Below are 144,179 nucleotides of genomic sequence, written 5' to 3' on the forward strand. Positions count from 1 at the left end.
AAGTAATATAAAAGAAATAAATAAGAGTGTAGAAAAAAAATAATAATAATGATAATAATTAAAAAAAAATATATATAAATAAGAGTCTATAAAAAAGTTACAATATATAAATATATATGAAAACATTTCATGAATTAATATATAATATAATAGATAAGGGTGTATAAAAAAATAACAATAGTTAATAAATATAAAAATAACTATAAATACAGGTGTATAAAATAGTGAATAAAAATAAATATTGATAATAGCCAAATACCCTCTGAGTGCTCTACTTCTACGTTCTTTCTATGCAAATTCAGTATCTTTTTGTTTATTGCCAATGTTATCATTTTCTTTTTGTGTGTTTATGGAAAAAAATGTAATCGCGTTTCAAAAAATAAAAAAAAATAAAGGTGTCTAAACACAAAAAAAAGAAAAAGGATTAAATCTAGAAAATAAAAAAAAATAAGGGTGTGTGTAAATAAAACAATCTGTCATATATAAAACAAATATAAATAAGAGTGCATAAAAATAATAAAAATGATAAATAGTAAATATAGAAATAAAAATTGTGAATAAAGGGGTATAAAACAATAAATAAAAACCTTAAACATAATTGTATTTATTTATTTTATATTATATTTATGTTTTTTTTGCCAATGATAATAAAATGGTAATAAAATAATAAAAACCTTAAATATACTTTTTTATTTTCTATTATATTTATGTTTTTTTATTTATTTAATTTTTTAAATTTTTATTCTTATTATTTAGGGTGCTCTGCAATAAAAATGTAAATAAATGGGGTATAAAATAATAAATAATAATGTTAAAGATAATATTTTTTTATTTTCTGTTATATTTCTGTTTTGTTTTGTTATGTTTATTTCGATTTTTATTGTAGAGCTGCCTGAATAATTAGAGTGAAAGATATATATATATATATATATATATATATATATATATATTTTCTTTTTTTAATAGGGTAAAAAAATGACAGGCTGTGTATCACTGTATTATCTGATTGCTCTAAGTCGGCTATTCACTGCTATCTTGCCAGCCCAGTACTGGTCAGTCTGATAGACATTGCCATCATCGATCAGTGGTGGACCAGGGTATAGTCGTGAGCCACCAGCAATGCATTAATGCTGAATTATGGCACTAGCAACGGACACCCGCGTGACTTGTCAGGGGGTGGACTAGAACTCATGGACATACGCAATCCAACAGCAGCCCGCGCCTTTGGAAGGTGGCGCGCATTGTCACACGCCACCGCTCCTGGCTGATATACTAGAGACATTTCTTTATCTAGAAGCTAGTTTCTCAGTGCCGTTAGCAGCTCAGCATTGCCATCTACAGGCATTACTGAGAATTATACCCGCACGCTGCTGAGCTGAAGAGACGCTCTCGTCTCTATGAGACCTGCGCACAAGCTGTAGCTGGCTTTGCTGATGCCTGCCTCGGAAGGACCCCGTTGTACTGTCCATAACGTCGCTTAGCATCCACCCGTCCTTGCCAACCGGAGTGCGACCATAGTAACCCACAGACTGCAACATGGCAGAGGGAGGGGAGCCGATCGTCAGACCCAGAAGGATCTTTATTCAATCCGGGGCGTTAATATAGATAAAGTAGGCACAATTCTTTTTTCTTTATTGAGTGGCATTTAGTTCACACCAGAATGTCGGCTTGGAAGCCGCACGTTTCCTGCACCACCTTCAAAACGCACCACAGTTGCGATTTGCAGCGGGGTGTTAATGTTACGTCATGAAATGCAGGTCGCACGCGCAGGGCACTCGCCTGCACCAGACCGCGTGCTACAGAAGTACTATGCCATCCGCTTGCTGTGCGTTTCCCTTAAAGGAGTGCATGACCTGCTTTTGGTGCAGTTCGGTGCGACTCGGTCCATTCACAATGAATAGGCTAAAATCGCACACCGCATGTGAATGGCAGAGGAACGCTCAGTACGTTGTTGTGCGATTCCGGGGTGTGGAACGGCCCTTCACTCATTTGTATGCGGAGGCCGAGCTGCAATGCCACTTCATGTGAGCTCTGGTGCATTGCGAGAAAAATGCTCCAAGTCTGCGTTTAAAAAAAAAATGAATATAAATAAGGGAGTATAAAAAAAATGCAAACAATATATATTTGTGAATACATTTAATGAATAAATATAAAAATAAATAAGGGGATATATAAACAATAATAAAATAGTTAATAAATGTAAAAATAATTATAAATAAGGGGGTATAAAATAATAAATAAGGGCGAGCGATTAATAATGCCCATAGCAGCTGACCAAGGCAGCTTTGTGGTGTGAACAGGGCACAGAGATAATAATGGTTTTCTATGGTCCTATGTGGTGACCGGTGCTGATAAAGTGCAGAAAAATGCATCCAGTGTGAATGAGCTCTTAGGTGAGGTTGTCACTTATTTTTTTCAAGCCAAACCCGAACACTCTAGCAGCGCACAGTACGTTTTTTGTTTTTGTTTTAGGGTGCTTTCACACTGCAGCCGCCCAAGCACAGGATTTAAAACCCGGACTGTCCGGGTGAATCTCGGACAGGTGGTGACCCTACTCTTAGGCCTCAGCTATCCACACCTCTGTGTGAAGGACCGTCTTTGCCCGCATCCATTTATGTCTATTGGGACGCAGTAGCAGCATGGATATAGCCACCGGGGCCAGCTTGGCAGTCGTGCAGGGGCATGTCTCTGAACGTCTGTGCAGGCACTGCGTCCCAGTAGACATAAACCATACTGCTTGTACCCAGAGGCATAAAACACTTGGGTACCCCATGCAGGCATGGGGGGGGGCCCTTAGCATAGGTACGTCTGTGTGAATGAGGCCTTTAACCTCTTGCCAACCTGCTGCAGTACCTATACTGTGGGGGATTGGCTCTTTCAGGCATGGTAAAGTACCTGTACATCGGGGCTTTCTTCCGGGTCCGCTCTCTCACGCATGCGTGCGCACCCAGAAACCCGAGCTGTCATTCACTGCAGCAAAAGCCAAGCAGTGGGTCTTAGCCAATGATTTATGGCCGGGACCCACTGATCGGCTGAGCGAATGACAGAAGAGAGCAACAACACAGAGCTCTCTACAGACGGCAGCAACGTGCCGCTTTTTTTTCTCCCTGCAAAGTAGGGAATAAAAATCAGAACATTACTTAATAAAAATCAGCACATTGTACATACAGTAACCATTGTCAGGCACACAGTTAACCTTTTGATCTAATGTTAACCCCTTTCCCAGTCAGTGTCATTAGTACAGTGACAGTGTATATTATTAGCACTGATCACTGTATTAGTGTCACTGGTGGTGTCAGCATCAGTTTGGCTGCTTTCACACCGAGGCGTTTTTTAGGTGTGTTAGCGCTAGAAATAGCCTCTAATGCCTGAAAACCTCCTCCCTATTCATTCCAGTGTGACTTTTCACACTGGGGCGGTGCGCTTGCGGGACATTCTGAAAAGTCCTGCAAGCAGCATCTTTGGGGCAGTTTGGGAGCTCTGCATACACTGCTTCCAAAACTCCCTGCCCATTGAAATGAATGGGCAGCGCTGCCAAAGCTCTGCGACATGGGCGCTTTTAACCCTTTCTTTGGCCGGCAGTGGGCTAAAATTAGCGACGCTTTACCGCTAACGCGGAGCGACTACAGTGTGAAAGTAATCTAAGTGTCAGATTGACCGTGCACTAAGGGAGTCCCACTATAAGTTGCTGATCGCCACCATTACTAGTATAAATAAATAAATATAAACTCTAGTATATATCCCATAGATTGTAGACGCTATAGTTTTCATACAAACCAATCAATATACACTTTTTTTTATTTTTTTACCAAAAATATGTAGCAGGATGTGTTTTGGCCAAAATATAAGAAGAAATTAAATTTTTTTATTTTTTTATTGGATATGTTTTATAGCAGAAAGTAAAATATATATATATTTTTTGCTTTTTTTAATATTTTCAGTCTTTTTTCGTTTATATAATAAAAAATAAATAATGCAGTGGTGATCTAGTACCACCAAAAGAAAGCTCTATTTGTGTGAAAAAAATATATATAAATTTTGTTTGGGGACAGTGTTGCATGACTGCGAAATCGGCAGTTAAAATAACACCGTGCCATATAGCAAAAAATGGCCTGGTCATGAAGGGGGATAAATCTTCCCGGAGGTCTAGTGGTTTAGTGTATCTAGATCCAAAATCTTTTTTTTCTTTTTTTCTGGATAGAGTAGGAAGAGTTTTAACCCCTGCTAGGTTATTATTATTTGTGCACCACTGGGGAGATTTCCCTTCACTTCCTGTCCTAGAGATGCAACAGAAGGTTAAAAGTAAATCTCTAAATGTGATTGGGGTTCTTCTCTTAGATAGTTCACCCAGTAAAGGAGTCAGTACGATTGATAGTATACAGTGTCATCATTTGTAGGAGCTGGTTGTAGACATACCAGTGATGTAACTAGAAGGTGGAGGTGGAGGCGGGTGTAGTGGTATTGGTGGTGGCTGATGGACAGCAGCAGGAACAGCAGGTGGAGGAAGAGTGAGTTTTGTCAAATCAGCGGTTTCTGGAACGTTGGCGGCATCACCCTCTACTGCCCCAATTCCAGGCACCAGAGGAGGTTTGCACTCTAGAGGCCACAAAGAAGAAGAAGCGTGTGTAATTACGTGCAAACGTTCGGTTGGCGCGAGTGCGTCCACGTGTTCGTATTGGCGTGCGTCCGTTCGTACCAGGACTCGCACGCCTCTGATGGGGACACCGTGCATGATCCTTGGGACGAAGGTGAACTGCTGCTACACGGGGACGGATCTTCACATGGTGAGTTCTCTGACACCAGGAAAGGTACATCAGAATGCGGATGCCCTTTCTCGGGTCTACTGTCACTTGGCTCGTGGTGTCCAGACCCCTGGCTTGGAACAGGGTATTTCAAGGGGTTAATTGAAGAGGGCAGTTACTTCCCCTTCAGACCTGCTTATTGCCAGCTGGGCTGAAAATGTTAGAGGGGAGCTGTTTGAGTAGGAGAGAAAGAGAGACACAGCAGCATGCTGTGTGAAAGGATCCTTTGCTGTATTGCGTACCTGCTGGGGTGAGCAAAACCATATCAGAGACTGTAGCTCTGGCTAGAGCCATGTACTTTATCTATATATCAGCCTGTTGGTTAAAGAGATTGAACTTTTCCTACATCTGCACCTGTGTTACAAGACAAGTCTGTTGTTTCTTCTGTTTATTTTGCTGAATAAAGCCATTTTTACTTTACTGAACTATTTGAGCCGGCTCTTTACCCCTCCGATCGCCTACAAATGATTTATATCTATATATCTATATATATCTATATATATATATAGATATATATATATATGGCCTAAGTCTAGATGAATCACCCACACTTAAAGGGGCAGCTACACATTTTTTGTTTTCTTTTTCATACACATTATTTGAAGTGTATTGGGATAGGCTCTAGTGCATCTAATAAATTGTTTTTGATATATAACCAAATGTAATGTACTTCGGCTTCTTTCATTGTCTTTGTGTATTAGTTATACAGGCTTATCAGCGCCTCAACAGAGACAGAAAACCATTATCTCTTCTTTATTTCTACAGATATTTCCCAATTAAGACAGACACAACCATTGCCGCCACCCACATCACCACCACCCAAAGTGCCAGTCCTGTGCGCACAAAATAACTGTTTGAATGATGGAATCTGTGTTCTGGAAAACCAGCAGCCGGCATGCAGGTAAAAATGTCTTGCCTCAGTGCAGGAGTGTCAAACTCAATTTCATTGTGGGCCACATTGCATCAGCATTATAATTGCCCTTAACCACTTGAGACCCGCGCTATAGCCGAATGACGGCTACAGCGCGGATCTCCTTTGCCGGGACGACGTCTGCAGGTAAGCTGCACTTGTAAACCCAGAAGGCTTCGGGGAACAGAGGGCAGATAGGGTGACCATTTACAGCCAGGTGACTTCAAGTAATTGTAGCACCCTCTAGTGTAGAGTGCTAGGCTGTACATAGATTTCTTTTTGTAATATAGGTAAATTTAGGCTTGGCTACTCTTACCTCCCCCACTATCAAGCGGTCGGAAATTACCTGGATCTCAGTGTGTACTTGCTGGATCTCAGCACGGTGTGTCTCCTCCACTCTCTTAATGAGAGCCTCTATATCGGCTTTCGTTGGTAGAGCCTGGATTAAGCTCTTCAGATCCTCCGCTTCCGATCGTATACTACGAGGGGTGACTTCCTCGCATTCCTCTTTGCCGTTCCCGGCCTCGGTTGGGCTTTTCGTCTCCCCCCTATTCGTCCGCGCACTCGCCTCCGCTTCCGATCGTTTAGTGCGAGGGGTAGCTCCTTCGTTTTCCTCCCTGCCATTCCCAGCCTCAAATGAGCTTTTCATCTCCCCCCTGTTTGTCCGAGCGCTCACCACCTCGGGGGGCTTAGCTACGTCCGTAGTCTCCGCGATATGCCCGGCAGCTGACATCCGCCTCGGGGAGAAATACTGCTGTATAGCGGGTTGTGGGGCACTGCACCCTGCAGCTCTACGCGAGGTTTTCGTTTCTCTCTGTCTAGGCGCGCTCATTCCGGGATCCTCAGGTGCAAATCACCTATGACTGGCGGTTCAGCTAGGAGCACAGACTCTGCACGCCCTCACTCAGCCATGCTCAGACCACACCCCCCTAAGCAACAGATTTGAAGGAAAAATGGAGAGAGTGGAAAGGGAGAGCAAAGAGCAGGGTGAGACGTTGGTGAAGATGCAGCTTCAGATCGAGGAACTTGAAGATCGTAGTCGTCGCTGCAACTTGAGGCTCCGAGGAGTCCCAGAAGTCGCTGAGCAGGAGGACTTGCAGGAGAAGGTAATGAGCATTTTTCACATGATTTTAGAGGGTAATGTCCCGCCTAACATGGATTTGGACAGAGTACACAGGGCGCTAGGGCCTAAATCAGCAGACCCGCAAAGGCCCAGGGACATAATTTGCCGCCTCCATAGATACGCGCATAAGGAGACTTTGCTGAGGAAGGCATGGTTGGCTGGCAATATTGAGATAGAGGGATCAGTAGTGAAGCTCCTACCTGACTTATCCCGGGCCACACTACAGCGCAGAGCACAGTTGCGTGCTGTCTTGGACTGTGTACGGCGGGAGGGACATGCATACAGATGGAAATACCCTCTTGCTGTGGTAATAAGAAAAGGAACATCTACATGCACACTGAGACTATACAGCGATCTTCCAAAATTATTTGCCTTTATAGGTGTGGAGCCGTTTATGGTGCCGAACTGGAGACTCCCACTCTCTCAGCTACAGAGAAAAAAACCAGAAAGCACAGGAGGGAAAGAGAGGGAGTGGGAAAGATGAGACATATTACAGCACAATGAGACTTGTGTTAGAAATTAAGCTAAATTAACTCATATCCCTGAACCTATCCTTTTTTTTTGTTTCTTTTGTGCGCCTGTTGGGGCTTTTTCCCTTCTCTGTTTCCTTTTTTTCGTAGCCTCATCCCATAGGTTTTCAACTTGTCTAATTAATTCCCTCCATGATGATTTAAGAAGTATGGGAGGAGAGAGATATGCTCTTAATATCTTTTTTTGGATTAGGATGAATGGAGATAATGAGGGATGAGGTGGGGGCAGCGGGTGGGTGGGGGGGGGTCGGGGGGGGGATACAGGTGGAGAGTCTAAGATAAATACACAAATAAGATTAGGTAATTATAATAAAGGGGGGGGGGGGTTCAGGTCCCTGGGGGGGATTCACATGACCGAGGTTCCTAGAAGAGGTGGTCACTTAGGAGAGTAATATAATTTACTATTATAATTTACTAGGGATAAAGAGGGGGAAAATGGGATGATAGGGGTTGCAGTGGTTTCTTCTTTTTTTTTTTAGAAGTGTTGGGAGGAGGGGGGGATTTAATATAATACATAATATTTTTTTTTCTTTGGTTTTTTTCTTGTTTTTTGGGGGGGGAGGGAGTAATGGATGTGGAGGGTCAGTAAATATATATGGGAATGATGGTGCACAGGGGATGGTTTAGACTTGTGAGGGTTGAGAGGGTGGGATAAGGAGGGATATTGAGCTGGGGGGGAGAGTATATAGAATTAGGACACAAGAAACTGTTGGTTTCTTTTTTTTTTTTTTGGTCAATCACTAATCACCAATATTAGTAACTTTTAATATCACCACTAACAAAATAAAGCACATAGCTAGGGACCTGGGGGAAACGGAGGGTTTACGGATTGGGACCAGACCCCCCTACCTGAACTTAAGGATGAATAAAATAACTTTATAAGATGTGGCCTCCGGCCCCCCCCCTCTCTTTCTCCCTTTCTCCTTCTCCCCACCTTGCCTCCCCTCCCCCCTTTGAGGAGGAAAGGGAGAGAGGGAAAGGAAAAAGGGGAGGAAAAAGGGAAGTGAAAAGGGAAAGAAAAAAAAAAGAAAAGAAAATTTTTTTTTTTTTTTTTTTTTGGGATGAGGAGTGTAAGGTATTATATTGTATTGTTGCTTTATTGTATTATGGTACGGTTTTTTTTTTTTTTTTTTGGAACAAGGTCAATACACAATATGGCTCTTGGAGGAAGGAAGAGAGAAACGGAGAGGAGACATGGAAAATAGGAAAGGGGGGGGGGGATTGATATAAATTATATATACAGGAGAGGCTTAAGCTTTGGATAAATATAGAGATGGGTACATGTATGAATTTACAAACACAGGTGCAGCTGTGAATGTGTGTCTCCATACATGTATATGCAAGGGTATAGGTGTATATATGTAAAAGTATATACGTAGATGTGAATGGACAGACATAATTAACTTTGCCTCTACTATGGCTTCTGTCTCCTTTTTTTTTTTTTTTTTAACCCCCCCTCTCTTAAAAGAGCCATGTTGGAGTAGACACAATCTATGTGGAGAAGTAACAGGTGACAGTAGAAAACATGATATTATAAAAGACTGGCGGAGGGCACGGGGGAAGCTCGCCCAGGAGCAGCCAGGCACAACCACAAAACCCCATTAGGTAAACACTCATAATCCGGAGGGTCCGGAAATCGAGTGGGTAAAAGCAGTAGAGCTTTGAGATTCGTGGGGAGACCGTTGGTAAACGGCCAACCCAGGGATTGGTAGTGGGGGAGGGAGGGAGGGAGTAGCAGATTGGACGGGAGGGAGGGGGGCGGGAGGGGGTAGGGTTAGAGGGGGTTCTCCCCCCCCCCCTTTTTTTTTTTTTTTTTTTGTTTGCACCTTTACTTGTCTCTGCCTCTTTCCCCAAGGAGATATGGAAACTTTAAAAATAATGTCCCTGAATGTAAAGGGACTGAACGTCCCGGAAAAAAGATGAATGTTACTTCATGATTTAAAGAGATTGAAGATAGATGTAGCGTTTATTCAAGAAACACATTTCAGAGAAAATAATTTCTCTCTGCTGAGGTCTACGGGGTATCCAACGGTTTACCATGCGCTTAACCCGATTTCCAAAACTAAGGGAGTCACCATTATGATATCAAAAACAGTAGCATGGAATCATAGGGATTCTATGATAGATGCAAAGGGAAGGTATCTGTTTGTAAAGGGGACTATAGGAGGGGTAGGAGTTACATTAGCAACATATTATGCCCCCAATATACAACAAGACCTCTTTTTTAAAGAGATACTTGACAAACTTATGGAATTCGAAGAAGGACAGTTGATTATGGGGGGAGACCTTAATACCCCATTAATCCCCAGTGAAGATACCTCATCAGGGACATCGTCAGTGACACCTAAAATAAGAAAGAGGATAGCCCAGGCAATAACAGAAACAAAACTGGTAGATATATGGCGATTATTACACCCCAAGGAAAGAGATTACTCTTTTTTCTCCAATCCGCATAGAGTGTATTCACGGATAGATATGTTTTTTATTCCGCATAAACAATTATCCTCAGTTAAGGAAGCCACTATTGGTCTAATTACCTGGTCAGATCATGCCCCAATTTTTTTTAAATATAATTTAACGGGGAAAAAACATTTAACCTCTAGGATGTGGAAACTCAATGAGAGCCTCCTTCAGGATCCTTTAGTCCTGGAGGATGTCAGAAAGGAGATAAAATTCTTCTTTCAGGAGAACGAAGGCCCAGAAAGTTCCTTGGGAACAATCTGGGAAACGCACAAGGCAGTAATCAGAGGAGTATTGATTAAGCATGGAGCAAGGATTAAGAAGGAAAGAGAAACTAAGTTAACAGAATTATTAGTAAAAATGCAACATCTAGAAGCCCAACATAAACATGCCCAGAACTTAGAAGTTGAACAAGAATTAATAAGCACACGTAGGCAAGTTACAGATCTGCTACAGTACAGAGCTAAAATGGCAATTCAGATAGGACGTAAGTGTAGCTATGAATCCGGCAATAAATGCGGAAAACAACTAGCGAGAGCATTACGGGAAATACAATCCAAGACATACATACCTATAATTAGAAAAAAAGGTGGGGAGGAAGAACGAGTGCCAGAACAGATTGCTGGTGTGTTTGGCGATTTCTACTCCTCATTGTATAATCTGAATTTGAGGGCATCAGATCAAGCTAAGATAAATGAATACATAAGATCAAGCGAAATGCCGACTCTGACAAGTACTGCACAAGAGGAGATGGAATCCCCAATCACACTAGAAGAAGTACAAAACACGATAAAACAGATAAAAAGTGGGAAAGCACCTGGTCCAGATGGACTAACAGCCCAATATTATAAGACGCTTATGCCGGAATTATGTCCATATATGGTTAAACTGTTTAATGAAATAGGAGACATATCGACTTTCCACTCAGATACACTTAAAGCTACAATCACAGTGATACAGAAAGAAGGTAAAGACCCGAAACAATGTGGAAGCTATAGGCCAATATCTTTACTGAACGCAGATTTGAAAATATTTAGCAAATTATTAGCCTTGAGGATACAACAGTATTTGCCCTCTTTGATTCATCAAGACCAAGTGGGATTTGTCCCAACAAGAGAATCAAGGGACAATACTATTAAGGCCTTAAACCTAATACATACAGTCATCTCTACCGATACCCCCTGTATATTTCTGGGAACAGATGCAGAAAAGGCTTTTGATCGGGTGGGGTGGGGGTTCATGTTCTCGGTACTCCGACATATAAAGCTAGGAGGGAAAATGATGGGCTGGATAACAAGCTTGTATGAAAAACCTACAGCTCAAGTAAGAGTAAATGGAGTGGTATCTACATCTTTCCCAATAACAAATGGGACCAGACAGGGATGTCCACTGTCCTCTCTGTTATTTGCGTTGACCCTTGAACCACTTCTATGCAGAGTAAGGCTCAACAGGGATATCCAAGGAATAACCATAGGAGAAACCCATAATAAAGTCGCAGCATATGCAGATGATATGCTTTTTACAGTGACGAATCCGATAATCTCGCTCCCAAATCTATGTAAGGAAATCGAGACATATAGTACATTATCCCACTTTAAAATAAACTGCTCCAAGTCAGAAGCCTTAATGATAGCAGTCCCAGAGAAAATGACGAGACTAATAAAATTAAATTATAAATTTAATTGGACGAACTATGGCTTGAAATACTTGGGAATAACGATCGCAACAAACTTCAATAAGATATATGAATTAAATTTTGTATTAGTATTGAAGATGGTACGAGGATGCCTGGAGAGATGGCACAGGGGAATACATTCCTGGTTTGGAAGAAATAATATAATCAAGATGAATATTTTGCCAAAACTCCTGTACCTCCTCCAGGCAATCCCAATGTTAATACCAAGAAATTTCTTTAGAACTATACAAACATTATTTATGAAATTTATTTGGGCAGACAAACAACCAAGGATACGGAGGACATTAGCAACACCAGACATATACAAATATTACCATGCAATACATCTAGGTAGATTACTAGACTGGTGTCGACATGGAGATCAGAAAATATGGGTAAAATTAGAGCAAGCACAATGTAGGGAGCTACTACATAGAGCACCTTGGTGCTACAGAAATTTGACCTCAGATACGAAGCTACACCCTACAATAGGACCCACATTACAGATATGCTACCATCTCTTAGCTAAGAATAAGATATCGACACAGAACTCCCCTCTAGTCCCTATATTGGGTAACCCCCGATTTATACCAGGCATACAGAAAGGACCTTTTGATAAGTTGATTAAAAAAGGAATATATCAAGCTTCGCATTTCGTGAAAAAAGGTAAATGGCCAACAATGCAGGAGATGATAGATAGAAAAGGCCCTTTTCAATTAGATTTCTGGCAGGCGGCACAATTAGGACATTTTCTAAAAACAGAGATAGTGCCAGAGTTACTAGAGCGAGACTATATGCCATTTGAGAAACTCTGTATGGAAAAGGAACCAATTACGCATGCAATCTCGAAAATGTACGCGTTACTGATTAAACCCGTCGAAAATTTTCAGGTACCCTTCTTTAGGAAGTGGGAAATAGACCTAGGAAGGACTTTTTCTGAGGAGCAGAAGAAAAATATGATACAATCAATTTTTAAAACAGCAACATGCACAAAACTACAGGAAACTAATTATAAAATTATCGCACAGTGGTATAGAACACCAGAAAAACTTCAAAAATATTTCCCTCATATATCAAATAAGTGTTGGAGGTGCCAGAAAGAAGTGGGAAATTTTTTACATATATTTTGGTCATGTCCAAAAATTAAGAAATACTGGAAAGAGGTACGAGATATCGCTCAAAAATTCAGTGAAGTAGAAATACGGGAGGACCCAGCAGTATTCCTCCTGAACTTGTCAGAGACCTCAGGAAATATAGGTGGGAATTCCATCCTGTGTCACTTGGTAAATACAGCCAAGTCATGTATAACACTTAGGTGGAAACAAATACAACCCCCCAGTGTAAGCATGTGGTTGAAGAAAGTTGAGGAGGTGAACAGGATGGAAGACCTAATATGGACAGCCAGGAAAAGAAGGAAAACTTACTTGGAAATATGGACACCATGGAACCTCTATATCTCCTTGGAGGAGGGAAGGAGACAGATTGATGCGATTTAAGGGGGAGGAGGGGGAGATATAGGGGAAGGAGATGAGAACTCCCCCCCTTTTTTTTGGCTTGGTCCCCCCCTTTTTTTTTTTTCTCAGGGGGGGGGGAGAAGAATAGGGGGGAAAATATCAGGGGGGGAAGATGAGAAATAAGAGGATAACAATATAACTCTGGCCTGATTGGGAACAGTACCAACCTAGGACCAGACATGGGGTATGTGGGACTGAGAGTGAAGTCTCTATGATATTGCCCCGATATATTATATAGATTACCATTAACCTAGCCTGCTCTCTCTTTGGATTTATACATTACATTATAAAGGGAATAAGAGGCTAAGGGAATAGAATGAATTGTTATGCTCTTTTTGTTTATTATGTATGAATATGGAAACACGATGTATGACTCTTAGATTGTTTATGTAAAATTATATTCTTGTTTACTTGAGGAAAAAAAAAAATGGAAAGGGAAAAAAATAAATAAATAAAGAAATTGAAAAAAAATTTTTAGGCTTGGCTGGGAGCCAAGTCTGTGTTTAATCTGGGCCGGGGTGAGTGATCTAGGGAGGATGGAGGACTCATAAGGCAACACCTCTGGTGCCTCCCCTTGCTTGCTGGAGCCTTGGTGAGGCTTCCGGAGGAATGGAATGAAGGCTGGGAGGAGCTGCCTGGAATGTTAAGGAGGGCCCTGGCTGGTCCTCAGCAAGTGGGCTGATAGGGGGTGGGTCCCTCTTGAATACTCAGTCAGGCCAGCAGGGGCAGTGCAGAGTTTGGGTGGAAGCTGGAGATAGTGTTGAGGAGGCTGTCAGTGGCCCTTGAGGGTAGCCACCCCCTAGTCTGTCCTGTCCAGAGGCACGGGAGCAAGAATGAGGACAACAGGAGCCACCTAGCACATCTGATGCCGCGTACACACGATCAAACAATTGGGTGGAAAAGTCCGGCAAACTCAAGTCCGCCGGACAATCCCCCCGTGTGTAGCCTCCGGCATACTTTTTTGACCCGAAAGTACGGCGGACTTAGAAAGTAGTTTTGCACTCCAATCTTCCCGCCGGACTCGCATTTCGGCGGTGTGTATGCCAGTCCGCCGTAGTTTTGAAATGAACGGACTTTTCCCGCCCGGAGAAAAGTCCGCTCATTTGAGCGGGTCTCCAGGTAGGCGGGGCCCGCGAAGGAGACGTCGCTGGCCCCGCCACCTGGTATGGACTTAAAGGGGAACCCCAACGCCAAAAAAAAACGGCGTGGGGGTCCCCCCAGGTCCACATCAGAACCTTGTCCGAGCACGCTACCCGGCCAGCCAGGAAAGGGGGGGCGAGCGAGCGCCCCCCCCTCCTGAGCCGTACCAGGCCGCGTGCCCTCAACATGGGGGGGTGCCCCCGAAGTCGAAAGAAGAGGCCGGCGGCGAGGAAGAAAGCCGGGCTCCTTCGCTAGTAAAAGAGCTAGAAGAAGATAGCGGAGGAGTCCGGCGAGAAGACCCCCCGAAGACGGAAGACCCCGGAGCTGTGCAATAAACTATTTTATCTTATGTGTTGTTTTTTTTGTACTTTATTACACAGGTGAATGGGTAGGGGTACATTTTACCCCTTACTCATTCACATAGGGTGGGGGGGGGCTGGTATCTGGGGGCCCCCTTAATAAAGGGGGCTCCCGGATTCTGATAAGCCCCCCCGCCCACAGACCCCGACAACCAACGGCCAGGGTTGATGGGAAGAGGCCCTTGTCCTTATCAACATGGGGACAAGGTGCTTTGGGGTGGGGGGGCGCACGCCCCCCCTTCCCCAAGGCACCCCTCCATGTTGAGGGCACGCGGCCTGGTACGGCTCAGGAGGGGGGGCCGCTCGCTCGCCCCCCTTTCCTGGCCGGCCAGGTAGCATGCTCGAACAAGAGTCTGATGTGGACCTGGGGGGACCCCCACGCCGATTTTTTTCGGAGTTGGGGTTCCCCTTTAAGTCCATACCAGGTGGCGGGGCCAGCGATGTCTCCTTCGCGGGCCCCGCCTACCTGGAGAAGCGCTCGAAATGAGCGGACTTTCCTCCGTGTGTGTGGGCGAGTCCGTTCATTTCAAAAGTAGGGCGGATAGTACGGCGGACTTAGTACGCCGTATTAGTCCACTGAAAAAGTGCCATGTGTGGGCAAGTAGCTCATTCGGAAAGTCCGACGGACAGTCTGGCGGGAAGTCCGCCAGACTAAGTCCGTAGGATAGTTCGCTACGTGTGTACGCGGCATGAGATATCTCCAGGGAGAACACAGCTGTGTGGCTGGTGAGTGTGGCAGTCTGAGAGGACTGTAGGAAGTAGCCAGGAGGGCTAGTGAAAGGGGCAGCTGTAGCCAGGTGGGCTGGCAGTGCCTGAAGAGGTGGTGCTGGGATCAGTAGTTACAGGTATGTAGCAGGACACTGGACTTTTTCTCTACGCACCAAAGGGGCCCGCAGTCCCTGCCTGTAAAGGGCTTTTGCTTGATCTGGCTGAGTGCCTTGCCACATTCATCAAACAGTGTTCCGGCTGGGTCTGAGTTGTTCCTGCAAGCAAGTGATGTACTGGAGGATGAGGAGTGTATACAGAGAGTGAATATATTTGAGTGTCCCTGAAGAGACTTTGTTCCAGTCAAGTGAGCATTCCATAATAACCCTATCCCTATTCAAGTTTATTAACCCCTAATAAAAAAAATAAAACGTTTCCAATTTCAAGCGAGCCTGTAGAAATTTGGTGTGCCTGGCTGTGCAGGACCCCTATTCACCAGCGGCTCCTACGGGGGCTGCCCTACATAATGCAATGGTTGTTTGATGTATAAAGGGTGATGTGAACCTGTCACATGAAATAAACTACTAATTAAGGTGACACTGCTGAATCAAGATGCTATATCAGACACATGGGAATTACATTGTCTTATGTCTTCAACTGACACCTATACCTTCATTGGGAGAAAAAATAATGAAGCACGGCCTTTGTGTAATTTGAATCTGAAATCCAAAGTAAGGGATTCAGAATCTGCAAATATCAAATGCAATACAAATGAACCCAGAACGTAGGATGCTACAAACCCAAAACACAAAGATGTAAATATCACCTAAAATATAGTGTACATTCCTCACTTTCCTACCTGGCACTTTTACCCTCTTCCTGACCAGGAAAATTTTCAGCTTTCAGCACTATCACACTTTGAATGACAATTGCGCAGTCACGCAACGCTGTATCCAAATTACATTTTGTATTTTTTTTACACACAAATAGAGCTTTCCTTTGGTGATATTTAATTACCACTGAGTTTTTTATTTTTTGTTAAATATACAAAAATAAACATTTTTCATAGTTTGTTATAAAATTTAGCAAACATGTAATCTTTCTCCCTTTACTGATGTGCGCTGATGAGGTGGCACTGATCAGGCGGCACTGATAGGTGGCACTGACCGGTGGCACTGATGAGGCTACACTGATAGGCGCCACTGATGGGCACTGATAGTCAACTCTAATGGGCACTGATGGGTGGCACTGATGGGCTCTAATAGGTGGCACTGATGGGCTCTAATAGGTGGCACCAATAGGTGGCACTGATTGGCAGCACTGATGGGCACTGATTGGCAGCACTGGTGACCACTGATTGGGAGCACTGGTGGGCACTATTGGGACTGCACTGATAGTCAGGGCACTGATAATCAGTGCCCTGATTATCAGTGCCGATGTGCTTTTAGCCATTTATCAGCTCTCTTTTTCTCTCCTCATGCTGTCAGCATGAGAAAAGGAAAGCTGATAACCGTCTTGTGCTTACTTCTGCGATCAACTTTCATTGGACACAGCTGATTACGTGGTAAAGGGCTGCTGTGATTGGCCCCTTCCCCAGATCTGTGATCAGCTGAGTCCACAGGAGGTGCACAGACAGCAGGATTACGGGAGGACATCCATGTACGCCCTCCCGGCAAATTAAGCCTGCGCTGTAGCCGTCTTTCGGCTATAGGGCGGGAAGGTGTTAAACATATATTTTTTTTTTTTAAAAAGTACATAAATAGATCACCTTCCATGTCCAGTTTCAATATTTTATTATACTGTATATAGCATGCAAGAAAAATGACACATAATTAAAAACCATGGTATTGACTATAAAAAATAGAATACATCTCACATAAAGCAATCATGGCATTCAAGGTAATTCCTCCTCTAGGGTGGTAATAAATATATGATTTAATGTTATAAAAAAAAAAAGGATACAAAGGGGCACAGAAAGGCTTATTTACAGTAAGAGCTGTGGAATAGACTCCCTAAAAACTAGTTCTGGCCAGCTCAGTAGATACCTGGTTGCCTCCTGGGGGAATTTACTGGAGCAAATTGCACCATGCCCGTAGGGCTTTTTTTTTTTTTTGATCTTCCTTTGGGTCAACTGTGGGTTAAAGATTCTGTATTTTGTGTTTTTTTTATTCTGTTGGTTGAACTAGATTGACATTTTGTTTTTTTTTCACCCTGACTAACTTGGCAGCTAACTAAGGTCTTCATTCTCTACCTTTGTGGCTGCAGTATAGTAGCAGCCTCCTCTCTCCCTTTAACTCTGCAAAGTGGCAGTGGGTACCAGGCCTGGAGTGCACTGACTTTCAGCACCTGGTTCTGCAGGAAGATGGAGTGAAGTTGGGAGGAAAGAGATGTGGAGCAAGTTGGCAGAGCTTCCCATCAATGAGGACTCGGAGCCCCAGGTGAATGAAGACTGCTGAGCTGAGGGTCTCCCTCTGGCCTCTTGGGTTATATGGGAGCTCTTAGATTAGTATTATGGCATTAGGGGTATGTGGCGCATAGGGATGAGCTTCGAGTTCGAGTCGAACTCATGTTCTACTCGAACATTGCCTGTTCGCCTGTTCAGCGAACAGTGAACAATTTGGGCTGTTCGCAGCAAATTCGAAAAGCCGGAACACCCTATACAAGTCTATGGGAGAAATCTAAAGTGCTCATTTTAAAGGGTAATATGCAGGTTACTGTCCTAAAAAGTGTTTGGGGACCCGGGTCCTGCCCCAGGGGACATGGATCAATGCAAAAAAAAGTTTTAAAAACGGCCGTTTTTTCAGGAGCAGTGATGATTAAAGTGAAACAATAAAAGTGTAATATTCCTTTAAATTTCGTAGCTGGGGGGTATCTATAGTATGCCTGTGAAGGGGCGCATGTTTCTGGTGCTTAGAACTGTCGCTGCACAAAGTGTCATTTGTGCAGGAAAAAAAGTCTTTTAAAATCACTTGCGGCTAAATTGTCGGGTCTCCGTAATACAGAGAACACTCAATGAGTGTTCTCTGTATTAGCCGACAATTCATTCATTCATTGATTAAAAAAAAAAAAAAAAAAGCGTGGGGGTTCCCCTAAATTCAATCAAAAGGCCCTTCAGGTCTGACATGGATATTAAGGGGAACCCCGTGTCAAATTTAAAAAAAAAATTGACGTGGGGGTCCCCCCAAATATCCATACCAGACCCTTCAGGTCTGATATGGATATTAAGGGGAACCCCGCATCAAATTTAAAAAAAAATTGACGTGGGGGTCCCCCTAAATATCCATACCAGACCCTTTATCAGAGCACGCAACCTGGCAGGCCGCAGGAAAAGAGGGGGGGACGAGAGAGCGGCCCCCCCTCCCTCCTGAACCGTACCAGGCCACATACCCTCAACATTGGGAGGATGCTTTGGGGGTCTGTGACCCCTCAAAGCACCTTGTCCCCATGTTGATAAGGACAAGGACCTCATCCTCACAACCCTGGCCGTTGGTTGTGAGGGTCTGCGGGCGGGGGGCTTATCAGAATCTGGAAGCCCCCTTTAACAAGGGGACCCCCAGATCCCGCCCCCCCCCTGTTTGAAATGGTAAGGGGGTACAAAAGTACCCCTACCATTTCACAAAGAAAGTGTCAAAATGGTTAAATAAGACAAACACACTTTTGAAAAATTCCTTTATTAAAAATAAAAAATAAATAAAAAAATTCCAGCGGTGCTAATCCACTCTTGCTATCCAGCGACGGGGCTCCGGGGTCCAGCGATGGATGATCATATCCAGCGACGGGGGATCTCTCAGTCCAGCGCTGTCCATACCTCCTTCTTCTGTCTCCACTGCGGAGACACTGCAGAGAGCCGAGCGCTGACATTTCTTATATTGGGAGGGCGGGGCCACCCGTCACCTGACCCCGCCCCTCTGACGCAGGAGAGGGAAGCCAGGGGTTCCCCAGTGACGTGTGGGTGACCCCGCCCCCTCTGATGTAACGGAAACCTGCGTTACATCAGAGGGCGCGGGGTCACCCACACGTCACTGGGGAACCCCTGGCTTCCCTCTCCTGCGTCAGAGGGGCGGGGTCAGGTGACGGGTGGCCCCGCCCTCCCAATATAAGAAATGTCAGCGCTCGGCTCTCTGCAGTGTCTCCGCAGTGGAGACAGAAGAAGGAGGTATGGACAGCGCTGGACTGAGAGATCCCCCGTCGCTGGATATGATCATCCATCGCTGGACCCCGGAGACCCGTCGCTGGATAGCAAGAGTGGATTAGCACCGCTGGAATTTATTTTTTATTTTTTTTATTTTTAATAAAGGAATTTTTCAAAAGTGTGTTTGTCTTATTTAACCATTTTGACACTTTCTTTGTGAAATGGTAGGGGTACCTTACCATTTCAAACAGGGGGGGGCCGGGATCTGGGGGTCCCCTTGTTAAAGGGGGCTTCCAGATTCTGATAAGCCCCCCGCCCGCAGACCCTCACAACCAACGGCCAGGGTTGTGAGGATGAGGCCCTTGTCCTTATCAACATGGGGACAAGGTGCTTTGAGGGGTCACAGACCCCCAAAGCATCCTCCCAATTTTGAGGGTATGTGGCCTGGTATGGTTCAGGAGGGAGGGGGGGCCGCTCTCTCGTCCCCCCCTCTTTTCCTGCGGCCTGCCAGGTTGCGTGCTCGGATAAAGGGTCTGGTATGGATATTTAGGGGGACCCCCACGTCAATTTTTTTTTTAAATTTGATGTGGGTTTCCCCTTAATATCCATATCAGACCTGAAGGGTCTGGTATGGATATTTGGGGGGACCCCCACGTCAATTTTTTTTTTAAATTTGACACGGGGTTCCCCTTAATATCCATGTCAGACCTGAAGGGCCTTTTGATTGAATTTAGGGGAACCCCCACGCTTTTTTTTTTTTTTTTTTAATCAATGAATGAATGAATTGTCGGCTAATACAGAGAACACTCATTGAGTGTTCTCTGTATTACGGAGACCCGACAATTTAGCCGCAAGTGATTTTAAAAGACTTTTTTTCCTGCACAAATGACACTTTGTGCAGCGACAGTTCTAAGCACCAGAAACATGCGCCCCTTCACAGGCAGACTATAGATACCCCCCAGCTACGAAATTTAAAGGAATATTACACTTTTATTGTTTCACTTTAATCATTATTAAAATCACTGCTCCTGAAAAAACGGCCGTTTTTAAAACTTTTTTTTGCATTGATCCATGTCTCCTGGGGCAGGACCCAGGTCCCCAAACACTTTTTAGGACAGTAACTTTCATATTACCCTTTAAAATGAGCACTTTAGATTGTGAACGTTCGAGTCCCATAGACTTTAATAGGGTTCTAAAGTTCACACGAAGTTTAGGTCTGTTCGCAGGTTCTGGTGCGAACCAAACAGGGGGGTGTTCGGCTCATCCCTAGTGGCGCATGTATCACAAGGCATGGTGCTGTGTGTATTGGGGTGCATAGGGCAGCATATATTATTTATGATACTGAAAGAACTATAAACGGCTCACTGTGATGTAATATTTCATTACAGCTTTATTTGCTTAATGTTACAGTACACTATACACTCTGGAGTGGCATTGACACTTTTGGATTATTTGGAAACAATTCTCCTTTAAATCCTAGTTCCACCTTAAACTATTTCACGTGCCCCTTGCAAAATATTTAAACCTTGTTTGCATTACTTTCTATACTGAATATGCATATCTGGGTATATCACAGATTAATAAATACCGTACACTTTTTACAGGTGTAAAACATCTGGAGACCGGTGGTATGTGGGAAACAGATGTGAAAAGGAGATCCGGAACAAAGGCACCGTGTGGACCATGTCTTCCTTATGTGCACTACTCTCTCTTTTTATGCTTACTCTTGTGAATGTAGTATGACATCCAATCAATGTGGGCTGTTATATTAAAATAAATAACATTTAAAGTGAAATTCCAAACACAAATGTTTGCTTGTTTGTTTTTGTTTTCTATAGAATAGAGTTACCACCTCTGTCAGATTTTTACTGCTGACTGTGCCACCTTTGGAGAAATGCCCCCTCATTTCCTGTTTTGTCACTGGGACAGGAAATGGAGATACATCTGTCCAACAAAGCCACTAATAAATCATAAAAAACACTTGTTTTTTTGGAAAGTGCTATAGGATTGGAACCTCTGTGTCACTAGAACAGGAATCTCCAAACTATGGCCCTCCAGCTGTTGCAGAACTACACATCTCATGAGGCATTGTAAAACTCTGACAATCACAAACATGGCTAGGCATGATGGCAATTGAAGTTCCTGAACAACTGGAGGGCCATAGTTTGGAGACCCCTGCACTAGAAGATGGTGAGAGGGGAGATATCTTTAACAACCATACAGACAACAATAAATCACGACAGAGGTTCTTCTTCTAACCCACTTTGCCCTCAACTGAAAAAAAAAAAAGGATTTTGGCTGAAGTCTATGCTTTAATAAATACTACATTACCATGGTTCATTATTTCAGTAAATCGGTAAATTTGATTGCATTTGTAATATACTTTGTTCATTTCACATTTTTTTAGCCCAGCAAAATCCACAAACCTGATGCATAAGGACTGACTATTAAAATATCTTCCTGGTAGCCTGGACTAAAGGCCATCTCCATATATTTTTCTTTTGATAACAATAGTCCAGTTTTGAGAGAGTTATTAGTGTGACCTTTTTAGGCATGATCATTGGTCTATAAATTTTTATATATTTTTGTAATAAAATATTTTGTTTTTAAATTTTTACATTGTACACAGTTGAAGGTAAATCTAAAGGAAATTGAAAAAGAAAACTGTATAATGTATGGACAACTTGAATCGGTAGTAGTAAACCGTAGTAAACCGCATCCAAAACACATCCGTTTTCAGGCAAGTATTCCCAAGAAAAGGATTTTCCTTGTAAGCCCTCCAGCATCATTCTGTCACCGTTGAAGGCGTTTCCATCTTCACCCAGTCCTCTTTCCAGGTTCACAGGCTTCAGCTATCTGATTGGCCATGCCAGTAATGATGTCACTCCCGCACATGCGGATGGGAGTCGCTATTTATGGTACAACACTGAAGGGACAGCATGGGTATGCCGTTCCTTCAGCGTGCATTTGCAGGTGACGTCTCTGGCTGCATCTAAAGTAAATATCTCCTAAAGGTGTAGGAGATATTTACTGTACCTGTAGGTAAGCCTTATTATAGGGCAGAGACTTTGGTTTGTACACAGTGGAATGTGATATTCTTTTACTTGTGGCAAAGGTTTGCTTTATTACAAAGAAGGAATTTCATATATTTTGTATGGTTCACTATATGTTCATAATTATTCACTTAATCTGGTGGTAGACTGTTTAATATTAGTAGGTTAATATTAGCACAATTATTAATTTAAAACATTTTATTTTTGCGTAGCAGTTCACATATATATAATTGCAGCTATATTATTTAGTTATCTTTTTAATATTTATTTCTCACATATTGTAATATTTATTCACATCAACGCTTTAGTATATTTTTACACATTAATTTCATCAACACACCTACAAGGGAACAAAAACACTAACAGTAAACAGTCACAAAGTCAAGCAAATTTTTACAGTACAGCAACATAAATGCAAGTACTTTTGGACCTGAACCCCACCAGGCATCTCAAACAGAATATCGCACTTGTAAAAAAGAGAACCAGAACCTTTGGAAGAGTATGTCTGATAATAAATTTGGCAGTACCTCCAGAGGCGGCTCTCTAATTATGCAAAGTAGGCGGTGGCCTAAGGCCTCGCCCTCCTAGGGTCCTCGCTCCTGCCTACTTTGCCTAAAGAGCCTCCTCTAGCTATCATCATACATCAGTCCCAGGTGCCTCCTCGTTCAGAGCAGAGGCGGCTCTCTAATTAGGCAAAGTAGGCGGTGGCCTAAGGCCTCGCCCACCTAGGGGCCTCGCTCCCGCCTACTTTGCCTAAAGAGCCGCCTTTAGCTATCATCAAACATCAGTCCCAGGTGCCTCCTTGTTCAGAGCAGAGGCGGCTCTCTAATTAGGCAAAGTAGGCGGTGGCCTAAGGCCTCGCCCTCCTAGGGGCCTCGCTCCCGCCTACTTTGCCTAAAGAGCCGCCTCTCGCTATCATCATACATCAGTCCCAGGTGCCTCCTCGTTCAGAGTACAGTCAGCCCGCCTCCTCTCTTCTCTGTAACACCCCGCCCCACTCCTGTCAAGAAAACTTCACTGGAAGTGGAACTGCAGTGCAGGTGTCCTTCCAGTCAGAACACCAGCAGACACATAGAAACCTTCAACTGGCCTGCCCCAACATCAAATCCTGTCCGTCCTTTCTTGTGCAAGGGCAGGGCACAGCTAGCATCTCAGCACAGGATCACCGAGTCTACCCTCCTTCCAGGGCGGGGCTTCCCTGATGGAAACGGAGCCAATTCAGCCTGTGTGTGCACTGTGCAGCCGATGGACTGAACTATGAGGGGACAGAGCCTTGCTATATGTGAGGTAAATGTGACTAGGGGGTGCATGTCACTATGTCACTGGGGGGGTGGTACATGTGACTGGAGGGGGGGTGGTACAGTGGTGTCAGTGTGCTCTGTCTCAGAACTGGTGTCAATGTGCTTTGCCTCAGCGATGGTGTCAGTGTGCTCTCAGCATTCGTGTCAGTGTGCTCAGCGCTGGTGTCAGTGTGCTCTCAGAGTTGGTGTCAGTGTGCTCTCAGCGTTCGTGTCAGTGTGCTCAGCGCTGGTGTCAGTGTGCTCTCAGAGTTGGTGTCAGTGTGCTCTCAGCGTTGGTGTCAGTGTGCTCTCAGCGTTGGTGTCAGTGTGCTCAGCGTTGGTGTCAGTGTGCTCTCAGCGTTGGTGTCAGTGTGCTCTTAGCGTTGGTGTCAGTGTGCTCTCAGCGTTGGTGTCAGTGTGCTCTATCTCAGTACTGGTGTCAGTGTGCTCTGTCAGCCCTGGTGTCAGTGTACTCTACCTCAGCCCTGGTGTCAGTGTGCTCTGTCTCAGTGTTGGTGTCAGTGTGCTCTCAGTGCTGGTGTCAGTGTGCTCAGCGCTGGTGTCAGTGTGCTCTATCTCAGCGCTGGTGTCAGTGTGCTCTATATCAGCGCTGGTGTCAGTGTGCTCTATCTCAGACCTGGTGTCAGTGTGCTCTCATCGCTGGTGTCAGTGTACTCAGCGCTGGTGTCACTGTACTCAGCGCTGGTGTCAGTGTGCTCTATCTCAGACCTGGTGTCAGGGTGCTCTGTGTCAGCCCTGGTGTCAGTGTGCTCTATCTCAGAACTGGTGTCAGTGTGCTCTGTGTCAGAACTGGTGTCAGTGTGCTCTGTGTCAGAACTGGTGTCAGTGTACTCTGTGTCAGCCCTGGTGTCAGCGTGCTCTGCCTCAGCGATGGTGTCAGTGTGCTCTGCCTCAGCCCTGGTGTCCGTGTGCTCTGCCTCAGAGCTGGTGTCAGTGTGCTCTCAGAGTTGGTGTCAGTGTGCTCTCAGAGTTGGTGTCAGTGTGCTTAGCACTGGTGTCAGTGTGCTCAGCGCTGGTGTCAGTGTGCTCAGCGCTGGTGTCAGTGTGCTCTCAGCATTGGTGTCAGTGTGTTCAGTGCTGGTGTCAGTGTGCTCTATCTCAGTACTGATGTCAGTGTGCTCTGTCAGCCCTGGTGTCAGTGTGCTCTGCCTCAGCGTTGGTGTCAGTGTGCTCTGCCTCAGCGTTGGTGTCAGTGTGCTCTGCCTCAGCGTTGGTGTCAGTGTGCTCTCAATGTTGGTGTCAGTGTGCTCTCAGCGCTGGTGTTGGTGTCAGTGTGCTCAGCGCTGGTGTCAGTGTGCTGTATCTCAGTGCTGGTGTCAGTGTGCTCAGCGCTGGTGTCAGTGTGCTCTGTCTCAGTACTGGTGTCAGTGTGCTCTCAGCGCTGGTGTCAGTGTGCTCTCAGCGCTGGTGTCAGTGTGCTCTATCTCAGCGCTGATGTCAGTGTGCTCTCAGCGCTGATGTCAGTGTGCTCTCAGCGCTGGTGTCAGTGTGCTCAGCGCTGGTGTCAGTGTGCTCTATCTCAGCGCTGGTGTCAGTGTGCTCTCAGCACTGGTGTGATTGAGCACATTGACACCAGTACTCTTAATATATGCAATTCATTTTTTTTTCTTGAATTATTTTTTCCCCCCATTATAGATGTGAATGGGGCCTCATGTCTAGGTTATGCCTAAGGCCTCACAAAGCCTAGAGCCACCTCTGGTAGGTTGGCAACACTGATCCCAAAGCCCGGCAACTGCGGCTGGATGCCACCATCTTGAATGTGAAGTCAGCAGCCCCAGTAGACGTAGAGCTGTCATTCAGTTGATTCTCTACACTACAGTATTCTCTGCATTCCTCTTTCGGCTGCCATATAGTACTAGGGATACAGTATTTTCTTTTAAAGAATAACCTTTACTGGACAGTGCTGACCAATCAGAATCCACCTAGCCCATACTGTGAGTGCTGGAGGAGAAGAGTGAAAGACAGGATTTCAAATCCCTGGACCGGTAAAGCATTATCCCGATGCCCGACAGCGGGTAATCGTGGAACCCTGGTACAACGGGACTGGGGAGGGGGCCCAGTGTACAGTAAGTTCACCTTACAGATTTTCTGTAAAGGTGAACAAACCCTCTAAAGGAGAGTATTGCAGCAAAAGTGGTTTATATTTAAAGTGATATTAAAGGCTTGCTTTTTTTTTTTTTTTAAATAACAAACGTGCTATACTTACCTGCTCTGTGTAGTTATTTGGCACGGAGCAGCTCGGATCCTTCTCTTCTTGGGTCCCATGTCGGTGCTCTTGGCCCCTCCCTTCTGCCAAGAGCCCCCAGAGCGAGCAGCTTGCAGTAGGGGGACCCGGGGCACAGCTCAGCGTGGCCATTCACACAGAGAGTTGCTGCTAATGGTGGGTGTGGTCAGGTTGTGCTTACAGTGGGAGGAGCTTACAGTGGTATGGTTAGACCCTTTATGACCAAGGTCAAAACAAAAATAATAGATATAAAAAGTTTCACTGCCACAAACAGAGAGCAGGCAGGCTCTTTATTGCAGAAGAGACATGCAATGCACATGTGCAGCTCAGCTTACACCTCTGGCCTGGTCTCTGTGTGCTGGAATGACTGATTCCTGTGCATGCGCAGGAGTGATGTCATACTACGCTGACCCATGAAGAAGACTGGAGACCGCCACACAGCTGAAGATGCTGGCACCATTGAGGGGCGTTGTCACTGAAGCAAAGGTAAGTTTAGTTCTGTAAAGTCCTTATAAAGTCTGGAAATCTTTTACCTTAATGCATTCCCTGCATTAAGCTAAAAAGTGTCCCAGTGTTTGTATCGCCCAATCACCCCGTTCTATACTTACCTATGTCCTCTCTCAATCCAGCGCTGTGCCCGTCTGCAGTGGCGCTCTCCTCTCCCTCTCTCTGCTCACAGAGGCAGCAGAAGGAACCATTGACTCCTGCCAATCGAATCCTGTGAGCAGAGGGCAGGCAGCGGGGCTGAGCCACGCTGTGTGGGCCAAAAGACACGCACAGCCTGGCTCAGGATCAATCCTGCAGGTGTGCCCCCATTGGAAGTGGTCTGCTATTGGTTGGTACACAAAGAAGGGGAGGAGCCAAGAGCTCCAGCAGGTGACCCCAGAAGAGGAGCACAGAGTAGGTAAGTGTAATATGTTTATTTTATTAATGTTGGCTCCCGCTCCTGTCACTCATATCCTGTGAGCCAATGAGAAGTGAGAGAAGACAGAAGTCTGACCTCTGTGTCTGATTGGACGCGCAGAACTGTGGCTGGTGAGTGAGCCTGCTCTGGGTGCCCCCATGGCAAGCTCTTTGCTCTGAAGGCACTCTGAGGGCACTTGGCAGGTGGGAGGGGCCAGAGGCACCAGTGGGGGACCTGAGAGGATGAGGGCTGCTCAAGTATGACTTGTTTGTTTGTTTCTTTTTAAACCCTGCCTTTATTATCATTTTAATGCATTTTCTGCATCAAGGTAAAAAACTTTCTGCATTTAGCTTTCCCTCCAGCCCCCCCCCCCCCTAATTCTTACCTGAACCCGATCTCGATCCAGCAATGTGCACGAGAACAGAGGCTCTCTCGGATCTCTGCCTCCTCATTGGCTCAGTCACAGCCAGTAAGGAGAGAGCAGGGGACAGTGGCGTCACTAGGGTTGGAGTCACCTGGTGCTGAAAACATTGGTGTCACCCTCCCTCCACCAATTATTGTCCCCCCTCAGTACAGACCCCCCCCACTAAGTACAGACCCCCTCCCTTAGTACGGATACCCCCATCAGTGTAGAATCCCCACTCTTAGTGCAAACCCCCCCTTTTAGTGCAGACCCCCCATCAGTATAGAATCCCCCTTAGTGCAGACCCCCATCAGTATAGTATCCCCCTTAATGCAGACCCCCACAGTAAAGACACCCCCCTTAGTGCAGACCCCCCATCAGTATAGAATCCCCCTCAGTGCAGACCCCCATCAGTATAGTATCCCCCTTAGTGCAGACCCCACAATCAGTATAGAATCCCCCTTAGTGCAGACCCCCCATCAGTATAGAATCCCCCCTTAGTGCAGACCCCCCATCAGTATGGAATCCCCCTTAGTGTAGACCCCCCATCAGTATAGAATCTCCCTTAGTGCAGACCCCTACAGTATAGACACCCCCTTAGTGCAGACCCCCATCAGTACAGACACCCCCCTTAATACAGACCCCCCATCAGTATAGACACCCCCCTTAGTGCAAACCCCTGCAGTATAGACACCCCCAATTAGTGCAGACCCCCCCATCAGTATAGAATCCCCCTTAGTACAGACCTCCCAATCAGACCTCCACTGCAGGTGTGGGCATCATCCCGGTATAACCCCCGGAAGCTGAGTAGGCACATCTGCGTACACTCGGCGGGAAGGGGTTAAATAAAAAACGGTGTCACTTTTATTCCTATAACAAGGAATGTAAACATCCCTTATAATAGAATAAAAGCATGACAGGACCTCCTAAATATGAGATCTGGGGGTCAAAAAGACCTCACATCTCATATTTACACTAAAATGCAATAAAAAAACTAAAAAAAATTTGTCACTAAAATTTTTTTTTTAAATGTCCCTTTTAGAGCTATGGGCGGAAGTGACGTTTTTAAGTCTCTTCTGCCCTGCAATGTTATTTGAGACGGGTGGCGGCCATCTTCCCCTCACTCATCTCCATACTTAGCAAGGGGCAACATCCGATCGCCTCCGCGGCTGCCGACGGCTCCGCTAAGCAGCGGAGGGCACTGGAGCATGGCTGGGGGGGCCCCTCTCCCACCACCGATAGAAGTGATCTTGTGGCGAATCCGCCGCAGAGACCACTCTTATCGGAAACCGGACCCGCTGAAGAAGAGGATACCGGGGTTATGGCAGCTAGCTGCTTCCATAACAACCATATTCCTCTTCAAAGTTAGGACGTATATGGGCGCGCTGCGGTCTGGAAGGGGTTAGAATGGACAGAACTGTACGGTGCTGCCAGACGTCGTGGTTTTGCGTACCTGAAAACATTCCGCGCTTTCCTATGTGTGGGGGGACATTAAGAGGTGATGGTGCGCCATGTGCATCTTCTAAAGGGCAGCACATATTTCCTGCGGGTTGGGGAACGTGTGCGATTAGCGTGTGTTTCCCATCCCGCATATGTGTGATTCTAGTCTTAGTAGTTCATTTTTAATTTTTTTGTTGTAAACTCAGCTTCTTCGCTGGTCTTCTGGTCTCCAGCGCCGCCATCTTGACTCTGGGAAGCCGGCTGTGACTTCCTGCTGTTCCACAGCTGGCACCCCACCGCTCATGTGCGAGATCTTGGCACCCCAGATGTTTTGGAACTACATTTCCCATGATGCTCAACTACACTGCAGAGTGGCTGAGCATCATGGGAAATGTAGTTCCAAAATATCTGGAGTGCCAAGGTTCGCCATCACTTTCCTAGGGCATGAGACTTGTCCCAGGAGGCTGCGGGAGGGGGGGAGCCGAACCTCGGTTTTTCTCACCTAGGGGGGAGAAGCAGAAGTGGGATCGGGTACCTGTCAGAAAAAGGAACCCACTCCAAAAAAAAAAGTTGCTATAGCGGTAGAGGAGGGGGGAGGAGGATGGGCAGAACTTCACTTTTTAATCACAAATCTACAAATATTTGTAAATCTATAGCAAAAGGTCGCCCAGTATTGGGATGGCAGGGATCACCTATGCACTCAAACATCTCACTGATGCTTTGGCAGTCTGATTGGCACCAGTTTGGTTCCTTATTCTGTCAGTAATTCCTCTGATAAATGTCACTCACAGGCACTTCACTAGAGCTGATCATCAGCATCAACCTTCTGCTTTACACATTCAGGATGGCAAACTGCAGGCTCAGAGCTCTGAGCAGAGCGACCTCGTGTGGTGAATATGCACCATCACATGTGAGCTGAAGATGCTTTATCTATCTTTCACCAGAAGGGGTCAGTGCTGCTCATATTCTTTATTGTTTAACTAGTTGCTGACCGCCGGCCGTCAAATGACGGCCAGGCGGCGCACCTATTGTGGCGGGAGGCCGTCATATGACGGCCTCCCGTTTAAACAGGGAATGCGCGCGATCGTGCGCGCGCATCCCTTTTTTTTCGGTGGCGGCGTGTCACGGAGACACCGCTCGCCACCGAAGGGGGTGAACAGCCATTCGTTATGGCTGTTTACCACGTGATCGGCCGTGATGAAGTCACGGCCGATCACAGATGGTCACACCCCGAACGTGCACGGCGCATGCGCGCGATCGCGAGCGCGCTGCGCGTGCACGTCGGTGGCGGCGTGTTCCCCGGGAACACTACTCATCACCGACGCTGGTAAACAGCCATTGGCCGGCTGTTTACCCACGTGATCGGCTGTGAGCCTTTCACAGCCGATCACAAAAATGTAAACAAACTGCGGTAACGGGATTTTACCGGGTTCTCCTCCTCACACACCGATCGTGTGTGAGGAGGAGATTGCGGTAACATCTCGTTACCGCATACAGTGTACACCAATCATACTGATTGCCCCCCCCCCCCGATAAAGAGGACCTGTCACCACCCCTCATAGTACCTGTCAATCACAGTCCATCAGAGTACCTGTCACAGTCCATCAGAGTATTTGAGTACCTGTCACAGCACATCAGAGTACCCGAGTACCTGTCACAGCCCATCAGAGTACCCGAGTACCTGTCACAGCCCATCAGAGTACCTGTCAGCCCATCAGAGTACCCGAGTACCTGTCACAGCCCATCTGAGTACCCGAGTACCTGTCACAGTTCATCTGAGTACCCGAGTACCTGTCACAGCCCATCAGAGTACCCGAGTACCTGTCACAGCCCATCAGAGTACCCGAGTACCTGTCACAGCCCATCAGAGTACCCGAGTACCTGTCACGGCACATCAGAGTACCCGAGTACCTGTCACGGCACATCAGAGTACCCGAGTACCTGTCACGGCCCATCAGAGTACCCGAGTACCTGTCACAGCCCATCAGAGTACCCGAGTACCTGTCACAGCCCATCAGAGTACCCGAGTACCTGTCACGGCACATCAGAGTACCCGAGTACCTGTCACGGCACATCAGAGTACCCGAGTACCTGTCACGGCACATCAGGGTACCCGAGAACCTGTCACGGCACATCAGGGTACCCGAGTACCTGTCACGGCCCATCAGGGTACCCGAGTACCTGTCACGGCCCATCAGGGTACCCGAGTACCTGTCACGGCCCATCAGGGTACCCGAGTACCTGTCACGGCCCATCAGGGTACCCGAGTACCTGTCACGGCCCATCAGGGTACCCGAGTACCTGTCACAGTCCATTAGAGTACCGAGTACCTGTCACAGTCCATTAGAGTACCGAGTACCTGTCACAGTCCATCAGGGTACCCGAGTACCTGTCACAGTCCATTAGAGTACCGAGTACCTGTCACAGTCCATTAGAGTACCCGAGTACCTGTCACAGTCCATTAGAGTACCGAGTACCTGTCACAGTCCATTAGAGTACCGAGTACCTGTCACAGTCCATCAGGGTACCCGAGTACCTGTCACAGCCCATCTGAGTACCCGAGTACCTGTCACAGTCCATCTGTGTACCAGAGTACCTGTCACAGTCCATCTGAGTACCCGAGTACCTGTCACAGTCCATATGAGTACCTGTCACCGCCCTTCAGAGTACCCAAATACCAGTCACCAAACCATCAGAGTACCTGTCACCAGGCCATCAGAGTACCCGAGTACCTGTCACCAGGCCATCAGAGTACCCGAGTACCTGTCACCAGGCCATCAGAGTACCCGAGTACCTGTCACCAGGCCATCAGAGTACCCGAGTACCTGTCACCAGGCCATCAGAGTACCCGAGTACCTGTCACAAGGCCATCAGAGTACCCGAGTACCTGCCACCAGGCCATCAGAGTACCCGAGTACCTGTCACCAGACCATCAGAGTACCCGAGTACCTGTCACCAGACCATCAGAGTACCCGAGTACCTGTCACCAGACCATCAGAGTACCCGAGTACCTGTCACCAGACCATCAGAGTACCCGAGTACCTGTCACCAGGCCATCAGAGTACCCGAGTACCTGTCACCAGGCCATCAGAGTACCTATCTCCAGCCCATGTCTCATAGAATATACATTGGGGTGTTTGCTTTCCAAAATGGGGTCATTTTGTGGGTAATTTCACTGTCCTGGTGGTCCAGGACCTTCAAAAGTGTGATGGGTAGGAATGAAATGAGATGTGTCATTTATGCTCCTAGAACGCCTGAACGTACTACTTCAATGTTCGGCCTCTCTATGTGGCCAGGTTGTGTAAAAGTCCTACACATGTGGTATCGCCATACTCGGGAGGAGTAGCAGAATGTATTTTGGGGTGTAATTTTTGCTATATACATGCTATGTGTTAGAAATATCTTATAAATTGACAATTTTGTGTAAAAAAAAAATGCGTTAAAATTTTTTTCCACATATTCCAAAAACTTCTGGAAAAAAATGAACCGTTCAAAAGACTCATTATGCCTCACAGATTATACGTTGGGGTGTTTGCTTTCCAAAATGGGGTAATTTTATGGGAAATTCCATTGTCCTGGTACTCCAGGGCCTTCAAAAGTGTAATAGGTGGTTGAGAAATGAGATGCGTAATTTTTGCTCGTAGAACGTCTGAATGTACTACATCAATGTTAGTGCTCTGTATGTGGCTAGGCTGTGTAAAAGTCCTACACATGTGGTATCGCCGTACTCGGGAAGAGTAGCAGAATGTATTTTGGGGTGTAATTTGTTGTATGCATATGCTGTGTGTGAGAAATAACCTGATAATATGACAATTTAGTAAAAAAAAATAAAAAAAAATAAAAAATCTTCATTTTGCAAAGAATTGTGGGAAAAAATGACAACTTAAAAAAACTCACCATGCTACTTACTTAATACCTTGGGATGTCTACTTTGTAAAAAGGGGTCATTTGGGGGGTATTTGTACTTTCCTGACTTGTTAGGGCCGGTTCACACAGCAGGCGAGGCGAGGCGACTCCGACTTGCCTCGCCGCGACCTGCCGCGGCCTCAGCGGCGACTTGCAAATGACTTCTGTATAGAAGTCAATGCAAGTCGCCCCGAGGTCGCCCAAAAGTAGTACAGGAACCTTTTTTCTGAGTCGGAGCGACTCGAGTCGCTCCTCTCAGAACGGTTCCATTGTACAGAACGGGGGCGACTTGCGAGAGCGAGGCGAGGCGAGTCGTGTCGCCTCGCATCGCCCGCTGTGTGAACCGGCTCTTAGTGTCTCAAGAAATGAGGTACACCTGATGTACTGAAGGCCTGATCAGAAGTGATCAATTTTCAGTGATTGGCACCATAGTATGTAGACTCTATAACTTTCACAAAGACCAAATAATATATACTAATGTGGGTTATTTTTACCAAAGATATGTAGCAGTATAAATTTTGGCCAAAATTTATGAAGAAAAATTACTAATTAGCAAAAATTTATGACAGAAACGAAGAAAAAGGCATTTTTTTCACAAAATTTACGTTTTATTTTATTTATAGCACAAAAAATAAAAAACCCACTAGTGATTAAATACCACTAAAAGAAAGCTCTATTTGTGTGGAAAAAAGGACGCAAGTTTCATATGGATACAGTGTAGGATGACTGAGTAATTGTCATTCAAACTGTGAGAGCGCTGAAAGCTGAAAATTGGTCTGGTCAGGAAGGGGGTGTAACTGCACTGTACTGAGGTGGTTAAAAGTATTACTGATTAAAAAAAAAAAAAATAATAAAAAAAAAACTCCATACAAATAATTATTGAGTTTCTCCCTTATAAATAAGTGCAATTATTACAACACAATTATTACAACACATTTTTACATATATTATGCTCCAATCAATCTTTTAAAAATCTGCAATGCAATGTTACAAATAATTATCCTATAAATGCGATGAAATCAAACAGAAAAGATTGTGAATATGTGATGAAAAAAAAGGGTTAAATTAAATATGAACAAAGAAAAGTAATAATAATGATAATAATTAAAAAAATATATATATAAATAAGAGTCTATAAAAAAGTTACAATATATAAATATATATGAAAACATTTCATGAATTAATATATAATATAATAGATAAGGGTGTATAAAAAAATAACAATAGTTAATAAATATAAAAATAACTATAAATACAGGTGTATAAAATAGTGAATAAAAATAAATATTGATAATAGCCAAATACCCTCTGAGTGCTCTACTTCTACGTTCTTTCTATGCAAATTCAGTATCTTTTTGTTTATTGCCAATGTTATCATTTTCTTTTTGTGTGTTTATGGAAAAAAACGTAATCGCGTTTCAAAAAATAAAAAAAAATAAAGGTGTCTAAACACAAAAAAAAGAAAAAGGATTAAATCTAGAAAATAAAAAAAAATAAGGGTGTGTGTAAATAAAACAATCTGTCATATATAAAACAAATATAAATAAGAGTGCATAAAAATAATAAAAATGATAAATAGTAAATATAGATATAAAAATTGTGAATAAAGGGGTATAAAACAATAAATAAAAACCTTAAACATAATTGTATTTATTTATTTTATATTATATTTATGTTTTTTTTGCCAATGATAATAAAATGGTAATAAAATAATAAAAACCTTAAATATACTTTTTTATTTTCTATTATATTTATGTTTTTTTATTTATTTAATTTTTTAAATTTTTATTCTTATTATTTAGGGTGCTCTGCAATAAAAATGTAAATAAATGGGGTATAAAATAATAAATAATAATGTTAAAGATAATATTTTTTTATTTTCTGTTATATTTCTGTTTTGTTTTGTTATGTTTATTTCGATTTTTATTGTAGAGCTGCCTGAATAATTAGAGTGAAAGATATATATATATATATATATATTTTCTTTTTTTAATAGGGTAAAAAAATGACAGGCTGTGTATCACTGTATTATCTGATTGCTCTAAGTCGGCTATTCACTGCTATCTTGCCAGCCCAGTACTGGTCAGTGTGATAGACATTGCCATCATCGATCAGTGGTGGACCAGGGTATAGTCGTGAGCCACCAGCAATGCATTAATGCTGAATTATGGCACTAGCAACGGACACCCGCGTGACTTGTCAGGGGGTGGACTAGAACTCATGGACATACGCAATCCAACAGCAGCCCGCGCCTTTGGAAGGCGGCGCGCATTGTCACACGCCACCGCTCCTGGCTGATATACTAGAGACATTTCTTTATCTAGAAGCTAGTTTCTCAGTGCCGTTAGCAGCTCAGCATTGCCATCTACAGGCATTACTGAGAATTATACCCGCACGCTGCTGAGCTGAAGAGACGCTCTCTTCTCTATGAGACCTGCGCACAAGCTGTAGCTGGCTTTGCTGATGCCTGCCTCGGAAGGACACCGTTGTACTGTCCATAACGTCGCTTAGCAACCACCCGTCCTTGCCAACCGGAGTGCGACCATAGTAACCCACAGACTGCAACATGGCAGAGGGAGGGGAGCCGATCGTCAGACCCAGAAGGATCTTTATTCAATCCGGGGCGTTAATATAGATAAAGTAGGCACAATTCTTTTTTCTTTATTGAGTGGCATTTAGTTCACACCAGAATGTCGGCTTGGAAGCCGCACGTTTCCTGCACCACCTTCAAAACGCACCACAGTTGCGATTTGCAGCGGGGTGTTAATGTTACGTCATGAAATGCAGGTCGCACGCGCAGGGCACTCGCCTGCACCAGATCGCGTGCTACAGAAGTACTATGCCATCCGCTTGCTGTGCGTTTCCCTTAAAGGAGTGCATGACCTGCTTTTGGTGCAGTTCGGTGCGACTCGGTCCATTCACAATGCATAGGCTAAAATCGCACACCGCACGTGAATGGCAGAGGAACGCTCAGTACGTTGTTGTGCGATTCCGTGGTGTGGAACGGCCCTTCACTCATTTGTATGCGGAGGCCGAGCTGCAATGCCACTTCATGTGAGCTCTGGTGCATTGCGAGAAAAATGCTCCAAGTCTGCGTTTAAAAAAAAAATGAATATAAATAAGGGAGTATAAAAAAAATGCAAACAATATATATTTGTGAATACATTTAACCACTTGCTTACTGGGCACTTAAACCCCCCTCAGTCCCAGACCAATTTTCAGCTTTCAGCGCTGATGCACTTTGAATGACAATTGCGCGGGCATACAACACTGTACCCAAATGAAATTTTTATCATTTTTTTCCCACAAATAGAGCTTTCTTTTGGTGGTATTTAGTTACAGCTCGGAGTTTTATTTTTTGCTAAACAAACAAAAAAAGATGCAAAAAAAAAAAAAAAAAAAAAAATCATGTTTTAATAGTTTGTTATAAAATTTTGCAAACGGGTCATTTTTCTCCTTCATTGAAGTGCGCTGATTAGGCGGCACTGATGGCTGCATTGGTGGGCACTGATGGGCTGCATTGGTGGGCACTGATGGGCTGCATTGGTGGGCACTGATGGGCTGCACTGGTGGGCACTGATAGGCATAGTTAAGGCGGCACTAATAGGCACAGATAAGGCGGCACCGATGGGCACAGATAAGGCGGCACTGATGGGCAAAGATGGGCACATAAGATGGCACGGATGGGTGGCACAGATGGGTGGCACGGATGGGTGGCACGGATGGGCACTGATAGGTACCACAGATAGATGGGACTGATGGGCACTGATAGGTGGCACTGATAGGTGGCTCTGATAGGTGGCACTGCTGGGCACTGATGGGCGGCACTGCTGGGCACTGATGGGCGGCACTGCTGGGCACTGATGGGCGGCACTGGGGTGCAGCACCTTTGAGGCAGATTGGGTGGCACTGTGGGTGGCACTGTGGGGTGGCACTGTGGGTGGCACTGTGGGTGGCACTGTGGGTGGCACTGTGGGCACTATGGGCACTGACGGGGGGCACTGACGGGGGGCACTTACTTTTGCGTTTTATTTTACTTCAGGATGGCACTGCGGGAGGCAGGTGGGCACTGGCAGGTGGCAGGTGGTCCCTTGTATTGATGGTATATCACGGCCGCCGGTGATCGGCTTTTTTTTTTTCTCCTCGCGCTGTCAGCGCGAGGAGGAATAATAGCCGATTACCGGCTCCGTTCTATCACATGATCAGCTGTCATTGGCTGACAGCTGATCACGTGATAAGGGGTCGGGATCGACCCCTTGCACGGATCGGTGATCAGGCGAGTCTCACGGACTCGCCGATCACAGAGCGCGCCGTGCGCGCCCCTCAGGGGGCACGCAGGCCGCTCGTATCCGGGACGACGTCAATAGACGTAGTCCCGGAAATGTAGGTCCGCGCTGATGCCGTCATTTGGCAATAGCGCGGATCTGTAGTGGTTAATGAATAAATATAAAAATAAATAAGGGGATATATAAACAATAATAAAATAGTTAATAAATGTAAAAATAATTATAAATAAGGGGGTATAAAATAATAAATAAGGGCGAGCGATTAATAATGCCCATACACCTCCTGGGGGCTCTACGTCTACCTGCTTTCTATGCGAATTCAGTAGCACAAGGCAGCTTTGTGGTGTGAACAGGGCACAGAGATAATAATGGTTTTCTATGGTCCTGTGTGGTGACCGGTGCTGATAAAGTGCAGAAAAATGCATCCAGTGTGAATGAGCTCTTAGGTGAGGTTGTCACTTATTTTTTTCAAGCCAAACCCGAACACTCTAGCAGCGCACAGTACGTTTTTTGTTTTTGTTTTAGGGTGCTTTCACACTGCAGCCGCCCGAGCACAGGATTCAAAACCCGGACTGTCCGGGTGAATCTCGGACAGGTGGTGACCCTACTCTTAGGCCTCAGCTATCCACACCTCTGTGTGAAGGACCGTCTTTGCCCGCATCCATTTATGTCTATTGGGACGCAGTAGCAGCATGGATATAGCCACCGGGGCCAGCTTGGCAGTCGTGCAGGGGCATGTCTCTGAACGTCTGTGCAGGCACTGCGTCCCAGTAGACATAAACCATACTGCTTGTACCCAGAGGCATAAAACACTTGGGTACCCCATGCAGGCATGGGGGGGGCCCTTAGCATAGGTACGTCTGTGTGAATGAGGCCTTTAACCTCTTGCCAACCTGCTGCAGTACCTATACTGTGGGGGATTGGCTCTTTCAGGCATGGTAAAGTACCTGTACATCGGGGCTTTCTTCCGGGTCCGCTCTCTCACGCATGCATGCGCACCCAGAAACCCGAGCTGTCATTCACTGCAGCAAAAGCCAAGCAGTGGGTCTTAGCCAATGATTTATGGCCGGGACCCACTGATCGGCTGAGCGAATGACAGAAGAGAGCAACAACACAGAGCTCTCTACAGACGGCAGCAACGTGCCGCTTTTTTTTCTCCCTGCAAAGTAGGGAATAAAAATCAGAACATTACTTAATAAAAATCAGCACATTGTACATACAGTAACCATTGTCAGGCACACAGTTAACCTTTTGATCTAATGTTAACCCCTTTCCCAGTCAGTGTCATTAGTACAGTGACAGTGTATATTATTAGCACTGATCACTGTATTAGTGTCACTGGTGGTGTCAGCATCAGTTTGGCTGCTTTCACACCGAGGCGTTTTTTAGGTGTGTTAGCGCTAGAAATAGCCTCTAATGCCTGAAAACCTCCTCCCTATTCATTCCAGTGTGACTTTTCACACTGGGGCAGTGCGCTTGCGGGACATTCTGAAAAGTCCTGCAAGCAGCATCTTTGGGGCAGTTTGGGAGCTCTGCATACACTGCTTCCAAAACTCCCTGCCCATTGAAATGAATGGGCAGCGCTGCCAAAGCTCTGCGACATGGGCGCTTTTAACCCTTTCTTTGGCCGGCAGTGGGCTAAAATTAGCGACGCTTTACCGCTAACGCGGAGCGACTACAGTGTGAAAGTAATCTAAGTGTCAGATTGACCGTGCACTAAGGGAGTCCCACTATAAGTTGCTGATCGCCACCATTACTAGTATAAATAAATAAATATAAACTCTAGTATATATCCCATAGATTGTAGACGCTATAGTTTTCATACAAACCAATCAATATACACTTTTTTTTATTTTTTTACCAAAAATATGTAGCAGGATGTGTTTTGGCCAAAATATAAGAAGAAATTAAATTTTTTTATTTTTTTATTGGATATGTTTTATAGCAGAAAGTAAAATATATATATATTTTTTGCTTTTTTTAATATTTTCAGTCTTTTTTCGTTTATATAATAAAAAATAAATAATGCAGTGGTGATCTAGTACCACCAAAAGAAAGCTCTATTTGTGTGAAAAAAAAATATATAAATTTTGTTTGGGGACAGTGTTGCATGACTGCAAAATCGGCAGTTAAAATAACACCGTGCCATATAGCAAAAAATGGCCTGGTCATGAAGGGGGATAAATCTTCCCGGAGGTCTAGTGGTTTAGTGTATCTAGATCCAAAATCTTTTTTTTCTTTTTTTCTGGATAGAGTAGGAAGAGTTTTAACCCCTGCTAGGTTATTATTATTTGTGCACCACTGGGGAGATTTCCCTTCACTTCCTGTCCTAGAGATGCAACAGAAGGTTAAAAGTAAATCTCTAAATGTGATTGGGGTTCTTCTCTTAGATAGTTCACCCAGTAAAGGAGTCAGTACGATTGATAGTATACAGTGTCATCATTTGTAGGAGCTGGTTGTAGACATACCAGTGATGTAACTAGAAGGTGGAGGTGGAGGCGGGTGTGGTGGTATAGGTGGTGGCTGATGGACAGCAGCAGGAACAGCAGGTGGAGGAAGAGTGAGTTTTGTCAAATCAGCGGTTTCTGGAACGTTGGCGGCATCACCCTCTACTGCCCCAATTCCAGGCACCAGAGGAGGTTTTCACTCTAGAGGCCACAAAGGGCCCAGGGACATAATTTGCCGCCTCCATAGATACGCGCATAAGGAGACTTTGCTGAGGAAGGCATGGTTGGCTGGCAATATTGAGATAGAGGGATCAGTAGTGAAGCTCCTACCTGACTTATCCCGGGCCACACTACAGCGCAGAGCACAGTTGCGTGCTGTCTTGGACTGTGTACGGCGGGAGGGACATGCATACAGATGGAAATACCCTCTTGCTGTGGTAATAAGAAAAGGAACATCTACATGCACACTGAGACTATACAGCGATCTTCCAAAATTATTTGCCTTTATAGGTGTGGAGCCGTTTATGGTGCCGAACTGGAGACTCCCACTCTCTCAGCTACAGAGAAAAAAACCAGAAAGCACAGGAGGGAAAGAGAGGGAGTGGGAAAGATGAGAAAGACATATTACAGCACAATGAGACTTGTGTTAGAAATTAAGCTAAATTAACTCATATCCCTGAACCTATCCTTTTTTTTTGTTTCTTTTGTGCGCCTGTTGGGGCTTTTTCCCTTCTCTGTTTCCTTTTTTTCGTAGCCTCATCCCATAGGTTTTCAACTTGTCTAATTAATTCCCTCCATGATGATTTAAGAAGTATGGGAGGAGAGAGATATGCTCTTAATATCTTTTTTTGGATTAGGATGAATGGAGATAATGAGGGATGAGGTGGGGGCAGCGGGTGGGTGGGGGGGGGTCGGGGGGGATACAGGTGGAGAGTCTAAGATAAATACACAAATAAGATTAGGTAATTATAATAAAGGGGGGGGGGGGTTCAGGTCCCTGGGGGGGATTCACATGACCGAGGTTCCTAGAAGAGGTGGTCACTTAGGAGAGTAATATAATTTACTATTATAATTTACTAGGGATAAAGAGGGGGAAAATGGGATGATAGGGGTTGCAGTGGTTTCTTCTTTTTTTTTTTAGAAGTGTTGGGAGGAGGGGGGGATTTAATATAATACATAATATTTTTTTTTCTTTGGTTTTTTCTTGTTTTTTTGGGGGGGGGAGGGAGTAATGGATGTGGAGGGTAAGTAAATATATATGGGAATGATGGTGCACAGGGGATGGTTTAGACTTGTGAGGGTTGAGAGGGTGGGATAAGGAGGGATATTGAGCTGGGGGGGAGAGTATATAGAATTAGGACACAAGAAACTGTTGGTTTTTTTTTTGGTCAATCACTAATCACCAATATTAGTAACTTTTAATATCACCACTAACAAAATAAAGCACATAGCTAGGGACCTGGGGGAAACGGAGGGTTTACGGATTGGGACCAGACCCCCCTACCTGAACTTAAGGATGAATAAAATAACTTTATAAGATGTGGCCTCCGGCCCCCCCCCTCTCTTTCTCCCTTTCTCCTTCTCCCCACCTTGCCTCCCCTCCCCCCTTTGAGGAGGAAAGGGAGAGAGGGAAAGGAAAAAGGGGAGGAAAAAGGGAAGGGAAAAGGGAAAGAAAAAAAAAAGAAAAGACATTTTTTTTTTTTTTTTGGGATGAGGAGTGTAAGGTATTATATTGTATTGTTGCTTTATTGTATTATGGTACGTTTTTTTTTTTTTTTTTGGAACAAGGTCAATACACAATATGGCTCTTGGAGGAAGGAAGAGAGAAACGGAGAGGAGACATGGAAAATAGGAAAGGGGGGGGATTGATATAAATTATATATACAGGAGAGGCTTAAGCTTTGGATAAATATAGAGATGGGTACATGTATGAATTTACAAACACAGGTGCAGCTGTGAATGTGTGTCTCCATACATGTATATGCAAGGGTATAGGTGTATATATGTAAAAGTATATACGTAGATGTGAATGGACAGACATAATTAACTTTGCCTCTACTATGGCTTCTGTCTCCTTTTTTTTTTTTAACCCCCCCTCTCTTAAAAGAGCCATGTTGGAGTAGACACAATCTATGTGGAGAAGTAACAGGTGACAGTAGAAAACATGATATTATAAAAGACTGGCGGAGGGCACGGGGGAAGCTCGCCCAGGAGCAGCCAGGCACAACCACAAAACCCCATTAGGTAAACACTCATAATCCGGAGGGTCCGGAAATTGAGTGGGTAAAAGCAGTAGAGCTTTGAGATTCGTGGGGAGACCGTTGGTAAACGGCCAACCCAGGGATTGGTAGTGGGGGAGGGAGGGAGGGAGTAGCAGATTGGATGGGAGGGAGGGGGGCGGGAGGGGGTAGGGTTAAAGGGGGTTCTCCCCCCCCCCCTTTTTTTTTTTTTTTTTTGTTTGTTTGCACCTTTACTTGTCTCTGCCTCTTTCCCCAAGGAGATATGGAAACTTTAAAAATAATGTCCCTGAATGTAAAGGGACTGAACGTCCCGGAAAAAAGACGAATGTTACTTCATGATTTAAAGAGATTGAAGATAGATGTAGCGTTTATTCAAGAAACACATTTCACAGAAAATAATTTCTCTCTGCTGAGGTCTACGGGGTATCCAACGGTTTACCATGCGCTTAACCCGATTTCCAAAACTAAGGGAGTCACCATTATGATATCAAAAACAGTAGCATGGAATCATAGGGATTCTATGATAGATGCAAAGGGAAGGTATCTGTTTGTAAAGGGGACTATAGGAGGGGTAGGAGTTACATTAGCAACATATTATGCCCCCAATATACAACAAGACCTCTTTTTTAAAGAGATACTTGACAAACTTATGGAATTCGAAGAAGGACAGTTGATTATGGGGGGAGACCTTAATACCCCATTAATCCCCAGTGAAGACACCTCATCAGGGACATCGTCAGTGACACCTAAAATAAGAAAGAGGATAGCCCAGGCAATAACAGAAACAAAACTGGTAGATATATGGCGATTATTACACCCCAAGGAAAGAGATTACCGTATATACTCGAGTATAGGCCGACCCGAATATAAGCCGAGGCCCCCAATTTACCCCCAAAAAAACTGGCAAACTTATTGACTCGTGTATAAGCCGAGGGTGAGACATGCCTGTCCATCCCTGTGTGTGTGTCCGTCCATCCCTGTGTGTCCGTCCATCCCTGTGTGTCCGTCCATCCATCCCTGTGTGTGTGTGTGTCCATCCATCCATCCATCCCTGTGTGTGTGTGTCTCCATCCATCCATCCATCCATCCCTGTGTGTGTGTGTCTCCATCCATCCATCCATCCCTGTGTGTGTCTCCATCCATCCACCCATCCCTGTGTGTGTCTCCATCCATCCACCCATCCCTGTGTGTGTGTGTATCCGTGTGTGTGTGTGTGTGTGTGTGTGTGTGTGTGTGTGTGTGTGTGTGTGTGTGTGTGTGTGTGTGTGTCCAGCCTACCTTTGTCCCGAGCCTCCGTCCCGTGCCTTGCCTCCTTGCCTCCGTTCCGTCCCGTGCCTTGCCTCCTTGCCTCCGTTCCGTCCCGTGCCGTCCCGTGCCGTGCCTTGCCGTCGTGTCGTGCCTTGCCTTGCCTCCGTCCCGTCCCATCCCGTGCCGTGCCGTGCCTTGCCTTGCCTTGCCTTGCCTTGCCTCCGTCCCGTGCCCTCTTCGGCGGCCATTGTAAAATTCAAAAGCCGCGCCTCCTCCTTCGCCTGTGATAGGCGGAACACTGAATTTCCCAGCAGCCTGTGTTCCGCCTATCACTGACGTCGTATCATCCTCGTCCGTAGTACGAGGATGATACGATGTCCGTGATAGGCGGAACACAGGCTGCTGGGAAATTCAGTGTTCCGCCTATCACAGGCGAAGGCGGAGCCGGAGGCGCGGCTTTTGAATAGAATGGCCGCTGTCTGTCTGCTCGACACGCTGATCGAGCGGGCAGACAGCGATGACTCGAGTATAAGCCGAGGGGGGCACTTTCAGCCTCAAAAAAGAGGCTGAAAATCTCGGCTTATACTCGAGTATATACGGTACTCTTTTTTCTCCAATCCGCATAGAGTGTATTCACGGATAGATATGTTTTTTATTCCGCATAAACAATTATCCTCAGTTAAGGAAGCCACTATTGGTCTAATTACCTGGTCAGATCATGCCCCAATTTTTTTAAAATATAATTTAACGGGGAAAAAACATTTAACCTCTAGGATGTGGAAACTCAATGAGAGCCTCCTTCAGGATCCTTTAGTCCTGGAGGATGTCAGAAAGGAGATAAAATTCTTCTTTCAGGAGAACGAAGGCCCAGAAAGTTCCTTGGGAACAATCTGGGAAACGCACAAGGCAGTAATCAGAGGAGTATTGATTAAGCATGGAGCAAGGATTAAGAAGGAAAGAGAAACTAAGTTAACAGAATTATTAGTAAAAATGCAACATCTAGAAGCCCAACATAAACATGCCCAGAACTTAGAAGTTGAACAAGAATTAATAAGCACACGTAGGCAAGTTACAGATCTGCTACAGTACAGAGCTAAAATGGCAATTCAGATAGGACGTAAGTGTAGCTATGAATCCGGCAATAAATGCGGAAAACAACTAGCGAGAGCATTACGGGAAATACAATCCAAGACATACATACCTATAATTAGAAAAAAAGGTGGGGAGGAAGAACGAGTGCCAGAACAGATTGCTGGTGTGTTTGGCGATTTCTACTCCTCATTGTATAATCTGAATTTGAGGGCATCAGATCAAGCTAAGATAAATGAATACATAAGATCAAGCGAAATGCCGACTCTGACAAGTACTGCACAAGAGGAGATGGAATCCCCAATCACACTAGAAGAAGTACAAAACACGATAAAACAGATAAAAAGTGGGAAAGCACCTGGTCCAGATGGACTAACAGCCCAATATTATAAGACGCTTATGCCGGAATTATGTCCATATATGGTTAAACTGTTTAATGAAATAGGAGACATATCGACTTTCCACTCAGATACACTTAAAGCTACAATCACAGTGATACAGAAAGAAGGTAAAGACCCGAAACAATGTGGAAGCTATAGGCCAATATCTTTACTGAACGCAGATTTGAAAATATTTAGCAAATTATTAGCCTTGAGGATACAACAGTATTTGCCCTCTTTGATTCATCAAGACCAAGTGGGATTTGTCCCAACAAGAGAATCAAGGGACAATACTATTAAGGCCTTAAACCTAATACATACAGTCATCTCTACCGATACCCCCTGTATATTTCTGGGAACAGATGCAGAAAAGGCTTTTGATCGGGTGGGGTGGGGGTTCATGTTCTCGGTACTCCGACATATAAAGCTAGGAGGGAAAATGATGGGCTGGATAACAAGCTTGTATGAAAAACCTACAGCTCAAGTAAGAGTAAATGGAGTGGTATCTACATCTTTCCCAATAACAAATGGGACCAGACAGGGATGTCCACTGTCCTCTCTGTTATTTGCGTTGACCCTTGAACCACTTCTATGCAGAGTAAGGCTCAACAGGGATATCCAAGGAATAACCATAGGAGAAACCCATAATAAAGTCGCAGCATATGCAGATGATATGCTTTTTACAGTGACGAATCCGATAATCTCGCTCCCAAATCTATGTAAGGAAATCGAGACATATAGTACATTATCCCACTTTAAAATAAACTGCTCCAAGTCAGAAGCCTTAATGATAGCAGTCCCAGAGAAAATGACGAGACTAATAAAATTAAATTATAAATTTAATTGGACGAACTATGGCTTGAAATACTTGGGAATAACGATCGCAACAAACTTCAATAAGATATATGAATTAAATTTTGTATCAGTATTGAAGATGGTACGAGGATGCCTGGAGAGATGGCACAGGGGAATACATTCCTGGTTTGGAAGAAATAATATAATCAAGATGAATATTTTGCCAAAACTCCTGTACCTCCTCCAGGCAATCCCAATGTTAATACCAAGAAATTTCTTTAGAACTATACAAACATTATTTATGAAATTTATTTGGGCAGACAAACAACCAAGGATACGGAGGACATTAGCAACACCAGACATATACAAATATTACCATGCAATACATCTAGGTAGATTACTAGACTGGTGTCGACATGGAGATCAGAAAATATGGGTAAAATTAGAGCAAGCACAATGTAGGGAGCTACTACATAGAGCACCTTGGTGCTACAGAAATTTGACCTCAGATACGAAGCTACACCCTACAATAGGACCCACATTACAGATATGCTACCATCTCTTAGCTAAGAATAAGATATCGACACAGAACTCCCCTCTAGTCCCTATATTGGGTAACCCCCGATTTATACCAGGCATACAGAAAGGACCTTTTGATAAGTTGATTAAAAAAGGAATATATCAAGCTTCGCATTTCGTGAAAAAAGGTAAATGGCCAACAATGCAGGAGATGATAGATAGAAAAGGCCCTTTTCAATTAGATTTCTGGCAGGCGGCACAATTAGGACATTTCCTAAAAACAGAGATAGTGCCAGAGTTACTAGAGCGAGACTATATGCCATTTGAGAAACTCTGTATGGAAAAGGAACCAATTACGCATGCAATCTCGAAAATGTACGCGTTACTGATTAAACCCGTAGAAAATTTTCAGGTACCCTTCTTTAGGAAGTGGGAAATAGACCTAGGAAGGACTTTTTCTGAGGAGCAGAAGAAAAATATGATACAATCAATTTTTAAAACAGCAACATGCACAAAACTACAGGAAACTAATTATAAAATTATCGCACAGTGGTATAGAACACCAGAAAAAACTTCAAAAATATTTCCCTCATATATCAAATAAGTGTTGGAGGTGCCAGAAAGAAGTGGGAAATTTTTTACATATATTTTGGTCATGTCCAAAAATTAAGAAATACTGGAAAGAGGTACGAGATATCGCTCAAAAATTCAGTGAAGTAGAAATACGGGAGGACCCAGCAGTATTCCTCCTGAACTTGTCAGAGACCTCAGGAAATATAGGTGGGAATTCCATCCTGTGTCACTTGGTAAATACAGCCAAGTCATGTATAACACTTAGGTGGAAACAAATACAACCCCCCAGTGTGAGCATGTGGTTGAAGAAAGTTGAGGAGGTGAACAGGATGGAAGACCTAATATGGACAGCCAGGAAAAGAAGGAAAACTTACTTGGAAATATGGACACCATGGAACCTCTATATCTCCTTGGAGGAGGGAAGGAGACAGATTGATGCGATTTAAGGGGGAGGAGGGGGAGATATAGGGGAAGGAGATGAGAACTCCCCCCCTTTTTTTTGGCTTGGTCCTCCCCTTTTTTTTTTTCTCGGGGGGGGGGGGGGAGAAGAATAGGGGGGAAAATATCAGGGGGGGGAAGATGAGAAATAAGAGGATAACAATATAACTCTGGCCTGATTGGGAACAGTACCAACCTAGGACCAGACATGGGGTATGTGGGACTGAGAGTGAAGTCTCTATGATATTGCCCCGATATATTATATAGATTACCATTAACCTAGCCTGCTCTCTCTTTGGATTTATACATTACATTATAAAGGGAATAAGAGGCTAAGGGAATAGAATGAATTGTTATGCTCTTTTTGTTTATTATGTATGAATATGGAAACACGATGTATGACTCTTAGATTGTTTAGGGCCGGTTCACACTGCGACGCGAGGCGAGGCGACACGGCTCGCTTCGCCTCGCTCCCGCAAGTCGCCCCCATACAGTGCTATGGAACCGTTCTGAGAGGAGCGACTCGAGTCGCTCCGACTCAGAAAAAAGGTTCCTGTACTACTTCGGGGCGACTTCGGGGGCGACTTGCATTGACTTCTATGCAGAAGTCCTCTGCAAGTCGCCGCTGACCCCCCCTGCAAGTCGCGGCGAGGAAGTCGGAGACGCCTCGCCGCGGCTCGCAGTGTGAACCGGCCCTTATGTAAAATTATATTCTTGTTTACTTGAGGAAAAAAAAAAATGGAAAGGGAAAAAAATAAAGAAATAAAGAAATTGAAAAAAAAAAATTTAGGCTTGGCTGGGAGCCAAGTCTGTGTTTAATCTGGGCCGGGGTGAGTGATCTAGGGAGGATGGAGGACTCATAAGGCAACACCTCTGGTGCCTCCCCTTGCTTGCTGGAGCCTTGGTGAGGCTTCCGGAGGAATGGAATGAAGGCTGGGAGGAGCTGCCTGGAATGTTAAGGAGGGCCCTGGCTGGTCCTCAGCAAGTGGGCTGATAGGGGGTGGGCCCCTCTTGAATACTCAGTCAGGCCAGCAGGGGCAGTGCAGAGTTTGGGTGGAAGCTGGAGATAGTGTTGAGGAGGCTGTCAGAGGCCCTTGAGGGTAGCCACCCCCTAGTCTGTCCTGTCCAGAGGCACGGGAGCAAGAATGAGGACAACAGGAGCCAGCTAGCACATCTGATGCCGCGTACACACGATCAAACAATCGGGTGGAAAAGTCCGGCAAACTCAAGTCCGCCGGACAATCCCCCCGTGTGTAGCCTCCGGCATACTTTTTTGACCCGAAAGTACGGCGGACTTAGAAAGTAGTTTTGCACTCCAATCTTCCCGCCGGACTCGCATTTCGGCGGTGTGTATGCCAGTCCGCCGTAGTTTTGAAATGAACGGACTTTTCCCGCCCGGAGAAAAGTCCGCTCATTTGAGCGGGTCTCCAGGTAGGCGGGGCCCGCGAAGGAGACGTCGCTGGCCCCGCCACCTGGTATGGACTTAAAGGGGAACCCCAACGCCAAAAAAAATCGGCGTGGGGGTCCCCCCAGGTCCACATCAGAACCTTGTCCGAGCACGCTACCCGGCCAGCCAGGAAAGGGGGGGGCGAGCGAGCGCCCCCCCCCTCCTGAGCCGTACCAGGCCGCGTGCCCTCAACATGGGGGGGTGCCCCCGAAGTCGAAAGAAGAGGCCGGCGGCGAGAAAGAAAGCCGGGCTCCTTCGCTAGTAAAAGAGCTAGAAGAAGATAGCGGAGGAGTCCGGCGAGAAGACCCCCCGAAGACGGAAGACCCCGGAGCTGTGCAATAAACTATTTTATCTTATGTGTTGTTTTTTTTGTACTTTATTACACAGGTGAATGGGTATGGGTACATTGTACCCCTTACTCATTCACATAGGGTGGGGGGGGCTGGTATCTGGGGGCCCCCTTAATAAGGGGGCTCCCGGATTCTGATAAGCCCCCCGCCCGCAGACCCCGACAACCAACGGCCAGGGTTGATGGGAAGAGGCCCTTGTCCTTATCAACATGGGGACAAGGTGCTTTGGGGTGGGGGGGCGCACGCCCCCCCTTCCCCAAGGCACCCCTCCATGTTGAGGGCACGCGGCCTGGTACGGCTCAGGAGGGGGGGCCGCTCGCTCGCCCCCCTTTCCTGGCCGGCCAGGTAGCATGCTCGAACAAGAGTCTGATGTGGACCTGGGGGGACCCCCACGCCGATTTTTTTCGGAGTTGGGGTTCCCCTTTAAGTCCATACCAGGTGGCGGGGCCAGCGATGTCTCCTTCGCGGGCCCCGCCTACCTGGAGAAGCGCTCGAAATGAGCGGACTTTCCTCCGTGTGTGTGGGCGAGTCCGTTCATTTCAAAAGTAGGGCGGATAGTACGGCGGACTTAGTACGCCGTATTAGTCCACTGAAAAAGTGCCATGTGTGGGCAAGTAGCTCATTCGGAAAGTCCGACGGACAGTCTGGCGGGAAGTCCGCCAGACTAAGTCCGTAGGATAGTTCGCTACGTGTGTACGCGGCATGAGATATCTCCAGGGAGAACACAGCTGTGTGGCTGGTGAGTGTGGCAGTCTGAGAGGACTGGAGGAAGTAGCCAGGAGGGCTAGTGAAAGGGGCAGCTGTAGCCAGGTGGGCTGGCAGTGCCTGAAGAGGTGGTGCTGGGATCAGTAGTTACAGGTATGTAGCAGGACACTGGACTTTTTCTCTACGCACCAAAGGGGCCCGCAGTCCCTGCCTGTAAAGGGCTTTTGCTTGATCTGGCTGAGTGCCTTGCCACATTCATCAAACAGTGTTCCGGCTGGGTCTGAGTTGTTCCTGCAAGCAAGTGATGTACTGGAGGATGAGTGTATAAAGAGAGTGAATATATTTGAGTGTCCCTGAAGAGACTTTGTTCCAGTCAAGTGAGCATTCCATAATAACCCTATCCCTATTCAAGTTTATTAACCCCTAATAAAAAAAATAAAACGTTTCCAATTTCAAGCGAGCCTGTAGAAATTTGGTGTGCCTGGCTGTGCAGGACCCCTAGTCACCAGCGGCTCCTACGGGGGCTGCCCTACATAATGCAATAGTTGTTTGATGTATAAAGGGTGATGTGAACCTGTCACATGAAATAAACTACTAATTAAGGTGACACTGCTGAATCAAGATGCTATATCAGACACATGGGAATTACATTGTCTTATGTCTTCAACTGACACCTATACCTTCATTGGGAGAAAAAATAATGAAGCACGGCCTTTGTGTAATTTGAATCTGAAATCCAAAGTAAGGGATTCAGAATCTGCAAATATCAAATGCAATACAAATGAACCCAGAACGTAGGATGCTACAAACCCAAAACACAAAGATGTAAATATCACCTAAAATATAGTGTACATTCCTCACTTTCCTACCGGGCACTTTTACCCTCTTCCTGACCAGGAAAATTTTCAGCTTTCAGCACTGTCACACTTTGAATGACAATTGCGCAGTCACGCAACGCTGTATCCAAATTACATTTTGTATTTTTTTTACACACAAATAGAGCTTTCCTTTGGTGATATTTAATTACCACTGAGTTTTTTATTTTTTGTTAAATATACAAAAATAAACATTTTTCATAGTTTGTTATAAAATTTAGCAAACATGTAATCTTTCTCCCTTTACTGATGTGCGCTGATGAGGTGGCACTGATCAGGCGGCACTGATAGGTGGCACTGACCGGTGGCACTGATGAGGCTACACTGATAGGCGCCACTGATGGGCACTGATAGTCAACTCTAATGGGCACTGATGGGTGGCACTGATGGGCTCTAATAGGTGGCACTGATGGGCTCTAATAGGTGGCACCGATAGGTGGCACTGATTGGCAGCACTGATGGGCACTGATTGGCAGCACTGGTGACCACTGATTGGGAGCACTGGTGGGCACTATTGGGACTGCACTGATAGTCAGGGCACTGATAATCAGTGCCCTGATTATCAGTGCCGATGTGCTTTTAGCCATTTATCAGCTCTCTTTTTCTCTCCTCATGCTGTCAGCATGAGAAAAGGAAAGCTGATAACCGTCTTGTGCTTACTTCTGCGATCAACTTTCATTGGACACAGCTGATTACGTGGTAAAGGGCTGCTGTGATTGGCCCCTTCCCCAGATCTGTGATCAGCTGAGTCCACAGGAGGTGCACAGACAGCAGGATTACGGGAGGACATCCATGTACGCCCTCCCGGCAAATTAAGCCTGCGCTGTAGCCGTCTTTCGGCTATAGGGCGGGAAGGTGTTAAACATATATATTTTTTTTAAAAAAAGTACATAAATAGATCACCTTCCATGTCCAGTTTCAATATTTTATTATACTGTATATAGCATGCAAGAAAAATGACACATAATTAAAAACCATGGTATTGACTATAAAAAATAGAATACATCTCACATAAAGCAATCATGGCATTCAAGGTAATTCCTCCTCTAGGGTGGTAATAAATATATGATTTAATGTTATAAAAAAAAAAAAGGATACAAAGGGGCACAGAAAGGCTTATTTACAGTAAGAGCTGTGGAATAGACTCCCTAAAAACTAGTTCTGGCCAGCTCAGTAGATACCTGGTTGCCTCCTGGGGGAATTTACTGGAGCAAATTGCACCATGCCCGTAGGGCTTTTTTTTTGATCTTCCTTTGGGTCAACTGTGGGTTAAAGATTCTGTATTTTGTGGGGGTTTTTTTCTGTTGGTTGAACTAGATTGACATTTTGCTTTTTTTCACCCTGACTAACTTGGCAGCTAACTAAGGTCTTCATTCTCTACCTTTGTGGCTGCAGTATAGTAGCAGCCTCCTCTCTCCCTTTAACTCTGCAAAGTGGCAGTGGGTACCAGGCCTGGAGTGCACTGACTTTCAGCACCTGGTTCTGCAGGAAGATGGAGTGAAGTTGGGAGGAAAGAGATGTGGAGCAAGTTGGCAGAGCTTCCCATCAATGAGGACTCGGAGCCCCAGGTGAATGAAGACTGCTGAGCTGAGGGTCTCCCTCTGGCCTCTTGGGTTATATGGGAGCTCTTAGATTAGTATTATGGCATTAGGGGTATGTGGCGCATAGGGATGAGCTTCGAGTTCGAGTCGAATTCATGTTCTACTCGAACATTGCCTGTTCGCCTGTTCAGCGAACAGTGAACAATTTGGGCTGTTCGCAGCAAATTCGAAAAGCCGGAACACCCTATACAAGTCTATGGGAGAAATCTAAAGTGCTCATTTTAAAGGGTAATATGCAGGTTACTGTCCTAAAAAGTGTTTGGGGACCCGGGTCCTGCCCCAGGGGACATGGATCAATGCAAAAAAAAGTTTTAAAAACGGCCGTTTTTTCAGGAGCAGTGATTTTAATAATGATTAAAGTGAAACAATAAAAGTGTAATATTCCTTTAAATTTCGTAGCTGGGGGGTATCTATAGTATGCCTGTGAAGGGGCGCATGTTTCTGGTGCTTAGAACTGTCGCTGCACAAAGTGTCATTTGTGCAGGAAAAAAAGTCTTTTAAAATCACTTGCGGCTAAATTGTCGGGTCTCCGTAATACAGAGAACACTCAATGAGTGTTCTCTGTATTAGCCGACAATTCATTCATTCATTGATTAAAAAAAAAAAAAAAAAAAAAAAGCGTGGGGGTTCCCCTAAATTCAATCAAAAGGCCCTTCAGGTCTGACATGGATATTAAGGGGAACCCCGTGTCAAATTAAAAAAAAAAAATTGACGTGGGGGTCCCCCCAAATATCCATACCAGACCCTTCAGGTCTGATATGGATATTAAGGGGAACCCCGCATCAAATTTTTAAAAAAATTGACGTGGGGGTCCCCCTAAATATCCATACCAGACCCTTTATCCGAGCACGCAACCTGGCAGGCCGCAGGAAAAGAGGGGGGGACGAGAGAGCGGCCCCCCCTCCCTCCTGAACCGTACCAGGCCACATACCCTCAACATTGGGAGGATGCTTTGGGGGTCTGTGACCCCTCAAAGCACCTTGTCCCCATGTTGATAAGGACAAGGGCCTCATCCTCACAACCCTGGCCGTTGGTTGTGAGGGTCTGCGGGCGGGGGGCTTATCAGAATCTGGAAGCCCCCTTTAACAAGGGGACCCCCAGATCCCGGCCCCCCCCCTGTTTTAAATGGTAAGGGGGTACAAGAGTACCCCTACCATTTCACAAAGAAAGTGTCAAAATGGTTAAATAAGACAAACACACTTTTGAAAAATTCCTTTATTAAAAATAAAAAAAAAATAAAAAAATTCCAGCGGTGCTAATCCACTCTTGCTATCCAGCGACGGGTCTCCGGGGTCCAGCGATGGATGATCATATCCAGCGACGGGGGATCTCTCAGTCCAGTGCTGTCCATACCTCCTTCTTCTGTCTCCACTGCGGAGACACTGCAGAGAGCCGAGCGCTGACATTTCTTATATTGGGAGGGCGGGGCCACCCGTCACCTGACCCCGCCCCTCTGACGCAGGAGAGGGAAGCCAGGGGTTCCCCAGTGACGTGTGGGTGACCCCGCCCCCTCTGATGTAACGGAAACCTGCGTTACATCAGAGGGGGCGGGGTCACCCACACGTCACTGGGGAACCCCTGGCTTCCCTCTCCTGCGTCAGAGGGGCGGGGTCAGGTGACGGGTGGCCCCGCCCTCCCAATATAAGAAATGTCAGCGCTCGGCTCTCTGCAGTGTCTCCGCAGTGGAGACAGAAGAAGGAGGTATGGACAGCGCTGGACTGAGAGATCCCCCGTCGCTGGATATGATCATCCATTGCTGGACCCCGGAGACCCGTCGCTGGATAGCAAGAGTGGATTAGCACCGCTGGAATTTTTTTTTTATTTTTTTTATTTTTAATAAAGGAATTTTTCAAAAGTGTGTTTGTCTTATTTAACCATTTTGACACTTTCTTTGTGAAATGGTAGGGGTACTTTTGTACCCCCTTACCATTTCAAACAGGGGGGGGGCCGGGATCTGGGGGTCCCCTTGTTAAAGGGGGCTTCCAGATTCTGATAAGCCTCCCGCCCGCAGACCCTCACAACCAACGGCCAGGGTTGTGAGGATGAGGCCCTTGTCCTTGTCAACATGGGGACAAGGTGCTTTGAGGGGTCACAGACCCCCAAAGCATCCTCCCAATGTTGAGGGTATGTGGCCTGGTATGGTTCAGGAGGGAGGGGGGGCCGCTCTCTCGTCCCCCCCTCTTTTCCTGTGGCCTGCCAGGTTGCGTGCTCGGATAAAGGGTCTGGTATGGATATTTAGGGGGACCCCCACGTCAATTTTTTTTTAAAATTTGATGCGGGGTTCCCCTTAATATCCATATCAGACCTGAAGGGTCTGGTATGGATATTTGGGGGGACCCCCACGTCAATTTTTTTTTTAAATTTGACACGGGGTTCCCCTTAATATCCATGTCAGACCTGAAGGGCCTTTTGATTGAATTTAGGGGAACCCCCACGCTTTTTTTTTTTTTTTTTTTAATCAATGAATGAATGAATTGTCGGCTAATACAGAGAACACTCATTGAGTGTTCTCTGTATTACGGAGACCCGACAATTTAGCCGCAAGTGATTTTAAAAGACTTTTTTTCCTGCACAAATGACACTTTGTGCAGCGACAGTTCTAAGCACCAGAAACATGCGCCCCTTCACAGGCAGACTATAGATACCCCCCCCAGCTACGAAATTTAAAGGAATATTACACTTTTATTGTTTCACTTTAATCATTATTAAAATCACTGCTCCTGAAAAAACGGCCGTTTTTAAAACTTTTTTTTGCATTGATCCATGTCTCCTGGGGCAGGACCCAGGTCCCCAAACACTTTTTAGGACAGTAACTTTCATATTACCCTTTAAAATGAGCACTTTAGATTGTGAACGTTCGAGTCCCATAGACTTTAATAGGGTTCTAAAGTTCACACGAAGTTTAGGTCTGTTCGCAGGTTCTGGTGCGAACCGAACAGGGGGGTGTTCGGCTCATCCCTAGTGGCGCATGTATCACAAGGCATGGTGCTGTGTGTATTGGGGTGCATAGGGCAGCATATATTATTTATGATACTGAAAGAACTATAAACGGCTCACTGTGATGTAATATTTCATTACAGCTTTATTTGCTTAATGTTACAGTACACTATACACTCTGGAGTGGCATTGACACTTTTGGATTATTTGGAAACAATTCTCCTTTAAATCCTAGTTCCACCTTAAACTATTTCACGTGCCCCTTGCAAAATATTTAAACCTTGTTTGCATTACTTTCTATACTGAATATGCATATCTGGGTATATCACAGATTAATAAATACACTTTTTACAGGTGTAAAACATCTGGAGACCGGTGGTATGTGGGAAACAGATGTGAAAAGGAGATCCGGAACAAAGGCACCGTGTGGACCATGTCTTCCTTATGTGCACTACTCTCTCTTTTTATGCTTACTCTTGTGAATGTAGTATGACATCCAATCAATGTGGGCTGTTATATTAAAATAAATAACATTTAAAGTGAAATTCCAAACACAAATGTTTGCTTGTTTGTTTTTGTTTTCTATAGAATAGAGTTACCACCTCTATCAGATTTTTACTGCTGACTGTGCCACCTTTGGAGAAATGCCCCCTCATTTCCTGTTTTGTCACTGGGACAGGAAATGGAGATACATCTGTCCAACAAAGCCACTAATAAATCATAAAAAACACTTGTTTTTTTGGAAAGTGCTATAGGATTGGAACCTCTGTGTCACTAGAACAGGAATCTCCAAACTATGGCACTCCAGCTGTTGCGGAACTACACATCTCATGAGGCATTGTAAAACTCTGACAATCACAAACATGGCTAGGCATGATGGCAATTGAAGTTCCTGAACAACTGGAGGGCCATAGTTTGGAGACCCCTGCACTAGAAGATGGTGAGAGGGGAGATATCTTTAACAACCATACAGACAACAATAAATCACGACAGAGGTTCTTCTTCTAACCCACTTTGCCCTCAACTGAAAAAAAAAAAAGGATTTTGGCTGAAGTCTATGCTTTAATAAATACTACATTACCATGGTTCATTATTTCAGTAAATCGGTAAATTTGATTGCATTTGTAATATACTTTGTTTATTTCACTTTTTTTTAGCCCAGCAAAATCCACAAACCTGATGCATAAGGACTGACTATTAAAATATCTTCCTGGTAGCCTGGACTAAAGGCCATCTCCATATATTTTTCTTTTGATAACAATAGTCCAGTTTTGAGAGAGTTATTAGTGTGACCTTTTTAGGCATGATCATTGGTCTATAAATTTTTATATATTTTTGTAATAAAATATTTTGTTTTTAAATTTTTACATTGTACACAGTTGAAGGTAAATCTAAAGGAAATTGAAAAAGAAAACTGTATAAAGTATGGACAACTTGAATCGGTAGTAGTAAACCGTAGTAAACCGCATCCAAAACACATCCGTTTTCAGGCAAGTATTCCCAAGAAAAGGATTTTCCTTGTAAGCCCTCCAGCATCATTCCGTCACCGTTGAAGGCGTTTCCATCTTCACCCAGTCCTCTTTCCAGGTTCACAGGCTTCAGCTATCTGATTGGCCATGCCAGTAATGATGTCACTCCCGCACATGCGGATGGGAGTCGCTATTTATGGTACAGCACTGAAGGGACAGCATGGGTATGCCGTTCCTTCAGCGTGCATTTGCAGGTGACGTCTCTGGCTGCATCTAAAGTAAATATCTCCTAAAGGTGTAGGAGATATTTACTGTACCTGTAGGTAAGCCTTATTATAGGGCAGAGACTTTGGTTTGTACACAGTGGAATGTGATATTCTTTTACTTGTGGCAAAGGTTTGCTTTATTACACAGAAGGAATTTCATATATTTTGTATGGTTCACTATATGTTCATAATTATTCACTTAATCTGGTGGTAGACTGTTTAATATTAGTAGGTTAATATTAGCACAATTATTAATTTAAAACATTTTATTTTTGTGTAGCAGTTCACATATATATAATTGCAGCTATATTATTTAGTTATCTTTTTAATATTTATTTCTCACATATTGTAATATTTATTCACATCAGCGCTTTAGTATATTTTTACACATTAATTTCATCAACACACCTACAAGGGAACAAAAACACTAACAGTAAACAGTCACAAAGTCAAGCAAATTTTTACAGTACAGCAACATAAATGCAAGTACTTTTGGACCTGAACCCCACCAGGCATCTCAAACAGAATATCGCACTTGTAAAAAAGAGAACCAGAACCTTTGGAAGAGTATGTCTGATAATAAATTTGGCAGTACCTCCAGAGGCGGCTCTCTAATTATGCAAAGTAGGCGGTGGCCTAAGGCCTCGCCCTCCTAGGGTCCTCGCTCCTGCCTACTTTGCCTAAAGAGCCTCCTCTAGCTATCATCATACATCAGTCCCAGGTGCCTCCTCGTTCAGAGCAGAGGCGGCTCTCTAATTAGGCAAAGTAGGCGGTGGCCTAAGGCCTCGCCCACCTAGGGGCCTCGCTCCCGCCTACTTTGCCTAAAGAGCCGCCTTTAGCTATCATCAAACATCAGTCCCAGGTGCCTCCTTGTTCAGAGCAGAGGCGGCTCTCTAATTAGGCAAAGTAGGCGGTGGCCTAAGGCCTCGCCCTCCTAGGGGCCTCGCTCCCGCCTACTTTGCCTAAAGAGCCGCCTCTCGCTATCATCATACATCAGTCCCAGGTGCCTCCTCGTTCAGAGTACAGTCAGCCCGCCTCCTCTCTTCTCTGTAACACCCCGCCCCACTCCTGTCAAGAAAACTTCACTGGAAGTGGAACTGCAGTGCAGGTGTCCTTCCAGTCAGAACACCAGCAGACACATAGAAACCTTCAACTGGCCTGCCCCAACATCAAATCCTGTCCGTCCTTTCTTGTGCAAGGGCAGGGCACAGCTAGCATCTCAGCACAGGATCACCGAGTCTACCCTCCTTCCAGGGCGGGGCTTCCCTGATGGAGACGGAGCCAATTCAGCCTGTGTGTGCACTGTGCAGCCGATGGACTGAACTATGAGGGGACAGAGCCTTGCTATATGTGAGGTATATGTGACTAGGGGGTGCATGTCACTATGTCACTGGGGGGGTGGTACATGTGACTGGAGGGGGGGTGGTACAGTGGTGTCAGTGTGCTCTGTCTCAGAACTGGTGTCAATGTGCTTTGCCTCAGCGATGGTGTCAGTGTGCTCTCAGCATTCGTGTCAGTGTGCTCAGTGCTGGTGTCAGTGTGCTCTCAGAGTTGGTGTCAGTGTGCTCTCAGCGTTCGTGTCAGTGTGCTCAGCGCTGGTGTCAGTGTGCTCTCAGAGTTGGTGTCAGTGTGCTCTCAGCGTTGGTGTCAGTGTGCTCTCAGCGTTGGTGTCAGTGTGCTCAGCGTTGGTGTCAGTGTGCTCTCAGCGTTGGTGTCAGTGTGCTCTTAGCGTTGGTGTCAGTGTGCTCTCAGCGTTGGTGTCAGTGTGCTCTATCTCAGTACTGGTGTCAGTGTGCTCTGTCAGCCCTGGTGTCAGTGTACTCTATCTCAGCCCTGGTGTCAGTGTGCTCTGTCTCAGTGTTGGTGTCAGTGTGCTCTCAGTGCTGGTGTCAGTGTGCTCAGCGCTGGTGTCAGTGTGCTCTATCTCAGCGCTGGTGTCAGTGTGCTCTATCTCAGCGCTGGTGTCAGTGTGCTCTATCTCAGACCTGGTGTCGGTGTGCTCTCATCGCTGGTGTCAGTGTACTCAGCGCTGGTGTCACTGTACTCAGCGCTGGTGTCAGTGTGCTCTATCTCAGACCTGGTGTCAGGGTGCTCTGTGTCAGCCCTGGTGTCAGTGTGCTCTATCTCAGAACTGGTGTCAGTGTGCTCTGTGTCAGAACTGGTGTCAGTGTGCTCTGTGTCAGAACTGGTGTCAGTGTACTCTGTGTCAGCCCTGGTGTCAGCGTGCTCTGCCTCAGCGATGGTGTCAGTGTGCTCTGCCTCAGCCCTGGTGTCCGTGTGCTCTGCCTCAGAGCTGGTGTCAGTGTGCTCTCAGAGTTGGTGTCAGTGTGCTCTCAGAGTTGGTGTCAGTGTGCTTAGCACTGGTGTCAGTGTGCTCAGCGCTGGTGTCAGTGTGCTCAGCGCTGGTGTCAGTGTGCTCTCAACATTGGTGTCAGTGTGTTCAGTGCTGGTGTCAGTGTGCTCTATCTCAGTACTGGTGTCAGTGTGCTCTGTCAGCCCTGGTGTCAGTGTGCTCTGCCTCAGCGTTGGTGTCAGTGTGCTCTGCCTCAGCGTTGGTGTCAGTGTGCTCTGCCTCAGCGTTGGTGTCAGTGTGCTCTCAATGTTGGTGTCAGTGTGCTCTCAGCGCTGGTGTTGGTGTCAGTGTGCTCAGCGCTGGTGTCAGTGTGCTGTATCTCAGTGCTGGTGTCAGTGTGCTCAGCGCTGGTGTCAGTGTGCTCTGTCTCAGTACTGGTGTCAGTGTGCTCTCAGCGCTGGTGTCAGTGTGCTCTCAGCGCTGGTGTCAGTGTGCTCTATCTCAGCGCTGATGTCAGTGTGCTCTCAGCGCTGATGTCAGTGTGCTCTCAGCGCTGGTGTCAGTGTGCTCAGCGCTGGTGTCAGTGTGCTCTATCTCAGCGCTGGTGTCAGTGTGCTCTCAGCACTGGTGTGATTGAGCACATTGACACCAGTACTCTTAATATATGCAATTCATTTTTTTTTCTTGAATTATTTTTTCCCCCCATTATAGATGTGAATGGGGCCTCATGTCTAGGTTATGCCTAAGGCCTCACAAAGCCTAGAGCCACCTCTGGTAGGTTGGCAACACTGATCCCAAAGCCCGGCAACTGCGGCTGGATGCCACCATCTTGAATGTGAAGTCAGCAGCCCCAGTAGACGTAGAGCTGTCATTCAGTTGATTCTCTACACTACAGTATTCTCTGCATTCCTCTTTCGGCTGCCATATAGTACTAGGGATACAGTATTTTCTTTTAAAGAATAACCGTTACTGGACAGTGCTGACCAATCAGAATCCACCTAGCCCATACTGTGAGTGCTGGAGGAGAAGAGTGAAAGACAGGATTTCAAATCCCTGGACCGGTAAAGCATTATCCCGATGCCCGACAGCGGGTAATCGTGGAACCCTGGTACAACGGGACTGGGGAGGGGGCCCAGTGTACAGTAAGTTCACCTTACAGATTTTCTGTAAAGGTGAACAAACCCTCTAAAGGAGAGTATTGCAGCAAAAGTGGTTTATATTTAAAGTGATATTAAAGGCTTGCTTTTTTTTTTTTTTTAAATAACAAACGTGCTATACTTACCTGCTCTGTGTAGTTATTTGGCACGGAGCAGCTCGGATCCTTCTCTTCTTGGGTCCCATGTCGGTGCTCTTGGCCCCTCCCTTCTGCCAAGAGCCCCCAGAGCGAGCAGCTTGCAGTAGGGGGACCCGGGGCACAGCTCAGCGTGGCCATTCACACAGAGAGTTGCTGCTAATGGTGGGTGTGGTCAGGTTGTGCTTACAGTGGGAGGAGCTTACAGTGGTATGGTTAGACCCTTTATGACCAAGGTCAAAACAAAAATAATAGATATAAAAAGTTTCACTGCCACAAACAGAGAGCAGGCAGGCTCTTTATTGCAGAAGAGACATGCAATGCACATGTGCAGCTCAGCTTACACCTCTGGCCTGGTCTCTGTGTGCTGGAATGACTGATTCCTGTGCATGCGCAGGAGTGATGTCATACTACGCTGACCCATGAAGAAGACTGAAGACTGCCACACAGCTGAAGATGCTGGCACCATTGAGGGGCGTTGTCACTGAAGCAAAGGTAAGTTTAGTTCTGTAAAGTCCTTATAAAGTCTGGAAATCTTTTACCTTAATGCATTCCCTGCACTAAGCTAAAAAGTGTCCCAGTGTTTGTATCGCCCAATCACCCCGTTCTATACTTACCTATGTCCTCTCTCAATCCAGCGCTGTGCCCGTCTGCAGTGGCGCTCTCCTCTCCCTCTCTCTGCTCACAGAGGCAGCAGAAGGAACCATTGACTCCTGCCAATCGAATCCTGTGAGCAGAGGGCAGGCAGCGGGGCTGAGCCACGCTGTGTGGGCCAAAAGACACGCACAGCCTGGCTCAGGATCAATCCTGCAGGTGTGCCCCCATTGGAAGTGGTCTGCTATTGGTTGGTACACAAAGAAGGGGAGGAGCCAAGAGCTCCAGCAGGTGACCCCAGAAGAGGAGCACAGAGTAGGTAAGTGTAATATGTTTATTTTATTAATGTTGGCTCCCGCTCCTGTCACTCATATCCTGTGAGCCAATGAGAAGTGAGAGAAGACAGAAGTCTGACCTCTGTGTCTGATTGGACGCGCAGAACTGTGGCTGGTGAGTGAGCCTGCTCTGGGTGCCCCCATGGCAAGCTCTTTGCTCTGAAGGCACTCTGAGGGCACTTGGCAGGTGGGAGGGGCCAGAGGCACCAGTGGGGGACCTGAGAGGATGAGGGCTGCTCAAGTATGACGTGTTTGTTTGTTTCTTTTTAAACCCTGCCTTTATTATCATTTTAATGCATTTTCTGCATCAAGGTAAAAAACTTTCTGCATTTAGCTTTCCCTCCAGCCCCCCCCCCCCTAATTCTTACCTGAACCCGATCTCGATCCAGCAATGTGCACGAGAACAGAGGCTCTCTCGGATCTCTGCCTCCTCATTGGCTCAGTCACAGCCAGTAAGGAGAGAGCAGGGGACAGTGGCGTCACTAGGGTTGGAGTCACCTGGTGCTGAAAACATTGGTGTCACCCTCCCTCCACCAATTATTGTCCCCCCTCAGTACAGACCCCCCCACTAAGTACAGACCCCCTCCCTTAGTACGGATACCCCCATCAGTGTAGAATCCCCACTCTTAGTGCAAACCCCCCCTTTTAGTGCAGACCCCCCATCAGTATAGAATCCCCCTTAGTGCAGACCCCCATCAGTATAGTATCCCCCTTAATGCAGACCCCCACAGTAAAGACACCCCCCTTAGTGCAGACCCCCCATCAGTATAGAATCCCCCTCAGTGCAGACCCCCATCAGTATAGTATCCCCCTTAGTGCAGACCCCCCATCAGTATAGAATCCCCCCTTAGTGCAGACCCCCCATCAGTATGGAATCCCCCTTAGTGTAGACCCCCCATCAGTATAGAATCTCCCTTAGTGCAGACCCCTACAGTATAGACACCCCCTTAGTGCAGACCCCCATCAGTATAGACACCCCCCTTAATACAGACCCCCCATCAGTATAGACACTCCCCTTAGTGCAAACCCCTGCAGTATAGACACCCCCAATTAGTGCAGACCCCCCCATCAGTATAGAATCCCCCTTAGTACAGACCTCCCAATCAGACCTCCACTGCAGGTGTGGGCATCATCCCGGTATAACCCCCGGAAGCTGAGTAGGCACATCTGCGTACACTCGGCGGGAAGGGGTTAAATAAAAAACGGTGTCACTTTTATTCCTATAACAAGGAATGTAAACATCCCTTATAATAGAAAAAAAGCATGACAGGACCTCCTAAATATGAGATCTGGGGGTCAAAAAGACCTCACATCTCATATTTACACTAAAATGCAATAAAAAAACTAAAAAAATTTTGTCATTAAAATTTTTTTTTTAAATGTCCCTTTTAGAGCTATGGGCGGAAGTGACGTTTTTAACCACTACAGATCCGCGCTATTGCCAAATGACGGCATCAGCGCGGACCTACATTTCCGGGACGACGTCTATTGACGTCGTCCCGGATACGAGCGGCCTGCGCGTCCCCTGAGGGGCGCGCGCGGCGCGCTCTGTGATCGGCGAGTCCGTGAGACTCGCCTGATCACCGATCCGTGCAAGGGGTCGATCCCGACCCCTTATCACGTGATCAGCTGTCAGCCAATGACAGCTGATCATGTGATAGAACGGAGCCGGTAATCGGCTATTATTCCTCCTCGCGCTGACAGCGCGAGGAGAGAAAAAAAAAGCCGATCACCGGCGGCCGTGATCGGGACATCAGTCCCGATCACGGCCAGCAATACAGCTGACCACCTGCCCCCTGCCAGTGCCCACCTGCCCACCGCCGTGCCATCCTGAATAAAAGTAAGTGCCCCCCATCAGTGCCCCCCATCAGTGCCCATAGTGCCCACAGTGCCACCTACAGTGCCACCCACAATGCCACCCACAGTGCCATCCAGCAGTGCCACCAACAGTGCCACCCACAGTGCCCACAATCTGCCTCAAAGGTGCTGCGACCCAGTGCCGCCCATCAGTGCCCAGCAGTGCCGCCCATCAGTGCCCAGCAGTGCCGCCCATCAGTGCCCAGCAGTGCCACCTATCAGAGCCACCTATCAGTGCCACCTATCAGTGCCCATCAGTCCCATCTATCAGTGGTACCTATCAGTGCCCATCCGTGCCACCCATCCGTGCCACTTATCCGTGCCACCCATCCATGCCATCTTATCTGTGCCCATCTTTGTCCATCAGTGCTGCCTTATCTGTGCCCATCGGTGCCGCCTTATCTGTGCCTATTAGTGCCGCCTTAACTATGCCTATCAGTGCCCACCAGTGCAGCCCATCAGTGCCCACCAATGCAGCCCATCAGTGCCCACCAATGCAGCCCATCAGTGCCCACCAATGCAGCCATCAGTGCCGCCTAATCAGCGCACTTCAATGAAGGAGAAAAATGACCCGTTTGCAAAATTTTATAACAAACTATTAAAACATGATTTTTTTTTTTTTTTTTTTTGCATCTTTTTTTGTTTGTTTAGCAAAAATAAAACTCCGAGCTGTAACTAAATACCACCAAAAGAAAGCTCTATTTGTGGGAAAAAAATGATAAAAATTTAATTTGGGTACAGTGTTGTATGCCCGCGCAATTGTCATTCAAAGTGCATCAGCGCTGAAAGCTGAAAATTGGTCTGGGACTGAGGGGGGTTTAAGTGCCCAGTAAGCAAGTGGTTAAGTCTCTTCTGCCCTGCAATGTTATTTGAGATGGGTGGCGGCCATCTTCCCCTCACTCATCTCCATACTTAGCAAGGGGCAACATCCGATCGCCTCCGCGGCTGCCGACGGCTCCGCTAAGCAGCGGAGGGCACTGGAGCATGGCTGGGGGGCCCCTCTCCCACCACCGATAGAAGTGATCTTGTGGCGAATCCGCCGCAGAGACCACTCTTATCAGAAACCGGACCCGCTGAAGAAGAGGATACCGGGGTTATGGCAGCTAGCTGCTTCCATAACAACCATATTCCTCTTCAAAGTTAGGACGTATATGGGCGCGCTGCGGTCTGGAAGGGGTTAGAATGGACAGAACTGTACGGTGCTGCCGGACGTCGTGGTTTTGCGTACCTGAAAACATTCCGCGCTTTCCTATGTGTGGGGGAACATTAAGAGGTGATGGTGCGCCATGTGCATCTTCTAAAGGGCAGCACATATTTCCTGCGGGTTGGGGAACGTGTGCGATTAGCGTGTGTTTCCCATCCCGCATATGTGTGATTCTAGTCTTAGTAGTTCATTTTTAATTTTTTTGTTGTAAACTCAGCTTCTTCGCTGGGCTTCTGGTCTCCAGCGCCGCCATCTTGACTCTGGGAAGCCGGCTGTGACTTCCTGCTGTTCCACAGCTGGCACCCCACCGCTCATGTGCGAGATCTTGGCACCCCGGATGTTTTGGAACTACATTTCCCATGATGCTCAACTACACTGCAGAGTGGCTGAGCATCATGGGAAATGTAGTTCCAAAATATCTGGAGTGCCAAGGTTCGCCATCACTTTCCTAGGGCATGAGACTTGTCCCAGGAGGCTGCGGGAGGGGGGGAGCCGAACCTCGGTTTTTCTCACCTAGGGGGGAGAAGCAGAAGTGGGATCGGGTACCTGTCAGAAAAAGGAACCCACTCCAAAAAAAAAAGTTGCTATAGCGGTAGAGGAGGGGGGAGGAGGATGGGCAGAACTTCACTTTTTAATCACAAATCTACAAATATTTGTAAATCTATAGCAAAAGGTCGCCCAGTATTGGGATGGCAGGGATCACCTATGCACTCAAAACATCTCACTGATGCTTTGGCAGTCTGATTGGCACCAGTTTGGTTCCTTATTCTGTCAGTAATTCCTCTGATAAATGTCACTCACAGGCACTTCACTAGAGCTGATCATCAGCATCAACCTTCTGCTTTACACATTCAGGATGGCAAACTGCAGGCTCAGAGCTCTGAGCAGAGCGACCTCGTGTGGTGAATATGCACCATCACATGTGAGCTGAAGATGCTTTATCTATCTTTCACCAGAAGGGGTCAGTGCTGCTCATATTCTTTATTGTTTAACTAGTTGCTGACCGCCGGCCGTCAAATGATGGCCAGGCGGCGCACCTATTGTGGCGGGAGGCCGTCATATGACGGCCTCCTGTTTAAACAGGGAATGCGCGCGATCGTGCCCGCGCATCCCTTTTTTTTCGGTGGCGGCGTGTCACGGAGACACCGCTCGCCACCGAAGGGGGTGAACAGCCATTCGTTATGGCTGTTTACCACGTGATCGGCCGTGATGAAGTCACGGCCGATCACAGATGGTCACACCCCGAACGTGCACGGCGCATGCGCGCGATCGCGAGCGCGCTGCGCGTGCACGTCGGTGGCGGCGTGTTCCCCGGGAACACTACTCGTCACCGACGCTGGTAAACAGCCATTGGCCGGCTGTTTACCCACGTGATCGGCTGTGAGCCTTTCACAGCCGATCACAAAAATGTAAACAAACTGGGTAACGGGATTTTACCGGGTTCTCCTCCTCACACACCGATCGTGTGTGAGGAGGAGATTGCGGTAACATCTCGTTACCGCATACAGTGTACACCAATCATACTGATTGCCCCCCCCCCCGATAAAGAGGACCTGTCACCACCCCTCATAGTACCTGTCAATCACAGTCCATCAGAGTACCTGTCACAGTCCATCAGAGTATTTGAGTACCTGTCACAGCACATCAGAGTACCCGAGTACCTGTCACAGCCCATCAGAGTACCCGAGTACCTGTCACAGCCCATCAGAGTACCTGTCAGCCTATCAGAGTACCCGAGTACCTGTCACAGCCCATCTGAGTACCCGAGTACCTGTCACAGTTCATCTGAGTACCCGAGTACCTGTCACAGCCCATCAGAGTACCCGAATACCTGTCACAGCCCATCAGAGTACCCGAGTACCTGTCACAGCCCATCAGAGTACCCGAGTACCTGTCACAGCCCATCAGAGTACCCGAGTACCTGTCACGGCACATCAGAGTACCCGAGTACCTGTCACGGCACATCAGAGTACCCGAGTACCTGTCACGGCACATCAGGGTACCCGAGTACCTGTCACGGCACATCAGGGTACCCGAGTACCTGTCACGGCCCATCAGGGTACCCGAGTACCTGTCACGGCCCATCAGGGTACCCGAGTACCTGTCACGGCCCATCAGGGTACCCGAGTACCTGTCACGGCCCATCAGGGTACCCGAGTACCTGTCACGGCCCATCAGGGTACCCGAGTACCTGTCACGGCCCATCAGGGTACCCGAGTACCTGTCACAGTCCATTAGAGTACCGAGTACCTGTCACAGTCCATTAGAGTACCGAGTAACTGTCACAGTCCATCAGGGTACCCGAGTACCTGTCACAGTCCATTAGAGTACCGAGTACCTGTCACAGTCCATTAGAGTACCCGAGTACCTGTCACAGTCCATTAGAGTACCGAGTACCTGTCACAGTCCATTAGAGTACCGAGTACCTGTCACAGTCCATCAGGGTACCCGAGTACCTGTCACAGCCCATCTGAGTACCCGAGTACCTGTCACAGTCCATCTGTGTACCAGAGTACCTGTCACAGTCCATCTGAGTACCCGAGTACCTGTCACAGTCCATATGAGTACCTGTCACCGCCCTTCAGAGTACCCAAATACCAGTCACCAAACCATCAGAGTACCTGTCACCAGGCCATCAGAGTACCCGAGTACCTGTCACCAGGCCATCAGAGTACCCGAGTACCTGTCACCAGGCCATCAGAGTACCCGAGTACCTGTCACCAGGCCATCAGAGTACCCGAGTACCTGTCACCAGGCCATCAGAGTACCCGAGTACCTGTCACCAGGCCATCAGAGTACCCGAGTACCTGTCACCAGGCCATCAGAGTACCCGAGTACCTGTCACCAGGCCATCAGAGTACCCGAGTACCTGTCACCAGACCATCAGAGTACCCGAGTACCTGTCACCAGACCATCAGAGTACCCGAGTACCTGTCACCAGGCCATCAGAGTACCCGAGTACCTGTCACCAGGCCATCAGAGTACCTATCTCCAGCCCATGTCTCATAGAATATACATTGGGGTGTTTGCTTTCCAAAATGGGGTCATTTTGTGGGTAATTTCACTGTCCTGGTGGTCCAGGACCTTCAAAAGTGTGATGGGTAGGAATGAAATGAGATGTGTCATTTATGCTCCTAGAACGCCTGAACGTACTACTTCAATGTTCGGCCTCTCTATGTGGCCAGGTTGTATAAAAGTCCTACACATGTGGTATCGCCATACTCGGGAGGAGTAGCAGAATGTATTTTGGGGTGTAATTTTTGCTATATACATGCTATGTGTTAGAAATATCTTATAAATTGACAATTTTGTGTAAAAAAAAAATGCGTTAAAATTTTTTTCCACATATTCCAAAAACTTCTGGAAAAAAATGAACCGTTCAAAAGACTCATTATGCCTCACAGATTATACGTTGGGGTGTTTGCTTTCCAAAATGGGGTAATTTTATGGGAAATTCCATTGTCCTGGTACTCCAGGGCCTTCAAAAGTGTAATAGGTGGTTGAGAAATGAGATGCGTAATTTTTGCTCGTAGAACGTCTGAAGGTACTACATCAATGTTAGTGCTCTGTATGTGGCTAGGCTGTGTAAAAGTCCTACACATGTGGTATCGCCGTACTCGGGAAGAGTAGCAGAATGTATTTTGGGGTGTAATTTGTTGTATGCATATGCTGTGTGTGAGAAATAACCTGATAATATGACAATTTAGTAAAAAAAAATAAAAAAAAATAAAAAATCTTCATTTTGCAAAGAATTGTGGGAAAAAATGACAACTTAAAAAAACTCACCATGCTACTTACTTAATACCTTGGGATGTCTACTTTGTAAAAAGGGGTCATTTGGGGGGTATTTGTACTTTCCTGACTTGTTAGGGCCGGTTCACACAGCAGGCGAGGCGAGGCGACTCCGACTTGCCTCGCCGCGACCTGCCGCGGCCTCAGCGGCGACTTGCAAATGACTTCTGTATAGAAGTCAATGCAAGTCGCCCCGAGGTCGCCCAAAAGTAGTACAGGAACCTTTTTTCTGAGTCGGAGCGACTCGAGTCGCTCCTCTCAGAACGGTTCCATTGTACAGAACGGGGGCGACTTGCGAGAGCGAGGCGAGGCGAGTCGTGTCGCCTCGCATCGCCCGCTTTGTGAACCGGCTCTTAGTGTCTCAAGAAATGAGGTACACCTGATGTACTGAAGGCCTGATCAGAAGTGATCAATTTTCAGTGATTGGCACCATAGTTTGTAGACTCTATAACTTTCACAAAGACCAAATAATATATACTAATGTGGGTTATTTTTACCAAAGATATGTAGCAGTATAAATTTTGGCCAAAATTTATGAAGAAAAATTACTAATTAGCAAAAATTTATGACAGAAACGAAGAAAAAGGCATTTTTTTCACAAAATTTACGTTTTATTTTATTTATAGCACAAAAAATAAAAAACCCACTAGTGATTAAATACCACTAAAAGAAAGCTCTATTTGTGTGGAAAAAAGGACGCAAGTTTCATATGGATACAGTGTAGGATGACTGAGTAATTGTCATTCAAACTGTGAGAGCGCTGAAAGCTGAAAATTGGTCTGGTCAGGAAGGGGGTGTAACTGCACAGTACTGAGGTGGTTAAAAGTATTACTGATTAAAAAAAAAAATAACAATAAAAAAAAAACTCCATACAAATAATTATTGAGTTTCTCCCTTATAAATAAGTGCAATTATTACAACACAATTATTACAACACATTTTTACATATATTATGCTCCAATCAATCTTTTAAAAATCTGCAATGCAATGTTACAAATAATTATCCTATAAATGCGATGAAATCAAACAGAAAAGATTGTGAATATGTGATGAAAAAAAGGGTTAAATTAAATATGAACAAAGAAAAGTAATATAAAAGAAATAAATAAGAGTGTAGAAAAAAAATAATAATAATGATAATAATAAAAAAAAAATATATATATAAATAAGAGTCTATAAAAAAGTTACAATATATAAATATATATGAAAACATTTCATGAATTAATATATAATATAATAGATAAGGGTGTATAAAAAAATAACAATAGTTAATAAATATAAAAATAACTATAAATACAGGTGTATAAAATAGTGAATAAAAATAAATATTGATAATAGCCAAATACCCTCTGAGTGCTCTACTTCTACGTTCTTTCTATGCAAATTCAGTATCTTTTTGTTTATTGCCAATGTTATCATTTTCTTTTTGTGTGTTTATGGAAAAAAACGTAATCGCGTTTCAAAAATAAAAAAAAATAAAGGTGTCTAAACACAAAAAAAAGAAAAAGGATTAAATCTAGAAAATAAAAAAAAATAAGGGTGTGTGTAAATAAAACAATCTGTCATATATAAAACAAATATAAATAAGAGTGCATAAAAATAATAAAAATGATAAATAGTAAATATAGAAATAAAAATTGTGAATAAAGGGGTATAAAACAATAAATAAAAACCTTAAACATAATTGTATTTATTTATTTTATATTATATTTATGTTTTTTTTGCCAATGATAATAAAATGGTAATAAAATAATAAAAACCTTAAATATACTTTTTTATTTTCTATTATTTTTATGTTTTTTTATTTATTTAATTTTTTAAATTTTTATTCTTATTATTTAGGGTGCTCTGCAATAAAAATGTAAATAAATGGGGTATAAAATAATAAATAATAATGTTAAAGATAATATTTTTTTATTTTCTGTTATATTTCTGTTTTGTTTTGTTATGTTTATTTCGATTTTTATTGTAGAGCTGCCTGAATAATTAGAGTGAAAGATATATATATATATATATATATATTTTCTTTTTTTAATAGGGTAAAAAAATGACAGGCTGTGTATCACTGTATTATCTGATTGCTCTAAGTCGGCTATTCACTGCTATGTTGCCAGCCCAGTACTGGTCAGTCTGATAGACATTGCCATCATCGATCAGTGGTGGACCAGGGTATAGTCATGAGCCACCAGCAATGCATTAATGCTGAATTATGGCACTAGCAACGGACACCCGCGTGACTTGTCAGGAGGTGGACTAGAACTCATGGACATACGCAATCCAACAGCAGCCCGCGCCTTTGGAAGGCGGCGCGCATTATCACACGCCACCGCTCCTGGCTGATATACTAGAGACATTTCTTTATCTAGAAGCTAGTTTCTCAGTGCCGTTAGCAGCTCAGCATTGCCATCTACAGGCATTACTGAGAATTATACCCGCACGCTGCTGAGCTGAAGAGACGCTCTCTTCTCTATGAGACCTGCGCACAAGCTGTAGCTGGCTTTGCTGATGCCTGCCTCGGAAGGACCCCGTTGTACTGTCCATAACGTCGCTTAGCAACCACCCGTCCTTGCCAACCGGAGTGCGACCATAGTAACCCACAGACTGCAACATGGCAGAGGGAGGGGAGCCGATCGTCAGACCCAGAAGGATCTTTATTCAATCCGGGGCGTTAATATAGATAAAGTAGGCACAATTCTTTTTTCTTTATTGAGTGGCATTTAGTTCACACCAGAATGTCGGCTTGGAAGCCGCACGTTTCCTGCACCACCTTCAAAACGCACCACAGTTGCGATTTGCAGCGGGGTGTTAATGTTACGTCATGAAATGCAGGTCGCACGCGCAGGGCACTCGCCTGCACCAGATCGCGTGCTACAGAAGTACTATGCCATCCGCTTGCTGTGCGTTTCCCTTAAAGGAGTGCATGACCTGCTTTTGGTGCAGTTCGGTGCGACTCGGTCCATTCACAATGAATAGGCTAAAATCGCACACCGCATGTGAATGGCAGAGGAACGCTCAGTACGTTGTTGTGCGATTCCGTGGTGTGGAACGGCCCTTCACTCATTTGTATGCGGAGGCCGAGCTGCAATGCCACTTCATGTGAGCTCTGGTGCATTGCGAGAAAAATGCTCCAAGTCTGCGTTTAAAAAAAAAATGAATATAAATAAGGGAGTATAAAAAAAATGCAAACAATATATATTTGTGAATACATTTAATGAATAAATATAAAAATAAATAAGGGGATATATAAACAATCATAAAATAGTTAATAAATGTAAAAATAATTATAAATAAGGGGGTATAAAATAATAAATAAGGACGAGCGATTAATAATGCCCATAGCAGCTGACCAAGGCAGCTTTGTGGTGTGAACAGGGCACAGAGATAATAATGGTTTTCTATGGTCCTATGTGGTGACCGGTGCTGATAAAGTGCAGAAAAATGCATCCAGTGTGAATGAGCTCTTAGGTGAGGTTGTCACTTATTTTTTTCAAGCCAAACCCGAACACTCTAGAGGCGCACAGTACGTTTTTTGTTTTTGTTTTAGGGTGCTTTCACACTGCAGCCGCCCAAGCACAGGATTCAAAACCCGGACTGTCCGGGTGAATCTCGGACAGGTGGTGACCCTACTCTTAGGCCTCAGCTATCCACACCTCTGTGTGAAGGACCGTCTTTGCCCGCATCCATTTATGTCTATTGGGACGCAGTAGCAGCATGGATATAGCCACCGGGGCCAGCTTGGCAGTCGTGCAGGGGCATGTCTCTGAACGTCTGTGCAGGCACTGCGTCCCAGTAGACATAAACCATACTGCTTGTACCCAGAGGCATAAAACACTTGGGTACCCCATGCAGGCATGGGGGGGGGGCCCTTAGCATAGGTACGTCTGTGTGAATGAGGCCTTTAACCTCTTGCCAACCTGCTGCAGTACCTATACTGTGGGGGATTGGCTCTTTCAGGCATGGTAAAGTACCTGTACATCGGGGCTTTCTTCCGGGTCCGCTCTCTCACGCATGCGTGCGCACCCAGAAACCCGAGCTGTCATTCACTGCAGCAAAAGCCAAGCAGTGGGTCTTAGCCAATGATTTATGGCCGGGACCCACTGATCGGCTGAGCGAATGACAGAAGAGAGCAACAACACAGAGCTCTCTACAGACGGCAGCAACGTGCCGCTTTTTTTTCTCCCTGCAAAGTAGGGAATAAAAATCAGAACATTACTTAATAAAAATCAGCACATTGTACATACAGTAACCATTGTCAGGCACACAGTTAACCTTTTGATCTAATGTTAACCCCTTTCCCAGTCAGTGTCATTAGTACAGTGACAGTGTATATTATTAGCACTGATCACTGTATTAGTGTCACTGGTGGTGTCAGCATCAGTTTGGCTGCTTTCACACCGAGGCGTTTTTTAGGTGTGTTAGCGCTAGAAATAGCCTCTAATGCCTGAAAACCTCCTCCCTATTCATTCCAGTGTGACTTTTCACACTGGGGCGGTGCGCTTGCGGGACATTCTGAAAAGTCCTGCAAGCAGCATCTTTGGGGCAGTTTGGGAGCTCTGCATACACTGCTTCCAAAACTCCCTGCCCATTGAAATGAATGGGCAGCGCTGCCAAAGCTCTGCGACATGGGCGCTTTTAACCCTTTCTTTGGCCGGCAGTGGGCTAAAATTAGCGACGCTTTACCGCTAACGCGGAGCGACTACAGTGTGAAAGTAATCTAAGTGTCAGATTGACCGTGCACTAAGGGAGTCCCACTATAAGTTGCTGATCGCCACCATTACTAGTATAAATAAATAAATATAAACTCTAGTATATATCCCATAGATTGTAGACGCTATAGTTTTCATACAAACCAATCAATATACACTTTTTTTTATTTTTTTACCAAAAATATGTAGCAGGATGTGTTTTGGCCAAAATATAAGAAGAAATTAAATTTTTTTATTTTTTTATTGGATATGTTTTATAGCAGAAAGTAAAATATATATATATTTTTTGCTTTTTTTAATATTTTCAGTCTTTTTTCGTTTATATAATAAAAAATAAATAATGCAGTGGTGATCTAGTACCACCAAAAGAAAGCTCTATTTGTGTGAAAAAAAAATATATAAATTTTGTTTGGGGACAGTGTTGCATGACTGCGAAATCGGCAGTTAAAATAACACCGTGCCATATAGCAAAAAATGGCCTGGTCATGAAGGGGGATAAATCTTCCCGGAGGTCTAGTGGTTTAGTGTATCTAGATCCAAAATCTTTTTTTTCTTTTTTTCTGGATAGAGTAGGAAGAGTTTTAACCCCTGCTAGGTTATTATTATTTGTGCACCACTGGGGAGATTTCCCTTCACTTCCTGTCCTAGAGATGCAACAGAAGGTTAAAAGTAAATCTCTAAATGTGATTGGGGTTCTTCTCTTAGATAGTTCACCCAGTAAAGGAGTCAGTACGATTGATAGTATACAGTGTCATCATTTGTAGGAGCTGGTTGTAGACATACCAGTGATGTAACTAGAAGGTGGAGGTGGAGGCGGGTGTGGTGGTATAGGTGGTGGCTGATGGACAGCAGCAGGAACAGCAGGTGGAGGAAGAGTGAGTTTTGTCAAATCAGCGGTTTCTGGAACGTTGGCGGCATCACCCTCTACTGCCCCAATTCCAGGCACCAGAGGAGGTTTTCACTCTAGAGGCCACAAAGAAGAAGAAGCGTGTGTAATTACGTGCAAATGTTCGGTTGGCGCGAGTGCGTCCACGTGTTCGTATTGGCGTGCGTCCGTTCGTACCAGGACTCGCACGCCTCTGATGGGGACACCGTGCATGATCCTTGGGACGAAGGTGAACTGCTGCTACACGGGGACGGATCTTCACATGGTGAGTTCTCTGACACCAGGAAAGGTACATCAGAATGCGGATGCCCTTTCTCGGGTCTATTGTCACTTGGCTCAGGGTGTCCAGACCCCTGGCTTGGAACAGGGTATTTCAAGGGTTTAATTGAAGAGGGCAGTTACTTCCCCTTCAGACCTGCTTATTGCCAGCTGGGCTGAAAATGTTAGAGGGGAGCTGTTTGAGTAGGAGAGAAAGAGAGACACAGCAGCATGCTGTGTGAAAGGATCCTTTGCTGTATTGCGTACCTGCTGGGGTGAGCAAAACCATATCAGAGACTGTAGCTCTGGCTAGAGCCATGTACTTTATCTATATATCAGCCTGTTGGTTAAAGAGATTGAACTTTTCCTACATCTGCACCTATGTTACAAGACAAGCCTGTCGTTTCTTCTGTTTATTTTGCTGAATAAAGCCATTTTTACTTTACTGAACTATTTGAGCCGGCTTTTTACCCCTCCGATCGCCTACAAATGATTTATATCTATATCTATATATATATATAGATATATATCTATATATATATATAGATATATATATATATATATATATATATATAGATATATATGGCCTAAGTCTAGATGAATCACCCACACTTAAAGGGGCAGCTACACATTTTTTGTTTTCTTTTTCATACACATTATTTGAAGTGTATTGGGATAGGCTCTAGTGCATCTAATAAATTGTTTTTGATATATAACCAAATGTAATGTACTTCGGCTTCTTTCATTGTCTTTGTGTATTAGTTATACAGGCTTATCAGTGCCTCAACAGAGACAGAAAACCATTATCTCTTCTTTATTTCTACAGATATTTCTCAATTAAGACAGACACAACCATTGCCGCCACCCACATCACCACCACCCAAAGTGCCAGTCCTGTGCGCACAAAATAACTGTTTGAATGATGGAATCTGTGTTCTGGAAAACCAGCAGCCGGCATGCAGGTAAAAATGTCTTGCCTCAGTGCAGGAGTGTCAAACTCAATTTCATTGTGGGCCACATTGCATCAGCATTATAATTGCCCTTAACCACTTGAGACCCGCGCTATAGCCGAATGACGGCTACAGCGCGGATCTCCTTTGCCGGGACGACGTCTATTAACGTCGTCCCGTGCACGAGCAGCCTGCGCGGCGCGCTCTGTGATCGGCGAGTCTTTGAGACTCACCTGATCACTGATCCGAGCAAAGGGTCGATCCCGACCCCTTATCACGTGATCAGCTGTCAGCCAATGACAGCTGATCATGTGATACAACGGAGCCGGTAATCGGCTATTATTCCTCCTCGCGCTGATAGCGCGAGGAGAAAAAAAAGAGCCGATCACCGGCGGCCGTGATCAGGACATTAGTCCTGATCACGGCCAGCCCTGCCAGTGCCCACCTGCCAGTGCCACATAAATAAAAAATGTGTCCCCCCTTGTCAGTGCCACCCAGCAGTGCCCACAATGTGCCTCAACAAAGGTGCTGCACCCCAGTGCCACATATCTGTGCCCATCAGTGTCATCTACCAGTGCCCAGCAGTGCCGCCCATCAGTGCCCAGCAGTGCCACCTATCATTGCCCATCAGTCCCATCTATCAGTGGTACCTATCAGTGCCCCTTAGTGCCACCCTTCCATGCCACCCATCTGTGCCATCTTATCTGTGCCCATCTTTGCCCATCAGTGCCGCCTTAACTATGCCTATCAGTGCCCACCAGTGCAGCCTATCAGTGCCGCCTCATCAGCGCACTTCAATGAAGGGGAAAAATGACCTGTTTGCAAAATTTTATAACAAACTATAAAACATGATTTTTTTTTTTTTGCATCTTTTTTTGTTTAGCAAAAAATAAAACTCCCAGCTGTAATTAAATACCACCAAAAGAAAGCTCTATTTGTGGGAAAAAAATGATAAAAATTTAATTTGGGTACAGTGTTGTATGACCGCGCAATTGTCATTCAAACTGCATCAGCGCTGAAAGCTGAAAATTGGTCTGAGCATGAGGGGGGTTTAAGTGCCCAGTAAGCAAGTGGTTAAAGGGCTAGTTGTATACGCAAGACTATATGCATTTATCCAGTGCTTTATGTCTTGGAGAATAGCACACTCCCCACCCCCCCCCCCCCCCCGGGCAAACCACATCAAATGGTGGGTGTGGCCAAATTGCATTGACAGTGGGAGGATCTTAAAGGGGTGATAAATACCAGGAACACAGGGCAGGCAGCGAGCTGTGAGAGCCACCAAGAGGTAAGCTGCACTTGTAAACCCAGAAGGCTTCGGGGAACAGAGGGCAGATAGGGTGACCATTTACAGCCAGGTGACTTCAAGTAATTGTAGCACCCTCTAGTGTAGAGTGCTAGGCTGTACATAGATTTCTTTTTGTAATATAGGTAAATTTAGGCTTGGCTACTCTTACCTCCCCCACTATCAAGCGGTCGGAAATGACCTGGATCTCAGTGTGTACTTGCTGGATCTCAGCACGGTGTGTCTCCTCCACTCTCTTAATGAGAGCCTCTATATCGGCTTTCGTTGGTAGAGCCTGGATTAAGCTCTTCAGATCCTCCGCTTCCGATCGTATACTACGAGGGGTGACTTCCTCGCATTCCTCTTTGCCGATCCCGGCCTCGGTTGGGCTTTTCGTCTCCCCCCTATTCGTCCGCGCACTCGCCTCCGCTTCCGATCGTTTAGTGCGAGGGGTAGCTCCTTCGTTTTCCTCCCTGCCATTCCCAGCCTCGATTGAGCTTTTCATCTCCCCCCTGTTTGTCCGAGCGCTCACCACCTCGGGGGGCTTAGCTACGTCCGTAGTCTCCGCGATATGCCCGGCAGCTGACATCCGCCTCGGGGAGAAATACTGCTGTATAGCGGGTTGTGGGGCACTGCACCCTGCAGCTCTACGCGAGGTTTTCGTTTCTCTCTGTCTAGGCGCGCTCATTCCGGGATCCTCAGGTGCAAATCACCTATGACTGGCGGTTCAGCTAGGAGCACAGACTCTGCACGCCCTCACTCAGCCATGCTCAGACCACACCCCCCTAAGCAACAGATTTGAAGGAAAAATGGAGAGAGTGGAAAGGGAGAGCAAAGAGCAGGGTGAGACGTTGGTGAAGATGCAGCTTCAGATCGAGGAACTTGAAGATCGTAGTCGTCGCTGCAACTTGAGGCTCCGAGGAGTCCCAGAAGTCGCTGAGCAGGAGGACTTGCAGGAGAAGGTAATGAGCATTTTTCACATGATTTTAGAGGGTAATGTCCCGCCTAACATGGATTTGGACAGAGTACACAGGGCGCTAGGGCCTAAATCAGCAGACCCGCAAAGGCCCAGGGACATAATTTGCCGCCTCCATAGATACGCGCATAAGGAGACTTTGCTGAGGAAGGCATGGTTGGCTGGCAATATTGAGATAGAGGGATCAGTAGTGAAGCTCCTACCTGACTTATCCCGGGCCACACTACAGCGCAGAGCACAGTTGCGTGCTGTCTTGGACTGTGTACGGCGGGAGGGACATGCATACAGATGGAAATACCCTCTTGCTGTGGTAATAAGAAAAGGAACATCTACATGCACACTGAGACTATACAGCGATCTTCCAAAATTATTTGCCTTTATAGGTGTGGAGCCGTTTATGGTGCCGAACTGGAGACTCCCACTCTCTCAGCTACAGAGAAAAAAACCAGAAAGCACAGGAGGGAAAGAGAGGGAGTGGGAAAGATGAGAAAGACATATTACAGCACAATGAGACTTGTGTTAGAAATTAAGCTAAATTAACTCATATCCCTGAACCTATCCTTTTTTTTTGTTTCTTTTGTGCGCCTGTTGGGGCTTTTTCCCTTCTCTGTTTCCTTTTTTTCGTAGCCTCATCCCATAGGTTTTCAACTTGTCTAATTAATTCCCTCCATGATGATTTAAGAAGTATGGGAGGAGAGAGATATGCTCTTAATATCTTTTTTTGGATTAGGATGAATGGAGATAATGAGGGATGAGGTGGGGGCAGCGGGTGGGTGGGGGGGGGGGGTCGGGGGGGGGATACAGGTGGAGAGTCTAAGATAAATACACAAATAAGATTAGGTAATTATAATAAAGGGGGGGGGGTTCAGGTCCCTGGGGGGGATTCACATGACCGAGGTTCCTAGAAGAGGTGGTCACTTAGGAGAGTAATATAATTTACTATTATAATTTACTAGGGATAAAGAGGGGGAAAATGGGATGATAGGGGTTGCAGTGGTTTCTTCTTTTTTTTTTTAGAAGTGTTGGGAGGAGGGGGGGATTTAATATAATATATAATATTTTTTTTTTCTTTGGTTTTTTCTTGTTTTTTGGGGGGGGGAGGGAGTAATGGATGTGGAGGGTCAGTAAATATATATGGGAATGATGGTGCACAGGGGATGGTTTAGACTTGTGAGGGTTGAGAGGGTGGGATAAGGAGGGATATTGAGCTGGGGGGGAGAGTATATAGAATTAGGACACAAGAAACTGTTGGTTTCTTTTTTTTTTTTTTTGGTCAATCACTAATCACCAATATTAGTAACTTTTAATATCACCACTAACAAAATAAAGCACATAGCTAGGGACCTGGGGGAAACGGAGGGTTTACGGATTGGGACCAGACCCCCCTACCTGAACTTAAGGATGAATAAAATAACTTTATAAGATGTGGCCTCCGGCCCCCCCCCCCTCTCTTTCTCCCTTTCTCCTTCTCCCCACCTTGCCTCCCCTCCCCCCTTTGAGGAGGAAAGGGAGAGAGGGAAAGGAAAAAGGGGAGGAAAAAGGGAAGGGAAAAGGGAAAGAAAAAAAAAAGAAAAGAAAAAATATATTTTTTTTTTTTTTTGGGATGAGGAGTGTAAGGTATTATATTGTATTGTTGCTTTATTGTATTATGGTACGTTTTTTTTTTTTTTTTTTTTTGGAACAAGGTCAATACACAATATGGCTCTTGGAGGAAGGAAGAGAGAAACGGAGAGGAGACATGGAAAATAGGAAAGGGGGGGGATTGATATAAATTATATATACAGGAGAGGCTTAAGCTTTGGATAAATATAGAGATGGGTACATGTATGAATTTACAAACACAGGTGCAGCTGTGAATGTGTGTCTCCATACATGTATATGCAAGGGTATAGGTGTATATATGTAAAAGTATATACGTAGATGTGAATGGACAGACATAATTAACTTTGCCTCTACTATGGCTTCTGTCTCCTTTTTTTTTTTTTTTTTTTTTTTAACCCCCCCTCTCTTAAAAGAGCCATGTTGGAGTAGACACAATCTATGTGGAGAAGTAACAGGTGACAGTAGAAAACATGATATTATAAAAGACTGGCGGAGGTCACGGGGGAAGCTCGCCCAGGAGCAGCCAGGCACAACCACAAAACCCCATTAGGTAAACACTCATAATCCGGAGGGTCCGGAAATTGAGTGGGTAAAAGCAGTAGAGCTTTGAGATTCGTGGGGAGACCGTTGGTAAACGGCCAACCCAGGGATTGGTAGTGGGGGAGGGAGGGAGGGAGTAGCAGATTGGACGGGAGGGAGGGGGTAGGGTTAGAGGGGGTTCTCCCCCCCCCCCCTTTTTTTTTTTTTTTGTTTGCACCTTTACTTGTCTCTGCCTCTTTCCCCAAGGAGATATGGAAACTTTAAAAATAATGTCCCTGAATGTAAAGGGACTGAACGTCCCGGAAAAAAGACGAATGTTACTTCATGATTTAAAGAGATTGAAGATAGATGTAGCGTTTATTCAAGAAACACATTTCAGAGAAAATAATTTCTCTCTGCTGAGGTCTACGGGGTATCCAACGGTTTACCATGCGCTTAACCCGATTTCCAAAACTAAGGGAGTCACCATTTTGATATCAAAAACAGTAGCATGGAATCATAGGGATTCTATGATAGATGCAAAGGGAAGGTATCTGTTTGTAAAGGGGACTATAGGAAGGGTAGGAGTTACATTAGCAACATATTATGCCCCCAATATACAACAAGACCTCTTTTTTAAAGAGATACTTGACAAACTTATGGAATTCGAAGAAGGACAGTTGATTATGGGGGGAGACCTTAATACCCCATTAATCCCCAGTGAAGACACCTCATCAGGGACATCGTCAGTGACACCTAAAATAAGAAAGAGGATAGCCCAGGCAATAACAGAAACAAAACTGGTAGATATATGGCGATTATTACACCCCAAGGAAAGAGATTACTCTTTTTTCTCCAATCCGCATAGAGTGTATTCACGGATAGATATGTTTTTTATTCCGCATAAACAATTATCCTCAGTTAAGGAAGCCACTATTGGTCTAATTACCTGGTCAGATCATGCCCCAATTTTTTTAAAATATAATTTAACGGGGAAAAAACATTTAACCTCTAGGATGTGGAAACTCAATGAGAGCCTCCTTCAGGATCCTTTAGTCCTGGAGGATGTCAGAAAGGAGATAAAATTCTTCTTTCAGGAGAACGAAGGCCCAGAAAGTTCCTTGGGAACAATCTGGGAAACGCACAAGGCAGTAATCAGAGGAGTATTGATTAAGCACGGAGCAAGGATTAAGAAGGAAAGAGAAACTAAGTTAACAGAATTATTAGTAAAAATGCAACATCTAGAAGCCCAACATAAACATGCCCAGAACTTAGAAGTTGAACAAGAATTAATAAGCACACGTAGGCAAGTTACAGATCTGCTACAGTACAGAGCTAAAATGGCAATTCAGATAGGACGTAAGTGTAGCTATGAATCCGGCAATAAATGCGGAAAACAACTAGCGAGAGCATTACGGGAAATACAATCCAAGACATACATACCTATAATTAGAAAAAAAGGTGGGGAGGAAGAACGAGTGCCAGAACAGATTGCTGGTGTGTTTGGCGATTTCTACTCCTCATTGTATAATCTGAATTTGAGGGCATCAGATCAAGCTAAGATAAATGAATACATAAGATCAAGCGAAATGCCGACTCTGACAAGTACTGCACAAGAGGAGATGGAATCCCCAATCACACTAGAAGAAGTACAAAACACGATAAAACAGATAAAAAGTGGGAAAGCACCTGGTCCAGATGGACTAACAGCCCAATATTATAAGACGCTTATGCCGGAATTATGTCCATATATGGTTAAACTGTTTAATGAAATAGGAGACATATCGACTTTCCACTCAGATACACTTAAAGCTACAATCACAGTGATACAGAAAGAAGGTAAAGACCCGAAACAATGTGGAAGCTATAGGCCAATATCTTTACTGAACGCAGATTTGAAAATATTTAGCAAATTATTAGCCTTGAGGATACAACAGTATTTGCCCTCTTTGATTCATCAAGACCAAGTGGGATTTGTCCCAACAAGAGAATCAAGGGACAATACTATTAAGGCCTTAAACCTAATACATACAGTCATCTCTACCGATACCCCCTGTATATTTCTGGGAACAGATGCAGAAAAGGCTTTTGATCGGGTGGGGTGGGGGTTCATGTTCTCGGTACTCCGACATATAAAGCTAGGAGGGAAAATGATGGGCTGGATAACAAGCTTGTATGAAAAACCTACAGCTCAAGTAAAAGTAAATGGAGTGGTATCTACATCTTTCCCAATAACAAATGGGACCAGACAGGGATGTCCACTGTCCTCTCTGTTATTTGCGTTGACCCTTGAACCACTTCTATGCAGAGTAAGGCTCAACAGGGATATCCAAGGAATAACCATAGGAGAAACCCATAATAAAGTCGCAGCATATGCAGATGATATGCTTTTTACAGTGACGAATCCGATAATCTCGCTCCCAAATCTATGTAAGGAAATCGAGACATATAGTACATTATCCCACTTTAAAATAAACTGCTCCAAGTCAGAAGCCTTAATGATAGCAGTCCCAGAGAAAATGACGAGACTAATAAAATTAAATTATAAATTTAATTGGACGAACTATGGCTTGAAATACTTGGGAATAACGATCGCAACAAACTTCAATAAGATATATGAATTAAATTTTGTATCAGTATTGAAGATGGTACGAGGATGCCTGGAGAGATGGCACAGGGGAATACATTCCTGGTTTGGAAGAAATAATATAATCAAGATGAATATTTTGCCAAAACTCCTGTACCTCCTCCAGGCAATCCCAATGTTAATACCAAGAAATTTCTTTAGAACTATACAAACATTATTTATGAAATTTATTTGGGCAGACAAACAACCAAGGATACGGAGGACATTATTAACATTACCAAAGCAATACGGGGGATTAGCAACACCAGACATATACAAATATTACCATGCAATACATCTAGGTAGATTACTAGACTGGTGTCGACATGGAGATCAGAAAATATGGGTAAAATTAGAGCAAGCACAATGTAGGGAGCTACTACATAGAGCACCTTGGTGCTACAGAAATTTGACCTCAGATACGAAGCTACACCCTACAATAGGACCCACATTACAGATATGCTACCATCTCTTAGCTAAGAATAAGATATCGACACAGAACTCCCCTCTAGTCCCTATATTGGGTAACCCCCGATTTATACCAGGCATACAGAAAGGACCTTTTGATAAGTTGATTAAAAAAGGAATATATCAAGCTTCGCATTTCGTGAAAAAAGGTAAATGGCCAACAATGCAGGAGATGATAGATAGAAAAGGCCCTTTTCAATTAGATTTCTGGCAGGCGGCACAATTAGGACATTTTCTAAAAACAGAGATAGTGCCAGAGTTACTAGAGCGAGACTATATGCCATTTGAGAAACTCTGTATGGAAAAGGAACCAATTACGCATGCAATCTCGAAAATGTACGCGTTACTGATTAAACCCGTAGAAAATTTTCAGGTACCCTTCTTTAGGAAGTGGGAAATAGACCTAGGAAGGACTTTTTCTGAGGAGCAGAAGAAAAATATGATACAATCAATTTTTAAAACAGCAACATGCACAAAACTACAGGAAACTAATTATAAAATGATCGCACAGTGGTATAGAACACCAGAAAAACTTCAAAAATATTTCCCTCATATATCAAATAAGTGTTGGAGGTGCCAGAAAGAAGTGGGAAATTTTTTACATATATTTTGGTCATGTCCAAAAATTAAGAAATACTGGAAAGAGGTACGAGAGATCGCTCAAAAATTCAGTGAAGTAGAAATACGGGAGGACCCAGCAGTATTCCTCCTGAACTTGTCAGAGACCTCAGGAAATATAGGTGGGAATTCCATCCTGTGTCACTTGGTAAATACAGCCAAGTCATGTATAACACTTAGGTGGAAACAAATACAACCCCCCAGTGTGAGCATGTGGTTGAAGAAAGTTGAGGAGGTGAACAGGATGGAAGACCTAATATGGACAGCCAGGAAAAGAAGGAAAACTTACTTGGAAATATGGACACCATGGAACCTCTATATCTCCTTGGAGGAGGGAAGGAGACAGATTGATGCGATTTAAGGGGGAGGAGGGGGAGATATAGGGGAAGGAGATGAGAACTCCCCCCCTTTTTTTTTTTTCTCGGGGGGGGGGGGGAGAAGAATAGGGGGGAAAATATCAGGGGGGGAAGATGAGAAATAAGAGGATAACAATATAACTCTGGCCTGATTGGGAACAGTACCAACCTAGGACCAGACATGGGGTATGTGGGACTGAGAGTGAAGTCTCTATGATATTGCCCCGATATATTATATAGATTACCATTAACCTAGCCTGCTCTCTCTTTGGATTTATACATTACATTATAAAGGGAATAAGAGGCTAAGGGAATAGAATGAATTGTTATGCTCTTTTTGTTTATTATGTATGAATATGGAAACACGATGTATGACTCTTAGATTGTTTATGTAAAATTCTATTCTTGTTTACTTGAGGAAAAAATAAAATGGAAAGGGAAAAAAATAAATAAATAAAGAAATTGAAAAAAAAAAATTTAGGCTTGGCTGGGAGCCAAGTCTGTGTTTAATCTGGGCCGGGGTGAGTGATCTAGGGAGGCTGGAGGACTCATAAGGCAACACCTCTGGTGCCTCCCCTTGCTTGCTGGAGCCTTGGTGAGGCTTCCGGAGGAATGGAAGGAAGGCTGGGAGGAGCTGCCTGGAATGTTAAGGAGGGCCCTGGCTGGTCCTCAGCAAGTGGGCTGATAGGGGGTGGGCCCCTCTTGAATACTCAGTCAGGCCAGCAGGGGCAGTGCAGAGTTTGGGTGGAAGCTGCAGATAGTGTTGAGGAGGCTGTCAGTGGCCCTTGAGGGTAGCCACCCCCTAGTCTGTCCTGTCCAGAGGCACGGGAGCAAGAATGAGGACAACAGGAGCCAGCTAGCACATCTGATGCCGCGTACACACGATCAAACAATCGGGTGGAAAAGTCCGGCAAACTCAAGTCCGCCGGACAATCCCCCCGTGTGTAGCCTCCGGCATACTTTTTTGACCCGAAAGTACGGCGGACTTAGAAAGTAGTTTTGCACTCCAATCTTCCCGCCGGACTCGCATTTCGGCGGACAATCCGGCCGTGTGTATGCCAGTCCGCCGTAGTTTTGAAATTAACTGACTTTTCCCGCCCGGAGAAAAGTCCGCTCATTTGAGCGGGTCTCCAGGTAGGCGGGGCCCGCGAAGGAGACGTCGCTGGCCCCGCCACCTGGTATGGACTTAAAGGGGAACCCCAACGCCAAAAAAAATCGGCGTGGGGGTCCCCCCAGGTCCACATCAGACCCTTGTCCTAGCACGCTACCCGGCCAGCCAGGAAAGGGGGGGCGAGCGAGCGCCCCCCCCCCCCTCCTGAGCCGTACCAGGCCGCGTGCCCTCAACATGGGGGGGGGTGCCCCCGAAGTCGGAAGAAGAGGCCGGTGGCGAGGAAGAAAGCCGGGCTCCTCCGCTAGTAAAAGAGCTAGAAGAAGATAGCGGAGGAGTCCGGCGAGAAGACCCCCCGAAGACGGAAGACCCCGGAGCTGTGCAATAAACTATTTTATCTTATGAATAAATAAATAAAGTCGCGCTATGGAAAAAACAAATCTCCTAAGTGATAGAAATATGTGAAATAAATTGAAAATAAAAATATACTGGGTTAGAGCTGCCTGTGCCTGAAGCCCTCACTTCCTTATTGGGGAGGAGAGGGAAATGAAAATGTGAAATAAAAAGGTTATGGCGCTAAACCCTATTAGTGATGAGGTGAGTTAACTTATCAAATCCTAGTGTTTGATTTTTTATATAAAAAGAGAAAGAAAAAGAAAAGAGCTGTTGGTGATACCGTGAAAAAAATATATATATCCTAAAGCAATTTTATCCAAAACAAATTGTGTGTGATTAATGTGGAGTCAGCATTCATGTTCCATTATAATAAAAACAAAAAATGAGTATTAAATTATCATATACGTATCAGCCTGCTAAAAACATGTAAACCTTCATTAAATGTGCAAATTAGTGGAAATAATGTTAATATTCAACAGTATGTTAGTGTAAAACAGATTGTGCAAACATGTGCAAAAAAATGTACAAAAAAGCAACTAAAGGTCAGAACAACCAAGGATCAGAAATAATTTAACCATAAAATCGCATGAAGTCGCTAAATGTGCGAATAGACAATATTTTCAACCAATAATCGCATGAAGACGCATCTGTGTCCAATATAAGTCCAAAATTAATATTTGGCTTGGTAGTGCTGCCTCTTCAGACTATTTTTGTAATTGTTACAAAAAGTCAATGGGGGGTATTTGATTTATTCGTGCAAATAGTGCGGGCTTTCAATTAGAGAACTTCATCCCCGGTGCGCCACTCTGTGCTATAGTATGTGAATGCTCTCACCAGAGTTAATGCCCCTGTGGGGCTGGATGGACCTTCACAATGTAAGCCACTGTGTCGCTCTCTGGCTGCTGCTGGTGCACTGGGTGAAGCTTCGTTGTTCCGTCCGTATGGTATCCAACTTCCCAAACAATCAGAATTGGGGAAAAATGTATCTTCTTGAACTAGGCGATAGTTTCCCTCTCCACTGGTTCCACTTCACACTTCTGTGTGTGAGCAAGTCCCATGAGTCTAGCGAGCAGCAGGAATGTGATGTGTGCAGCAGCTCACTGCAACCTGTCCCTGCTGCAGGGGAGACATCCGGCTACACAAAGCAGTCTGACTGACACACCCGCTAACAAAACATTACTGAATGGCTGAACTAAGACACTTCGGATTGATCCTCCAGTCACTGCCCCCTTACCATTTAAAACAGGGGGGGGGCCGGGATCTGGGGGTCCCCTTGTTAAAGGGGGCTTCCAGATTCTGATAAGCCCCCCGCCCGCAGACCCTCACAACCAACGGCCAGGGTTGTGAGGATGAGGCCCTTGTCCTTATCAACATGGGGACAAGGTGCTTTGAGGGGTCACAGACCCCCAAAGCATCCTCCCAATGTTGAGGGTATGTGGCCTGGTATGGTTCAGGAGGGAGGGGGGGCCGCTCTCTCGTCCCCCCCTCTTTTCCTGCGGCCTGCCAGGTTGCGTGCTCGGATAAAGGGTCTGGTATGGATATTTAGGGGGACCCCCACGTCAATTTTTTTTTTAAATTTGATGCGGGGTTCCCCTTAATATCCATATCAGACCTGAAGGGTCTGGTATGGATATTTGGGGGGACCCCCACGTCAATTTTTTTTTTAAATTTGACACGGGGTTCCCCTTAATATCCATGTCAGACCTGAAGGGCCTTTTGATTGAATTTAGGGGAACCCCCACGCTTTTTTTTTTTTTTTTTTTAATCAATGAATGAATGAATTGTCGGCTAATACAGAGAACACTCATTGAGTGTTCTCTGTATTACGGAGACCCGACAATTTAGCCGCAAGTGATTTTAAAAGACTTTTTTTCCTGCACAAATGACACTTTGTGCAGCGACAGTTCTAAGCACCAGAAACATGCGCCCCTTCACAGGCAGACTATAGATACCCCCCCCCCAGCTACGAAATTTAAAGGAATATTACACTTTTATTGTTTCACTTTAATCATTATTAAAATCACTGCTCCTGAAAAAACGGCCGTTTTTAAAACTTTTTTTTGCATTGATCCATGTCTCCTGGGGCAGGACCCAGGTCCCCAAACACTTTTTAGGACAGTAACTTTCATATTACCCTTTAAAATGAGCACTTTAGATTGTGAACGTTCGAGTCCCATAGACTTTAATAGGGTTCTAAAGTTCACACGAAGTTTAGGTCTGTTCGCAGGTTCTGGTGCGAACCGAACAGGGGGGTGTTCGGCTCATCCCTAGTGGCGCATGTATCACAAGGCATGGTGCTGTGTGTATTGGGGTGCATAGGGCAGCATATATTATTTATGATACTGAAAGAACTATAAACGGCTCACTGTGATGTAATATTTCATTACAGCTTTATTTGCTTAATGTTACAGTACACTATACACTCTGGAGTGGCATTGACACTTTTGGATTATTTGGAAACAATTCTCCTTTAAATCCTAGTTCCACCTTAAACTATTTCACGTGCCCCTTGCAAAATATTTAAACCTTGTTTGCATTACTTTCTATACTGAATATGCATATCTGGGTATATCACAGATTAATAAATACACTTTTTACAGGTGTAAAACATCTGGAGACCGGTGGTATGTGGGAAACAGATGTGAAAAGGAGATCCGGAACAAAGGCACCGTGTGGACCATGTCTTCCTTATGTGCACTACTCTCTCTTTTTATGCTTACTCTTGTGAATGTAGTATGACATCCAATCAATGTGGCTGTTATATTAAAATAAATAACATTTAAAGTGAAATTCCAAACACAAATGTTTGCTTGTTTGTTTTTGTTTTCTATAGAATAGAGTTACCACCTCTATCAGATTTTTACTGCTGACTGTGCCACCTTTGGAGAAATGCCCCCTCATTTCCTGTTTTGTCACTGGGACAGGAAATGGAGATACATCTGTCCAACAAAGCCACTAATAAATCATAAAAAACACTTGTTTTTTTGGAAAGTGCTATAGGATTGGAACCTCTGTGTCACTAGAACAGGAATCTCCAAACTATGGCCCTCCAGCTGTTGCAGAACTACACATCTCATGAGGCATTGTAAAACTCTGACAATCACAAACGTGGCTAGGCATGATGGCAATTGAAGTTCCTGAACAACTGGAGGGCCATAGTTTGGAGACCCCTGCACTAGAAGATGGTGAGAGGGGAGATATCTTTAACAACCATACAGACAACAATAAATCACGACAGAGGTTCTTCTTCTAACCCACTTTGCCCTCAACTGAAAAAAAAAAAAGGATTTTGGCTGAAGTCTATGCTTTAATAAATACTACATTACCATGGTTCATTATTTCAGTAAATCGGTAAATTTGATTGCATTTGTAATATACTTTGTTCATTTCACTTTTTTTTAGTCCAGCAAAATCCACAAACCTGATGCATAAGGACTGACTATTAAAATATCTTCCTGGTAGCCTGGACTAAAGGCCATCTCCATATATTTTTCTTTTGATAACAATAGTCCAGTTTTGAGAGAGTTATTAGTGTGACCTTTTTAGGCATGATCATTGGTCTATAAATTTTTATATATTTTTGTAATAAAATATTTTGTTTTTAAATTTTTACATTGTACACAGTTGAAGGTAAATCTAAAGGAAATTGAAAAAGAAAACTGTATAATGTATGGACAACTTGAATCGGTAGTAGTAAACCGTAGTAAACCGCATCCAAAACACATCCGTTTTCAGGCAAGTATTCCCAAGAAAAGGATTTTCCTTGTAAGCCCTCCAGCATCATTCCGTCACCGTTGAAGGCGTTTCCATCTTCACCCAGTCCTCTTTCCAGGTTCACAGGCTTCAGCTATCTGATTGGCCATGCCAGTAATGATGTCACTCCCGCACATGCGGATGGGAGTCGCTATTTATGGTACAACACTGAAGGGACAGCATGGGTATGCCGTTCCTTCAGCGTGCATTTGCAGGTGACGTCTCTGGCTGCATCTAAAGTAAATATCTCCTAAAGGTGTAGGAGATATTTACTGTACCTGTAGGTAAGCCTTATTATAGGGCAGAGACTTTGGTTTGTACACAGTGGAATGTGATATTCTTTTACTTGTGGCAAAGGTTTGCTTTATTACACAGAAGGAATTTCATATATTTTGTATGGTTCACTATATGTTCATAATTATTCACTTAATCTGGTGGTAGACTGTTTAATATTAGTAGGTTAATATTAGCACAATTATTAATTTAAAACATTTTATTTTTGCGTAGCAGTTCACATATATATATAATTGCAGCTATATTATTTAGTTATCTTTTTAATATTTATTTCTCACATATTGTAATATTTATTCACATCAGCGCTTTAGTATATTTTTACACATTAATTTCATCAACACACCTACAAGGGAACAAAAACACTAACAGTAAACAGTCACAAAGTCAAGCAAATTTTTACAGTACAGCAACATAAATGCAAGTACTTTTGGACCTGAACCCCACCAGGCATCTCAAACAGAATATCGCACTTGTAAAAAAGAGAACCAGAACCTTTGGAAGAGTATGTCTGATAATAAATTTGGCAGTACCTCCAGAGGCGGCTCTCTAATTATGCAAAGTAGGCGGTGGCCTAAGGCCTCGCCCTCCTAGGGTCCTCGCTCCTGCCTACTTTGCCTAAAGAGCCTCCTCTAGCTATCATCATACATCAGTCCCAGGTGCCTCCTCGTTCAGAGCAGAGGCGGCTCTCTAATTAGGCAAAGTAGGCGGTGGCCTAAGGCCTCGCCCACCTAGGGGCCTCGCTCCCGCCTACTTTGCCTAAAGAGCCGCCTTTAGCTATCATCAAACATCAGTCCCAGGTGCCTCCTTGTTCAGAGCAGAGGCGGCTCTCTAATTAGGCAAAGTAGGCGGTGGCCTAAGGCCTCGCCCTCCTAGGGGCCTCGCTCCCGCCTACTTTGCCTAAAGAGCCGCCTCTCGCTATCATCATACATCAGTCCCAGGTGCCTCCTCGTTCAGAGTACAGTCAGCCCGCCTCCTCTCTTCTCTGTAACACCCCGCCCCACTCCTGTCAAGAAAACTTCACTGGAAGTGGAACTGCAGTGCAGGTGTCCTTCCAGTCAGAACACCAGCAGACACATAGAAACCTTCAACTGGCCTGCCCCAACATCAAATCCTGTCCGTCCTTTCTTGTGCAAGGGCAGGGCACAGCTAGCATCTCAGCACAGGATCACCGAGTCTACCCTCCTTCCAGGGCGGGGCTTCCCTGATGGAGACGGAGCCAATTCAGCCTGTGTGTGCACTGTGCAGCCGATGGACTGAACTATGAGGGGACAGAGCCTTGCTATATGTGAGGTATATGTGACTAGGGGGTGCATGTCACTATGTCACTGGGGGGGTGGTACATGTGACTGGAGGGGGGGTGGTACAGTGGTGTCAGTGTGCTCTGTCTCAGAACTGGTGTCAATGTGCTTTGCCTCAGCGATGGTGTCAGTGTGCTCTCAGCATTCGTGTCAGTGTGCTCAGCGCTGGAGTCAGTGTGCTCTCAGAGTTGGTGTCAGTGTGCTCTCAGCGTTCGTGTCAGTGTGCTCAGCGCTGGTGTCAGTGTGCTCTCAGAGTTGGTGTCAGTGTGCTCTCAGCGTTGGTGTCAGTGTGCTCTCAGCGTTGGTGTCAGTGTGCTCAGCGTTGGTGTCAGTGTGCTCTCAGCGTTGGTGTCAGTGTGCTCTTAGCGTTGGTGTCAGTGTGCTCTCAGCGTTGGTGTCAGTGTGCTCTATCTCAGTACTGGTGTCAGTGTGCTCTGTCAGCCCTGGTGTCAGTGTACTCTATCTCAGCCCTGGTGTCAGTGTGCTCTGTCTCAGTGTTGGTGTCAGTGTGCTCTCAGTGCTGGTGTCAGTGTGCTCAGCGCTGGTGTCAGTGTGCTCTATCTCAGCGCTGGTGTCAGTGTGCTCTATCTCAGCGCTGGTGTCAGTGTGCTCTATCTCAGACCTGGTGTCGGTGTGCTCTCATCGCTGGTGTCAGTGTACTCAGCGCTGGTGTCACTGTACTCAGCGCTGGTGTCAGTGTGCTCTATCTCAGACCTGGTGTCAGGGTGCTCTGTGTCAGCCCTGGTGTCAGTGTGCTCTATCTCAGAACTGGTGTCAGTGTGCTCTGTGTCAGAACTGGTGTCAGTGTGCTCTGTGTCAGAACTGGTGTCAGTGTACTCTGTGTCAGCCCTGGTGTCAGCGTGCTCTGCCTCAGCGATGGTGTCAGTGTGCTCTGCCTCAGCCCTGGTGTCCGTGTGCTCTGCCTCAGAGCTGGTGTCAGTGTGCTCTCAGAGTTGGTGTCAGTGTGCTCTCAGAGTTGGTGTCAGTGTGCTTAGCACTGGTGTCAGTGTGCTCAGCGCTGGTGTCAGTGTGCTCAGCGCTGGTGTCAGTGTGCTCTCAGCATTGGTGTCAGTGTGTTCAGTGCTGGTGTCAGTGTGCTCTATCTCAGTACTGGTGTCAGTGTGCTCTGTCAGCCCTGGTGTCAGTGTGCTCTGCCTCAGCGTTGGTGTCAGTGTGCTCTGCCTCAGCGTTGGTGTCAGTGTGCTCTCAATGTTGGTGTCAGTGTGCTCTCAGCGCTGGTGTTGGTGTCAGTGTGCTCAGCGCTGGTGTCAGTGTGCTGTATCTCAGTGCTGGTGTCAGTGTGCTCAGCGCTGGTGTCAGTGTGCTCTGTCTCAGTACTGGTGTCAGTGTGCTCTCAGCGCTGGTGTCAGTGTGCTCTCAGCGCTGGTGTCAGTGTGCTCTATCTCAGCGCTGATGTCAGTGTGCTCTCAGCGCTGATGTCAGTGTGCTCTCAGCGCTGATGTCAGTGTGCTCTCAGCGCTGGTGTCAGTGTGCTGTATCTCAGTGCTGGTGTCAGTGTGCTCAGCGCTGGTGTCAGTGTGCTCTGTCTCAGTACTGGTGTCAGTGTGCTCTCAGCGCTGGTGTCAGTGTGCTCTCAGCGCTGGTGTCAGTGTGCTCTATCTCAGCGCTGATGTCAGTGTGCTCTCAGCGCTGATGTCAGTGTGCTCTCAGCGCTGGTGTCAGTGTGCTCAGCGCTGGTGTCAGTGTGCTCTATCTCAGCGCTGGTGTCAGTGTGCTCTCAGCACTGGTGTGATTGAGCACATTGACACCAGTACTCTTAATATATGCAATTCATTTTTTTTTCTTGAATTATTTTTTCCCCCCATTATAGATGTGAATGGGGCCTCATGTCTAGGTTATGCCTAAGGCCTCACAAAGCCTAGAGCCACCTCTGGTAGGTTGGCAACACTGATCCCAAAGCCCGGCAACTGCGGCTGGATGCCACCATCTTGAATGTGAAGTCAGCAGCCCCAGTAGACGTAGAGCTGTCATTCAGTTGATTCTCTACACTACAGTATTCTCTGCATTCCTCTTTCGGCTGCCATATAGTACTAGGGATACAGTATTTTCTTTTAAAGAATAACCGTTACTGGACAGTGCTGACCAATCAGAATCCACCTAGCCCATACTGTGAGTGCTGGAGGAGAAGAGTGAAAGACAGGATTTCAAATCCCTGGACCGGTAAAGCATTATCCCGATGCCCGACAGCGGGTAATCGTGGAACCCTGGTACAACGGGACTGGGGAGGGGGCCCAGTGTACAGTAAGTTCACCTTACAGATTTTCTGTAAAGGTGAACAAACCCTCTAAAGGAGAGTATTGCAGCAAAAGTGGTTTATATTTAAAGTGATATTAAAGGCTTGCTTTTTTTTTTTTTTTAAATAACAAACGTGCTATACTTACCTGCTCTGTGTAGTTATTTGGCACGGAGCAGCTCGGATCCTTCTCTTCTTGGGTCCCATGTCGGTGCTCTTGGCCCCTCCCTTCTGCCAAGAGCCCCCAGAGCGAGCAGCTTGCAGTAGGGGGACCCGGGGCACAGCTCAGCGTGGCCATTCACACAGAGAGTTGCTGCTAATGGTGGGTGTGGTCAGGTTGTGCTTACAGTGGGAGGAGCTTACAGTGGTATGGTTAGACCCTTTATGACCAAGGTCAAAACAAAAATAATAGATATAAAAAGTTTCACTGCCACAAACAGAGAGCAGGCAGGCTCTTTATTGCAGAAGAGACATGCAATGCACATGTGCAGCTCAGCTTACACCTCTGGCCTGGTCTCTGTGTGCTGGAATGACTGATTCCTGTGCATGCGCAGGAGTGATGTCATACTACGCTGACCCATGAAGAAGACTGGAGACCGCCACACAGCTGAAGATGCTGGCACCATTGAGGGGCGTTGTCACTGAAGCAAAGGTAAGTTTAGTTCTGTAAAGTCCTTATAAAGTCTGGAAATCTTTTACCTTAATGCATTCCCTGCATTAAGCTAAAAAGTGTCCCAGTGTTTGTATCGCCCAATCACCCCGTTCTATACTTACCTATGTCCTCTCTCAATCCAGCGCTGTGCCCGTCTGCAGTGGCGCTCTCCTCTCCCTCTCTCTGCTCACAGAGGCAGCAGAAGGAACCATTGACTCCTGCCAATCGAATCCTGTGAGCAGAGGGCAGGCAGCGGGGCTGAGCCACGCTGTGTGGGCCAAAAGACACGCACAGCCTGGCTCAGGATCAATCCTGCAGGTGTGCCCCCATTGGAAGTGGTCTGCTATTGGTTGGTACACAAAGAAGGGGAGGAGCCAAGAGCTCCAGCAGGTGACCCCAGAAGAGGAGCACAGAGTAGGTAAGTGTAATATGTTTATTTTATTAATGTTGGCTCCCGCTCCTGTCACTCATATCCTGTGAGCCAATGAGAAGTGAGAGAAGACAGAAGTCTGACCTCTGTGTCTGATTGGACGCGCAGAACTGTGGCTGGTGAGTGAGCCTGCTCTGGGTGCCCCCATGGCAAGCTCTTTGCTCTGAAGGCACTCTGAGGGCACTTGGCAGGTGGGAGGGGCCAGAGGCACCAGTGGGGGACCTGAGAGGATGAGGGCTGCTCAAGTATGACGTGTTTGTTTGTTTCTTTTTAAACCCTGCCTTTATTATCATTTTAATGCATTTTCTGCATCAAGGTAAAAAACTTTCTGCATTTAGCTTTCCCTCCAGCCCCCCCCCCCCCCCCCTAATTCTTACCTGAACCCGATCTCGATCCAGCAATGTGCACGAGAACAGAGGCTCTCTCGGATCTCTGCCTCCTCATTGGCTCAGTCACAGCCAGTAAGGAGAGAGCAGGGGACAGTGGCGTCACTAGGGTTGGAGTCACCTGGTGCTGAAAACATTGGTGTCACCCTCCCTCCACCAATTATTGTCCCCCCTCAGTACAGACCCCCCCACTAAGTACAGACCCCCTCCCTTAGTACGGATACCCCCATCAGTGTAGAATCCCCACTCTTAGTGCAAACCCCCCCTTTTAGTGCAGACCCCCCATCAGTATAGAATCCCCCTTAGTGCAGACCCCCATCAGTATAGTATCCCCCTTAATGCAGACCCCCACAGTAAAGACACCCCCCTTAGTGCAGACCCCCCATCAGTATAGAATCCCCCTCAGTGCAGAGTCAGACCCCCATCAGTATAGTATCCCCCTTAGTGCAGACCCCCCATCAGTATAGAATCCCCCCTTAGTGCAGACCCCCCATCAGTATGGAATCCCCCTTAGTGTAGACCCCCCATCAGTATAGAATCTCCCTTAGTGCAGACCCCTACAGTATAGACACCCCCTTAGTGCAGACCCCCATCAGTATAGACACCCCCCTTAATACAGACCCCCCATCAGTAGAGACACTCCCCTTAGTGCAAACCCCTGCAGTATAGACACCCCCAATTAGTGCAGACCCCCCCATCAGTATAGAATCCCCCTTAGTACAGACCTCCCAATCAGACCTCCACTGCAGGTGTGGGCATCATCCCGGTATAACCCCCGGAAGCTGAGTAGGCACATCTGCGTACACTCGGCGGGAAGGGGTTAAATAAAAAACGGTGTCACTTTTATTCCTATAACAAGGAATGTAAACATCCCTTATAATAGAAAAAAAGCATGACAGGACCTCCTAAATATGAGATCTGGGGGTCAAAAAGACCTCACATCTCATATTTACACTAAAATGCAATAAAAAAACTAAAAAAATTTTGTCATTAAATTTTTTTTTTTAAATGTCCCTTTTAGAGCTATGGGCGGAAGTGACGTTTTTAAGTTTCTTCTGCCCTGCAATGTTATTTGAGACGGGTGGCGGCCATCTTCCCCTCACTCATCTCCATACTTAGCAAGGGGCAACATCCGATCGCCTCCGCGGCTGCCGACGGCTCCGCTAAGCAGCGGAGGGCACTGGAGCATGGCTGGGGGGCCCCTCTCCCACCACCGATAGAAGTGATCTTGTGGCGAATCCGCCGCAGAGACCACTCTTATCGGAAACCGGACCCGCTGAAGAAGAGGATACCGGGGTTATGGCAGCTAGCTGCTTCCATAACAACCATATTCCTCTTCAAAGTTAGGACGTATATGGGCGCGCTGCGGTCTGGAAGGGGTTAGAATGGACAGAACTGTACGGTGCTGCCGGACGTCGTGGTTTTGCGTACCTGAAAACATTCCGCGCTTTCCTATGTGTGGGGGGACATTAAGAGGTGATGGTGCGCCATGTGCATCTTCTAAAGGGCAGCACATATTTCCTGCGGGTTGGGGAACGTGTGCGATTAGCGTGTGTTTCCCATCCCGCATATGTGTGATTCTAGTCTTAGTAGTTCATTTTTAATTTTTTTGTTGTAAACTCAGCTTCTTCGCTGGTCTTCTGGTCTCCAGCGCCGCCATCTTGACTCTGGGAAGCCGGCTGTGACTTCCTGCTGTTCCACAGCTGGCACCCCACCGCTCATGTGCGAGATCTTGGCACCCCAGATGTTTTGGAACTACATTTCCCATGATGCTCAACTACACTGCAGAGTGGCTGAGCATCATGGGAAATGTAGTTCCAAAATATCTGGAGTGCCAAGGTTCGCCATCACTTTCCTAGGGCATGAGACTTGTCCCAGGAGGCTGCGGGAGGGGAGGAGCCGAACCTCGGTTTTTCTCACCTAGGGGGGAGAAGCAGAAGTGGGATCGGGTACCTGTCAGAAAAAGGAACCCACTCCAAAAAAAAAAGTTGCTATAGCGGTAGAGGAGGGGGGAGGAGGATGGGCAGAACTTCACTTTTTAATCACAAATCTACAAATATTTGTAAATCTATAGCAAAAGGTCGCCCAGTATTGGGATGGCAGGGATCACCTATGCACTCAAAATATCTCACTGATGCTTTGGCAGTCTGATTGGCACCAGTTTGGTTCCTTATTCTGTCAGTAATTCCTCTGATAAATGTCACTCACAGGCACTTCACTAGAGCTGATCATCAGCATCAACCTTCTGCTTTACACATTCAGGATGGCAAACTGCAGGCTCAGAGCTCTGAGCAGAGCGACCTCGTGTGGTGAATATGCACCATCACATGTGAGCTGAAGATGCTTTATCTATCTTTCACCAGAAGGGGTCAGTGCTGCTCATATTCTTTATTGTTTAACTAGTTGCTGACCGCCGGCCGTCAAATGATGGCCAGGCGGCGCACCTATTGTGGCGGGAGGCCGTCATATGACGGCCTCCCGTTTAAACAGGGAATGCACGCGATCGTGCGCGCGCATCCCTTTTTTTTCGGTGGCGGCGTGTCACGGAGACACCGCTCGCCACCGAAGGGGGTGAACAGCCATTCGTTATGGCTGTTTACCACGTGATCGGCCGTGATGAAGTCACGGCCGATCACAGATGGTCACACCCCGAACGTGCACGGCGCATGCGCGCGATCGCGAGCGCGCTGCGCGTGCACGTCGGTGGCGGCGTGTTCCCCGGGAACACTACTCGTCACCGACGCTGGTAAACAGCCATTGGCCGGCTGTTTACCCACGTGATCGGCTGTGAGCCTTTCACAGCCGATCACAAAAATGTAAACAAACTGGGTAACGGGATTTTACCGGGTTCTCCTCCTCACACACCGATCGTGTGTGAGGAGGAGATTGCGGTAACATCTCGTTACCGCATACAGTGTACACCAATCATACTGATTGCCCCCCCCCCCCGATAAAGAGGACCTGTCACCACCCCTCATAGTACCTGTCAATCACAGTCCATCAGAGTACCTGTCACAGTCCATCAGAGTATTTGAGTACCTGTCACAGCACATCAGAGTACCCGAGTACCTGTCACAGCCCATCAGAGTACCCGAGTACCTGTCACAGCCCATCAGAGTACCTGTCAGCCTATCAGAGTACCCGAGTACCTGTCACAGCCCATCTGAGTACCCGAGTACCTGTCACAGTTCATCTGAGTACCCGAGTACCTGTCACAGCCCATCAGAGTACCCGAGTACCTGTCACAGCCCATCAGAGTACCCGAGTACCTGTCACAGCCCATCAGAGTACCCGAGTACCTGTCACGGCACATCAGAGTACCCGAGTACCTGTCACGGCACATCAGAGTACCCGAGTACCTGTCACGGCACATCAGGGTACCCGAGTACCTGTCACGGCACATCAGGGTACCCGAGTACCTGTCACGGCCCATCAGGGTACCCGAGTACCTGTCACGGCCCATCAGGGTACCCGAGTACCTGTCACGGCCCATCAGGGTACCCGAGTACCTGTCACGGCCCATCAGGGTACCCGAGTACCTGTCACGGCCCATCAGGGTACCCGAGTACCTGTCACGGCCCATCAGGGTACCCGAGTACCTGTCACGGCCCATCAGGGTACCCGAGTACCTGTCACAGTCCATTAGAGTACCGAGCACCTGTCACAGTCCATTAGAGTACCGAGTACCTGTCACAGTCCATCAGGGTACCCGAGTACCTGTCACAGTCCATTAGAGTACCGAGTACCTGTCACAGTCCATTAGAGTACCCGAGTACCTGTCACAGTCCATTAGAGTACCGAGTACCTGTCACAGTCCATTAGAGTACCGAGTACCTGTCACAGTCCATCAGGGTACCCGAGTACCTGTCACAGCCCATCTGAGTACCCGAGTACCTGTCACAGTCCATCTGTGTACCAGAGTACCTGTCACAGTCCATCTGAGTACCCGAGTACCTGTCACAGTCCATATGAGTACCTGTCACCGCCCTTCAGAGTACCCAAATACCAGTCACCAAACCATCAGAGTACCTGTCACCAGGCCATCAGAGTACCCGAGTACCTGTCACCAGGCCATCAGAGTACCCGAGTACCTGTCACCAGGCCATCAGAGTACCCGAGTACCTGTCACCAGGCCATCAGAGTACCCGAGTACCTGTCACCAGGCCATCAGAGTACCCGAGTACCTGTCACCAGGCCATCAGAGTACCCGAGTACCTGTCACCAGGCCATCAGAGTACCCGAGTACCTGTCACCAGGCCATCAGAGTACCCGAGTACCTGTCACCAGACCATCAGAGTACCCGAGTACCTGTCACCAGACCATCAGAGTACCCGAGTACCTGTCACCAGGCCATCAGAGTACCCGAGTACCTGTCACCAGGCCATCAGAGTACCTATCTCCAGCCCATGTCTCATAGAATATACATTGGGGTGTTTGCTTTCCAAAATGGGGTCATTTTGTGGGTAATTTCACTGTCCTGGTGGTCCAGGACCTTCAAAAGTGTGATGGGTAGGAATGAAATGAGATGTGTCATTTATGCTCCTAGAACGCCTGAACGTACTACTTCAATGTTCGGCCTCTCTATGTGGCCAGGTTGTATAAAAGTCCTACACATGTGGTATCGCCATACTCGGGAGGAGTAGCAGAATGTATTTTGGGGTGTAATTTTTGCTATATACATGCTATGTGTTAGAAATATCTTATAAATTGACAATTTTGTGTAAAAAAAAAATGCGTTAAAATTTTTTTCCACATATTCCAAAAACTTCTGGAAAAAAATGAACCGTTCAAAAGACTCATTATGCCTCACAGATTATACGTTGGGGTGTTTGCTTTCCAAAATGGGGTAATTTTATGGGAAATTCCATTGTCCTGGTACTCCAGGGCCTTCAAAAGTGTAATAGGTGGTTGAGAAATGAGATGCGTAATTTTTGCTCGTAGAACGTCTGAAGGTACTACATCAATGTTAGTGCTCTGTATGTGGCTAGGCTGTGTAAAAGTCCTACACATGTGGTATCGCCGTACTCGGGAAGAGTAGCAGAATGTATTTTGGGGTGTAATTTGTTGTATGCATATGCTGTGTGTGAGAAATAACCTGATAATATGACAATTTAGTAAAAAAAAATTAAAAAAAATAAAAAATCTTCATTTTGCAAAGAATTGTGGGAAAAAATGACAACTTAAAAAAACTCACCATGCTACTTACTTAATACCTTGGGATGTCTACTTTGTAAAAAGGGGTCATTTGGGGGGTATTTGTACTTTCCTGACTTGTTAGGGTCGGTTCACACAGCAGGCGAGGCGAGGCGACTCCGACTTGCCTCGCCGCGACCTCAGCGGCGACTTGCAAATGACTTCTGTATAGAAGTCAATGCAAGTCGCCCCGAGGTCGCCCAAAAGTAGTACAGGAACCTTTTTTCTGAGTCGGAGCGACTCGAGTCGCTCCTCTCAGAACGGTTCCATTGTACAGAACGGGGGCGACTTGCGAGAGCGAGGCGAGGCGAGTCGTGTCGCCTCGCATCGCCCGCTTTGTGAACCGGCTCTTAGTGTCTCAAGAAATGAGGTACACCTGATGTACTGAAGGCCTGATCAGAAGTGATCAATTTTCAGTGATTGGCACCATAGTTTGTAGACTCTATAACTTTCACAAAGACCAAATAATATATACTAATGTGGGTTATTTTTACCAAAGATATGTAGCAGTATAAATTTTGGCCAAAATTTATGAAGAAAAATTACTAATTGGCAAAAATTTATGACAGAAACGAAGAAAAAGGCATTTTTTTCACAAAATTTACGTTTTATTTTATTTATAGCACAAAAAATAAAAAACCCACTAGTGATTAAATACCACTAAAAGAAAGCTCTATTTGTGTGGAAAAAAGGACGCAAGTTTCATATGGATACAGTGTAGGATGACTGAGTAATTGTCATTCAAACTGTGAAAGCGCTGAAAGCTGAAAATTGGTCTGGTCAGGAAGGGGGTGTAACTGCACTGTACTGAGGTGGTTAAAAGTATTACTGATTAAAAAAAAAAATAACAATAAAAAAAAAACTCCATGCAAATAATTATTGAGTTTCTCCCTTATAAATAAGTGCAATTATTACAACACAATTATTACAACACATTTTTACATATATTATGCTCCAATCAATCTTTTAAAAATCTGCAATGCAATGTTACAAATAATTATCCTATAAATGCGATGAAATCAAACAGAAAAGATTGTGAATATGTGATGAAAAAAAGGGTTAAATTAAATATGAACAAAGAAAAGTAATATAAAAGAAATAAATAAGAGTGTAGAAAAAAAATAATAATAATGATAATAATTAAAAAAAAATATATATAAATAAGAGTCTATAAAAAAGTTACAATATATAAATATATATGAAAACATTTCATGAATTAATATATAATATAATAGATAAGGGTGTATAAAAAAATAACAATAGTTAATAAATATAAAAATAACTATAAATACAGGTGTATAAAATAGTGAATAAAAATAAATATTGATAATAGCCAAATACCCTCTGAGTGCTCTACTTCTACGTTCTTTCTATGCAAATTCAGTATCTTTTTGTTTATTGCCAATGTTATCATTTTCTTTTTGTGTGTTTATGGAAAAAAACTTAATCGCGTTTCAAAAAATAAAAAAAAATAAAGGTGTCTAAACACAAAAAAAAGAAAAAGGATTAAATCTAGAAAATAAAAAAAAATAAGGGTGTGTGTAAATAAAACAATCTGTCATATATAAAACAAATATAAATAAGAGTGCATAAAAATAATAAAAATGATAAATAGTAAATATAGAAATAAAAATTGTGAATAAAGGGGTATAAAACAATAAATAAAAACCTTAAACATAATTGTATTTATTTATTTTATATTATATTTATGTTTTTTTTGCCAATGATAATAAAATGGTAATAAAATAATAAAAACCTTAAATATACTTTTTTATTTTCTATTATATTTATGTTTTTTTATTTATTTAATTTTTTAAATTTTTATTCTTATTATTTAGGGTGCTCTGCAATAAAAATGTAAATAAATGGGGTATAAAATAATAAATAATAATGTTAAAGATAATATTTTTTTATTTTCTGTTATATTTCTGTTTTGTTTTGTTATGTTTATTTCGATTTTTATTGTAGAGCTGCCTGAATAATTAGAGTGAAAGATATATATATATATATATATATATATATATATATATATTTTCTTTTTTTAATAGGGTAAAAAAATGACAGGCTGTGTATCACTGTATTATCTGATTGCTCTAAGTCGGCTATTCACTGCTATCTTGCCAGCCCAGTACTGGTCAGTCTGATAGACATTGCCATCATCGATCAGTGGTGGACCAGGGTATAGTCGTGAGCCACCAGCAATGCTAATGCTGAATCATGGCACTAGCAACGGACACCCGCGTGACTTGTCAGGGGGTGGACTAGAACTCATGGACAAACGCAATCCAACAGCAGCCCGCGCCTTTGGAAGGCGGCGCGCATTGTCACACGCCACCGCTCCTGGCTGATATACTAGAGACATTTCTTTATCTAGAAGCTAGTTTCTCAGTGCCGTTAGCAGCTCAGCATTGCCATCTACAGGCATTACTGAGAATTATACCCGCACGCTGCTGAGCTGAAGAGACGCTCTCTTCTCTATGAGACCTGCGCACAAGCTGTAGCTGGCTTTGCTGATGCCTGCCTCGGAAGGACCCCGTTGTACTGTCCATAACGTCGCTTAGCAACCACCCGTCCTTGCCAACCGGAGTGCGACCATAGTAACCCACAGACTGCAACATGGCAGAGGGAGGGGAGCCGATCGTCAGACCCAGAAGGATCTTTATTCAATCCGGGGCGTTAATATAGATAAAGTAGGCACAATTCTTTTTTCTTTATTGAGTGGCATTTAGTTCACACCAGAATGTCGGCTTGGAAGCCGCACGTTTCCTGCACCACCTTCAAAACGCACCACAGTTGCGATTTGCAGCGGGGTGTTAATGTTACGTCATGAAATGCAGGTCGCACGCGCAGGGCACTCGCCTGCACCAGATCGCGTGCTACAGAAGTACTATGCCATCCGCTTGCTGTGCGTTTCCCTTAAAGGAGTGCATGACCTGCTTTTGGTGCAGTTCGGTGCGACTCGGTCCATTCACAATGAATAGGCTAAAATCGCACACCGCATGTGAATGGCAGAGGAACGCTCAGTACGTTGTTGTGCGATTCCGTGGTGTGGAACGGCCCTTCACTCATTTGTATGCGGAGGCCGAGCTGCAATGCCACTTCATGTGAGCTCTGGTGCATTGCGAGAAAATTGCTCCAAGTCTGCGTTTAAAAAAAAAATGAATATAAATAAGGGAGTATAAAAAAAATGCAAACAATATATATTTGTGAATACATTTAATGAATAAATATAAAAATAAATAAGGGGATATATAAACAATCATAAAATAGTTAATAAATGTAAAAATAATTATAAATAAGGGGGTATAAAATAATAAATAAGGGCAAGCGATTAATAATGCCCATAGCAGCTGACCAAGGCAGCTTTGTGGTGTGAACAGGGCACAGAGATAATAATGGTTTTCTATGGTCCTATGTGGTGACCGGTGCTGATAAAGTGCAGAAAAATGCATCCAGCGTGAATGAGCTCTTAGGTGAGGTTGTCACTTTTTTCTTTTCAAGCCAAACCCGAACACTCTAGCAGCGCACAGTACGTTTTTTGTTTTTGTTTTAGGGTGCTTTCACACTGCAGCCGCCCAAGCACAGGATTCAAAACCCGGACTGTCCGGGTGAATCTCGGACAGGTGGTGACCCTACTCTTAGGCCTCAGCTATCCACACCTCTGTGTGAAGGACCGTCTTTGCCCGCATCCATTTATGTCTATTGGGACGCAGTAGCAGCATGGATATAGCCACCGGGGCCAGCTTGGCAGTCGTGCAGGGGCATGTCTCTGAACGTCTGTGCAGGCACTGCGTCCCAGTAGACATAAACCATACTGCTTGTACCCAGAGGCATAAAACACTTGGGTACCCCATGCAGGCATGGGGGGGGGCCCTTAGCATAGGTACGTCTGTGTGAATGAGGCCTTTAACCTCTTGCCAACCTGCTGCAGTACCTATACTGTGGGGGATTGGCTCTTTCAGGCATGGTAAAGTACCTGTACATCGGGGCTTTCTTCCGGGTCCGCTCTCTCACGCATGCGTGCGCACCCAGAAACCCGAGCTGTCATTCACTGCAGCAAAAGCCAAGCAGTGGGTCTTAGCCAATGATTTATGGCCGGGACCCACTGATCGGCTGAGCGAATGACAGAAGAGAGCAACAACACAGAGCTCTCTACAGATGGCAGCAACGTGCCGCTTTTTTTTCTCCCTGCAAAGTAGGGAATAAAAATCAGAACATTACTTAATAAAAATCAGCACATTGTACATACAGTAACCATTGTCAGGCACACAGTTAACCTTTTGATCTAATGTTAACCCCTTTCCCAGTCAGTGTCATTAGTACAGTGACAGTGTATATTATTAGCACTGATCACTGTATTAGTGTCACTGGTGGTGTCAGCATCAGTTTGGCTGCTTTCACACCGAGGCGTTTTTTAGGTGTGTTAGCGCTAGAAATAGCCTCTAATGCCTGAAAACCTCCTCCCTATTCATTCCAGTGTGACTTTTCACACTGGGGCGGTGCGCTTGCGGGACATTCTGAAAAGTCCTGCAAGCAGCATCTTTGGGGCAGTTTGGGAGCTCTGCATACACTGCTTCCAAAACTCCCTGCCCATTGAAATGAATGGGCAGCGCTGCCAAAGCTCTGCGACATGGGCGCTTTTAACCCTTTCTTTGGCCGGCAGTGGGCTAAAATTAGCGACGCTTTACCGCTAACGCGGAGCGACTACAGTGTGAAAGTAATCTAAGTGTCAGATTGACCGTGCACTAAGGGAGTCCCACTATAAGTTGCTGATCGCCACCATTACTAGTATAAATAAATAAATATAAACTCTAGTATATATCCCATAGATTGTAGACGCTATAGTTTTCATACAAACCAATCAATATACACTTTTTTTTCTTTTTTTACCAAAAATATGTAGCAGGATGTGTTTTGGCCAAAATATAAGAAGAAATTAAATTTTTTTTTATTTTTTTATTGGATATGTTTTATAGCAGAAAGTAAAATATATATATATTTTTTGCTTTTTTTTAATATTTTCAGTCTTTTTTCGTTTATATAATAAAAAATAAATAATGCAGTGGTGATCTAGTACCACCAAAAGAAAGCTCTATTTGTGTGAAAAAAAAATATATAAATTTTGTTTGGGGACAGTGTTGCATGACTGCGAAATCGGCAGTTAAAATAACACCGTGCCATATAGCAAAAAATGGCCTGGTCATGAAGGGGGATAAATCTTCCCGGAGGTCTAGTGGTTTAGTGTATCTAGATCCAAAATCTTTTTTTTCTTTTTTTCTGGATAGAGTAGGAAGAGTTTTAACCCCTGCTAGGTTATTATTATTTGTGTACCACTGGGGAGATTTCCCTTCACTTCCTGTCCTAGAGATGCAACAGAAGGTTAAAAGTATATCTCTAAATGTGATTGGGGTTCTTCTCTTAGATAGTTCACCCAGTAAAGGAGTCAGTACGATTGATAGTATACAGTGTCATCATTTGTAGGAGCTGGTTGTAGACATACCAGTGATGTAACTAGAAGGTGGAGGTGGAGGCGGGTGTGGTGGTATAGGTGGTGGCTGATGGACAGCAGCAGGAACAGCAGGTGGAGGAAGAGTGAGTTTTGTCAAATCAGCGGTTTCTGGAACGTTGGCGGCATCACCCTCTACTGCCCCAATTCCAGGCACCAGAGGAGGTTTGCACTCTAGAGGCCACAAAGAAGAAGAAGCGTGTGTAATTACGTGCAAACGTTCGGTTGGCGCGAGTGCGTCCACGTGTTCGTATTGGCGTGCGTCCGTTCGTACCAGGACTCGCACGCCTCTGATGGGGACACCGTGCATGATCCTTGGGACGAAGGTGAACTGCTGCTACACGGGGACGGATCTTCACATGGTGAGTTCTCTGACACCAGGAAAGGTACATCAGAATGCGGATGCCCTTTCTCGGGTCTATTGTCACTTGGCTCGTGGTGTCCAGACCCCTGGCTTGGAACAGGGTATTTCAAGGGGTTAATTGAAGAGGGCAGTTACTTCCCCTTCAGACCTGCTTATTGCCAGCTGGGCTGAAAATGTTAGAGGGGAGCTGTTTGAGTAGGAGAGAAAGAGAGACACAGCAGCATGCTGTGTGAAAGGATCCTTTGCTGTATTGCGTACCTGCTGGGGTGAGCAAAACCATATCAGAGACTGTAGCTCTGGCTAGAGCCATGTACTTTATCTATATATCAGCCTGTTGGTTAAAGAGATTGAACTTTTCCTACATCTGCACCTGTGTTACAAGACAAGTCTGTTGTTTCTTCTGTTTATTTTGCTGAATAAAGCCATTTTTACTTTACTGAACTATTTGAGCCGGCTCTTTACCCCTCCGATCGCCTACAAATGATTTATATCTATATATATCTATATATATCTATATATATATATATATATATATATATATATATATATATATATATATATATATATATATATGGCCTAAGTCTAGATGAATCACCCACACTTAAAGGGGCAGCTACACATTTTTTGTTTTCTTTTTCATACACATTATTTGAAGTGTATTGGGATAGGCTCTAGTGCATCTAATAAATTGTTTTTGATATATAACCAAATGTAATGTACTTCGGCTTCTTTCATTGTCTTTGTGTATTAGTTATACAGGCTTATCAGCGCCTCAACAGAGACAGAAAACCATTATCTCTTCTTTATTTCTACAGATATTTCCCAATTAAGACAGACACAACCATTGCCGCCACCCACATCACCACCACCCAAAGTGCCAGTCCTGTGCGCACAAAATAACTGTTTGAATGATGGAATCTGTGTTCTGGAAAACCAGCAGCCGGCATGCAGGTAAAAATGTCTTGCCTCAGTGCAGGAGTGTCAAACTCAATTTCATTGTGGGCCACATTGCATCAGCATTATAATTGCCCTTAACCACTTGAGACCCGCGCTATAGCCGAATGACGGCTACAGCGCGGATCTCCTTTGCCGGGACGACGTCTGCAGGTAAGCTGCACTTGTAAACCCAGAAGGCTTCGGGGAACAGAGGGCAGATAGGGTGACCATTTACAGCCAGGTGACTTCAAGTAATTGTAGCACCCTCTAGTGTAGAGTGCTAGGCTGTACATAGATTTCTTTTTGTAATATAGGTAAATTTAGGCTTGGTTACTCTTACCTCCCCCACTATCAAGCGGTCGGAAATTACCTGGATCTCAGTGTGTACTTGCTGGATCTCAGCACGGTGTGTCTCCTCCACTCTCTTAATGAGAGCCTCTATATCGGCTTTCGTTGGTAGAGCCTGGATTAAGCTCTTCAGATCCTCCGCTTCCGATCGTATACTACGAGGGGTGACTTCCTCGCATTCCTCTTTGCCGTTCCCGGCCTCGGTTGGGCTTTTCGTCTCCCCCCTATTCGTCCGCGCACTCGCCTCCGCTTCCGATCGTTTAGTGCGAGGGGTAGCTCCTTCGTTTTCCTCCCTGCCATTCCCAGCCTCAAATGAGCTTTTCATCTCCCCCCTGTTTGTCCGAGCGCTCACCACCTCGGGGGGCTTAGCTACGTCCGTAGTCTCCGCGATATGCCCGGCAGCTGACATCCGCCTCGGGGAGAAATACTGCTGTATAGCGGGTTGTGGGGCACTGCACCCTGCAGCTCTACGCGAGGTTTTCGTTTCTCTCTGTCTAGGCGCGCTCATTCCGGGATCCTCAGGTGCAAATCACCTATGGATGGCGGTTCAGCTAGGAGCACAGACTCTGCACGCCCTCACTCAGCCATGCTCAGACCACACCCCCCTAAGCAACAGATTTGAAGGAAAAATGGAGAGAGTGGAAAGGGAGAGCAAAGAGCAGGGTGAGACGTTGGTGAAGATGCAGCTTCAGATCGAGGAACTTGAAGATCGTAGTCGTCGCTGCAACTTGAGGCTCCGAGGAGTCCCAGAAGTCGCTGAGCAGGAGGACTTGCAGGAGAAGGTAATGAGCATTTTTCACATGATTTTAGAGGGTAATGTCCCGCCTAACATGGATTTGGACAGAGTACACAGGGCGCTAGGGCCTAAATCAGCAGACCCGCAAAGGCCCAGGGACATAATTTGCCGCCTCCATAGATACGCGCATAAGGAGACTTTGCTGAGGAAGGCATGGTTGGCTGGCAATATTGAGATAGAGGGATCAGTAGTGAAGCTCCTACCTGACTTATCCCGGGCCACACTACAGCGCAGAGCACAGTTGCGTGCTGTCTTGGACTGTGTACGGCGGGAGGGACATGCATACAGATGGAAATACCCTCTTGCTGTGGTAATAAGAAAAGGAACATCTACATGCACACTGAGACTATACAGCGATCTTCCAAAATTATTTGCCTTTATAGGTGTGGAGCCGTTTATGGTGCCGAACTGGAGACTCCCACTCTCTCAGCTACAGAGAAAAAAACCAGAAAGCACAGGAGGGAAAGAGAGGGAGTGGGAAAGATGAGAAAGACATATTACAGCACAATGAGACTTGTGTTAGAAATTAAGCTAAATTAACTCATATCCCTGAACCTATCCTTTTTTTTTGTTTCTTTTGTGCGCCTGTTGGGGCTTTTTCCCTTCTCTGTTTCCTTTTTTTCGTAGCCTCATCCCATAGGTTTTCAACTTGTCTAATTAATTCCCTCCATGATGATTTAAGAAGTATGGGAGGAGAGAGATATGCTCTTAATATCTTTTTTTGGATTAGGATGAATGGAGATAATGAGGGATGAGGTGGGGGCAGCGGGTGGGTGGGGGGGGGTCGGGGGGGGGATACAGGTGGAGAGTCTAAGATAAATACACAAATAAGATTAGGTAATTATAATAAAGGGGGGGGGTTCAGGTCCCTGGGGGGGATTCACATGACCGAGGTTCCTAGAAGAGGTGGTCACTTAGGAGAGTAATATAATTTACTATTATAATTTACTAGGGATAAAGAGGGGGAAAATGGGATGATAGGGGTTGCAGTGGTTTCTTCTTTTTTTTTTTAGAAGTGTTGGGAGGAGGGGGGGATTTAATATAATACATAATATTTTTTTTTCTTTGTTTTTTTCTTGTTTTTTTGGGGGGGAGGGAGTAATGGATGTGGAGGGTAAGTAAATATATATGGGAATGATGGTGCACAGGGGATGGTTTAGACTTGTGAGGGTTGAGAGGGTGGGATAAGGAGGGATATTGAGCTGGGGGGGAGAGTATATAGAATTAGGACACAAGAAACTGTTGGTTTTTTTTTTGGTCAATCACTAATCACCAATATTAGTAACTTTTAATATCACCACTAACAAAATAAAGCACATAGCTAGGGACCTGGGGGAAACGGAGGGTTTACGGATTGGGACCAGACCCCCCTACCTGAACTTAAGGATGAATAAAATAACTTTATAAGATGTGGCCTCCGGCCCCCCCCCCCTCTCTTTCTCCCTTTCTCCTTCTCCCCACCTTGCCTCCCCTCCCCCCTTTGAGGAGGAAAGGGAGAGAGGGAATGGAAAAAGGGGAGGAAAAAGGGAAGGGAAAAGGGAAAGAAAAAAAAAAGAAAAGAATTTTTTTTTTTTTTTTTTGGGATGAGGAGTGTAAGGTATTATATTGTATTGTTGCTTTATTGTATTATGGTACGGTTTTTTTTTTTTTTTTTGGAACAAGGTCAATACACAATATGGCTCTTGGAGGAAGGAAGAGAGAAACGGAGAGGAGACATGGAAAATAGGAAAGGGGGGGGGGGATTGATATAAATTATATATACAGGAGAGGCTTAAGCTTTGGATAAATATAGAGATGGGTACATGTATGAATTTACAAACACAGGTGCAGCTGTGAATGTGTGTCTCCATACATGTATATGCAAGGCACAACCACAAAACCCCATTAGGTAAACACTCATAATCCGGAGGGTCCGGAAATTGAGTGGGTAAAAGCAGTAGAGCTTTGAGATTCGTGGGGAGACCGTTGGTAAACGGCCAACCCAGGGATTGGTAGTGGGGGAGGGAGGGAGGGAGTAGCAGATTGGATGGGAGGGAGGGGGGCGGGAGGGGGTAGGGTTAGAGGGGGTTCTCCCCCCCCCCTTTTTTTTTTTTTTTTTTTTGTTTGCACCTTTACTTGTCTCTGCCTCTTTCCCCAAGGAGATATGGAAACTTTAAAAATAATGTCCCTGAATGTAAAGGGACTAAACGTCCCGGAAAAAAGACGAATGTTACTTCATGATTTAAAGAGATTGAAGATAGATGTAGCGTTTATTCAAGAAACACATTTCAGAGAAAATAATTTCTCTCTGCTGAGGTCTACGGGGTATCCAACGGTTTACCATGCGCTTAACCCGATTTCCAAAACTAAGGGAGTCACCATTATGATATCAAAAACAGTAGCATGGAATCATAGGGATTCTATGATAGATGCAAAGGGAAGGTATCTGTTTGTAAAGGGGACTATAGGAGGGGTAGGAGTTACATTAGCAACATATTATGCCCCCAATATACAACAGGACCTCTTTTTTAAAGAGATACTTGACAAACTTATGGAATTCGAAGAAGGACAGTTGATTATGGGGGGAGACCTTAATACCCCATTAATCCCCAGTGAAGACACCTCATCAGGGACATCGTCAGTGACACCTAAAATAAGAAAGAGGATAGCCCAGGCAATAACAGAAACAAAACTGGTAGATATATGGCGATTATTACACCCCAAGGAAAGAGATTACTCTTTTTTCTCCAATCCGCATAGAGTGTATTCACGGATAGATATGTTTTTTATTCCGCATAAACAATTATCCTCAGTTAAGGAAGCCACTATTGGTCTAATTACCTGGTCAGATCATGCCCCAATTTTTTTTAAATATAATTTAACGGGGAAAAAACATTTAACCTCTAGGATGTGGAAACTCAATGAGAGCCTCCTTCGGGATCCTTTAGTCCTGGAGGATGTCAGAAAGGAGATAAAATTCTTCTTTCAGGAGAACGAAGGCCCAGAAAGTTCCTTGGGAACAATCTGGGAAACGCACAAGGCAGTAATCAGAGGAGTATTGATTAAGCATGGAGCAAGGATTAAGAAGGAAAGAGAAACTAAGTTAACAGAATTATTAGTAAAAATGCAACATCTAGAAGCCCAACATAAACATGCCCAGAACTTAGAAGTTGAACAAGAATTAATAAGCACACGTAGGCAAGTTACAGATCTGCTACAGTACAGAGCTAAAATGGCAATTCAGATAGGACGTAAGTGTAGCTATGAATCCGGCAATAAATGCGGAAAACAACTAGCGAGAGCATTACGGGAAATACAATCCAAGACATACATACCTATAATTAGAAAAAAAGGTGGGGAGGAAGAACGAGTGCCAGAACAGATTGCTGGTGTGTTTGGCGATTTCTACTCCTCATTGTATAATCTGAATTTGAGGGCATCAGATCAAGCTAAGATAAATGAATACATAAGATCAAGCGAAATGCCGACTCTGACAAGTACTGCACAAGAGGAGATGGAATCCCCAATCACACTAGAAGAAGTACAAAACACGATAAAACAGATAAAAAGTGGGAAAGCACCTGGTCCAGATGGACTAACAGCCCAATATTATAAGACGCTTATGCCGGAATTATGTCCATATATGGTTAAACTGTTTAATGAAATAGGAGACATATCGACTTTCCACTCAGATACACTTAAAGCTACAATCACAGTGATACAGAAAGAAGGTAAAGACCCGAAACAATGTGGAAGCTATAGGCCAATATCTTTACTGAACGCAGATTTGAAAATATTTAGCAAATTATTAGCCTTGAGGATACAACAGTATTTGCCCTCTTTGATTCATCAAGACCAAGTGGGATTTGTCCCAACAAGAGAATCAAGGGACAATACTATTAAGGCCTTAAACCTAATACATACAGTCATCTCTACCGATACCCCCTGTATATTTCTGGGAACAGATGCAGAAAAGGCTTTTGATCGGGTGGGGTGGGGGTTCATGTTCTCGGTACTCCGACATATAAAGCTAGGAGGGAAAATGATGGGCTGGATAACAAGCTTGTATGAAAAACCTACAGCTCAAGTAAGAGTAAATGGAGTGGTATCTACATCTTTCCCAATAACAAATGGGACCAGACAGGGATGTCCACTGTCCTCTCTGTTATTTGCGTTGACCCTTGAACCACTTCTATGCAGAGTAAGGCTCAACAGGGATATCCAAGGAATAACCATAGGAGAAACCCATAATAAAGTCGCAGCATATGCAGATGATATGCTTTTTACAGTGACGAATCCGATAATCTCGCTCCCAAATCTATGTAAGGAAATCGAGACATATAGTACATTATCCCACTTTAAAATAAACTGCTCCAAGTCAGAAGCCTTAATGATAGCAGTCCCAGAGAAAATGACGAGACTAATAAAATTAAATTATAAATTTAATTGGACGAACTATGGCTTGAAATACTTGGGAATAACGATCGCAACAAACTTCAATAAGATATATGAATTAAATTTTGTATCAGTATTGAAGATGGTACGAGGATGCCTGGAGAGATGGCACAGGGGAATACATTCCTGGTTTGGAAGAAATAATATAATCAAGATGAATATTTTGCCAAAACTCCTGTACCTCCTCCAGGCAATCCCAATGTTAATACCAAGAAATTTCTTTAGAACTATACAAACATTATTTATGAAATTTATTTGGGCAGACAAACAACCAAGGATACGGAGGACATTAGCAACACCAGACATATACAAATATTACCATGCAATACATCTAGGTAGATTACTAGACTGGTGTCGACATGGAGATCAGAAAATATGGGTAAAATTAGAGCAAGCACAATGTAGGGAGCTACTACATAGAGCACCTTGGTGCTACAGAAATTTGACCTCAGATACGAAGCTACACCCTACAATAGGACCCACATTACAGATATGCTACCATCTCTTAGCTAAGAATAAGATATCGACACAGAACTCCCCTCTAGTCCCTATATTGGGTAACCCCCGATTTATACCAGGCATACAGAAAGGACCTTTTGATAAGTTGATTAAAAAAGGAATATATCAAGCTTCGCATTTCGTGAAAAAAGGTAAATGGCCAACAATGCAGGAGATGATAGATAGAAAAGGCCCTTTTCAATTAGATTTCTGGCAGGCGGCACAATTAGGACATTTCCTAAAAACAGAGATAGTGCCAGAGTTACTAGAGCGAGACTATATGCCATTTGAGAAACTCTGTATGGAAAAGGAACCAATTACGCATGCAATCTCGAAAATGTACGCGTTACTGATTAAACCCGTAGAAAATTTTCAGGTACCCTTCTTTAGGAAGTGGGAAATAGACCTAGGAAGGACTTTTTCTGAGGAGCAGAAGAAAAATATGATACAATCAATTTTTAAAACAGCAACATGCACAAAACTACAGGAAACTAATTATAAAATTATCGCACAGTGGTATAGAACACCAGAAAAAACTTCAAAAATATTTCCCTCATATATCAAATAAGTGTTGGAGGTGCCAGAAAGAAGTGGGACATTTTTTACATATATTTTGGTCATGTCCAAAAATTAAGAAATACTGGAAAGAGGTACGAGATATCGCTCAAAAATTCAGTGAAGTAGAAATACGGGAGGACCCAGCAATATTCCTCCTGAACTTGTCAGAGACCTCAGGAAATATAGGTGGGAATTCCATCCTGTGTCACTTGGTAAATACAGCCAAGTCATGTATAACACTTAGGTGGAAACAAATACAACCCCCCAGTGTGAGCATGTGGTTGAAGAAAGTTGAGGAGGTGAACAGGATGGAAGACCTAATATGGACAGCCAGGAAAAGAAGGAAAACTTACTTGGAAATATGGACACCATGGAACCTCTATATCTCCTTGGAGGAGGGAAGGAGACAGATTGATGCGATTTAAGGGGGAGGAGGGGGAGATATAGGGGAAGGAGATGAGAACTCCCCCCCTTTTTTTTGGCTTGGTCCCCCCCTTTTTTTTTTTTTTCTCGGGGGGGGGGGGGGGGAGAAGAATAGGGGGGAAAATATCAGGGGGGGAAGATGAGAAATAAGAGGATAACAATATAACTCTGGCCTGATTGGGAACAGTACCAACCTAGGACCAGACATGGGGTATGTGGGACTGAGAGTGAAGTCTCTATGATATTGCCCCGATATATTATATAGATTACCATTAACCTAGCCTGCTCTCTCTTTGGATTTATACATTACATTATAAAGGGAATAAGAGGCTAAGGGAATAGAATGAATTGTTATGCTCTTTTTGTTTATTATGTATGAATATGGAAACACGATGTATGACTCTTAGATTGTTTATGTAAAATTATATTCTTGTTTACTTGAGGAAAAAAAAAAATGGAAAGGGAAAAAAATAAAGAAATTGAAAAAAAAAAATTTAGGCTTGGCTGGGAGCCAAGTCTGTGTTTAATCTGGGCCGGGGTGAGTGATCTAGGGAGGATGGAGGACTCATAAGGCAACACCTCTGGTGCCTCCCCTTGCTTGCTGGAGCCTTGGTGAGGCTTCCGGAGGAATGGAATGAAGGCTGGGAGGAGCTGCCTGGAATGTTAAGGAGGGCCCTGGCTGGTCCTCAGCAAGTGGGCTGATAGGGGGTGGGCCCCTCTTGAATACTCAGTCAGGCCAGCAGGGGCAGTGCAGAGTTTGGGTGGAAGCTGGAGATAGTGCTGAGGAGGCTGTCAGTGGCCCTTGAGGGTAGCCACCCCCTAGTCTGTCCTGTCCAGAGGCACGGGAGCAAGAATGAGGACAACAGGAGCCAGCTAGCACATCTGATGCCGCGTACACACGATCAAACAATCGGGTGGAAAAGTCCGGCAAACTCAAGTCCGCCGGACAATCCCCCCGTGTGTAGCCTCCGGCATACTTTTTTGACCCGAAAGTACGGCGGACTTAGAAAGTAGTTTTGCACTCCAATCTTCCCGCCGGACTCGCATTTCGGCGGTGTGTATGCCAGTCCGCCGTAGTTTTGAAATGAACGGACTTTTCCCGCCCGGAGAAAAGTCCGCTCATTTGAGCGGGTCTCCAGGTAGGCGGGGCCCGCAAAGGAGACGTCACTGGCCCCGCCACCTGGTATGGACTTAAAGGGGAACCCCAACGCCAAAAAAAATCGGCGTGGGGGTCCCCCCAGGTCCACATCAGAACCTTGTCCGAGCACGCTACCCGGCCAGCCAGGAAAGGGGGGGCGAGCGAGCGCCCCCCCCCCCTCCTGAGCCGTACCAGGCCGCGTGCCCTTAACATGGGGGGGTGCCCCCGAAGTCGAAAGAAGAGGCCGGCGGCAAGGAAGAAAGCCGGGCTCCTTCGCTAGTAAAAGAGCTAGAAGAAGATAGCGGAGGAGTCCGGCGAGAAGACCCCCCGAAGACGGAAGACCCCGGAGCTGTGCAATAAACTATTTTATCTTATGTGTTGTTTTTTTTGTACTTTATTACACAGGTGAATGGGTATGGGTACATTGTACCCCTTACTCATTCACATAGGGTGGGGGGGGCTGGTATCTGGGGGCCCCCTTAATAAAGGGGGCTCCCGGATTCTGATAAGCCCCCCGCCCGCAGACCCCCACAACCAACGGCCAGGGTTGATGGGAAGAGGCCCTTGTCCTTATCAACATGGGGACAAGGTGCTTTGGGGTGGGGGGGCGCACGCCCCCCCTTCCCCAAGGCACCCCTCCATGTTGAGGGCACGCGGCCTGGTACGGCTCAGGAGGGGGGGCCGCTCGCTCGCCCCCCTTTCCTGGCCGGCCAGGTAGCATGCTCGAACAAGAGTCTGATGTGGACCTGGGGGGACCCCCACGCCGATTTTTTTCGGAGTTGGGGTTCCCCTTTAAGTCCATACCAGGTGGCGGGGCCAGCGATGTCTCCTTCGCGGGCCCCGCCTACCTGGAGAAGCGCTCGAAATGAGCGGACTTTCCTCCGTGTGTGTGGGCGAGTCCGTTCATTTCAAAAGTAGGGCGGATAGTACGGCGGACTTAGTACGCCGTATTAGTCCACTGAAAAAGTGCCATGTGTGGGCAAGTAGCTCATTCGGAAAGTCCGACGGACAGTCTGGCGGGAAGTCCGCCAGACTAAGTCCGTAGGATAGTTCGCTACGTGTGTACGCGGCATGAGATATCTCCAGGGAGAACACAGCTGTGTGGCTGGTGAGTGTGGCAGTCTGAGAGGACTGTAGGAAGTAGCCAGGAGGGCTAGTGAAAGGGGCAGCTGTAGCCAGGTGGGCTGGCAGTGCCTGAAGAGGTGGTGCTGGGATCAGTAGTTACAGGTATGTAGCAGGACACTGGACTTTTTCTCTACGCACCAAAGGGGCCCGCAGTCCCTGCCTGTAAAGGGCTTTTGCTTGATCTGGCTGAGTGCCTTGCCACATTCATCAAACAGTGTTCCGGCTGGGTCTGAGTTGTTCCTGCAAGCAAGTGATGTACTGGAGGATGAGGAGTGTATACAGAGAGTGAATATATTTGAGTGTCCCTGAAGAGACTTTGTTCCAGTCAAGTGAGCATTCCATAATAACCCTATCCCTATTCAAGTTTATTAACCCCTAATAAAAAAAATAAAACGTTTCCAATTTCAAGCGAGCCTGTAGAAATTTGGTGTGCCTGGCTGTGCAGGACCCCTAGTCACCAGCGGCTCCTACGGGGGCTGCCCTACATAATGCAATAGTTGTTTGATGTATAAAGGGTGATGTGAACCTGTCACATGAAATAAACTACTAATTAAGGTGACACTGCTGAATCAAGATGCTATATCAGACACATGGGAATTACATTGTCTTATGTCTTCAACTGACACCTATACCTTCATTGGGAGAAAAAATAATGAAGCACGGCCTTTGTGTAATTTGAATCTGAAATCCAAAGTAAGGGATTCAGAATCTGCAAATATCAAATGCAATACAAATGAACCCAGAACGTAGGATGCTACAAACCCAAAACACAAAGATGTAAATATCACCTAAAATATAGTGTACATTCCTCACTTTCCTACCGGGCACTTTTACCCTCTTCCTGACCAGGAAAATTTTCAGCTTTCAGCACTGTCACACTTTGAATGACAATTGCGCAGTCACGCAACGCTGTATCCAAATTACATTTTGTATTTTTTTTACACACAAATAGAGCTTTCCTTTGGTGATATTTAATTACCACTGAGTTTTTTATTTTTTGTTAAATATACAAAAATAAACATTTTTCATAGTTTGTTATAAAATTTAGCAAACATGTAATCTTTCTCCCTTTACTGATGTGCGCTGATGAGGTGGCACTGATCAGGCGGCACTGATAGGTGGCACTGACCGGTGGCACTGATGAGGCTACACTGATAGGCGCCACTGATGGGCACTGATAGTCAACTCTAATGGGCACTGATGGGTGGCACTGATGGGCTCTAATAGGTGGCACTGATGGGCTCTAATAGGTGGCACCGATAGGTGGCACTGATTGGCAGCACTGATGGGCACTGATTGGCAGCACTGGTGACCACTGATTGGGAGCACTGGTGGGCACTATTGGGACTGCACTGATAGTCAGGGCACTGATAATCAGTGCCCTGATTATCAGTGCCGATGTGCTTTTAGCCATTTATCAGCTCTCTTTTTCTCTCCTCATGCTGTCAGCATGAGAAAAGGAAAGCTGATAACCGTCTTGTGCTTACTTCTGCGATCAACTTTCATTGGACACAGCTGATTACGTGGTAAAGGGCTGCTGTGATTGGCCCCTTCCCCAGATCTGTGATCAGCTGAGTCCACAGGAGGTGCACAGACAGCAGGATTACGGGAGGACATCCATGTACGCCCTCCCGGCAAATTAAGCCTGCGCTGTAGCCGTCTTTCGGCTATAGGGCGGGAAGGTGTTAAACATATTTTTTTTTTTTAAAAAAGTACATAAATAGATCACCTTTTATGTCCAGTTTCAATATTTTATTATACTGTATATAGCATGCAAGAAAAATGACACATAATTAAAAACCATGGTATTGACTATAAAAAATAGAATACATCTCACATAAAGCAATCATGGCATTCAAGGTAATTCCTCCTCTAGGGTGGTAATAAATATATGATTTAATGTTATAAAAAAAAAAAAGGATACAAAGGGGCACAGAAAGGCTTATTTACAGTAAGAGCTGTGGAATAGACTCCCTAAAAACTAGTTCTGGCCAGCTCAGTAGATACCTGGTTGCCTCCTGGGGGAATTTACTGGAGCAAATTGCACCATGCCCGTAGGGCTTTTTTTTTTTTTGATCTTCCTTTGGGTCAACTGTGGGCTAAAGATTCTGTATTTTGTGTTTTTTTTATTCTGTTGGTTGAACTAGATTGACATTTTGTTTTTTTTTCACCCTGACTAACTTGGCAGCTAACTAAGGTCTTCATTCTCTACCTTTGTGGCTGCAGTATAGTAGCAGCCTCCTCTCTCCCTTTAACTCTGCAAAGTGGCAGTGGGTACCAGGCCTGGAGTGCACTGACTTTCAGCACCTGGTTCTGAAGGAAGATGGAGTGAAGTTGGGAGGAAAGAGATGTGGAGCAAGTTGGCAGAGCTTCCCATCAATGAGGACTCGGAGCCCCAGGTGAATGAAGACTGCTGAGCTGAGGGTCTCCCTCTGGCCTCTTGGGTTATATGGGAGCTCTTAGATTAGTATTATGGCATTAGGGGTATGTGGCGCATAGGGATGAGCTTCGAGTTCGAGTCGAACTCATGTTCTACTCGAACATTGCCTGTTCGCCTGTTCAGCGAACAGTGAACAATTTGGGCTGTTCGCAGCAAATTCGAAAAGCCGGAACACCCTATACAAGTCTATGGGAGAAATCTAAAGTGCTCATTTTAAAGGGTAATATGCAGGTTACTGTCCTAAAAAGTGTTTGGGGACCCGGGTCCTGCCCCAGGGGACATGGATCAATGCAAAAAAAAGTTTTAAAAACGGCCGTTTTTTCAGGAGCAGTGATTTTAATAATGATTAAAGTGAAACAATAAAAGTGTAATATTCCTTTAAATTTCGTAGCTGGGGGGTATCTATAGTATGCCTGTGAAGGGGCGCATGTTTCTGGTGCTTAGAACTGTCGCTGCACAAAGTGTCATTTGTGCAGGAAAAAAAGTCTTTTAAAATCACTTGCGGCTAAATTGTCGGGTCTCCGTAATACAGAGAACACTCAATGAGTGTTCTCTGTATTAGCCGACAATTCATTCATTCATTGATTAAAAAAAAAAAAAAAAAAAAAAAGCGTGGGGGTTCCCCTAAATTCAATCAAAAGGCCCTTCAGGTCTGACATGGATATTAAGGGGAACCCCGTGTCAAATTTAAAAAAAAAATTGACGTGGGGGTCCCCCCAAATATCCATACCAGACCCTTCAGGTCTGATATGGATATTAAGGGGAACCCCGCATCAAATTTAAAAAAAAATTGACGTGGGGGTCCCCCTAAATATCCATACCAGACCCTTTATCCGAGCACGCAACCTGGCAGGCCGCAGGAAAAGAGGGGGGGACGAGAGAGCGGCCCCCCCTCCCTCCTGAACCGTACCAGGCCACATACCCTCAACATTGGGAGGATGCTTTGGGGGTCTGTGACCCCTCAAAGCACCTTGTCCCCATGTTGATAAGGACAAGGGCCTCATCCTCACAACCCTGGCCGTTGGTTGTGAGGGTCTGCGGGCGGGGGGCTTATCAGAATCTGGAAGCCCCCTTTAACAAGGGGACCCCCAGATCCCGGCCCCCCCCTGTTTTAAATGGTAAGGGGGTACAAAAGTACCCCTACCATTTCACAAAGAAAGTGTCAAAATGGTTAAATAAGACAAACACACTTTTGAAAAATTCCTTTATTAAAAATAAAAAAAAAATAAAAAAATTCCAGCGGTGCTAATCCACTCTTGCTATCCAGCGACGGGTCTCCGGGGTCCAGCGATGGATGATCATATCCAGCGACGGGGGATCTCTCAGTCCAGCGATGTCCATACCTCCTTCTTCTGTCTCCACTGCGGAGACACTGCAGAGAGCCGAGCGCTGACATTTCTTATATTGGGAGGGCGGGGCCACCCGTCACCTGACCCCGCCCCTCTGACGCAGGAGAGGGAAGCCAGGGGTTCCCCAGTGACGTGTGGGTGACCCCGCCCCCTCTGATGTAAACGGAAACCTGCGTTACATCAGAGGGGGCGGGGTCACCCACACGTCACTGGGGAACCCCTGGCTTCCCTCTCCTGCATCAGAGGGGCGGGGTCAGGTGACGGGTGGCCCCGCCCTCCCAATATAAGAAATGTCAGCGCTCGGCTCTCTGCAGTGTCTCCGCAGTGGAGACAGAAGAAGGAGGTATGGACAGCGCTGGACTGAGAGATCCCCCGTCGCTGGATATGATCATCCATTGCTGGACCCCGGAGACCCGTCGCTGGATAGCAAGAGTGGATTAGCACCGCTGGAATTTTTTTTTTATTTTTTTTATTTTTAATAAAGGAATTTTTCAAAAGTGTGTTTGTCTTATTTAACCATTTTGACACTTTCTTTGTGAAATGGTAGGGGTACTTTTGTACCCCCTTACCATTTCAAACAGGGGGGGGGCCGGGATCTGGGGGTCCCCTTGTTAAAGGGGGCTTCCAGATTCTGATAAGCCCCCCGCCCGCAGACCCTCACAACCAACGGCCAGGGTTGTGAGGATGAGGCCCTTGTCCTTGTCAACATGGGGACAAGGTGCTTTGAGGGGTCACAGACCCCCAAAGCATCCTCCCAATGTTGAGGGTATGTGGCCTGGTACGGTTCAGGAGGGAGGGGGGGCCGCTCTCTCGTCCCCCCCTCTTTTCCTGCGGCCTGCCAGGTTGCGTGCTCGGATAAAGGGTCTGGTATGGATATTTAGGGGGACCCCCACGTCAATTTTTTTTTTTAATTTGATGCGGGGTTCCCCTTAATATCCATATCAGACCTGAAGGGTCTGGTATGCATATTTGGGGGGACCCCCACGTCAATTTTTTTTTTTAATTTGACACGGGGTTCCCCTTAATATCCATGTCAGACCTGAAGGGCCTTTTGATTGAATTTAGGGGAACCCCCACGCTTTTTTTTTTTTTTTTTTTTAATCAATGAATGAATGAATTGTCGGCTAATACAGAGAACACTCATTGAGTGTTCTCTGTATTACGGAGACCCGACAATTTAGCCGCAAGTGATTTTAAAAGACTTTTTTTCCTGCACAAATGACACTTTGTGCAGCGACAGTTCTAAGCACCAGAAACATGCGCCCCTTCACAGGCAGACTATAGATACCCCCCCCAGCTACGAAATTTAAAGGAATATTACACTTTTATTGTTTCACTTTAATCATTATTAAAATCACTGCTCCTGAAAAAACGGCCGTTTTTAAAACTTTTTTTTGCATTGATCCATGTCTCCTGGGGCAGGACCCAGGTCCCCAAACACTTTTTAGGACAGTAACTTTCATATTACCCTTTAAAATGAGCACTTTAGATTGTGAACGTTCGAGTCCCATAGACTTTAATAGGGTTCTAAAGTTCACACGAAGTTTAGGTCTGTTCGCAGGTTCTGGTGCGAACCGAACAGGGGGGTGTTCGGCTCATCCCTAGTAGAGCATGTATCACAAGGCATGGTGCTGTGTGTATTGGGGTGCATAGGGCAGCATATATTATTTATGATACTGAAAGAACTATAAACGGCTCACTGTGATGTAATATTTCATTACAGCTTTATTTGCTTAATGTTACAGTACACTATACACTCTGGAGTGGCATTGACACTTTTGGATTATTTGGAAACAATTATCCTTTAAATCCTAGTTCCACCTTAAACTATTTCACGTGCCCCTTGCAAAATATTTAAACCTTGTTTGCATTACTTTCTATACTGAATATGCATATCTGGGTATATCACAGATTAATAAATACACTTTTTACAGGTGTAAAACATCTGGAGACCGGTGGTATGTGGGAAACAGATGTGAAAAGGAGATCCGGAACAAAGGCACCGTGTGGACCATGTCTTCCTTATGTGCACTACTCTCTCTTTTTATGCTTACTCTTGTGAATGTAGTATGACATCCAATCAATGTGGGCTGTTATATTAAAATAAATAACATTTAAAGTGAAATTCCAAACACAAATGTTTGCTTGTTTGTTTTTGTTTTCTATAGAATAGAGTTACCACCTCTATCAGATTTTTACTGCTGACTGTGCCACCTTTGGAGAAATGCCCCCTCATTTCCTGTTTTGTCACTGGGACAGGAAATGGAGATACATCTGTCCAACAAAGCCACTAATAAATCATAAAAAACACTTGTTTTTTTGGAAAGTGCTATAGGATTGGAACCTCTGTGTCACTAGAACAGGAATCTCCAAACTATGGCCCTCCAGCTGTTGCAGAACTACACATCTCATGAGGCATTGTAAAACTCTGACAATCACAAACGTGGCTAGGCATGATGGCAATTGAAGTTCCTGAACAACTGGAGGGCCATAGTTTGGAGACCCCTGCACTAGAAGATGGTGAGAGGGGAGATATCTTTAACAACCATACAGACAACAATAAATCACGACAGAGGTTCTTCTTCTAACCCACTTTGCCCTCAACTGAAAAAAAAAAAGGATTTTGGCTGAAGTCTATGCTTTAATAAATACTACATTACCATGGTTCATTATTTCAGTAAATCGGTAAATTTGATTGCATTTGTAATATACTTTGTTCATTTCACTTTTTTTTAGCCCAGCAAAATCCACAAACCTGATGCATAAGGACTGACTATTAAAATATCTTCCTGGTAGCCTGGACTAAAGGCCATCTCCATATATTTTTCTTTTGATAACAATAGTCCAGTTTTGAGAGAGTTATTAGTGTGACCTTTTTAGGCATGATCATTGGTCTATAAATTTTTATATATTTTTGTAATAAAATATTTTGTTTTTAAATTTTTACATTGTACACAGTTGAAGGTAAATCTAAAGGAAATTGAAAAAGAAAACTGTATAATGTATGGACAACTTGAATCGGTAGTAGTAAACCGTAGTAAACCGCATCCAAAACACATCCGTTTTCAGGCAAGTATTCCCAAGAAAAGGATTTTCCTTGTAAGCCCTCCAGCATCATTCCGTCACCGTTGAAGGCGTTTCCATCTTCACCCAGTCCTCTTTCCAGGTTCACAGGCTTCAGCTATCTGATTGGCCATGCCAGTAATGATGTCACTCCCGCACATGCGGATGGGAGTCGCTATTTATGGTACAACACTGAAGGGACAGCATGGGTATGCCGTTCCTTCAGCGTGCATTTGCAGGTGACGTCTCTGGCTGCATCTAAAGTAAATATCTCCTAAAGGTGTAGGAGATATTTACTGTACCTGTAGGTAAGCCTTATTATAGGGCAGAGACTTTGGTTTGTACACAGTGGAATGTGATATTCTTTTACTTGTGGCAAAGGTTTGCTTTATTACACAGAAGGAATTTCATATATTTTGTATGGTTCACTATATGTTCATAATTATTCACTTAATCTGGTGGTAGACTGTTTAATATTAGTAGGTTAATATTAGCACAATTATTAATTTAAAACATTTTATTTTTGCGTAGCAGTTCACATATATATAATTGCAGCTATATTATTTAGTTATCTTTTTAATATTTATTTCTCACATATTGTAATATTTATTCACATCAGCGCTTTAGTATATTTTTACACATTAATTTCATCAACACACCTACAAGGGAACAAAAACACTAACAGTAAACAGTCACAAAGTCAAGCAAATTTTTACAGTACAGCAACATAAATGCAAGTACTTTTGGACCTGAACCCCACCAGGCATCTCAAACAGAATATCGCACTTGTAAAAAAGAGAACCAGAACCTTTGGAAGAGTATGTCTGATAATAAATTTGGCAGTACCTCCAGAGGCGGCTCTCTAATTATGCAAAGTAGGCGGTGGCCTAAGGCCTCGCCCTCCTAGGGTCCTCGCTCCTGCCTACTTTGCCTAAAGAGCCTCCTCTAGCTATCATCATACATCAGTCCCAGGTGCCTCCTCGTTCAGAGCAGAGGCGGCTCTCTAATTAGGCAAAGTAGGCGGTGGCCTAAGGCCTCGCCCACCTAGGGGCCTCGCTCCCGCCTACTTTGCCTAAAGAGCCGCCTTTAGCTATCATCAAACATCAGTCCCAGGTGCCTCCTTGTTCAGAGCAGAGGCGGCTCTCTAATTAGGCAAAGTAGGCGGTGGCCTAAGGCCTCGCCCTCCTAGGGGCCTCGCTCCCGCCTACTTTGCCTAAAGAGCCGCCTCTCGCTATCATCATACATCAGTCCCAGGTGCCTCCTCGTTCAGAGTACAGTCAGCCCGCCTCCTCTCTTCTCTGTAACACCCCGCCCCACTCCTGTCAAGAAAACTTCACTGGAAGTGGAACTGCAGTGCAGGTGTCCTTCCAGTCAGAACACCAGCAGACACATAGAAACCTTCAACTGGCCTGCCCCAACATCAAATCCTGTCCGTCCTTTCTTGTGCAAGGGCAGGGCACAGCTAGCATCTCAGCACAGGATCACCGAGTCTACCCTCCTTCCAGGGCGGGGCTTCCCTGATGGAGACGGAGCCAATTCAGCCTGTGTGTGCACTGTGCAGCCGATGGACTGAACTATGAGGGGACAGAGCCTTGCTATATGTGAGGTATATGTGACTAGGGGGTGCATGTCACTATGTCACTGGGGGGGTGGTACATGTGACTGGAGGGGGGGTGGTACAGTGGTGTCAGTGTGCTCTGTCTCAGAACTGGTGTCAATGTGCTTTGCCTCAGCGATGGTGTCAGTGTGCTCTCAGCATTCGTGTCAGTGTGCTCAGCGCTGGAGTCAGTGTGCTCTCAGAGTTGGTGTCAGTGTGCTCTCAGCGTTCGTGTCAGTGTGCTCAGCGCTGGTGTCAGTGTGCTCTCAGAGTTGGTGTCAGTGTGCTCTCAGCGTTGGTGTCAGTGTGCTCTCAGCGTTGGTGTCAGTGTGCTCAGCGTTGGTGTCAGTGTGCTCTCAGCGTTGGTGTCAGTGTGCTCTTAGCGTTGGTGTCAGTGTGCTCTCAGCGTTGGTGTCAGTGTGCTCTATCTCAGTACTGGTGTCAGTGTGCTCTGTCAGCCCTGGTGTCAGTGTACTCTATCTCAGCCCTGGTGTCAGTGTGCTCTGTCTCAGTGTTGGTGTCAGTGTGCTCTCAGTGCTGGTGTCAGTGTGCTCAGCGCTGGTGTCAGTGTGCTCTATCTCAGCGCTGGTGTCAGTGTGCTCTATCTCAGCGCTGGTGTCAGTGTGCTCTATCTCAGACCTGGTGTCGGTGTGCTCTCATCGCTGGTGTCAGTGTACTCAGCGCTGGTGTCACTGTACTCAGCGCTGGTGTCAGTGTGCTCTATCTCAGACCTGGTGTCAGGGTGCTCTGTGTCAGCCCTGGTGTCAGTGTGCTCTGTGTCAGAACTGGTGTCAGTGTGCTCTGTGTCAGAACTGGTGTCAGTGTGCTCTGTGTCAGAACTGGTGTCAGTGTACTCTGTGTCAGCCCTGGTGTCAGCGTGCTCTGCCTCAGCGATGGTGTCAGTGTGCTCTGCCTCAGCCCTGGTGTCCGTGTGCTCTGCCTCAGAGCTGGTGTCAGTGTGCTCTCAGAGTTGGTGTCAGTGTGCTCTCAGAGTTGGTGTCAGTGTGCTTAGCACTGGTGTCAGTGTGCTCAGCGCTGGTGTCAGTGTGCTCAGCGCTGGTGTCAGTGTGCTCTCAGCATTGGTGTCAGTGTGTTCAGTGCTGGTGTCAGTGTGCTCTATCTCAGTACTGGTGTCAGTGTGCTCTGTCAGCCCTGGTGTCAGTGTGCTCTGCCTCAGCGTTGGTGTCAGTGTGCTCTGCCTCAGCGTTGGTGTCAGTGTGCTCTCAGCGTTGGTGTCAGTGTGCTCTCAGCGCTGGTGTTGGTGTCAGTGTGCTCAGCGCTGGTGTCAGTGTGCTCTATCTCAGTGCTGGTGTCAGTGTGCTCAGCGCTGGTGTCAGTGTGCTCTGTCTCAGTACTGGTGTCAGTGTGCTCTCAGCGCTGGTGTCAGTGTGCTCTCAGCGCTGGTGTCAGTGTGCTCTATCTCAGCGCTGATGTCAGTGTGCTCTCAGCGCTGATGTCAGTGTGCTCTCAGCGCTGGTGTCAGTGTGCTCAGCGCTGGTGTCAGTGTGCTCTATCTCAGCGCTGGTGTCAGTGTGCTCTCAGCACTGGTGTGATTGAGCACATTGACACCAGTACTCTTAATATATGCAATTCATTTTTTTTTCTTGAATTATTTTTTCCCCCCATTATAGATGTGAATGGGGCCTCATGTCTAGGTTATGCCTAAGGCCTCACAAAGCCTAGAGCCACCTCTGGTAGGTTGGCAACACTGATCCCAAAGCCCGGCAACTGCGGCTGGATGCCACCATCTTGAATGTGAAGTCAGCAGCCCCAGTAGACGTAGAGCTGTCATTCAGTTGATTCTCTACACTACAGTATTCTCTGCATTCCTCTTTCGGCTGCCATATAGTACTAGGGATACAGTATTTTCTTTTAAAGAATAACCGTTACTGGACAGTGCTGACCAATCAGAATCCACCTAGCCCATACTGTGAGTGCTGGAGGAGAAGAGTGAAAGACAGGATTTCAAATCCCTGGACCGGTAAAGCATTATCCCGATGCCCGACAGCGGGTAATCGTGGAACCCTGGTACAACGGGACTGGGGAGGGGGCCCAGTGTACAGTAAGTTCACCTTACAGATTTTCTGTAAAGGTGAACAAACCCTCTAAAGGAGAGTATTGCAGCAAAAGTGGTTTATATTTAAAGTGATATTAAAGGCTTGCTTTTTTTTTTTTTTTAAATAACAAACGTGCTATACTTACCTGCTCTGTGTAGTTATTTGGCACGGAGCAGCTCGGATCCTTCTCTTCTTGGGTCCCATGTCGGTGCTCTTGGCCCCTCCCTTCTGCCAAGAGCCCCCAGAGCGAGCAGCTTGCAGTAGGGGGACCCGGGGCACAGCTCAGCGTGGCCATTCACACAGAGAGTTGCTGCTAATGGTGGGTGTGGTCAGGTTGTGCTTACAGTGGGAGGAGCTTACAGTGGTATGGTTAGACCCTTTATGACCAAGGTCAAAACAAAAATAATAGATATAAAAAGTTTCACTGCCACAAACAGAGAGCAGGCAGGCTCTTTATTGCAGAAGAGACATGCAATGCACATGTGCAGCTCAGCTTACACCTCTGGCCTGGTCTCTGTGTGCTGGAATGACTGATTCCTGTGCATGCGCAGGAGTGATGTCATACTACGCTGACCCATGAAGAAGACTGAAGACCGCCACACAGCTGAAGATGCTGGCACCATTGAGGGGCGTTGTCACTGAAGCAAAGGTAAGTTTAGTTCTGTAAAGTCCTTATAAAGTCTGGAAATCTTTTACCTTAATGCATTCCCTGCATTAAGCTAAAAAGTGTCCCAGTGTTTGTATCGCCCAATCACCCCGTTCTATACTTACCTATGTCCTCTCTCAATCCAGCGCTGTGCCCGTCTGCAGTGGCGCTCTCCTCTCCCTCTCTCTGCTCACAGAGGCAGCAGAAGGAACCATTGACTCCTGCCAATCGAATCCTGTGAGCAGAGGGCAGGCAGCGGGGCTGAGCCACGCTGTGTGGGCCAAAAGACACGCACAGCCTGGCTCAGGATCAATCCTGCAGGTGTGCCCCCATTGGAAGTGGTCTGCTATTGGTTGGTACACAAAGAAGGGGAGGAGCCAAGAGCTCCAGCAGGTGACCCCAGAAGAGGAGCACAGAGTAGGTAAGTGTAATATGTTTATTTTATTAATGTTGGCTCCCGCTCCTGTCACTCATATCCTGTGAGCCAATGAGAAGTGAGAGAAGACAGAAGTCTGACCTCTGTGTCTGATTGGACGCGCAGAACTGTGGCTGGTGAGTGAGCCTGCTCTGGGTGCCCCCATGGCAAGCTCTTTGCTCTGAAGGCACTCTGAGGGCACTTGGCAGGTGGGAGGGGCCAGAGGCACCAGTGGGGGACCTGAGAGAATGAGGGCTGCTCAAGTATGACGTGTTTGTTTGTTTCTTTTTAAACCCTGCCTTTATTATCATTTTAATGCATTTTCTGCATCAAGGTAAAAAACTTTCTGCATTTAGCTTTCCCTCCAGCCCCCCCCCCCCCCCCTAATTCTTACCTGAACCCGATCTCGATCCAGCAATGTGCACGAGAACAGAGGCTCTCTCGGATCTCTGCCTCCTCATTGGCTCAGTCACAGCCAGTAAGGAGAGAGCAGGGGACAGTGGCGTCACTAGGGTTGGAGTCACCTGGTGCTGAAAACATTGGTGTCACCCTCCCTCCACCAATTATTGTCCCCCCTCAGTACAGACCCCCCCACTAAGTACAGACCCCCTCCCTTAGTACGGATACCCCCATCAGTGTAGAATCCCCACTCTTAGTGCAAACCCCCCCTTTTAGTGCAGACCCCCCATCAGTATAGAATCCCCCTTAGTGCAGACCCCCATCAGTATAGTATCCCCCTTAATGCAGACCCCCACAGTAAAGACACCCCCCTTAGTGCAGACCCCCCATCAGTATAGAATCCCCCTCAGTGCAGACCCCCATCAGTATAGTATCCCCCTTAGTGCAGACCCCCCATCAGTATAGAATCCCCCCTTAGTGCAGACCCCCCATCAGTATGGAATCCCCCTTAGTGTAGACCCCCCATCAGTATAGAATCTCCCTTAGTGCAGACCCCTACAGTATAGACACCCCCTTAGTGCAGACCCCCATCAGTATAGACACCCCCCTTAATACAGACCCCCCATCAGTAGAGACACTCCCCTTAGTGCAAACCCCTGCAGTATAGACACCCCCAATTAGTGCAGACCCCCCCATCAGTATAGAATCCCCCTTAGTACAGACCTCCCAATCAGACCTCCACTGCAGGTGTGGGCATCATCCCGGTATAACCCCCGGAAGCTGAGTAGGCACATCTGCGTACACTCGGCGGGAAGGGGTTAAATAAAAAACGGTGTCACTTTTATTCCTATAACAAGGAATGTAAACATCCCTTATAATAGAAAAAAAGCATGACAGGACCTCCTAAATATGAGATCTGGGGGTCAAAAAGACCTCACATCTCATATTTACACTAAAATGCAATAAAAAAACTAAAAAATTTTTGTCATTAAAATTTTTTTTTTAAATGTCCCTTTTAGAGCTATGGGCGGAAGCGACGTTTTTAAGTCTCTTCTGCCCTGCAATGTTATTTGAGACGGGTGGCGGCCATCTTCCCCTCACTCATCTCCATACTTAGCAAGGGGCAACATCCGATCGCCTCCGCGGCTGCCGACGGCTCCGCTAAGCAGCGGAGGGCACTGGAGCATGGCTGGGGGGCCCCTCTCCCACCACCGATAGAAGTGATCTTGTGGCGAATCCGCCGCAGAGACCACTCTTATCGGAAACCGGACCCGCTGAAGAAGAGGATACCGGGGTTATGGCAGCTAGCTGCTTCCATAACAACCATATTCCTCTTCAAAGTTAGGACGTATATGGGCGCGCTGCGGTCTGGAAGGGGTTAGAATGGACAGAACTGTACGGTGCTGCCGGACGTCGTGGTTTTGCGTACCTGAAAACATTCCGCGCTTTCCTATGTGTGGGGGGACATTAAGAGGTGATGGTGCGCCATGTGCATCTTCTAAAGGGCAGCACATATTTCCTGCGGGTTGGGGAACGTGTGCGATTAGCGTGTGTTTCCCATCCCGCATATGTGTGATTCTAGTCTTAGTAGTTCATTTTTAATTTTTTTGTTGTAAACTCAGCTTCTTCGCTGGTCTTCTGGTCTCCAGCGCCGCCATCTTGACTCTGGGAAGCCGGCTGTGACTTCCTGCTGTTCCACAGCTGGCACCCCACCGCTCATGTGCGAGATCTTGGCACCCCAGATGTTTTGGAACTACATTTCCCATGATGCTCAACTACACTGCAGAGTGGCTGAGCATCATGGGAAATGTAGTTCCAAAATATCTGGAGTGCCAAGGTTCGCCATCACTTTCCTAGGCCATGAGACTTGTCCCAGGAGGCTGCGGGAGGGGGGGAGCCGAACCTCGGTTTTTCTCACCTAGGGGGGAGAAGCAGAAGTGGGATCGGGTACCTGTCAGAAAAAGGAACCCACTCCAAAAAAAAAAGTTGCTATAGCGGTAGAGGAGGGGGGAGGAGGATGGGCAGAACTTCACTTTTTAATCACAAATCTACAAATATTTGTAAATCTATAGCAAAAGGTCGCCCAGTATTGGGATGGCAGGGATCACCTATGCACTCAAAAAATCTCACTGATGCTTTGGCAGTCTGATTGGCACCAGTTTGGTTCCTTATTCTGTCAGTAATTCCTCTGATAAATGTCACTCACAGGCACTTCACTAGAGCTGATCATCAGCATCAACCTTCTGCTTTACACATTCAGGATGGCAAACTGCAGGCTCAGAGCTCTGAGCAGAGCGACCTCGTGTGGTGAATATGCACCATCACATGTGAGCTGAAGATGCTTTATCTATCTTTCACCAGAAGGGGTCAGTGCTGCTCATATTTTTTATTGTTTAACTAGTTGCTGACCGCCGGCCGTCAAATGATGGCCAGGCGGCGCACCTATTGTGGCGGGAGGCCGTCATATGACGGCCTCCCGTTTAAACAGGGAATGCGCGCGATCGTGCGCGCGCATCCCTTTTTTTTCGGTGGCGGCGTGTCACGGAGACACCGCTCGCCACCGAAGGGGGTGAACAGCCATTCGTTATGGCTGTTTACCACGTGATCGGCCGTGATGAAGTCACGGCCGATCACAGATGGTCACACCCCGAACGTGCACGGCGCATGCGCGCGATCGCGAGCGCGCTGCGCGTGCACGTCGGTGGCGGCGTGTTCCCCGGGAACACTACTCGTCACCGACGCTGGTAAACAGCCATTGGCCGGCTGTTTACCCACGTGATCGGCTGTGAGCCTTTCACAGCCGATCACAAAAATGTAAACAAACTGGGTAACGGGATTTTACCGGGTTCTCCTCCTCACACACCGATCGTGTGTGAGGAGGAGATTGCGGTAACATCTCGTTACCGCATACAGTGTACACCAATCATACTGATTGCCCCCCCCCGATAAAGAGGACCTGTCACCACCCCTCATAGTACCTGTCAATCACAGTCCATCAGAGTACCTGTCACAGTCCATCAGAGTATTTGAGTACCTGTCACAGCACATCAGAGTACCCGAGTACCTGTCACAGCCCATCAGAGTACCCGAGTACCTGTCACAGCCCATCAGAGTACCTGTCAGCCTATCAGAGTACCCGAGTACCTGTCACAGCCCATCTGAGTACCCGAGTACCTGTCACAGTTCATCTGAGTACCCGAGTACCTGTCACAGCCCATCAGAGTACCCGAGTACCTGTCACAGCCCATCAGAGTACCCGAGTACCTGTCACAGCCCATCAGAGTACCCGAGTACCTGTCACAGCCCATCAGAGTACCCGAGTACCTGTCACGGCACATCAGAGTACCCGAGTACCTGTCACGGCACATCAGAGTACCCGAGTACCTGTCACGGCACATCAGGGTACCCGAGTACCTGTCACGGCACATCAGGGTACCCGAGTACCTGTCACGGCCCATCAGGGTACCCGAGTACCTGTCACGGCCCATCAGGGTACCCGAGTACCTGTCACGGCCCATCAGGGTACCCGAGTACCTGTCACGGCCCATCAGGGTACCCGAGTACCTGTCACGGCCCATCAGGGTACCCGAGTACCTGTCACGGGCCATCAGGGTACCCGAGTACCTGTCACAGTCCATTAGAGTACCGAGTACCTGTCACAGTCCATTAGAGTACCGAGTACCTGTCACAGTCCATCAGGGTACCCGAGTACCTGTCACAGTCCATTAGAGTACCGAGTACCTGTCACAGTCCATTAGAGTACCCGAGTACCTGTCACAGTCCATTAGAGTACCGAGTACCTGTCACAGTCCATTAGAGTACCGAGTACCTGTCACAGTCCATCAGGGTACCCGAGTACCTGTCACAGCCCATCTGAGTACCCGAGTACCTGTCACAGTCCATCTGTGTACCAGAGTACCTGTCACAGTCCATCTGAGTACCCGAGTACCTGTCACAGTCCATATGAGTACCTGTCACCGCCCTACAGAGTACCCAAATACCAGTCACCAAACCATCAGAGTACCTGTCACCAGGCCATCAGAGTACCCGAGTACCTGTCACCAGGCCATCAGAGTACCCGAGTACCTGTCACCAGGCCATCAGAGTACCCGAGTACCTGTCACCAGGCCATCAGAGTACCCGAGTACCTGTCACCAGGCCATCAGAGTACCCGAGTACCTGTCACCAGGCCATCAGAGTACCCGAGTACCTGTCACCAGGCCATCAGAGTACCCGAGTACCTGTCACCAGACCATCAGAGTACCCGAGTACCTGTCACCAGACCATCAGAGTACCCGAGTACCTGTCACCAGGCCATCAGAGTACCCGAGTACCTGTCACCAGGCCATCAGAGTACCTATCTCCAGCCCATGTCTCATAGAATATACATTGGGGTGTTTGCTTTCCAAAATGGGGTCATTTTGTGGGTAATTTCACTGTCCTGGTGGTCCAGGACCTTCAAAAGTGTGATGGGTAGGAATGAAATGAGATGTGTCATTTATGCTCCTAGAACGCCTGAACGTACTACTTCAATGTTCGGCCTCTCTATGTGGCCAGGTTGTATAAAAGTCCTACACATGTGGTATCGCCATACTCGGGAGGAGTAGCAGAATGTATTTTGGGGTGTAATTTTTGCTATATACATGCTATGTGTTAGAAATATCTTATAAATTGACAATTTTGTGTAAAAAAAAAATGCGTTAAAATTTTTTTCCACATATTCCAAAAACTTCTGGAAAAAAATGAACCGTTCAAAAGACTCATTATGCCTCACAGATTATACGTTGGGGTGTTTGCTTTCCAAAATGGGGTAATTTTATGGGAAATTCCATTGTCCTGGTACTCCAGGGCCTTCAAAAGTGTAATAGGTGGTTGAGAAATGAGATGCGTAATTTTTGCTCGTAGAACGTCTGAAGGTACTACATCAATGTTAGTGCTCTGTATGTGGCTAGGCTGTGTAAAAGTCCTACACATGTGGTATCGCCGTACTCGGGAAGAGTAGCAGAATGTATTTTGGGGTGTAATTTGTTGTATGCATATGCTGTGTGTGAGAAATAACCTGATAATATGACAATTTAGTAAAAAAAAATTAAAAAAAATAAAAAATCTTCATTTTGCAAAGAATTGTGGGAAAAAATGACAACTTAACCACTTGCTTACTGGGCACTTAAACCCCCCTCAGTCCCAGACCAATTTTCAGCTTTCAGCGCTGATGCACTTTGAGTGACAATTACGCGGTCATACAACACTGTACCCAAATGAATTTTTTATCATTTTTTTCCCACAAATAGAGCTTTCTTTTGGTGGTATTTAGTTACAGCTCGGAGTTTTATTTTTTGCTAAACAAACAAAAAAAGATGCAAAAAAAAAAAAAATCATGTTTTAATAGTTTGTTATAAAATTTTGCAAACGGGTCATTTTTCTCCTTCATTGAAGTGCGCTGATTAGGCGGCACTGATAGGCTGCATTGGTGGGCACTGATGGGCTGCATTGGTGGGCACTGATGGGCTGCATTGGTGGGCACTGATAGGCTGCACTGGTGGGCACTGATAGGCATAGTTAAGGCGGCACTAATAGGCACAGATAAGGCGGCACCGATGGGCACAGATAAGGCGGCACTGATGGGCAAAGATGGGCACAGATAAGATGGCACGGATGGGTGGCACGGATAAGTGGCACGGATGGGTGGCACGGATGGGCACTGATAGGTACCACAGATAGATGGGACTGATGGGCACTGATAGGTGGCACTGATAGGTGGCTCTGATAGGTGGCACTGCTGGGCACTGATGGGCGGCACTGCTGGGCACTGATGGGCGGCACTGCTGGGCACTGATGGGCGGCACTGGGGTGCAGCACCTGAGGCAGATTTTGGGTGGCACTGTGGGTGGCACTGCTGGGTGGCACTGTGGGTGGCACTGTGGGCACTGCTGGGTGGCACTGTGGGCACTGCTGGGTGGCACTGTGGGCACTATGGGCACTGCTGGGTGGCACTGACAGGGGGGCACTTACTTTATTTCAGGATGGCACTGCGGGTGGCAGGTGGGCACTGGCAGGGGGCAGGTGTCCTTTTAAATTGCTGGCCGTGATCGGGACTGATGTCCCGAACACGGCCGCCGGCGATCGGCTTTTTTTTTTTCTCCTCGCGCTGTCAGCGCGAGGAGGAATACTAGCCGATTACCGGCTCCGTTTTATCACATGATCAGCTGTCATTGGCTGACAGCTGATCACGTGATAAGGGGTCGGGATCGACCCCTTACACGGATCGGTGATCAGGCGAGTCTCACGGACTCGCCGATCACAGAGCGCGCCACGCGCGCCCCTCAGGGAGCGCGCCGCGCGCGCCCCTCAGGGGGCGCGCAGGCCGCTCGTAACCGGGACTACGTCAATAGACGTAGTCCCGAAAATGTGGGTCCGCGCTATTGCCGTCATTTTGCAATAGCGCGGATCCCAAGTGGTTAAAAAAACTCACCATGCTACTTACTTAATACCTTGGGATGTCTACTTTGTAAAAAGGGGTCATTTGGGGGGTATTTGTACTTTCCTGACTTGTTAGGGCCGGTTCACACAGCAGGCGAGGCGAGGCGACTCCGACTTGCCTCGCCGCGACCTGCCGCGGCCTCAGCGGCGACTTGCAAATGACTTCTGTATAGAAGTCAATGCAAGTCGCCCCGAGGTCGCCCAAAAGTAGTACAGGAACCTTTTTTCTGAGTCGGAGCGACTCGAGTCGCTCCTCTCAGAACGGTTCCATTGTACAGAACGGGGGCGACTTGCGAGAGCGAGGCGAGGCGAGTCGTGTCGCCTCGCATCGCCCGCTTTGTGAACCGGCTCTTAGTGTCTCAAGAAATGAGGTACACCTGATGTACTGAAGGCCTGATCAGAAGTGATCAATTTTCAGTGATTGGCACCATAGTTTGTAGACTCTATAACTTTCACAAAGACCAAATAATATATACTAATGTGGGTTATTTTTACCAAAGATATGTAGCAGTATAAATTTTGGCCAAAATTTATGAAGAAAAATTACTAATTAGCAAAAATTTATGACAGAAACGAAGAAAAAGGCATTTTTTTCACAAAATTTACGTTTTATTTTATTTATAGCACAAAAAATAAAAAACCCACTAGTGATTAAATACCACTAAAAGAAAGCTCTATTTGTGTGGAAAAAAGGACGCAAGTTTCATATGGATACAGTGTAGGATGACTGAGTAATTGTCATTCAAACTGTGAGAGCGCTGAAAGCTGAAAATTGGTCTGGTCAGGAAGGGGGTGTAACTGCACTGTACTGAGGTGGTTAAAAGTATTACTGATTAAAAAAAAAAATAACAATAAAAAAAAAACTCCATACAAATAATTATTGAGTTTCTCCCTTATAAATAAGTGCAATTATTACAACACAATTATTACAACACATTTTTACATATATTATGCTCCAATCAATCTTTTAAAAATCTGCAATGCAATGTTACAAATAATTATCCTATAAATGCGATGAAATCAAACAGAAAAGATTGTGAATATGTGATGAAAAAAAGGGTTAAATTAAATATGAACAAAGAAAAGTAATATAAAAGAAATAAATAAGAGTGTAGAAAAAAAATAATAATAATGATAATAATTAAAAAAATATATATATAAATAAGAGTCTATAAAAAAGTTACAATATATAAATATATATGAAAACATTTCATGAATTAATATATAATATAATAGATAAGGGTGTATAAAAAAATAACAATAGTTAATAAATATAAAAATAACTATAAATACAGGTGTATAAAATAGTGAATAAAAATAAATATTGATAATAGCCAAATACCCTCTGAGTGCTCTACTTCTACGTTCTTTCTATGCAAATTCAGTATCTTTTTGTTTATTGCCAATGTTATCATTTTCTTTTTGTGTGTTTATGGAAAAAAACGTAATCGCGTTTCAAAAAATAAAAAAAAATAAAGGTGTCTAAACACAAAAAAAAGAAAAAGGATTAAATCTAGAAAATAAAAAAAATAAGGGTGTGTGTAAATAAAACAATCTGTCATATATAAAACAAATATAAATAAGAGTGCATAAAAATAATAAAAATGATAAATAGTAAATATAGAAATAAAAATTGTGAATAAAGGGGTATAAAACAATAAATAAAAACCTTAAACATAATTGTATTTATTTATTTTATATTATATTTATGTTTTTTTTGCCAATGATAATAAAATGGTAATAAAATAATAAAAACCTTAAATATACTTTTTTATTTTCTATTATATTTATGTTTTTTTATTTATTTAATTTTTTAAATTTTTATTCTTATTATTTAGGGTGCTCTGCAATAAAAATGTAAATAAATGGGGTATAAAATAATAAATAATAATGTTAAAGATAATATTTTTTTATTTTCTGTTATATTTCTGTTTTTTGTTATGTTTATTTCGATTTTTATTGTAGAGCTGCCTGAATAATTAGAGTGAAAGATATATATATATATATATATATATATATATATATATATATATATTTTCTTTTTTTAATAGGGTAAAAAAAATGACAGGCTGTGTATCACTGTATTATCTGATTGCTCTAAGTCGGCTATTCACTGCTATGTTGCCAGCCCAGTACTGGTCAGTCTGATAGACATTGCCATCATCGATCAGTGGTGGACCAGGGTATAGTCATGAGCCACCAGCAATGCATTAATGCTGAATTATGGCACTAGCAACGGACACCCGCGTGACTTGTCAGGGGGTGGACTAGAACTCATGGACATACGCAATCCAACAGCAGCCCGCGCCTTTGGAAGGCGGCGCGCATTGTCACACGCCACCGCTCCTGGCTGATATACTAGAGACATTTCTTTATCTAGAAGCTAGTTTCTCAGTGCCGTTAGCAGCTCAGCATTGCCATCTACAGGCATTACTGAGAATTATACCCGCACGCTGCTGAGCTGAAGAGACGCTCTCTTCTCTATGAGACCTGCGCACAAGCTGTAGCTGGCTTTGCTGATGCCTGCCTCGGAAGGACCCCGTTGTACTGTCCATAACGTCGCTTAGCAACCACCCGTCCTTGCCAACCGGAGTGCGACCATAGTAACCCACAGACTGCAACATGGCAGAGGGAGGGGAGCCGATCGTCAGACCCAGAAGGATCTTTATTCAATCCGGGGCGTTAATATAGATAAAGTAGGCACAATTCTTTTTTCTTTATTGAGTGGCATTTAGTTCACACCAGAATGTCGGCTTGGAAGCCGCACGTTTCCTGCACCACCTTCAAAACGCACCACAGTTGCGATTTGCAGCGGGGTGTTAATGTTACGTCATGAAATGCAGGTCGCACGCGCAGGGCACTCGCCTGCACCAGATCGCGTGCTACAGAAGTACTATGCCATCCGCTTGCTGTGCGTTTCCCTTAAAGGAGTGCATGACCTGCCTTTGGTGCAGTTCGGTGCGACTCGGTCCATTCACAATGAATAGGCTAAAATCGCACACCGCATGTGAATGGCAGAGGAACGCTCAGTACGTTGTTGTGCGATTCCGTGGTGTGGAACGGCCCTTCACTCATTTGTATGCGGAGGCCGAGCTGCAATGCCACTTCATGTGAGCTCTGGTGCATTGCGAGAAAAATGCTCCAAGTCTGCGTTTAAAAAAAAAATGAATATAAATAAGGGAGTATAAAAAAAATGCAAACAATATATATTTGTGAATACATTTAATGAATAAATATAAAAATAAATAAGGGGATATATAAACAATAATAAAATAGTTAATAAATGTAAAAATAATTATAAATAAGGGGGTATAAAATAATAAATAAGGGCGAGCGATTAATAATGCCCATAGCAGCTGACCAAGGCAGCTTTGTGGTGTGAACAGGGCACAGAGATAATAATGGTTTTCTATGGTCCTATGTGGTGACCGGTGCTGATAAAGTGCAGAAAAATGCATCCAGTGTGAATGAGCTCTTAGGTGAGGTTGTCACTTATTTTTTTCAAGCCAAACCCGAACACTCTAGCAGCGCACAGTACGTTTTTTGTTTTTGTTTTAGGGTGCTTTCACACTGCAGCCGCCCAAGCACAGGATTCAAAACCCGGACTGTCCGGGTGAATCTCGGACAGGTGGTGACCCTACTCTTAGGCCTCAGCTATCCACACCTCTGTGTGAAGGACCGTCTTTGCCCGCATCCATTTATGTCTATTGGGACGCAGTAGCAGCATGGATATAGCCACCGGGGCCAGCTTGGCAGTCGTGCAGGGGCATGTCTCTGAACGTCTGTGCAGGCACTGCGTCCCAGTAGACATAAACCATACTGCTTGTACCCAGAGGCATGAAACACTTGGGTACCCCATGCAGGCATGGGGGGGGGCCCTTAGCATAGGTACGTCTGTGTGAATGAGGCCTTTAACCTCTTGCCAACCTGCTGCAGTACCTATACTGTGGGGGATTGGCTCTTTCAGGCATGGTAAAGTACCTGTACATCGGGGCTTTCTTCCGGGTCCGCTCTCTCACGCATGCATGCGCACCCAGAAACCCGAGCTGTCATTCACTGCAGCAAAAGCCAAGCAGTGGGTCTTAGCCAATGATTTATGGCCGGGACCCACTGATCGGCTGAGCGAATGACAGAAGAGAGCAACAACACAGAGCTCTCTACAGACGGCAGCAACGTGCCGCTTTTTTTTCTCCCTGCAAAGTAGGGAATAAAAATCAGAACATTACTTAATAAAAATCAGCACATTGTACATACAGTAACCATTGTCAGGCACACAGTTAACCTTTTGATCTAATGTTAACCCCTTTCCCAGTCAGTGTCATTAGTACAGTGACAGTGTATATTATTAGCACTGATCACTGTATTAGTGTCACTGGTGGTGTCAGCATCAGTTTGGCTGCTTTCACACCGAGGCGTTTTTTAGGTGTGTTAGCGCTAGAAATAGCCTCTAATGCCTGAAAACCTCCTCCCTATTCATTCCAGTGTGACTTTTCACACTGGGGCGGTGCGCTTGCGGGACATTCTGAAAAGTCCTGCAAGCAGCATCTTTGGGGCAGTTTGGGAGCTCTGCATACACTGCTTCCAAAACTCCCTGCCCATTGAAATGAATGGGCAGCGCTGCCAAAGCTCTGCGACATGGGCGCTTTTAACCCTTTCTTTGGCCGGCAGTGGGCTAAAATTAGCGACGCTTTACCGCTAACGCGGAGCGACTACAGTGTGAAAGTAATCTAAGTGTCAGATTGACCGTGCACTAAGGGAGTCCCACTATAAGTTGCTGATCGCCACCATTACTAGTATAAATAAATAAATATAAACTCTAGTATATATCCCATAGATTGTAGACGCTATAGTTTTCATACAAACCAATCAATATACACTTTTTTTTATTTTTTTACCAAAAATATGTAGCAGGATGTGTTTTGGCCAAAATATAAGAAGAAATTAAATTTTTTTATTTTTTTATTGGATATGTTTTATAGCAGAAAGTAAAATATATATATATTTTTTGCTTTTTTTAATATTTTCAGTCTTTTTTCGTTTATATAATAAAAAATAAATAATGCAGTGGTGATCTAGTACCACCAAAAGAAAGCTCTATTTGTGTGAAAAAAAAATATATAAATTTTGTTTGGGGACAGTGTTGCATGACTGCGCAATCGGCAGTTAAAATAACACCGTGCCATATAGCAAAAAATGGCCTGGTCATGAAGGGGGATAAATCTTCCCGGAGGTCTAGTGGTTTAGTGTATCTAGATCCAAAATCTTTTTTTTCTTTTTTTCTGGATAGAGTAGGAAGAGTTTTAACCCCTGCTAGGTTATTATTATTTGTGCACCACTGGGGAGATTTCCCTTCACTTCCTGTCCTAGAGATGCAACAGAAGGTTAAAAGTAAATCTCTAAATGTGATTGGGGTTCTTCTCTTAGATAGTTCACCCAGTAAAGGAGTCAGTACGATTGATAGTATACAGTGTCATCATTTGTAGGAGCTGGTTGTAGACATACCAGTGATGTAACTAGAAGGTGGAGGTGGAGGCGGGTGTAGTGGTATAGGTGGTGGCTGATGGACAGCAGCAGGAACAGCAGGTGGAGGAAGAGTGAGTTTTGTCAAATCAGCGGTTTCTGGAACGTTGGCGGCATCACCCTCTACTGCCCCAATTCCAGGCACCAGAGGAGGTTTGCACTCTAGAGGCCACAAAGAAGAAGAAGCGTGTGTAATTACGTGCAAACGTTCGGTTGGCGCGAGTGCGTCCACGTGTTCGTATTGGCGTGCGTCCGTTCGTACCAGGACTCGCACGCCTCTGATGGGGACACCGTGCATGATCCTTGGGACGAAGGTGAACTGCTGCTACACGGGGACGGATCTTCACATGGTGAGTTCTCTGACACCAGGAAAGGTACATCAGAATGCGGATGCCCTTTCTCGGGTCTATTGTCACTTGGCTCGTGGTGTCCAGACCCCTGGCTTGGAACAGGGTATTTCAAGGGGTTAATTGAAGAGGGCAGTTACTTCCCCTTCAGACCTGCTTATTGCCAGCTGGGCTGAAAATGTTAGAGGGGAGCTGTTTGAGTAGGAGAGAAAGAGAGACACAGCAGCATGCTGTGTGAAAGGATCCTTTGCTGTATTGCGTACCTGCTGGGGTGAGCAAAACCATATCAGAGACTGTAGCTCTGGCTAGAGCCATGTACTTTATCTATATATCAGCCTGTTGGTTAAAGAGATTGAACTTTTCCTACATCTGCACCTGTGTTACAAGACAAGTCTGTTGTTTCTTCTGTTTATTTTGCTGAATAAAGCCATTTTTACTTTACTGAACTATTTGAGCCGGCTCTTTACCCCTCCGATCGCCTACAAATGATTTATATCTATATATATATATATATATATATATATATATATATATATATATATGGCCTAAGTCTAGATGAATCACCCACACTTAAAGGGGCAGCTACACATTTTTTGTTTTCTTTTTCATACACATTATTTGAAGTGTATTGGGATAGGCTCTAGTGCATCTAATAAATTGTTTTTGATATATAACCAAATGTAATGTACTTCGGCTTCTTTCATTGTCTTTGTGTATTAGTTATACAGGCTTATCAGCGCCTCAACAGAGACAGAAAACCATTATCTCTTCTTTATTTCTACAGATATTTCCCAATTAAGACAGACACAACCATTGCCGCCACCCACATCACCACCACCCAAAGTGCCAGTCCTGTGCGCACAAAATAACTGTTTGAATGATGGAATCTGTGTTCTGGAAAACCAGCAGCCGGCATGCAGGTAAAAATGTCTTGCCTCAGTGCAGGAGTGTCAAACTCAATTTCATTGTGGGCCACATTGCATCAGCATTATAATTGCCCTTAACCACTTGAGACCCGCGCTATAGCCGAATGACGGCTACAGCGCGGATCTCCTTTGCCGGGACGACGTCTGCAGGTAAGCTGCACTTGTAAACCCAGAAGGCTTCGGGGAACAGAGGGCAGATAGGGTGACCATTTACAGCCAGGTGACTTCAAGTAATTGTAGCACCCTCTAGTGTAGAGTGCTAGGCTGTACATAGATTTCTTTTTGTAATATAGGTAAATTTAGGCTTGGCTACTCTTACCTCCCCCACTATCAAGCGGTCAGAAATTACCTGGATCTCAGTGTGTACTTGCTGGATCTCAGCACGGTGTGTCTCCTCCACTCTCTTAATGAGAGCCTCTATATCGGCTTTCGTTGGTAGAGCCTGGATTAAGCTCTTCAGATCCTCCGCTTCCGATCGTATACTACGAGGGGTGACTTCCTCGCATTCCTCTTTGCCGTTCCCGGCCTCGGTTGGGCTTTTCGTCTCCCCCCTATTCGTCCGCGCACTCGCCTCCGCTTCCGATCGTTTAGTGCGAGGGGTAGCTCCTTCGTTTTCCTCTCTGCCATTCCCAGCCTCGATTGAGCTTTTCATCTCCCCCCTGTTTGTCCGAGCGCTCACCACCTCGGGGGGCTTAGCTACGTCCGTAGTCTCCGCGATATGCCCGGCAGCTGACATCCGCCTCGGGGAGAAATACTGCTGTATAGCGGGTTGTGGGGCACTGCACCCTGCAGCTCTACGCGAGGTTTTCGTTTCTCTCTGTCTAGGCGCGCTCATTCCGAGATCCTCAGGTGCAAATCACCTATGACTGGCAGTTCAGCTAGGAGCACAGACTCTGCACGCCCTCACTCAGCCATGCTCAGACCACACCCCCCTAAGCAACAGATTTGAAGGAAAAATGGAGAGAGTGGAAAGGGAGAGCAAAGAGCAGGGTGAGACGTTGGTGAAGATGCAGCTTCAGATCGAGGAACTTGAAGATCGTAGTCGTCGCTGCAACTTGAGGCTCCGAGGAGTCCCAGAAGTCGCTGAGCAGGAGGACTTGTAGGAGAAGGTAATGAGCATTTTTCACATGATTTTAGAGGGTAATGTCCCGCCTAACATGGATTTGGACAGAGTACACAGGGCGCTAGGGCCTAAATCAGCAGACCCGCAAAGGCCCAGGGACATAATTTGCCGCCTCCATAGATACGCGCATAAGGAGACTTTGCTGAGGAAGGCATGGTTGGCTGGCAATATTGAGATAGAGGGATCAGTAGTGAAGCTCCTACCTGACTTATCCCGGGCCACACTACAGCGCAGAGCACAGTTGCGTGCTGTCTTGGACTGTGTACAGCGGGAGGGACATGCATACAGATGGAAATACCCTTTTGCTGTGGTAATAAGAAAAGGAACATCTACATGCACACTGAGACTATACAGCTGTTAGGTGTGACCTCAACAAGTCACCTATTTGTCAGGTTATGTTACCGTTTCCCAATTGTTAGTTAGAGTTCTTATCTAAGCAAAGAGACACGGAGGTATTCAGTATTTCTGCTCAGAAGTCCGTCGTAACTCTGACTCTCTCTGACTCTGACTCTGACTCTGAGCTCTTTATTACTTCTCTTTTATAGACAGAAAAGAGCAGACATCAGCAGTGTAAAAAAACAACATTTTTGCAAAGAAAAAGCAATTCTCCGGGTGTTATCAGCTGATAAGACAATCTTCTGGGCGTAGACTGCTTTTTAGGGCTGATGCGGCCTCTTCTTGATGAGTACGTGACAATAGATGACGAGTCCTTATTTTACTGAGAAGTATAGAGAAAGACAAGTATTTAGTAAGACATATTGTCAACCATTTTGTTTAGACACCCCTTAATCCTTACATTTCCCCCTTTGACATCACCCCTCCCTCTTGCCCTGGGTCCACCTGAACAAGTTCTAGTCGGCCTATATCCAGAGTACTCTCCCTGACCGCGAGTTGTCAGAGGGGTATACACCCATCCCCCTGGACAGTACCAACATCTAAAATTCAGGAAGAGTGGCTTTTCTGACAGATGGGTGATGTCAAGGATCTAAATCCACCTATCTTCACAAAAGTTCCATCTTTTCCGCATCATTTACCTTGGCTTTCTTGCAAAAGCACATAAACAACTTAAAGCATGCATAAAAGAAAAATACGAATAAGAGCACCACTATAATTGTCATTGCTGCCTTCTTAACCCAAGAGAATAACCCTGAGAAACTAAAAGTTCCACCAAACGGATCCCAGTCGCGACCAATATTTCGGGCCTTCTCTTGTAAATTCTTTACTTCCGTACGGTGTTGTGCAATGATGTCATAATAGTCAGGTACCTCAATGCTGGTGTTATGTATCCAAGTACAGCACTCATAGTCCTCAGTAGTTTCACAGAGTCCTGTCAGTGCTGCACTCATACTTTCAATTGCTAATTCATGTAATTCTAATTGTTGTCTGATGGCTCTGGTCTCCAGATTTAACTTAGTAATGTCATCAGAGTTTTTTCTCCAAAACATCATTAATAATTCCTGTATAGTTATTTAGTCGTTTCATTAAGTCTATACCCCATCCTGTCCAGGACGGGAACCAAGCCCATGCCATGTCCTTCTTCAGGAATATTTCTCTTTTACTACGATACCTGAGGGGATATCTAGGGTGCATGCTAGCTTCTAATAGGTGATCACCTCGTTCATCACCTACTACTCCCATTACTGGTACTAAACTTGCGAGGTAGCACCATCCCTGAGCTCTTCTAGGTATCCAAGTATAACATTTATCCTCACAACAGATGTATATATTGTTTCCTAGAGCTACTGATCTTGAACTGATATCATTTCTATAACGAGAGGTGTATCCATAGAGGGATAAGTTGGATACTAACCACCTAACATTATTATCCACAATGTTAGTGAGGAAGTCAGATAATGTCTGGTGTGTGCTGGAATTACTGGGATAGAAGCTTCCATTTAATACGACAATGGACAAATTAAACTTGCTGTCTTGGCATTCTCCATTTCCTCCCGTTGTTTTCCCTAGGTTGAAACACCAATCAGGGGAAAAGGCGAGACCATTTGACTTAAACATTACTGTCTCGCTGGTATTTGTTCTAATTATGTTAATGCTACTGTTAGCAAGATCAGTATAGTTTATAGGAACTGCCATCAGTGGTATACTTGCTGTGCTGGGGTGTAATTTGCTACAAATCCAACATTTCTCATATCCTGACTTCTGGGCATAAGCATATTTAAACTTCAGTAATAACATTTTTTTAGAAAATCCTTCATCCTTGTGTATTTTATTCTGTGAGGTAACCAAATTATTAGCCAGAATTACTGAAACAATAAAAAGATACATGTTGTCATTTGCCAACTGGCTCCTTTTTACAGTGAGAAGCGTGGATCCAGGTAGGTTTCCCTTCCAATTTCACTGAGGTTGCTGTAATCAATAGCACCTGGAAAGGACCTTCAAACCTTGGTTCCAGTGTCTTTCTGGTATGTTTCTTTACATACACATAGTCTCCTGGTTGTAGATCGTGTGTACCTGTGACAGAATTAGGGTCTGGAAGAGAAGAATACACACTCTTGTGGATTTTAGTCAGACGCTGTTGCAACTGTATTACATACGTAGTTAAACTATCACATTGTAATTGCATACTTTGAGGAAAATATAAACCTAATCTAGGTGCACTTCCAAACAGTATTTCATATGGGGATAACCCAGTTTTTCCTGTTGGGGTGTACCTAATAGAGAACAAAGCTAAGGGTAGGCACTCAGGCCATGGTTTGTTCAACTCCTGCATGGCCTTTTGTATTTTCAGCTTGATTGTACCATTTACTCTTTCTACTGATCCTGAACTCTGTGGATGGTAAGGAGTATGAAAACTTTGTTGAACCCCTAACATTGCCATCACATTTTGCATTATTTCTCCCGTGAAATGTGTCCCCCTATCTGATTCTATTGTTTCTGGGAGACCAAACCTAGGTATCAGCTCAGTAATCAGTTTCTTGGCGGTGGCTTTTGCCGTAGCTGATTTCACAGGATAACTTTCGGGCCAGCCTGAAAATAGGCAGATGCACACGAGAACAAATTCAAAGGGGCCGCTCTTAGGCATTTGTATGTAGTCAATCTGCAGTCTCTGA

The 144,179-nt window shown here is 45.4% G+C and overlaps 3 long non-coding RNA genes across 5 annotated transcripts; all 3 read left to right on the plus strand.

Annotated features, from left to right (window-relative positions):
* The first annotated feature begins 4,592 nt into the window (after positions 1 to 4,592).
* LOC143998343 (uncharacterized) lies at positions 4,593 to 21,105 on the plus strand. 2 transcript variants are annotated; one of them, XR_013277866.1, is made up of 3 exons: positions 4,593 to 4,784; positions 5,568 to 5,703; positions 20,955 to 21,105. It is a non-coding gene; the product is annotated as an uncharacterized LOC143998343 (long non-coding RNA). The 2 variants fall into 2 exon arrangements; XR_013277865.1 differs by lacking the exon at positions 4,593 to 4,784 and adding an exon at positions 4,940 to 5,052.
* A 52,168-nt stretch (positions 21,106 to 73,273) lies between these two features.
* Positions 73,274 to 87,110, plus strand: LOC143998344 (uncharacterized). The gene is made up of 3 exons (XR_013277867.1): positions 73,274 to 73,469; positions 74,289 to 74,424; positions 86,964 to 87,110. It is a non-coding gene; the product is annotated as an uncharacterized LOC143998344 (long non-coding RNA).
* Positions 87,111 to 104,299: 17,189 nt separating this feature from the next.
* Positions 104,300 to 120,625, plus strand: LOC143998345 (uncharacterized). Of its 2 annotated transcripts, none has more exons than XR_013277869.1 (3): positions 104,300 to 104,491; positions 105,309 to 105,444; positions 120,473 to 120,625. It is a non-coding gene; the product is annotated as an uncharacterized LOC143998345 (long non-coding RNA). The 2 variants fall into 2 exon arrangements; XR_013277868.1 differs by lacking the exon at positions 104,300 to 104,491 and adding an exon at positions 104,647 to 104,759.
* Positions 120,626 to 144,179: the final 23,554 nt, after the last annotated feature.

The sequence above is a fragment of the Lithobates pipiens genome, unplaced genomic scaffold, assembly GCF_037356315.1.
Source record: "Lithobates pipiens isolate NorthernLeopardFrog02 unplaced genomic scaffold, aLitPip1_a1.2 Scaffold_19, whole genome shotgun sequence".
NCBI classification, from domain to species: domain Eukaryota; kingdom Metazoa; phylum Chordata; class Amphibia; order Anura; family Ranidae; genus Lithobates; species Lithobates pipiens.